At 39.8% G+C, this 123,229-nt stretch overlaps 10 protein-coding genes, 1 long non-coding RNA gene, 1 other non-coding gene and 4 pseudogenes across 17 annotated transcripts; 8 read left to right on the top strand and 8 right to left on the bottom strand.

Moving 5' to 3' along the window:
• Nucleotides 1-4,109: 4,109 nt before the first annotated feature.
• Nucleotides 4,110-5,982, bottom strand: LOC125314294 (annotated as a pseudogene).
• Nucleotides 5,983-7,573: 1,591 nt separating this feature from the next.
• Nucleotides 7,574-9,576, bottom strand: LOC115731157 (F-box protein At4g22280-like). Its single transcript, XM_048276121.1, has 3 exons — nucleotides 8,312-9,576; nucleotides 8,039-8,194; nucleotides 7,574-7,943 (listed from the first exon to the last, which is right to left on the bottom strand). Exons 1-3 carry the CDS (start codon nucleotides 9,266-9,268, stop codon nucleotides 7,620-7,622), a joined length of 1,437 nt encoding a protein of 478 aa, XP_048132078.1. The 5' UTR covers nucleotides 9,269-9,576; the 3' UTR covers nucleotides 7,574-7,619.
• A 1,583-nt stretch (nucleotides 9,577-11,159) lies between these two features.
• On the bottom strand, nucleotides 11,160-13,224 carry LOC125314293 (annotated as a pseudogene).
• A 1,770-nt stretch (nucleotides 13,225-14,994) lies between these two features.
• On the bottom strand, nucleotides 14,995-15,810 carry LOC115727863. Its single transcript, XM_030658172.2, has one exon. It carries the CDS (start codon nucleotides 15,808-15,810, stop codon nucleotides 14,995-14,997), a length of 816 nt encoding a protein of 271 aa, XP_030514032.2.
• A 17,203-nt stretch (nucleotides 15,811-33,013) lies between these two features.
• Nucleotides 33,014-34,780, top strand: LOC115727862 (F-box/LRR-repeat protein At3g59190-like). Its single transcript, XM_030658171.2, has 4 exons — nucleotides 33,014-33,952; nucleotides 34,061-34,216; nucleotides 34,320-34,566; nucleotides 34,620-34,780. The coding sequence occupies exons 1-4, from the start codon at nucleotides 33,014-33,016 to the stop codon at nucleotides 34,778-34,780; spliced, it is 1,503 nt and encodes a 500-aa protein (XP_030514031.2).
• Nucleotides 34,781-40,836: 6,056 nt separating this feature from the next.
• LOC115727856 (F-box/LRR-repeat protein At3g26922-like) lies at nucleotides 40,837-42,984 on the top strand. Of its 2 annotated transcripts, XM_030658162.1 has the most exons (4): nucleotides 40,837-41,927; nucleotides 42,082-42,243; nucleotides 42,338-42,671; nucleotides 42,947-42,984. In XM_030658162.1, exons 1-3 carry the CDS (start codon nucleotides 40,971-40,973, stop codon nucleotides 42,632-42,634), a joined length of 1,416 nt encoding a protein of 471 aa, XP_030514022.1. In that variant the 5' UTR covers nucleotides 40,837-40,970; the 3' UTR covers nucleotides 42,635-42,671; nucleotides 42,947-42,984. The 2 variants fall into 2 exon arrangements, with proteins under 2 accessions (XP_030514022.1, XP_030514021.1); XM_030658161.2 differs by lacking the exon at nucleotides 42,947-42,984 and having other exon boundaries at nucleotides 42,338-42,774.
• Nucleotides 42,985-68,024: 25,040 nt separating this feature from the next.
• Nucleotides 68,025-68,942, top strand: LOC115730566. Its single transcript, XR_007197925.1, has 3 exons — nucleotides 68,025-68,309; nucleotides 68,382-68,522; nucleotides 68,609-68,942. It is a non-coding gene; the product is annotated as an uncharacterized LOC115730566 (long non-coding RNA).
• Nucleotides 68,943-73,905: 4,963 nt separating this feature from the next.
• Nucleotides 73,906-75,145, top strand: LOC125314292 (annotated as a pseudogene).
• Nucleotides 75,146-76,820: 1,675 nt separating this feature from the next.
• LOC115730564 lies at nucleotides 76,821-79,534 on the bottom strand (annotated as a pseudogene).
• Nucleotides 79,535-79,943: 409 nt separating this feature from the next.
• Nucleotides 79,944-80,645, bottom strand: LOC115730565 (putative F-box/LRR-repeat protein At3g44810). The gene has a single exon (XM_030661180.1). It carries the CDS (start codon nucleotides 80,643-80,645, stop codon nucleotides 79,944-79,946), a length of 702 nt encoding a protein of 233 aa, XP_030517040.1.
• Nucleotides 80,646-89,165: 8,520 nt separating this feature from the next.
• Nucleotides 89,166-98,405, top strand: LOC115727865 (phospholipase A I). Of its 2 annotated transcripts, none has more exons than XM_048276029.1 (18): nucleotides 89,166-90,013; nucleotides 90,549-90,696; nucleotides 90,810-90,888; nucleotides 91,028-91,181; nucleotides 91,281-91,490; nucleotides 91,650-91,811; nucleotides 91,904-92,066; nucleotides 92,152-92,412; nucleotides 92,510-92,631; nucleotides 93,015-93,176; nucleotides 93,313-93,505; nucleotides 93,624-93,760; nucleotides 95,122-95,260; nucleotides 96,052-96,258; nucleotides 96,340-96,820; nucleotides 96,903-97,119; nucleotides 97,225-97,314; nucleotides 97,556-98,405. In XM_048276029.1, exons 1-18 carry the CDS (start codon nucleotides 89,459-89,461, stop codon nucleotides 98,015-98,017), a joined length of 3,942 nt encoding a protein of 1,313 aa, XP_048131986.1. In that variant the 5' UTR covers nucleotides 89,166-89,458; the 3' UTR covers nucleotides 98,018-98,405. The 2 variants fall into 2 exon arrangements, with proteins under 2 accessions (XP_048131986.1, XP_048131984.1); XM_048276027.1 differs by having other exon boundaries at nucleotides 91,566-91,811.
• Nucleotides 93,866-117,190, top strand: LOC115727859 (tobamovirus multiplication protein 1-like). 4 transcript variants are annotated; one of them, XM_048276030.1, is made up of 12 exons: nucleotides 93,866-93,889; nucleotides 110,354-110,520; nucleotides 111,140-111,230; nucleotides 111,324-111,376; nucleotides 112,260-112,352; nucleotides 112,479-112,550; nucleotides 113,241-113,313; nucleotides 113,428-113,473; nucleotides 113,610-113,673; nucleotides 114,436-114,489; nucleotides 116,422-116,499; nucleotides 116,598-117,185. In XM_048276030.1, the coding sequence occupies exons 2-12, from the start codon at nucleotides 110,365-110,367 to the stop codon at nucleotides 116,688-116,690; spliced, it is 873 nt and encodes a 290-aa protein (XP_048131987.1). In that variant the 5' UTR covers nucleotides 93,866-93,889; nucleotides 110,354-110,364; the 3' UTR covers nucleotides 116,691-117,185. The 4 variants fall into 4 exon arrangements, 3 of the variants coding, with proteins under 3 accessions (XP_048131987.1, XP_048131988.1, XP_030514027.1); XR_007197795.1 differs by lacking the exons at nucleotides 93,866-93,889; nucleotides 116,598-117,185 and adding an exon at nucleotides 114,997-115,094 and having other exon boundaries at nucleotides 110,175-110,520; XM_030658167.2 differs by lacking the exon at nucleotides 93,866-93,889 and having other exon boundaries at nucleotides 110,328-110,520.
• LOC115727861 lies at nucleotides 101,287-101,607 on the top strand. Its single transcript, XM_030658170.2, has one exon. The coding sequence runs from the start codon at nucleotides 101,287-101,289 to the stop codon at nucleotides 101,605-101,607; it is 321 nt and encodes a 106-aa protein (XP_030514030.2).
• LOC115727866 (pentatricopeptide repeat-containing protein At1g61870, mitochondrial) lies at nucleotides 102,062-104,258 on the bottom strand. Its single transcript, XM_030658175.2, has one exon. It carries the CDS (start codon nucleotides 104,068-104,070, stop codon nucleotides 102,877-102,879), a length of 1,194 nt encoding a protein of 397 aa, XP_030514035.2. The 5' UTR covers nucleotides 104,071-104,258; the 3' UTR covers nucleotides 102,062-102,876.
• On the bottom strand, nucleotides 104,506-104,577 carry TRNAW-CCA. Its single transcript has one exon. It is a non-coding gene; the product is annotated as a tRNA-Trp (tRNA).
• Nucleotides 117,191-118,585: 1,395 nt separating the features above from the next.
• LOC115727857 (UPF0051 protein ABCI8, chloroplastic) lies at nucleotides 118,586-122,885 on the top strand. The gene is made up of 2 exons (XM_030658163.2): nucleotides 118,586-120,082; nucleotides 122,458-122,885. The coding sequence occupies exons 1-2, from the start codon at nucleotides 118,625-118,627 to the stop codon at nucleotides 122,674-122,676; spliced, it is 1,677 nt and encodes a 558-aa protein (XP_030514023.2). The 5' UTR covers nucleotides 118,586-118,624; the 3' UTR covers nucleotides 122,677-122,885.
• The last annotated feature ends 344 nt before the right edge of the window (nucleotides 122,886-123,229 follow it).

The raw sequence follows: 123,229 nt of genomic DNA, 5'->3' as shown, positions 1-123,229 counted from the left end.
TTTATGGAAGTTTTGCCCGATAAATACCGCTCATCGCTATTTGGTAGATGATCTCTTGCTTATTCCATGTTATCGGGGGAAAATCACAACAGAAATTCTAAAAAAAAATTATGTAAGACATTAATATCCAAAACCTTTTTTTTTTCTTGCCGATACAAAAAGATTTGTATCGGTGACCCCAAAAATACATTTTGTAGGTATTTTGTCCACAACGGCCATTAAAAACTTGATATAGAATCAAACATAAAAAAAAGCCGCATCAGATTTATAAGAGTCATTGTGAAAGGAAGTCCTACATAATGGATTATCGAATCGTTTGTATAAGTTTTGAGGTTTCGATGAGATTAAAAAAAAAATTTGGATATCGATATTTCACCAAAAAAATGGTATAAGTTTTTGGGCGATTATTTCATTCTAGGAAGCTCATACGTGAATCATGATGCTAAAAGGCAACGTGGTCAAATTTTATGTACAGATTCTAAAAATTTTATGTTTAGAATCTCATCTATCCTTTTCTTGTAATTCAGTTTTATGAATGAATGAAACTCTTATTCGACCCCCCCCCCAAAAAAAAACACAAAAAACAAAAAAAACTACCCTCCTGTTCTCACCCAAAAAAGTAAAAAAAAACTTACCCTCCTCTAATTTCAAAACTACAATTATATATCCACAACTAGACCCGAAAGACCAAACCATCCTAAACTCAAACCACCCTCCGACCAACTCACCCAAAACCTAACCCCAATTTCTCATACGTTTCAGCCGCCGCCCACCGTCCCGACCCCAATTTCTCATACGTTTCAGCCGCCGCCCACCGTCCCGACACCGCCGCCCACCGTCCCGACCCCAATTTCTCATACGTTTCAGCCGCCGCCCACCGTCCCGACACCGCCGGCCTCGCCCCTTGCCAGTAAACCGACACGGCCCCTCCCAACGTTAGTACAAGAGGACATCTCATCGTACACGTCCTCAATGCCGGTGCCGTCCCTCACATCTTTCATCTAGCCCTCCCTTTTCAACACAATCTTCCTCTCAACACACCGTTCGAGCTTCAATCATTGGAAAAGAGACCGAAGACATAATCACCGGTGCTTCCCTGCTTCAACACCCGCAACATGTTGGAATCTCCACAAGAAAAGATCCATCTCGCATCGTTCGATTAATACGCATTACTCGCTTTTTCTTTTTGCCGTTTCGATTAATTGAGAACTTGCATGTTGTCAAGTTCAACTGGCATAATGATTAAAATGGTTCATGAACTTTGACACGTCTCTAGAGTTTTAATTTAGGGTTAATATCATGAAAAATCCCAAACTGGTATATATGTGACAAATTTACTTCAAACTATTTTTTTAACTACCAATAATCCCAAATTGGTACATCCGTGATAACTTTATCTTCCGTTATTTTAATGTCAAATTACTAAATTTGATGACATGTGGCAATCAACGGGTGTATCGGTTTGAGGTTTTTATCCTCTTGTTGTCCATTATATATCGGTTTGAGATTTTTCGTGGTGTCAACCAATTTAACAAAAATTAACGAAAGGTAAATTTGTCACAAATGAATTAATTTGAGATTTTTGACCGCCAAAAAAATAATTTGGGATAAATTTATCATATGTGTGCCGGTTTAAGATTTTTTGTGGTAAAAAAATAGTTTTTGGTAAATTTATCACAAGTATACTTATTTGGGATTTTTCGTGGGATTATCCTAAGTAGTCCCTTACATATTGGTCCTTAGACTATACAAAAATGTTTAATGTCGTCATTTCGTTTATTCAAATTAAATGAAATCTATTAATGTAATTTTATTCCATTAAATTTGAACAATAAAAAATAAGTTACACGTCAATTATTCACGTAAAATATTCATCTCAATAGATGATATAATAATCCATATCATCAAGTAATAATGGACATGTTAACGTCCTAATTTTTTTTCCTTTTCTAAAATAGATGGATAAAAAATTGGACATATTGACTCATCATCGATAAATTTCCGACTCAACAAATAATAATTCAAGTCATCGAATAATGTCTGAATTGTCAGTACAACAAACAAAAGGACGACGTTGAGCACTCACCAACAATGCAAGAACCATATCAAACAAATTAAAAGTTCAGCGATCATGTTATATATTGAGTCAAAACTCAAGTAGACCAGCTCAACTTCAGCAGACCCGCTCAACACGACCAAAAACAAATATCTATTATCAACTGTCCTCCACTTCAAGCATTATCGCGCCCCAGATTTCATTTGGTTCTACTAATCATCGCGGCATTAATCAATCCACAAGAATATAAATTCCATTTTGTAATGCCAAAGCAAACAAATTTGCTTGTTAAATTATTCTGGCGAAATTCAAGTCGTCACACTTAGAACCTATTTTTTACAGGCGGTTCCAGATTTTAGAACTTGGAACTTACACCATTTTTCCTGGAACCAATTCTAGAACCTACCTTGTTTTCTTGGGACAATTTCAAGGTCAACTTGAGAACCAGTTTTTCATTTTTCCTTTTTTCTAGTTCATTTTTCACAGCAAAAGAAATGATCAACAAAAACGATTCAAAGTAAACAATGAACAACAACCCCTATTCGCCAAAAGCAACAATCGACAAGATGAACACGTAATCATGTACAATTATAAACAGTAAAAAGTTCAAACATGTAACATAAAGCATAAGTCATAAAAATGCATCCCTCATTCATCCATAAAAATATTGCGCCAAATTCTAATTGTCTAAAAACAAAACAAACAAACGAAAAATTAGTTTCAATAAATTTGTATAAAACCCCGACCTAGAGGTTAGAAACAGAGAAACTAGGGTTTTAACTTTTTTAGCGATATGAAACCGATTCCAAAATCGGTCCAATCGGTGCAGCTTCTGGGTGGGTCTTACTGGATTGGTTCCCAACAGTTCCAAATTTTTGGAATCAGAAATCAAACATGTTTTCCGGGCATCGTATTATCGTCTATCCACAAAATAGATCACGTTGGCCATCGATCAATTAATACACATAGCTTGCACTTTTTTTCCCTTTTCGATTCACTAAAACTTGCATGTTATCAATTTTCATTGGCATCATATTATAGTCTATCCACTCATTCGAATGAAATGGTAAATGGCTCATGAACTTTTACTCAATATGCAATTTCGTTCCGAACTTTTAATTTGTTTAATATACTCTTTAAATTGTTTAATATACTCTTTAAAGTACTGGTAAATGTTCAAATCTAACCTCTAGACTATTTGAAAATATTCAATGTGACCTTTCCATTAACTAAGTCAAATGGAATCCATTCCAAAAAGAAAGATTACGAGGAAGATACTCGTCTCAATTCAAGCTAAAATAATCCACATCATCGAGTGAGAGTGGACATGTTAACGCCATAACTCAAGATAAAAAGATAGAACACGTCAACTCATCATCCTTAATAATCTAACTCAGCATACAACAATTTAGGTGATCAAACAAGGTCTGATTTTTTATCGTTCGTGCATAGAGAATGAAAACATTGAACAGCCACCATATTACACGTCAAGCCAAAGTTCAAAAAATATTCGCGTCAACTTCTTCATGTCCCATGTCGGTGGTGGCTGAGCCAAGTGCGTCGGCTGTGGGGTTTATAAAGTACGGTTTGTATTGGTGGGAGGGCCTCAACAAGCTAAAAATGCTTCCGGTAGTATAATCGTAGCATCATCTTCGCTGACGAGCAACAAGTAAACAAGCTCACTTCATCATCAGCTAAATAAACACGTCCACAATATGTACTAACTCCGTATGGCCCACATATGTCACTCCCTTACTGGCAGTACGCAATCCACTGGCCGGAGGTTTCGACCAAAGCAGTAGATAACGACAGTCGCTACAACATATACACTTTATATTGATTATCCATCATATTGACAACGATGGCATTACGAATGAAGACGGAAGCGGTGTAGGTGTCCTCCAAAAATGTGAACTTGAAGAACCAGTGATGAGCGCGCGATTTCACCTACAGCCACATGATGGATGTCCTCCTTCAAGAAGATGTTCTAGTTTCAGCAAAGACAGTACATGAAAATTATCCAAACAAATCAAAATCCGTAAGCACCTCTCAATTAAGAAGAGCATGCATGACAGTGCCCGCTAAGCTGTAGCGAAATCGCGCATCGATCTGAAGCTTGAGGAAGCTCCATCAAATGTTCCATCAAGTTCCCAAGGTACTTCTCGTGACCCCAAGCACCATGTATAAACAATTTCTCCAAGACTTCAGCAGTCCTAAGTAAAACTCTCATGGCTAAGAGTTCGGTGCCAACTGCCGTGGCAGTTTGCAAATCCTGATCTCTTAAAGCGATGACAGAAAACACTGAGGCACTGGGTCCAGCATCTAGCAATCCATTTCAAAGTTCTTGATCAAGCCCTATATCAGAAATATACATCACTCAGCTTTGGCTTAATCTCCAATATCCCAATAGCACAACCCAAAACAGAACAGGGATGAGAATCAATAATTACAGGATAGTTAACCCAGCAAACACAAGACTCCTCAGACAAGGACATTGGCTGAGCATGACCTGAAGCGCTGTAAAATCTAAGTACATTGGAGAGATGTCCCACTTCAATTGTGTAAGGCTATGGAAGACCGGAAAAGAGTTGCGGAGATCCTTTCTATCATCCATAACCTGATAAAAAAAAGCCCGAAATATAGTGAATTCCAGGCCAATAGTAATCTGAAACAAAATAATTTGCTCCAAGGAAATGAAGGAGAAAGACGAGATTGAAGATAAAAATAGGAAAGCATACCTTAAGGCTGTTGTAAAATAAAGTAGGAAGTTCTACGTTAGAAAGATCCTTTAAGAGCTTAAATATACAGTTGGCACATTGATCAGATTTTTCCCTTTCCACTGGGTTAAACACTACAATGACAGCTTCAACTAGCGATGATGGACATGATATGGTATGGTCACGACCATATTGACCATAATAGTGTAAGGATTTGATTCTAGCTCCATGAATCCGTACTTGGCAATGTCTATTGAAACCCACCACAAAGTGAACTATTGTCAATTTTAAAAGATTGGGAGCACCAACATTCAAAACCTCAATTTGCCGGCACCTGCAATATTTAAGAGACAACTCCCCGAGGGAAGGGCATGAAAGCAGCTTCTCCAATGAATTAACTTCCTCAAATCCAACATTATATAGAGTCAAGACCTTCAGATTTGGAAGACAAACTAAAGAAGGAACTCTCAAATTATGAAGCCCTCCAACATAGAACTCTACCAGTGTATCACAAGTGCATATACAACAGGGCAATGTATACTCAACAGGAGGATGTTTTACTAAAATGAAGCCCTCCAAGTATTTACGCGATATTTATTGGCCACATGACATACAAGAGAAAAAAGTTTCAAAGGAGAGAGGTCACGAAAGGACAATGCTCCTTCCACAAAGTTTAAGAACTGCGACTTCTCGAAGAAACTTTGCTCATCGAAGACTAGACTAGGAATCGACCTCGACAAGTGTCTCCACCTTTTCAACAACACACTCGTTCTCACTGCAGCTCTAGTTGGTAGAAAATCTAGAATGTGGAGGAGAATCGCATCAGGCAGATCACACTACCGTTTGCAGCTTACATCACGAGTGCCAATCAATTCCCTGAACTTACTTGAAACTAGAACGGTCGCATCCATTTCTTCACCCTTCTCTCCCATCATTGAAGATTAAACTAAAAGAACGCGGCAAAGTGCTCTTCCAACTCTGAATACAGCTCTTGGTAGATCAATCACAAGCCCTCCGGCCATAATGCCAGTGAGACAAGAAACCCCTTAAAAAGAAGAGCATCACAGAACTTTCAAAAATTGGTTTCATCCCTTCTAATTGAGCCTACGACAACCCACAATCTGCCATCAATCTCACGAATTGCATCACTGCAACAAGCACCCACAAACCAATTCGTCCCACTACATCAAGAACATGAGGCGAGTAAAAGCTAAAACTCAAACTACCGAGAAAAAAAAATTTGAAATTTGACGCATGCAAGACAGACAAAGAACGCATTGATGACACCCAATGAGCAAGAACTGAAAAGAGATCAAGGCATGAAGGTGGCACCTCAATTGAGACAACAGGTCGACCGTAGCTTCTACAGTTCACTCACTCGAGGCAACAGGTCACCGCCGCATTCCCGCAGTTTCTGAATTGGACGCCGGCGTTTTAAGTTTTGGCGGAGACAGAAGGGTTTTAGCATAAGTCTTTATTTTATTGAAGGTTTTTTTTTTTTTTTTTTTAACAGATTTCCATTTTTTTAATTTTTTATTTTCAAGTCAGACTTCTCTTGAAGGTCTACTGAAGGTTCGGCCTCGGAAAATGTCTTTTACTTTTTACTTTTCCTATAAAAATGAAAATTGCATTGTCAGCTTTTTAAATATTTTTAAAACGTACTTTAATTCGAGTAAATAAAATTTCTCTATAATTTTGACGTGCATGCGGAGACAATGCCACGTCAGATTTTTACCGGCCATCGTGAACGGAAGTCTTAGTAGAGCATTTGTAGAAGTTTGGAGGTTTACATGGGATGGAAAAAAGTTTGGCATTATATTATAGTCTATTATCTAATTTGAATGAAAGGGAAAATGATTCAAATGGTTCACTGACTTTGGCCTAATGTGCATTTCTAGACTTTTAATTTATTCAATATGGTCTCTAAAATCTTGATAAATAACATTTGGTCTATAGGAACATTTCATCTACGGAGTCATAGATCATGTGAAAATGTTGAATGTCGACTTTCCATTGATTCAAATTAAATCAAATTTGTTAATGTAATTTCATTCCATGACAATTTTGAACGGTGAATAAAAAACAAGTTACATGTGAATTATAATAATCCACGTCATCAAGTAACAATGGATAAGTCAACATCCTAATTTAATTTGTTTTTTTATAAATAGATGGATATGTTGACTCATCATTTGTAAATGTTCAACTCAGCATATAATAATTCAAGTCATCAAATAACATCCGATTTGTCCTTTGAGCAAACAAAAGGGCAATGTTCAATACTCACTTACAATTCAAGAACTACAACAAACAAATTAAAAGTTCATAGATCACATTGCACATCATGTTAAAACTCAAGTATGATATGTGTCAACTTCTTGTGAATTTCTTGTGAATCAAACGTTTTCGGTAGTGGTTGAGCCAATGGCGTTGTTGGGTGTAGAAACTATGGATTGTATTGATGGGCAGACCTCCATAATTCAGACTTGAAAATAAAAAATTAAAAAAAATAGAACTGAAATAAGCATAGCATCAGTTTTGCAAACTCCATAATTCACAGGCTGGAGGTTTCGATCAAAGCAGTAGATAACATGGCGATCACCACAACATCGACATTATACTTGGTATCAATGATCCATCACATTGACACCCTTGTTTTGTGTTGCCTATGTCTGCAGAATGGACGATCTATTTTGATGGCATCATGAATGAAGACAGAAGCAGTGTAGGTGTCCTCCAAAACTGTGAACTTGAATAACTAGTGATGAGAGCATGATTTCACCTACAGCTACATGATGAGTGTCCTCCTTTTGCAAGATTGTCTAATTTCAACAAAGCCAGCTAAATTATCCAAAAAAATCAAAATCCATGCTAGAGCATGCACTACACTCCTCCCTAAAATCTAGCGAAATAGCGCATTGATCCGAAGCCCGAGGAAGCTTCATCGGACGTTTCATTAACTTCCCTCGAAAGTTATTCCTATAACCCCGAGAACAATGGATAAACAATTTCTCCAAAACTTCAGCAGTCCTAAGTAAAACTCTCACAGCTAAGAGGGCGGTGTCAATTGCGGTGAAATTGCAAATCCCGATCTCTTTAAGTGATGACAGGAAACAACGAGGCACTGGGTCCCATGTCCAGCCATCCATTTCAGAGTCCTTGATCAAGCCCTATATTAGAAATATATATCACTTAGCTCTGGTGTATCTCTGAATTTCGATAGCACAAGCCATAATAGAAAAGGGATGACAAACAAGATAGTTACCCCGGCAAACACGAGACTCCTCAGACAAGGACATTGCTTGAGCATGATCTGAAGCGCTCTAAAATCTAAGTACATCGGAGAGATGGCCCACTTCAATTGCGTAAGGCTACGGAAGACTGGAAAAGAGTCGAGGAGGTCTTGTCTCTCATCCATAACCTAATGAGAAAGCTAGAAATATAGTGAATTCCAGGCCAATGGTAGTCCGAACGTAATAATTGCTCCAAAGAAATGAAGGATAAAGACGAGATTGAAGATAAAAACAGGAAAGCATACCTGAAGGCCTCCATAAAATAAAGTAAGATGTTCTACATTAGAAAGATCCTTTAAGAGCTTAAACACATGGTCGGCACATTGCTCAGGTTTTTTTGCAACTGGATTAAACACTGCAATGATAGCTTCAACTGGCGACGATGGACATGATATGGTATGGTCATGACCATATGTACCAGAATAGTGTAAGGATTTGATTTTGGCTCCATGGATCCGTACTTGGCAGTGTCTATCGGAACCCGCAAACAACTTATCTATTAACAATTTCAAAAGATTGGGAGCACGAATGTTCAAAACCTCGATTTGATGGCACCAGCAACCTTTAAGAGACAGCTCCTCAAGGGAAGGGCATGAAAGCAGCTTCTCTAACGAATTATCACCCCCAAATCGAACATAATGTAGAGTTAAGACCTTCAGATTTGGAAGACAAACAAAAGAAGGAACTCTGAAATCAAGAAGGGATTCAAGATGGAACTCTACCAGGGTTTCACACCTGAATATAGAACAGGGCAACGTATACTTAAGAGGAGGATGTGTTTCTGCAATGAGGCTCAAGCGAAGCTCCTGAACTTTGCGTCTTATCGCAGCATCGATCCAAGAATTTACGCGAGATTCATCATCAACAGCCAACCAACATGAAAGAGAAAAAACTTTCAATGGAGACAGGTCACAAAATGACAATGCTCCTTCCACAAAGTTTAAGAATCGCGACCTCTCGAAGAAACTTGCTTCATTGAAGACGAGACTAGGAATAGACCTCGACAAGTGCCTCCACCTTTTTGACAACACACTCATTCTCACAGCAGCTCTTGTTGATAGAAATTCCAGGATGTGTAGGAGAATCGCATCAGGCAGATCGCAGAACCGTTCGCAGCTTAAATCTTGAGTGCCAATCAATTCCCTAAACTTACTCGAAACAAGAACGGTAGCATCCATTTCTTCACCAGTCTCTCCCATCATTGAAGATTAAACCAGAACAAGACAACAAACTGCCCTTACAACTCTGATCACAACTCTTGGTAGATCAATCACAAGCCCTCTGGATATAATACCAGCGGGACAAGAAAATCCTTAAAAAGAAGAGCATCACAGAACTTTCAGAAATTGATTCCATCTCTTCTAATTAAGCCGACAACAACCCATGATCTGCCATCAATCTCACGAATTGCATCACTGAAACAAGCACCCACAAACCAATTCATCCCTATACATCAAGAACATGAGACAAGCAAAAGCTATTCTCAAACTACCGAGAAAACAAAAATTGAAATTTGACGCATGAAAGACAAACAAAGAACGTGCACGTGTGTGGTGGCTAGCACGTGTTGCCCCCAGGGTTTACCCCCGGCTGCCGGCCGTGCGGGGGTTCCCTGGGTCATCAAAAAAAAAAAAAAAAAAGACAAACAAAGAACGCATTGACGACACCCGATGAGCAAGAAGTGAAAAAGGCATCAAGAAAATCCTCAAGCATGAAGAGAAGATTACCTGGTCGTTTCTCTAAAGGGTCGTCAAGCAATAGAGTTTTAGGGCTCTACAAGATCGAGAGAAGGTGGTGAAAGGGGAAAACAATAGGGATAATGGCACCGCTGTTGAGATAGTTTATCAATTCATGCAACCACAAACCCTAGGCTACGCTTGTTAGGTAGCTAAGATAAAGATTGGAGTGAGATAAAATTTATCAGTGTTGGGTTACTCCTTCGGATAGGATAAAATCGCATATTAAAAGAATATCTTCAATATAACTATTCTCAAATGGAATTTCCTATATGTATAGTATAAAAATTATTTTTCCAAAATAATAAAATTTATAAATTTAAAATATTAGAATAATATAAAAAATAAAAAATATTTGGATCTAATATAAAAAGAAAATGCAAAATAAAAAATAGTAGACAAATTTTCGTTTCTATTTATCCTTTTTTTATTTATGTATTTTAATTTCTTTCTATCCTATAATACATTTTATTACCTACATAAATATAATATGTTTTAGTGTGCATTAGTATAGTTTATTAGTTAACGTAAGTTTTATTAAGAACGGTGGAAGATAAATAAAAAAATATATAAAAAGAGAGGAAAAAGAATAGGACTTGATTGCCCATTTCAATCGCATGACTCGATTGCACTTTCGCTAAAAATTTTGGAACTTCTAGTGCACTTGGGCAATTAAAATTTGAGATATTATTGTCCTGCACAAATTAGGATTTTCTAGTACATAGAGAATTTTTTTTTAAAATCAAAATGCGAAAATAAAAAGGATATGACTCGATTGCACTTTCGCTAAAAATTTTGGAACTTCTAGTGCGCTTGTGCAATTAAAATTTCAGATATTATTGTCCTGCACAAATCAGGATTTTATAGTACATAGAGAAAATTCTTTTTTTAATCAAAATGTGAAAATAAAAAGGATATTTGAAATTCCTACTAAAATTACAATGAATTTGTGTGTTATTATGTGTGGCCAAATTCCAGAAACTAAATGAACGTTACTACTGCAGGCCGCGGGACAACATGATACATGGTATCAATGATCCATAATTTTGTTTTTTGGTCAGAATGATACATAATATTGACAGCCTTGTTTTGTGTCGCCTATGTCTGAAAAATGGGCGATCTATTTTGATGGCGTCATGATTGAGGACGGAACCAGTGTAGGTGTCCTCCAAAATGGCGAACTTGTAGAGCCAGTGATGAGGGCATGATTTCACCTACAGCCACATGGTGGATGTCCTTGTAGGTGTCCTCCAAAATGGCGAACTTGTAGAGCCAGTGATGAGGGCATGATTTCACCTACAGCCACATGGTGGATGTCCTTCAGGAAGATGTTCTAATTTCAGTAAAGACAGCTAAGTTATCCAGAAAAATCAAAATTTGAAGTGGAGCACGCACTGAGCTCCCTAAAATCTAGGGAAATCATGCATTGATCTGAAGCCTGAGGAAGCTTCATCTAACGTTTCATTAACTTCTCTCGAAAGTTCTCCTAAGAGCAATGCATAAACAATTCCTCCAAAACTTCAGCAGTCCCACGTAAAACTCTCACAATTAAGAGTTCGGTGTCAACTACGGTGAAGTTGCAAACCCTAATCTCTTTAAGCAACGAAAGAAAACATTGAAGCACTAGATCTGGCGTCCAGCAATCCATTTCAGAGTCCTCGATCAAGCCCCATATCAGAATTATGTATCACTTAGCTCTAACTTAATCTCCGAAATCTCGGTAGCCCAAGCCAAAACAGGAAAGGGATGAGAATCAATAATTACGGGATGTTACCTTGGCAAACACAAGACTCCTTAGACAAGGACATTGGCTAAGCATGGCCCGAAGTACTCTAAAATCTAAGTACATCGGAGAGATGTGCCACTTCAATTGGGTAAGGCTACCGAAGACCGGAAAAGAGTTGAGAAGGTGTTCTCTCTAATCCATAACCTGATAAGAAAGCCCGAAATATAGTGAATTCCAGGCCAATGGTAGTGTGAAACATAATAAACTGCTCCAAAGAAATGAAGGATAAAGACAAGATTGAAGATAGAAACAGGAAAGCGTACCTAAAGGCCTTCGGAAAATAATGTAAGACGTTCTACATTGGGAAGATCCTTTAAGAGCTTAAACACAAGGTTGGCACATTGATCAGGTTTTATCTCCCCTGGATTAAACACTGCAATGACGGCTTCAAATGGCGACGATGGACATGATATGGTAAGGTCACGACCATATTGACCAGAATAGTGTAAGGATTTGGCTCCAGCTCCATGAATCCGTACGTTGCAGTGTCCATTGGCACACGTAAAAAAGTCAGCTATTGACAATTTCAAAGGAAAAAGTACACTAGAAGTATCATAACTTGTGTACGGCATTCATTTGAGTGCCATAACTTTTAAAACGTTCATTGAAGTGCCATAATTTTCAAAAATCATTCACTTGAGTATTACGTCGAAGCAAAATCGTTCACTTGAGTGCTACAAGAACTTTTCCGCTCGTGCCACGTCAGCCTTAAGGCGTTCTAAAGTAGCTTTCCGGAGTGCCACGTCCGTTTTCCGGCCTGCTATAGTAACTTTTCCGACGTGTCACGTCAGCTTTTGCGGCATCCACATCAGCATGGCACTCAAGTGAACGATTTTTGAAAGTTATAATATTTAAGTGAACATTTTGAAAGTTATGGCACTCAAGTGAACGCCGTACAAAAGTTATGGCACTTTTAGTGTACTTTTTCCCAATTTCAAAAGATTGGGAGCATGAATGCTCAAAACCTTTAAGAAACAACACCTCGAGGGATGGGCATGAAAGCGGCTTGTCCATTGAATTATAATCCCCAAATTCAACATAATCTGAATATAGAAGGAACTCTAGTGTTAAGGCCTTCAGATTTGGAAGACAAACTAAAGAAGGAACTCTGAAATTATGAAGGAATTCAAGATGGAATTCCACCAGTGTTTCGCGTCTGAATATAGAACAGGGCAACGTATACTGAACATGAGGATGAGTTTCTACGATGAGGCCCAGCCAAAGCTCCTTAACTTTGCGCCTTATCGCAGCATCGATCCAAGTATTTCCGCGAGATTAGTCATCAACAGCCATGTAACATGAAAGAGAGAATAACTTTCAAAGGAGACAAGTCACGAAATGATAATGCTCCTTCGACAGGGTTTAAGAACCGCGACTTCTCGAAGAAACTTCCTTCTTCATCGAAGACGAGATTAGGAATCGACCTCGACAAGTGCCTCCACCTTTTCGACAACACACTCATTCTCACCGCAGCTCTCGTCCATAGAAAAAAATACCTGAAAGAAGAGCATCACGGAACTTTCAGAAATTGATGTCATCTCTTCTACTTGAGCAGACAACAACCCACAATCTGCCATCAATCTCACGAGTCACGAATAACAGATTTTCCTTTACTGGTAAGCGTCGCTGCATGCATTTATAATGAAAGAGGTAGGCCATGTTTTTGTCTCCCAGTTCTACGACCAGGCCCAACCTTCTCTTCTCTTCTCTTCTCTCCCCCACGAAGAGAAGACCCGAGAACCAGGCAAGAGAGAATAAAACGAAGAAAAAGATGGAAAAGAACCGGCAACTTTATTATTATTATTATTAAAGCACATAAAAGGAAAAAAGAAAAAAATTATAAAATAATCTAGATATAATTAAAATATTCATAAAAAATATTCACGTCATTGCCGGCCATGTTACGTTGAATTGTTAGCATACACGTCAGCGAATTCCGACCAAAATTGTCGGGATGAACTCAATTGGTACCAAATGCCAAAAGGTTTAATACTGAATTAGTCCAATTTAAAGGTTTACTGAATTAGTACCAATGTTATACATTTATGACTTTTTTTGTACTTCTTCCCAATGACATACTATGAACTCCTATTTCTTAATCTTCTCTTGTTGAGTACACGAAGATAAAGTTCATAACGGGCAATGAATCAATACATGGTAAACAATAGTCATTGCGAGTAGTAAAGCAACGTGTTACCATTCATATTGTTAAATTACATATCGAGTTTGAATTCGTGAACTAAACCGATCTAAAACTGGGCCATGTGATTTAAACAAGGACTAGATTGGACTTTTGGTTGACTGAACATATGAACTAACAGTAAATACTTGTTGGAGTTGGATTCCTAGTTTTGATTCGGCTAAAATGGGTGGTTTCCCATAGTGGATGAAAATAATATATATAAGTGAATTTGGTTTTAGGATACTAAATCAAACAAGAGGGTGACAGGGTTTTGTCTTGTGAGTTTTTCGAGTGAATTGTTTGCGAGATAACACTTACGGGGTTTGTTTGGATGTAATATAGGGATGAGAAACCCTTGAGTGGATTATCAACTCTTTATTGTCCGAATTCATAGTAGATTTCTTGTCGGCTGGTTCCTCGTAGAGCAATTCTAATACTCGGACCGAGCTACATAAATTTATGATATCTTTTTTATTTATTTATTGCTTCTCATTGATTCCCAGCTAATTTCTTCTTCATGCGTTAGATTTGAATTATAAAATCCCTGGTTTCTACATTACCCCTCAACAATTTCTACCTTTGAAACTGTTTCAAATGAACTGTTAGCTACGAGGGATTAGACTGTGGACTACAAGAGATTTGGGAAATGTCTAACCCTTGTTCAGGCCCTAGTGCAGAAGTAGCGTTATGTTATTAATCAACCCTTGCGCTGATGTATAAATTTACATTCTTCTTAGGATTCGCTTGTTTAATAGAAAACTCAAAATTTTAAAGAAAATTTTTCAAAAAATGATCACTTGTACCGCTTCAAAAGGAATGAATGCAAAATATTTTCATTACTGGCGAAAATAGTTAGGCATAAATTATTACCGATGATAAATATATTTCCAGTTGAGAAATATTTCTCGAATCTTGAATCTTTCATAAGATAAACGCATCCTTTGATGTTCAAGACTTCTGCTTGTCCAGCGCACAAATCGTGTACTTTTCTTGATATGACTTCTGTTGTTTGAATAGATTTCCTAGTGTTCAGACTTTTCTACGATGAACCACTTTCTCGTACGGCTACATCCATCATGGAATCATAATTGATTGAATTATGGGGTTGTTGCTTGAAATACAGCAAGCATATTTTTGTATTGTCTTACGTCTCTTCCATAACTTTATTAGACAAACTCAACAGGAAAACAACTTTAGTAGCCCAATGACAGCTTTCTTCTTCAATTAACATCCTGAACTCGAAGCCAGTGCAGGTGCCGGTGGGTTGCCTCCGTATTGTAGTTTGTAGTCGTCCCACAAATCGTACACAGGCTTCCTGAGAAGCTGCGCGAAGAAAGCATCACTATAGGAATACCTCATTATGGCATTTAGCTCAGCAATGAATCTGCCATTGATTCCGTTACAGTACTCCAGAAAGTACGCCGCAACAGCATATCCTTCCTCCCAGCTCGAGCCCGACCCCCTCGATACCCAGTCCTTCGACGGCCATCCCGAGGTCAACCTAACGTAGTCAGCAATACCGGTGATAAGCCAGTTCGGGGCGGTGCCATCGGCCGTCCATTGCCAGACGCGCGCGCTTACATGATACAGAATTCCAGTGAACTCGGCTTTTAAGTCACCAGTATAGGTCTGGACATAGTCGGCGTTTAGAAGAATCACGTTGCCTCCGATAATCGCGACTTGGAGTGGGTAGCCTCCGATTCCGCTCGCTTTAAAGCTCGTGACGGTTGCACCTATAGACGTGTAGTTCTTCCCTCCTCCGTCGGTTTGTTCGAAAGTCTTCAAAACGAAGTCCGAAGCATCGAATAAAATATTAGCAGTGTATTCTGACCCGATTTCTTGCCCAAACCTAGTGTCCGGGGTGCCGGTGGTGTTGTCAAACACTTCGGATATATCCGGACCAAACCCGATCACTTGGGTTGGTGCGAGAGCAAAGAGGGTGATGAGAAGAACAAAGAGCTTCATGTTGAAAAGGAGATACAAAAGAGCTGGTACTTTGTGGTCTTCCACATTGCCCTTAACCAGCCTACTGCTGTCCATTTGTAAGGTGTCTTGGCGATGAAAAGTCCGGAAGTCAGTTGAACTTTAGTGTTGACTGAGGCCGCCCTCGAAACTTCCTAAGAACTTGCTGCGCTGTCTGGCTGTCCTCGTTGGTTCCGTAGAATAGTTTGGACATCTGGGATGGAACAACGATAGGAGCTAGGTGGTAGCTTCAATTAATTTGCAGGATATACAAAAGTCAACTATGAATAATTACCGAATTATGTTAAATCAGTAAAAATTTGCCTAATCTTCTTAACATTCTGTCGTTGGGTTTGATCTCTAGTACATAGGGAGTAAAAAGTTGCGAGAGACGCGGAGAGCATTAAGTATAGTAATCCAAGAGAGTCAAAAGTGTGAGAAAAAGCTCCTTTCATATGATTGATTCTTACGGGTGTCGATTTGATCTAGGAATGGGAAACACTTATAAAAGAATATGGTTGAGCAATTATAATCTTATTTTTGCATATTATAAGAAAACCATCTCGTCGATCTCTTCTCGTGGAGTACACCAATGAACGACAAAAATCTATTGTACTCATGTTTCTATTTTCGTAACATAGTTTTTACTCGAATCATTTCGATTGCTCACGCTTCCATGCTAGTTGTAACAAACTTCATGACACTTTCAAGGTTACTCAAGATACAACAGAGAGCGAGGTCAAGCGAATATAGAAATTGTGCTTATCCAGATGGATGTTGCTAGGGAAACGACACTGTTATCCTCTGTGGATAATGGTGCCTCGTGGATACAAATTGCCATTCAATCGGAATGGGCTACATTAATTATGACTTGGAACAATTTTGTAAGATAAATATTCATAGAAATTTCTCAAATAGTGGACAATATTGCTTTTTTCTCTAATGAAAATCAAACCATTAAGAAGGAAATGTACATGATGCTTGTAAACTTTTTGTACTTTGAACAAACTCAGTTCTATTGTAGCGTGCTCGCGAAAACATTTTCAAAAATTCTATATACAATGAAAGTCAAATTATCGACCCAAACATGTATTTCAACCTAATTATTGATATTTCAAAGGATTGCCGAACAAGTGAAAATTTTAGAAGACTCTTTCTCCTCTTGTCGATATCTTCATCGGTCTTCATTGAACTAACACAGGTCATTGGTATCATCACAGTCTTCCACTTCATATGCTATCTGCAACTAGAGGTGTCAAATGGGTGGGTCGGATTGGATTTTGGTTGGGTCGAAAGGTCGAATATGATCCGACCCATATTAACCCATTTAACCAGTTTTGACCCATATTTATTCAATGCAAGTTCAATGACGAATACCTAACCCGACCCATACCCTACTCGTATTTCTTAAACAATTCTATATTAAACCAAATCATACCAAATAAAAAAATGATATTTAACTAAATCATACAATACAAATTTTATGAAAGTTTTTTCTCTTATATATATTTTAAATTTTGTAATTTTATAAAATGTTTTTAATTTCTAGACAAAAAATGTTTTTAATTTTTATTTTATTTTATCTTTTCTTTTTCTTCTTTTTCTTTTTTTCTCCTTCCTCCTTTCTCCTCCCTCAATCGTCTGCAATCTTCGTCTGCAACCTACGTCTGCAACTCTGTATGCAACTCCGTCTGCAACCTCCCTCCTCCGTCCACTAGTATTCGGGGCTTTGGTGACGGCGGGAAGCTTGGTAACCGATCGCTTTTCGGCGAGGCTCACTCGATTCAGGCTGGGGACTCAAGGCCGGATCCCGCGAACCTCGAGCTCGTCCGATGTCGGCGAGCTCGAGGCTCACTCGATTCCAACCGGTAACTCGAGGCCGGATCCCGACAAGCTTCGAGCTCGCCTAGGCTACTACGAGCTCGCTCAAATTGGATCCTGGTTGGCTACTCGAGCTTGCCTAGGCTCGTACACTTAGGCCGAGCTTTGACTCGCCTAGATCGGCCGACCCTCGAGCTCCCCGGCACTTGGCCGAACCTCGCGGCTTGCTAGATCTCGGCCAACCAAGCTCACCCTAGGCTCGCCGATGCCCATCGCCGGCTCTCAGCTGAGCCTTGAGGCTCACTAGATCTCGGACAGTGGAGCTCGCCGGTGGCCGTCGTCGGCCGCTGGCGGCCAAGGGAGGAGAAAAAAAAGAAAAAAATTAATATTATAATAAAATATTAAAAGTTCGAATTTTTTTTTTGAAATGTTCATAAAATTTATTTATAACTCTCTTAAGATAGTTGTTTTACCTGACCCATTTAGAACCCATTATATTTCTAAATAACCCACTTATGACCCATTTAAGCACTTAAGCTAATCCATTTTTGACCCACCACTATCAAATATGGGTTGAATATGGGTTCTAAACCCATTTTGCCACCTCTATAGGCAACTGCTCCTACCAATAATCCGTTGCTCCTAAAAACGGTTCGCTGCTCCGGCTAACTTGTCTTTCGATCCTTCTAAGTATATCAGCGATTATGGCTCTACCAAGCTATTCATTTTGATGGCTTTCCAAGCTTTACTGAACATCCTTGTTCTAGGTTTGTTCACCATCACTAGGTCCATCCAACCGTTTACTAGATCTATCCAACTGTTTACTAGATCTTGGTACCTCTACGTCATTATAAATATCCCAATTCTTCTCGACTTGTTCACCCTTAACCAAAGTCTTTCCATATGTTCACCTTATCTCAAAGTACTTCCAGCATGTAGACATCTCGACGCTCAATGCTTATGCACCCTTGATAGTGGTAGCAATCCCTTGAAATACTAGGATATGTAGATAGAACTCATTTCTCTTTAAAAGTTTGAGCTCAACTTGGGCTTGATAGAAGTTTGGGATGGTTGAGCGTCCGCCATGATGTTGGGCGAGCCTACACAAATGATAAGCACTATGACTTAGCTATAATTGTTCAGCCAAGGTCGATAGCTATTAAATTATGTCTTGAGCTTGAACCCGTGAACAAAACCCAATCCGAAGTCCGACTACATTTAATAAAGAAATTCATGATAGGAGCTTTGTTTGGCCGAATATATGAAGCAATGATAAATCATAGTTGGAGTTTGTTTGCCGGTTTGAGTCTACTAAAAAGAATTCTCTATGTAATTTTTTTTTTAGTGAGTTTTTATGAGAAGTTGTGAGAGAATACTTGTGGGTTTTGTGTGAGTGTAATACAAGGCTGAAAAGTACTTGAGTGATTGAACTATTGTAAACTCTATATTCTCCAGATTAAGAGTAGATTTCTTAGCGGCTATCTCACCGAGTAGTACCAACACTCTGAAGAAACCATGTAAACCCGTGATGTTTTGTATCTCTCCCGTTGATTTCTCTGGAAAATTTTTCTTCTTGTGCTAGACTTCAATTGTAATATCCATTAGCTTCCGCATTATCTCACAACAATTTCTTCTTTTAAAGCTGCTTGTTACCTATAAGGAATTTCACCGAGGACAGCTAGAGTTTTGGGGAAATTGTTCCTCCATCCTCCATGGCAAACATGTCGTCAAAAGGAAGTCCGAGTGAATTTGATGGAACTTCTGCATGAGCTTCCTAGTTCGGACTTCATATCAATGTCAAATTTTGAGATAGATGCCAAACCCTTTCTCATGCCTTAATGCGGAAGTACTATTATGTTATATGTTCAATAATGTTGGGGTGTGGTTTATAATTTTCATTAACAAGAAGGCATAGGAAGCTATAGGGCTTTTATAGTTTAAGCCCATATTTTCTCATTGGTAATTTGCGGAAACAACGATGCAATTTCAAGAGCTTTGCATGAAAAGGCCTAATGGATTTTTTCACGGAAGAAGCAAATCATGGACATGCCCAAAGCAATTTTGACTTTCATGGTGAAAAATAGATCTTACTTATTATTAGCAAAATGGGCCAAATGACAAGTCCAGGCCCAAACCAATTTTGAAATGGGATTATACTCAACGAGTGGATCCGTTGCATTTTCAGAATATTTGCAACAATGGGCTTGGGTCCACCTTTAAAGATAAAAAGCCAGAGTGCTAGAAATTAATTAAACTATGAAAATAAACATCACGAAGAATGGGCTAATGGCAGCATAACACCATCCTAGATATCTTCGTAATTGATGTCCATATCCGAAGGCATGGAGTGTTTGCTAAAAGTGCGGTGTCAAAGCATATGTCAGCAGCACTTCCATAACAAATTAAAACATTCATTCCCATCACCACTGCAGTAAACAAAGGTTAATCAAGATTACTCCCTTTATAACTCCTATTTCTGAAAATTTTAGTACTTGATGTTAGGGGTTTACCTTGTCTCCACGCTGCCACACAAAAATGTATTTGAAATGGGAAAGTTCTGGCATAAGCCCATTAAGAGTTTCAACTCAAGTCCGAGCGGAGATGCAATGTTGTCGCAGCGTTCCTCGAGGCGAGCCACACAAAAAAACTAATGACTATTAAGACAAAGACTTAGTACAGACACTCCAAAACCCATACCAATCACATCTTTTGAATATTTTATATAATCAAGTAAACATGTAAATTAGTTCAATTAGGAGTCACCACTACTTCATAATTGGTCCATTAGTAAACCAAGCAAAGTATAGAAGAACACTTTACTTTTGCAAACTAGAGATTCTTGGATACGGGAACGTGGTAATGCTAGATTAATCTAACATCATTTCAATACATTTGCTCTTTATTTTCAAGTATATTACCATGTAGTTTTGGACAATTTCGGCCATATTACACTAAGATGTGATGAGTGATCATTCGGGTGTGCAGTCAAATAATATAATGGACAATAAATCAAACCGGTAAATTAATTGCTCGAGATAAGGGAAGAACCTTAATGCCTAAACCAAAGCATGACATCATTAAGATAAAGTCCTAGGTGTTTTGCATGATATTAACTAAAATATGCATGCCCTAAACATAATATCTAAATGTAATGATGATTATTTCTTTTTGTGGTAAAATAAGAGATTTTTATTCCCGCGGGGCACGCTAACAGCCGAAGAGCCCGTCACCACCCACCGGAAACCTAGCGTTTCCGGCCATTCCCGGCGACTTTTGGAGCAGCGGTTGGAGGGGTTCGGGTCGCCTCTTCTCCCTCTTCAATCCCTCTGGGTGGCGTCCTCTTGTGTGACCTGTCTTCTCCACATTCTCTCCACGAAGCTCCAACGACCAGCAATCTTGAAGACACCGTGTACTCGACGGATTTCTTGCAACTCCGGCCACTTCGGGCAGCGATTGAAGCGGAAGTTTGAGGGGTTTTGCTCGCCTCCTCTCCCTCTCCATTTCATCCAAACACCGCCCGTTGTCATGACCTAGTTCCTCCCCTTTTCATCCCGAGAGTTGTACCATCCGGTTTTGCTTTGCTTTTTGTTGTCGCCCGGCCTGGTGACAATCCCGACTGTTGATTGCTTCAAATCAAGATTGAATTTGAAGGCTATCCACTCCCTACGAGCGACTGCTTCTGGCCTGCTCTACCCGGAAGGCCTTCCTGCGACCATCTTCACCGTAGGAGCGAGCCGAGGGTCGGGTGTTCGGCCTTTGCTAAAGGCGTTCGATCGCCCTGGTCGTCCTTATTCTGTTATTAGCGTTCGCACATCACCCACCTCAATTGGCTCCACACTGGTAAGCACATGATCTCTACGCATGATTTGCTTGTATGCACTGTTGTTAGTGTTCGTTCCTGTCCTGCTGTGTGAATTTCTTGCTCCGGTAGTTGTTTTGTGGTCATTATCTACCGGAGGGTCGTTCCCATTTTGGTGTTGTATATGCATTGCTGGTGCAATTCGTTTATGCTTCCTGTCCACACTCTGCGGATTGTGGATGATGGCCGCAGTGGTTTCTGAGTCGCATCCTCCCCGTAGCAACTCTAACTCCTCACAAAATGACACCCTTTTACTATCCGTGGAAGAACAAGTACCCTCCACTTTTCCCGAGCTTCAACAACAACACCTCCCTCAGCATAACCCCCAAACCAACGAAATTGCTGTTAATAAAGGAAAAAATGCTGTTCAGTTTGCTCTTAGTGATGATATCACCGATGGGGGAAGAGCTGGTGGTGGGGTCTCACGGCCGCGTGACCCCAGGGAAAGCCGGAGTAGAGGTAGGTCTCGTAGTAGACGGCGAAACCTTTACAGCTTCTCCGGACCTCCCACGGGTGCAGGGCCTTCTCGGCCCTCGGTAGACTCACAACCTGCAACTACCCGGCTTCCTCGCCTGAACACCAATCCGAGTAAGAGTCCTTCCAAGGTCGCACCCATAGCTAAACAAAGAACATGGGCTAATGTGGCTAAAGTGGTCAACACGGGCTACAAGCTCAAGCATATACCTCCGACTCCGGTTGATGGAGAGTTCATTATTGACATTCCTCCCGAGATTGAGGCGGAGCAGCACCCAATGTGGAACAATTGCATTGTGGGTTACTACCTTGGGAAGAAGATCTATTTTAAGGCCACCGAGGAGGCGATCAAAAAGGCTTGGGGTCCGCACCTTGTTGATGTCCGGCTACATGATAATGGCTTCTATTTCTTCCACATTCCGGAGGAAGCTTTCAGAAGGAAGGTGTTAGAAAAAGGCCCTATCTCTATCTTTAACAGCACGATGGTGCTCCAACAGTGGCACTCGGATATCAAGCTTCATAAAGGTGTCCAAGAAACGCTCCCTATTTGGGTCAAGCTGCGTTCTGTCCCGTTCTCTTTATGGTCTCCCTCGGGGTTGGGTTATATCGTAAGTGCTATTGGAAAGGCACTTTATGTGAATGAGCAAACAGACAACATGAAGAGAATCTCTTATGCCCGGGTTTGTGTAGAGATTCAAGCTACCCATCCTCTTCCCGAGGTTATCAAAGTGTGATGGAAAGGTGACCTGCTGAGCATTGGTGTGGAATATGAATGGAAGCCAATCTCTTGCGATACTTGTCGTATCTTTGGTCATAAGGTGGGATCCCCCGGTTTCCACCGTGCCAAATCTCTGCAAACAACCTCTACAACCCTTGTGACAACTCATGCTAACCCATAGCCGGTTAGTGAATGGCACCAGGTCAAAGGACGGGCCTCACGTCGCTCTTCTGATGCTTCAACACCCTCTGCAGCCCTCTTAGACAGAAACTAACCAGCCAATACAGCCTATTCAGTCTTGCAATGATGTCCAATCTTCGGAGGGTATTTTAGTGGAGGAACCCCGGACGGCTACTGCAACAGAACAGGTTCTGCTCCCTCTTGTCAACAGACCCCATGTTCCCGTGGTCTCAAATCAGAACCTAACTCCCTCCCCTACCCCGACTAAGTCTGCTTCACCCACAAGCATGCACAACCTTCCCCTTACAGTTGTATTGCCCTTAGACACCCCTCCCGTGAAGTTCAAACAGAATTTTTCTTCAGTCACCTATCAACTTGCAGATGATACTCACTCTTCTAGGGATATTCGGGTAGCTCATCCCGGAAGTTCTTTTGCACAGCCCCCCTTTATGTCCGCTGCTCTAGCTTTGCTCACCCAGGTCGATCACCCGGCCACCCCCGCTTCTACAAGCCGCCTTTGCCTCGAACAACCAAACAACCCACCGGTCACGCCTTTGTTGCAACATCCGCAAAAAATACTCTGGAGCCCACTCGTTTAAACCCCTTGTGTCCTCCTCAGCCCAACCCACCTCCTACCAACCCTCCCACCGACCAATTCAGGTCTCTTCATGATCCCTCTTCTCACTCTACCTCTGCGTATTCATCTTCCTCGGATAAGGAGGAAATTTCTGGAAATACTACCGCAAGTGATGTTGAAGAGAACTTCCCACTTTTGTCGCCACCGCACACTAGATCACGTGCGACGCTCTTCGCCCTCCCAAAGAACCATGAACCTCTGCCTATGGTTGAAGCACTAGAGGACGGTACTCAGCCATCTACTAAAGATGAAGACACTATCCCCACTTCTTCAAAGGCCAATACTCGAAAGCCCAAGAAGAAGCCGAACAAGAAGAAGTAGTGACCCTCTCCTTCCATTTGTATATATGTTTTTTGGTGTTTGGAATACTAAGGGCCTTGCCGCCCCCCTTCGTCAAGCTGAAATCTGTTCTTTGGCTCGGAATCATCATCTTTCTTGCGTTGGAATATTGGAGACTAAGGTTAAACTCTCCACTTTTGCCGTAATCTCTTCGGGATTAATACCGGGTTGGAGTTGGGTGGCAAACTACGATCACTCCCCGCTAGGCAGGATATGGATTGGATGGGACTCAAGACGAATTGATCTAATGGTGCTTTACTCCTCGGACCAAGTAATCCACACACGCCTAGTCTTGAATACCTTCAACTGTTCTTGTCTTCTCTCCGTGGCCTACGGAGGCCATACCTTCATTTCTCGGCGATCCTTATGGACCGATCTAGTTCATCTTAGTGATTGTATGGAACCATGGATAGTTGCTGGAGATTTTAATGCGATTAAGGACCCCACGGATAGAATGGGTGGCTCGAACAGATGGATTCCAGCTTTTGATGAATTTAGAGAGTGCCTTTCTCTTGTAGGGCTAGATGACCTCAGATATGTGGGCCACAGATTCACGTGGTCAACTTCCTCTGGTTCGTTACATAAATAGCGAAAAATTGATTGTGTACTCATCAACGACCACCGGAGCCGGATCTTCTCCTATTCCGAGGCTACCTTCTTAGCTCTTGGGATCTCAGACCATACACCTATGGTTATCAAAATCTTGCGCCCACCCAACTCAAAGAAGCCTTTCAAATTCTTTAACTTCTGGATGACTCACCGTTCCTTCAAGGACATTGTCTCGCAGACTTGGTCCACTTCAGTGGAAGACACCCCTATGTTTGTGGTGTGTACAAAGCTAAAACTTCTCAAACATCGTCTCAAGCAACTTAATAGGAGTTCCTTTGCCAATATCTCAACTCGTACCGAGCAAGCAAGAATGGACCTTTCTTTTGTCCAAGAGGCTTTGGAACGTGATCCAACTAACCAAACGTTGGCGGACCGTGAACATCAACACCTCCAGGCTTTCACCTCTCTTAGGATACAAGAGGAGTTCTTCTTTAAGCAAAAGTCAAGAATCAAATGGCTCAAAGAGGGGGATTCAAACACTTGCTACTTCCACCATTTCGTCAATAAGAGAAGATTACACAATCGCATTCTCTTCGTGGTCGCCTATGATGGGTCAACGTTGACTGAACCGAGCCAAGTGCAAGCACATTTAGTCGGTCACTATGAAGCTCTCCTTAATACAAATGGGGACACTACTCAACCGGATATTCCCCACATTCGGTCTGTCCTCTCTCATGTCCTTACCGTTAATCAAGTGGAATTCTTGTCCACAACAGTTACCGAGGATGAGATTCGAGCCACCTTTTTTTCCCTAGCCAAGAACAAAGCACCCGGCCCCGATGGCTTTAACGTGGAATTTTTTATCTCCACTTGGGATGTCGTTGGCCCATCAATCATTTCTGTTGTTATGGATTTCTTTAGGATGGGCCGTTTACTAAAGGAAATCAATGCAACCATTTTATCTCTTGTTCAAATTCCGAACGGAGGCCGTGAATGACTTCGACCCATTGCTTGTTGTAATACACTCTACAAATGTATCACAAAAATTCTTGCTAATAGAGGTCTACATTGTTGCCTTCCATCATATCCCCTTCGCAGATGGCCTTCGCAAAGGTAGAAGAATCACCACAATATCCTATTAGCGCAGAATTATTGCGACTTCCATCATCCCCAATATAGCCCCGATGTGCTATTAAGGTGGACTTTGCAAGGCTTATGACACCGTCGCTGGGCATTTTTGGACACGCTTCGAGCCTTGGGTTTCCCGACTTTTTATTGGTTTGATCATGGTGTGTGTTCTACACCCAAGTTCTCAATAGCCATTAATGGGGAGCTTCATGGGTATTTCTCGAGTAAAAGAGGAATTAGACAAGGCGATCCTCTCTCACCTTACCTATTCACCTTGGTTATGGAAGTGCTCTCGGGGATTTTAAATGCTAAGTCCTCTCTCCCCGGCTTCAAACCATATTGGTGTTGCAAGCATCTCAGGCTCTCTCACCTATTTTTCGCGGATGATGTCTTATTATTTGCCGAAGGTCATGTACCCTCAATTGAGATGTTGAAGGATGGGTTACACTTGTTCTCTACATGGTCCGGCTTAAACCCGAATCCCAACAAAAGTGAGTTCTATCTTTCGGGAGGCTCGCCGAATGTACTAGCCCAAATTCAACCTTCATTAAACTTTCATCAAGGAAATCTACCATTTCGCTACTTGGGAGTCCCCTCATTTCCACTAGGCTTTCTAAACACGCAATGTCCTAATCAATGCCATCACCGCTAAAGCACGTTCTTGGGCCCAACGGTACTTATCTTATGCCGGACGCCTTCAACTCTTGAAATCAGCTGCACTCTATTCACACTTATTAGGCTAGTGTGTTCACTCTTCCCAAGTCGGTTTTGAGTAGGATTGAGGTTATACTCGTCGGTTCTTGTGGAAGGGCCCGACCTTGGAGTTGGAGGGCTAAAGTCTCGGCCAATATATGTCTACCCAAAAAGGAAGGCGGTTTGGGAATTCGTAGGCTCCTAGATTGCAACAAAGCCTTGACATTAAAGCACATTTGGCCTTTTCACCGACAAAGAATCACTGTGCAAATGGATCCACTCCAACTTTCTAAGGAAGTCCAACTTTTGGATTGCTACTTCGCCGACCATATGTTCCCCGGTCCCGAAAAAAACTTACAACTTGACAAGAGTTCTCACTACTCTTCAAGTGGAAGCTAGGTAATGGACATACAACATCATTTTGGTTCGACCCACGACATAGTAAAGGTCCTCTTCATAAGTTCTTCACGGCCGGGGACATTTATCGGGCCGGCATCCCACGCACGACACCGTTCGGGAGTTCTTTTCATCGACTTTCCCTCCTTCTACAATCCCTCACGCCATTCGGCCATGGCTTGACCCGGCTCCTACATTTCGGAAAATAGAGAAGATTCATTCTCTTGGGCCGATCATTCCTCCGCTAAGTTTTCTGTTTCTTCGCTTGGAACCTTTTAGGACAAGAAGCCGCATTGTACAATGGCATACCTTCGTCCGGGACAAAGCTTTTGCTCCTCGACATGCATTCATAATATGGTTAGCTACGCATAATCGCCTTCCGACTCGAACAATGCTACTCCAATACCGAAGGATTGATGAGGCTTCCCGTGCGCACTGCCATAATACCCCGCACTCGGTCGATAATCTATTCTTTGGCTGTCCTATCACAGGTGAACTAGCCTCCACTTGGGCCTCTAACCGCCTATTAAGTTGGAAGAATAGATCTTGGCGTGGTTTCGTGAAATGGGCTAAGATGCATTTGGGTGGGCCCTCTTTTGCACACAAGATTGCCAGGTTTGCCCTTGGTGTTTTATGCCATATTATTTGGACTACAAGGAATGATATGCTCTTCCGCAATAAACAACTTTTTCCTCCAACTATGCTCTCCCACCTTAGTAAACTGGTTAAGGATAAAGTTGTATCTCTGGCCCCTATTAGCGATATCCCCCGAAACGATGCATCCAAACTAATTGGGGTTTGTCCGCCGATATCTTCTGCCACCCTCCCTAGCGATGACATATTTTCATTGGATTTCTCTTCCGGATCAAGCTGTACACTTTCGGTCTCCACAAAGACTCGTTGGATTTGATGTTTGGAGCTTGGTGATATCAACACTTATGTTGCTCCTGTTTCTTGGTCACCACCCCGAACCCCTTCTTGAAGCCTCCGCTGAAGTTTATCGTGTGGACCCACCCCCCACCGTTGTGTATCCCCTAGTGGTCCCCGGTTTATCTTTAGCTTCGTCTTTTGTTGATCATCCCCACTTTTGCACTGGCCCTTTCACCTGGATCCCCATCCACTTGCCGTTCTGTTCGGACTTCCGTTCCTTCGGGTGTTGGTGTTGGTTTCTCTTTGTCTTCTCCTCTTCTGCCGCTCTACTTCTCCTCTTTTGTTCCTTTCTATTTCCCGTTGCTTTCGTGGTCTCTTTTGGCCTCGGCTTCTTCTTTTCCTTCCGCCCGCACTCTATTCCTACCTTCCCGGTGGTGCCATGTTGTTGGCTCTTCCCTTTGCTTTTCTCCTCTCTTCCCCGGGTGTCTGCTGGCTATTTCCGGGCCCTCTGTTTGTCCCTTCCCTCTTTGGTCTCCCCTTCTTTGGACACTTCAAGCCGGCCTACCAAGCTCCCGCTCTCTCTCGTTGGTACCTGCTTTGCTGAAGTTCTCCTTTGATTCAGCTACCTCCCGGCTCTATGTGGCTCCATCTTCTTTGGACATAGTTCTCGGATCCTTCTTCTATCGCCGAAACAATGGGAGTCCACCCTGGTTCCCCCGTGAGGTCCTACACCACATTTGCCGACTTGGCTACTCCCTTCCCCACCTACTACCTGCGTGGCTACTGAAGATGATCGGTTGCACTTGTGCTATCCTCCCACCGCCGTCACCCACAATTTTCCCACCACGGTTGCTGCTAAGCCGCTTTTGATCCCTCCGACAGACGACGCCTCTGTCGTTGCTGCACCTATGCCGATGCCTCCTCAACATACTACCCGCGTGGAATTTTGAAGCTCCTTATGGCGTCGTTTTTCCGCCGATGCGGCGGTCTATACATTGTCTCTCTCAGGACTCTCCGTCTACTTTGGTTGATCATTCGCTGTTGGTTCTCTTGGAAGATGCCACTTCTCGTCCATCTTCTAGCTCGTACTTCCCCTTTGTTGGTTCCTCTTCTTGTTTGGCCACTTGTTTGGCCTTTTCTTTCCCCTGCTAGCTTGCTAGTCTTTTGGCTCTGGCCCCTCTCTTGGGTGTATTTTGCAACCGGTCAACGTTGAACTCTCCATGGCACCCTATGTGTCATGTTGAGTTCATAGCTTCTGTGCTCGGTTTTTTTGTATCTAGCTTTTGAAAGATTAATACATACTTACCTTACCAAAAAAAAAAAAAAAAATAAACTATATGCAGGGCGATGAAATTTACTTCTAGGTTATGTATATGTGATTTTAATTTAAACTAATGACATATAACATGAACTTAAATACAGTCTATATGCAATCTAACTCTAATGACGCACATGGTTCATGAACAAATTTCAAGGTTGTCAAAATTTCTATAAAAACCATTATGGAAAAATGACTTTTAAATTTTCAAAACTAATGAAATATCTAACAGGCTATTCTTCGAGTAATGCTTACCGCTTGAGTGTACTTGCATTGAGAATTTAAGACCATGTATATCATGATGGAGGCGTCGATTGACAATGAGCTCTAAAAAAATCATCCCCTCAAAAGAACTCAGCTTCTTTAGGAAAAGGACACCACAAATGCCATAACTTTCATATGGGCTCGTTTGAGTGTTATAATGTCTTTTTTCAATCCCTTGAATGCTGTAACTCATGTCCGCGCTCACTTGAATGATCACAACCTTTGTTTGTAGTGCCAAAACATGTACTGTTGCTCTTCAAGTTTCAACCACTTGCCCAATTTGGCCATATCCAGAAGATGAAATGGGCTGGCCAAATTTCTATATGCAAATGCAAGTTAAAAATATATTTTTTTTTTTTAAGCTAGGGTTGACTCCTAATTTTTCTATGCAATAAATGACTAAATAGATTGCCAAAATTTAGGTGTCAACATAGACGATAAAAATATTTTTCATTTATTCATCTTTATAAGCAATATAAATGATTATTCTTTGAAAAATATTTTCTAAATCATTCATTTTTCACAAACCAAACTGCGCCTAAACTTCTATACACTTCGATTCACATGTTTTTCTTCGATTTAGCTCAAACTTGAGACCCTAAAATAACAATTTATTTTAGCTTTGCCATAACTAGCTCATTCTCACTAAGTGAAGCTGCCATTGAAATGAATCATCCAAAGGGTATAAAGATATCAAACAAATAGAGAGAGAGAGAGATAGAGAGAGAGAGAGAGAGAGAGAGAGAGAGAGAGAGAGAGAGAGAGCATTTAAGATTTCAAAGTGCCTGTGAGTATACTTTTGCTCTCCTGTAAAAAAGCTAAAGAGCACGTACGAACGGAGAAAGACATCTGCCAAGAAGAGTTCAACGCAAGCGACAATATCACTGATGCTAACGTGGTGATAAGTTTTCGACATTTTTAAGGTTGTACGGAAGGAGGAAAGACTCATTTTATTATGATTATGCCCCAAAAAACGAAATCATTACAATAAATTAATAATCGATTAACCAATAGTTTTCCTCAGTAATAGACCAACTATCATGCTTTGAGCTTATGTTGACAATGGTGACAACAAATCGAGCAAGGTCTATCGAGGATATAAAAAGATGACTATATAGGGGATATTTCAATAAATCTGACAAAATCATCGTATGAATAAACTATCTATGTATAATCCGGCATTTAAAAAGGAAGAAAAAGATGTATAATATTTGCAGGAGTATATAAAATTAGAGTTGGACGGGAGTAATGTTTATAGCATAAAAACGCAAAAACAAATCACCTCGAGATAGCACAGATTCAATATGTCTCCGACTTTAACAAATCAAGATGTTTCTCAGAGGGAAAGATTTCCATGTAATTTGACACCAAAGAATGACCGACTCTTGAAATGAACGAGAATGAAAGGCGGTCGACAAGGAGACCTTCAGGAGTTAAGTTGGATGACAAAGCCATCGACGGAATTATAAACAACAAGCATTAACCAATCGTTGCCAATTGTTGAAGCAGAATGATCAATAAATGGAACGGAGATCTGCTAGCATGTCGATACATCTTAAAGATGTAATTGCCAAGTAGTGGAGCCGATAAATTCAAGGTTTGTAACTTCTTGTATATATACGACTTATAAGTATCGGTCGATAGAGGGCTATATAAACCCACATTGTATTTCACTCGTCCAATCGACTACAAAACACTTATTGTTTCATACTTTCTAAATTGTTGCATGGTTGTCAACAATTGTGTTAGGATTCGGTGCACAACCACAACGAAATAGAGCGTAAAAACAAGAAAAAGAAATCGAAACAAAAGATTTATTATGGTTCACCCTTAAACTACGGTTAGATGATTCCATTATAATTAGCACATCTTCATTACATTAATCAATATGTTATCCAACAGTAATTATTCATGAGCTCATGCCCAAACTATTAATATCATATTGGCTCAAACTATAAAACTCATCTAGCAGCTCGAGGAAGCTAGTGGTTTTTTGTTGATGAGAAATATGAACCACACTCCCAACATATTATTCTTAGTAGTCATATGTTTAAATTCCTATTGTATACCTTTCTATCTCAAATAAACAAGGATCCTTCACAACCTTTGCCAATTAAATCGTTCCATCAAATTTAAAGGCAATTTCACTTTCCTGGTGAAATATCACTTTGTACGTCGGGCAAATCACTTTTGTTATAATTAAGGAGATTGCAATGGCAACAATGAGGGTTTTGGATTATTTTAAAGTTTTGTTAGATGTCTAACCCTTTTTCATATCTTAAGTGCAGAAGTAGCATTCTCTTATTTGTTCAACTCCTAGGGTGTTATATCAATGTACAATTTTGGCAGATTTTCAGGGCTCTTGCTAGTCTAGCGCAGGAATTCCATACTTTTCTTGATGAGACTTCTGTATTCAGATTCTTTGGATAGATTCTCTAGAGTCTTTATTTTTCTGAAATGAAACCATTTCTAGAACAATTACATCCATCATGTGGTCATCATAATTCAATGAATTATGAGCATATGTTATGTTTCCATGACTTTATTAGATAAGTTCAATAGAAAAGCAACTTTAGTAGCCCCGATGATGGCTTTCATCTTCGATTAACATCCTAAACCCAGTAGTGATGGGTTGCGTGCGTATTGTAGCTTGTAGTTGTCCCACTGTCTGTACACAAACTTCTTGAGTAGCTGAGCCTCTCTCATCCCAAAGACTAGCTCAAAAAATGAGGCTTTCTCTCACACTTATTAACATGAGCTCTAATACCAATGTTAGTGGTCTTGGGCCTCTCTCATTCCAAAAGCTAACTCAAAAGATGATATTTTTATTCACATTTATAAACCGGTCACTAGCTTCTTTTATAACTGATGTGAGATAACCCCATTAAGGGGAGAGACTGTCAATAATCGTTGGGTTTTTTCTTAAGTCGGGTAGCCAATGGGGAACTTCATATGAGATGCTACCATTTTGCATGTCCAATACCTCATGCCAAAATATATCCTTGTGATTTTTATGAATATATATTATTCTTCATTGAGATTTTTTAGACTAGACAAGAATCTTTTTCATTTATAGAAATATTAATTTCCAACAAATGGTTAATCATTTGATAATTTAGAGTATTGTTGAACGACTGGAAAGATTAATTACTTGTTGTCCAAATGGATTATGATTGCTAACAATTGCACACTAAATTATCTTGGCAAGTTACATAAGTCGAGCAATGTCAAACAATTTTTTTCGGTCTATTTGCACCTGTAGAGCTTGGCCTAAAGCAAAAATCAACATGTCGACACCTTCAATCTGTGGAGTATAAGGCATCACAAAATCAGAGATTAAATGCATATGGATAGATACATTACTAAATCTTTCTTTTCCAAATTGAGATGTTTCAAAGGGTTATGTTCACAAGTACTCGTAACAAATGTTCTCAAATTGACAGGAGTAGTACAGTGCGAAACAATGCGATGCTTCATACAAAACTTAATAAATTGTCGGTACAATCGACCTCACTCAGATTTATCATTTCTCCGCTGAGCAATCATACAGTTCGCAGAGCAACTTTGGCTATGGCTCATACTACCTCGTCAATTTGGAATCATATTCTGAATTTTCCTAAACCGAGAAAAGCGTAGCTTAAGCACCCTGAGCAACATTGAGGTAATCACAACTTTTACTTCCCTTGCTAGCTTTGCTGGATCCAGCGACCTTCAATTTTCTTTAGAATATTCTGCTTGTTTTCCATTAGCATGTGCTGAGTTGAAGGTAATGAACTCGAGTTTCTTAAGCCACTGGCAATCTATTTGTTAACCTGAATCTGTTATCTTCTTGATGAATTAAGCATCTGTGAGAAATTGTTTTCTACTTGCTCTTTAATTCCTGTGCTTCGAAGATGATATTTTCGTGAAGATTGGGAAAAGAAAAGTCTGACTTTGTGAGAGGCAATCAGCGCGTTCCAAGATCTAAGCTTTGAAATGTTCATTGAGCACATGAAGACACTTGCTAAAGCTTACTAATGTTCAGTGCAGGAAGAGATGGATACAAGATCCCTAATTGATAAAGCAAAGTTCAGGAAGTTGAACGACAACCGAAATGCCAGCACCACAAGTTTATGTGATTTGCCCGAAGTGGTTCTCCTGCACATCCTAAGTTTTCTTCCATCGAAAGATGTTGTGAGAACGAGCGCCTTGTCCAAAAGGTGGGAACAGTTATGGATTTCTGTTCCGAAGCTCGACTTCAATGATAAGGAATTCTCCCAGAGGTTGCGCTTCATTAACTTCGTGGAGAGAACGTTTTTGCTTCACGGTCTATCTCCAGTGAAAGGTTTTTCTCTCTCATGTTCCATCCATTACAATAAATCCCGCATCAATGCTTGGATCACTTCCGCTATAAGGCGCAATGTTGAAAAGCTCCGGTTGTGCCTTGATGTAGACAAACGTGCTGCGGTGAGTTATAGGTTACCGTGTTGTGTATTTAGGTGTGAAACGCTAACAGAATTGCATGTAGAGATGAGTCGTCATATTAGGCTCACTTCATCAGTTTGTCTGATGAAACTGAAGGCCCTAACTCTCGTGCGGATTGATTTTGGGGACGACAATTCGGTCGAAAAGCTACTTTCGGGGCCTTCCCTTGAGAAGCTGTCTCTTGACAACTGCATGTGGTGGAAGCTGAAGGCTCTTCGTATTTCGGCTCCGAAGCTTTTGAGCTTGTCCATTGTTGAACTGGAGTTTTGTACGGATTTTAAATGTGATTGTCGGGTATTCATCATCGGAACTAGTCTAGAGTCCTTCTACTATCACGGCGAATGCGCTTATGACTATACTCTATCTAGCTCATCCGCTCTTGTTAAGGCTGCCATCTCCGTGGATCATCCGTTCGATGAGAAGTCGTACCAATTCTCCTACCATGGATACAAGCTCTTAAAAGATGTTGCTAATGTACGAGATTTAACTCTGTCTTATGACGGTCTTCAGGTATACTCTTCCGAACACATGGTTGATTCATTGTCGTCATTCTTCAATGTTTGGATTATGTCTGATCCTTCTATTGGTTTGGATGTCTTCTTCGACATTTTCCTTTAGGATTTAAATGAGAGTAAGAACTTCCTTGACTCGCTGCCCATCTTTGCGAATCTTAAGAAGCTGGAATTGAACATGTATCGTGCGTGCTTGGAATCTAGAGCACTTCAAACGATTCTCAGCAAATCTTCTTGTTTGGAGAGTCTTCGGTTCCTCTCGGTAACCACTCCGTCATTATTCTCTTTCTTCCTTTTCTGCCAGCATTTTGTGCTACCAGAAGTTTCGTGATCTCGTTTGATTCGGTATTGTGATTTTGATTAAGGGTGTTCTTGTGGAGTCTGGAACGGATGAAGGGATACGGGATCCGGTACCTTGGTGTTTCCCGTCGTCACTCCGAGAGATTACAATTCGCAACTTTCATGAGGATGATGATCAACTTCTAGCCGTGAGAGTTATGCTTAGGACGGCTAGGGTTTTGGAGAAAATAGTCATACATCGTTCCGAGTACTATTTAGGGAGTTCTACAGAGAAGTTGATGGAACGATTGAGAGAGATCCCCAAGGCTTCAAGTCAGTGTACGATTTTGTTAGTCTAACAATTCTGGCATTTCAATTTAATTCAGGAATTGGTGATTCTATATTGCAATTCATTCGAAAGGTTATTTACCCTGTCTGCACTTTGGAAATGAAAGGACAGTATCTACGTAATGTCATTCAACTTTTAGCTCATGAAGCCAGCATAAAATGGTTCTGGTTGCGAAAAATAAGCTATCGAATAGAATAGATCGAAAATCGGATTTACGTGATTTGGTTGGTGAGACATGTCCCATGGAGAAAACGGAATAGGAATCCACTATAGATCGCGCATGATACAACAAAGATTATTACAACATTCAAGTCACTCAAAAATTTGCTAGCACTGAATTAAACTAAAATAATTCACTCTTTCATAGTTACTTGCGAACCAATCTCTCAACCTCCTAAAAAAATTAAAAATCTTACCATGAGATTTAGGGTGGCCCTATTTCCACCCCATAAATGACTAAATCTAGGTTACACTAAAAAGACAAAATTGCCCTCAATTTTTCAATTACAATCTAAAGTTATGGCCATACTCATTCTTTTTTCTATTTTTTTTATTTTTCAATTTAGGATGATTACCATATTAAGCATTTCAAATGTTTTTCTTTTTAGCGTATTAAAGAAAAGTGCATTTTCAGAAATTCCTATAATGTTTTACATGCTCCATGTAAAGTTATCTTGTTAATAGTAAGAAAAAAGACATTCTTTGATAATTTATAAAACCGAAAAGCATCTTCTTCATCATACTTCTCTATTTTTTGTCCCTCTTATCTCAAGAGCTCTCTTTGTTGGTGAACTTTTTATTAGTTTCATTCTAAAGTATATGTCAAGTCTCTTTATTTACTATCTCAGAGAATTTTCTTTTTTTTTTCTTACTATAATGGCAAGATATTTTTATTCCAAGCATCCGAGAAGTTAGAGGAATATCTAGAAATACACTAAAATTACTATGCATGATTAGGTATTTTGATTTTTTTTTTTGCATAAATAGTTCATAGATGATATTCAATTTTATTAATCTAAAATGTCATTTAAAAAAAAACTTACTTTAAGAAATGTCTTGATTTAATTATATTTCATCTCCTTAATAATATATCCATAAATTTGATTGACAATGAAGAAAAGAACTAGATTTCTTGGAAATTTCTCTTTTCAACAAAAAAAAATCTTATGGAAGTAATATCTTACATATAAAAAAATTTATTTCCTTTAATATGTAATGAAAATCTTCCATAAACAACAACCAAACATATGAAATTCTTTTCGACCAAAAAAAAAAATATATGTTATTCGTAATTATGGTAGGTAGATCCTACATATATATAAGAAAACTAATAAAAAGGAAAGTGAATAAATTTGGAACCACCAATTTAAATTGCAATTTAATGACAGAGGGAATTTTTTCTTTTTGATGAAAATTGAGTGGATTTAGTCATATAGGGGGTGGCAATAGCGCCGTCTGAAAAAAAGGCTAAAATTTATTGGTTGACATAGATGACACGACTAAAAAAATAGTATGTGTTTTTGGTTGATACGGTTATATTTTCGTAGATAGAGCTTTCCATGTGCTTGTACAAAACTAAAACTTCTAATTGGAATTAAGATCGCAAAATGTATATGACTATATATTAATTTCAATAAATATAGTAAAATAATTTTCAGGCTTAAATGCATGAAAAGAAAATTTTGAAAGTGAATTGTTTTATCATGATAAGTTTCCAAAATCTTGATATAATTATCTCAATAAGCATTGAAATTTCTGAAGTTGTCACATCTTTACCCGTATCCAGAGCTTGCAAAGCTTTTATGCATTTTCCTGAAAACTTGCTTGTTTACGCCTCAATGTTTTGTGCACCACTAGCCAAACTCATGAAAGTCATATAAGATACGGTAACTAAATGTGAAAACTAATTCCGACAAAAAAAAAGTGAAAACTAATTACTTATTGTTGTCGTTTGCGTTGAATTATACGAAGGAAATGCCAAGCCTCGTAAGAAAAGGAATTCCTTTCAATTCCAAAGTTGATTAAGGCTTGACGCGAAAGATGATTTTCTTGCTGAAAGAACTTGCCCGATGAAAACAAAACTTTCCACACCTGGCATTCTTTAACACTAAATTGTATTATAATGACATCAAACTTTATTTAGGGTTAATACCACACAAAAAAAAAAAAAAAACCCAAACTAATACACATGTGACAAATTTATTCCAAGTTATTTTTTTATCAAGAAAAACTCCAACTGGTACACTTGTGACAAATGTACCCACAAACTATTTTTTTAACCACATAAAACCTCAAACTAGTAGATCTCCGACAAATTTACCTCAAACTATTTTTTTGACCACAAAAAATCCTAAACTAATACACTTGTGACAAATTTACCCCAAACTGATTCACTTGAGACAAATTTACCCTCCGTTAGTTTTCGTTATATTATTTTAATATCCTGAAAAATCTCAAATTGATACATCCGTGATGAACAAATGGTAAAAATCCCAAATAGGTACACTCGCTAACCGTCACGTGTCATCTAACTTAGTAATTTAACTGTAGAATCTAATGAAAACTAATGGAGGATATATTTATCATGTGCGTACCAATTTGGGGTAAATTTGTCATAGGTGTAGCAGTTTATGATTTTTGGTGATCAAAACAATATGTTGGAGTAAATTTATCACGTATGTCTCGGTTTAGAGTTTTTTGAGGTTAAAAAAATAATTTGAGGTAAATTTATCACAAGTGTACCAGTTTGGGATTTTTCTTAGTATTAACACAAATAATTAACCAAGTAACACATTGTATTTTCGAAGGTGTTCACGCCTTTCATCTATATTGAGAGTTAGCATAGCTGATTATGCATTTTCTGAGGAATTTCTTGTTTCACGCATGAAAGTTTTGTGCACCATATATGGTCAAGTGAAACACAACAATCTCATGATTTGCGGTAAGTAGACGTCAAAACTAGTTACTTGCCTTTTGTCGGATAGAGAAAATTAATTATGACGGAAACACCATTCTTCACGAGAAAAACGATTCCTCATTGTTGCAATGTTGACTAAGGATTGATGCAGCAAATTGTTTCCATGATGAAAGAACTTTATAGCCCGATGCAAATAAAACTTTCCATAGTTAGCATACTTTAAATGTAAAAAGGGAATGTTTCCTTAACAGATCTGTCGGGAATAGTACAATATCAATCGTAGATGCACACACCATTATCTCGTATTTTACATAAAACACTCATTGATTGAGAGATCGTGTAGTCGAAACAACCGACGATTACTATCGAGCTGTCAGGCTAGCAAAATGAATAAACTGAAATTTATTGGCTAAATATAGGGCTTAAATGCACGAAAAGAAATTTTCAAGCTTGAAGTGCATTATCATGACAAATTATCGGAGTCTTGAAATAATTAGCCCCGTAACACATTGTATTCTCTAAAGGGGTCACGCCTGTCACCAATATCAAGGGTTAGCCAGGCTGAATGTGCATTTTTCTGAAAACTTGCTTGTTTCCCGGATGATGGTTTTGTGCACCATATGTAGTCTAGAAAAACAAATGACGGTCGCATGATTTTCGGTAACTAGACGTCAAAATTAATCACTTGCCTTTATCAGACATGGTGAATTAATTATGAAGGAAGCGCCATTCTTCACGAGAAAAGCGATTCCTTTGTATTCCCAAGTTGACCTAGGAGTGACGCGACAAATGGTTTTCATGCATGAAGAACCTTCTACACTTTCCACACCTGGCCATCTTTACCACACCTTCCATTCCGGTCTCAAGCGCATTGTTTCTCTCGTCATATTTTTCCATAAACACTTCTTTTCCTCCAGCGCACAACATCTGGAATTATCCTTTTGCGAGCAATCAAATCAAAGGGGTTGTTTTCTGGGAGTACTGCGGAGGAAGATTTCGACCGGAGGCCTGGTAAGCAACTCAGATGAGCTCATTCACCCGAAAGATTCACTTTTTCTTTAGAAAATACTCGGGGTGGATTTGGTTTAGCTTTGAAAATAAATTTTGGGGAAATACAAAAACCTTTTAACCTTAGGGGTTTTGGAAAATTGCAAATGGCGTGTTGTAAAAAAATCTTTTGAAAAATAATTTTGGGTTAAGTAGTGCTCGGCAACAAAAATTTTACAAAGGGCTTTGGCTGCTAGATCCGGTGCCGGACAAGGGCTCGGGCCGCCGACGAGCTAGATCTGGCACTAGCGGCTGCCATCCAAGATGCTAGACGTGGCCGGTTCCATGGAACCGCCGGTTCCGGTTCCGGTTCCGGTTCGGAACCACCGGTTTCTAGGCCCAATGGTTATTTTTCCCCGAACCTCCTCCCTTTTTTTTTTTTTTTAAAACCGGGTCGGAACCGGAACCGGAACCGGAACAAGCCCTTGAGAGCCGGTTCCGGTTCCGGGTTAGAACCGTGGGCCCGGTCAACGGGCCCGTTCCGGGCCCACGGTTCATTTTGGCAATGTCTACAAGGTGCCACGACCTCGGGCAACTCTTGAGGAGGTGCGACCCCGGCTTGGTTGGCGCGACCACGGTGAGGGTCGTGTCTTGTCGCATGATCCCAAGTGATGAAGCATGAGGTCGTTCGACCAAGGCGACTGTTTCTAGGGTGGTGCAACCTCATCGGCCCTCATTGGCCCTTTGCCGGCTAGATCTAGCCTCGTCGGCCGCCCTCATGCGACTAAGATGAACAGTAACAATATGGGGCAAAACATGGAAAACTAAATAATTAGTGGGGTAGTTTTGGAAGAAAAAAATAATTAAAACTTAGTTTCAACATTTCAAAAAATATTTTAAATTGAATGCACCCAAGGCCAGTTTACACCCCAAACCCCTTGAGAATGGTTGCTGAACACTCTAATTTTGAATCAACGCTTACATAATTTCTTCTAATACTTTGAAAATTACTTATCTCTTCGCGTGATTAATAAGTTTGTTTTTTGTTCCGACCATTTTTTTTTTTTTGTAAAAGAATAAGTTGCAATAAGTTCATAATTGAAATAAGTAACTTCTCAACAGCTTATGAAAACAAGATTCACCTATTTATGGCTAATAAATTGGCAAAAGGACACATCAAGTGTCAATATTTGTGTACAACGCTCACTTTGGTGCTAATATTTTTTTTGGATCACTTAAATGTCAATTTTTTTTAAAAATAATTATTTAAGTGTCAACTCCGGTGAGGTCGCCGGAATTGACACTAAAGTAATCATTTTTTTTTTCTAATTTGACACCGAAGTGATCTTTTTTTTTATCAATTAAATGTCAATTTTTTTTTAAAAAAAGTGATTATTTAAGTGCCATCTCCAATAAGGTCGCCGGAATTTTTCGCCGTTGGAACTAAAGTGATTGCTTTTTCTCCGATTTTATACTTAAGTGATCTCGAAAAAAATATTGGCATCAAAATGAGCACCGTACATAAATATTGGCACTTGAGGTGTCTTTATGCCCTAATAAATTTTATCGTGAGAATGGAACTCCAAAGTTGGCAAAAATCACTAATTTTCTCAATGCGTTTATGAAACAGGTTGATGAAACGACGCGATCGACCATTAGTCCAATTTCCCTCCAAAGCAACCTTTCTCTCTTCCCTAGTTTCTCACGTCCGAGTTTCTCACGTCGGAGTGTTACCCACCATTTGAGAAGAGAAGCATCTCCCAGGTTATCAATTCTTGCTTATCAGTCCCTCTACTTGTTCATCATTATGGATGCTTGGCTCCGATTTGTTTTCCTTTGATTACCCTGTTTTTCCTGCAATATCTGTGTTCCCAGTCTTCAGTGGTTCTGTGTGGCGATTTCTGTCTGAGTGCTGGATGCGAGGTTGGTGGTAAATCACTGTTCTTTTTTGTTGTTTGATCCACTGATGAGGCCATAGACGTCCTTCAAGCTATTTTGTTAACTGCCCAACTGTTCGTGGAAAGGTCTCAGTGGCCCTTCATCAACAACAGTCATCATTGAGAAAAACAATAATCTGCCGTACTTCTTTTCCAAGTGAATTTGGCTGACTTCTCATTATTTTTTTATACAAATGGGTCAATTGTTCCTGGGGCGACATTGCCTTGTTGCCTAATGTTAGGTCCTGTCTTGATGAGGCTTGTTGTGGTTTGATGTGCAATATGAATGTCAATCTCCAGCGTTGGAGTTTTTAATGTTAGTCTTGTTATGTTTATGAGCATGGAATTTGAAAATGGAAGCAGTTTTTGTTAATGGATTTTGAAGAAATGGGTATTACTTTTTTCACTTTTAAAATTATTCAATCAGTGCAGCGCGAGTGTCTTATTGACTACAAACCAGTTACTATAAATCCATTCAAAATTTGAGATGCCATTTCCTAAATTCCTTTCAGATTTAACATAAACTCTGGGAGAAATTGGAGAACTGATGGATGCAAGGCCTTTGGCTCACGAAGCTAAATGCCCTCACTTGAATGATACCCCAGATGTTAGCAGCCACGCGCGTATATGTGACCTACCTGATGAAATTCTTCTGCGTATCCTGGGTCTTCTGTCATTAAAAGAAGTTGTTCGAACAAGTCTGTTGTCGAAAAGGTGGGAGTATCTGTGGACGTCAATTTCTAGTCTTGTCTTCAGAGAAGATGAAAGCAACAGGAGGTTCATGAACTTTGTGGACAGAGCATTGTTACTTGGCCAGTCCACTCCTTTGAAATTATTTTCTCTTAATTATGTGATTGATGGTGATGAATATGTCAGTGGTGATGAGTCTCGTATAAATTCGTGGATTACTGCCGCAATAAGGCGCAATGTTCAGAAGCTTCAATTGCACCTTGGAATAGAACATCTTTCTTTTAATTACAGTTTACCTAGTTGTATATTCAGATGTGAGACGCTGACAGAATTGCATCTGTTATTGAATGGTACCCTCAGACTTCCTTCTTCGGTACGTCTCAAGAATCTGAGGGTCTTAGCTCTTGAGTATCTTCATTTTGCGGATGATAGGTCGATGGAGCAGCTGTTTTCATGCCCTTCCCTTGAGATGTTGTCCCTGGAATATTGCATTTGGCCGGAGGATATGACTTTGCATATTTCTGCTCCTAACCTTTTGAGCTTGTCCATAGTCGAACGCGACTCTTTTCTAGATATCGGAAGTCACTCTCACATCAAGATCCTTGGCTCCTGTATGAAGTCCTTTGACTATTATGGTGAACTTTTGGATGATTATGACATATCTGGCTCACCCTCTTTGGAAGAGGTAATCATCAATTTGTTTCATCCATCCAACGTAGAGAGAAAACCAGATCAATGTGCCCAGCATGCATATAAGCTTTTGAAGGATCTTTCTCATGTTAAACTCCTGACTTTAGCTGAGGACATTCTTGAGGTACACTATCTATTTACATCTTCAATGTCATGTATAAATCTTCCATTCATTGGATCTACCTATTCCCAGAGCCTTTGAGGGGCACTTTATCTATTTGTTACGTGAGGTACACTCAACCATAATCTATGCAACTATTTTCTGGCTTTTTTAACAGGACTTGGATGAAAATAGGGGGATTCTCGATCTTGACTCCATCCCCATCTTTGGTTATCTTACCAAATTGAAATTCACAACTCGCAACGTGGACCTAGATTCTGAAGCATTTCAGGTTTTGCTCAGCAAATGCACAATTCTAAGGAGTCTAGAGTTTGAAGCGGTAACTGTTCTATCACTGTCCTTTTCACCCTCTTACTGCATTAGTCTTACTGCGGAAATCAAAGTGAGACTGATCGAATGTAATTGTGTATCAGGGTGTTTCCATCGAGTCTGTAACGGCCGGAGGGATATTGGATCCGGCACCTCAGTGTTTTCTGAAGTCACTGAAGGAGATCACAATTGGTTACTTCGAGGCGGCTGATTATGAACTCCTGGCTGTAACGATTTTGCTCGGGGCTGCTGCGGTTCTGGAGGAACTAGTTATACATTGCACAGAGCAGTGTTCCAAGAATTTCCATGGGGACTCGATGGAAGCATTGCTGGCACTCCCGAGGGCTTCAAGTAGATGTGCAATTCGCTTTTTGCCATGTGAAATGCAGTTGGAGGAATAGCTTTCTCTGGTAACTTTTGTCGATCGCAATTGGATGTGTAGGTTCCTTCTTTGTTTCGCTGGAATGAACAGCTCTCTGTGACATCCATAATTACAGTCGTATTTGGAGATTTATGTTCTTGAGAATGAATTGCTGGCTTTTGAATTGACTCATGAATTTCTAATTCTGTCCTTCTACTAGCACATGCATATGCTGTATTCAGGAACAAAATCATGAGTCGACAGACCATAAGCGTGTAACTTTTGAATCTTTCTTCTTTTACACCATGCGCTGATGCACGTGAACTACATTTGCACCTTCTTGTATATTTAGGGGCGAGACAGCTTAAGGTCTTAAAACTCTTCAGGACGTTGATCTCGAGGGTGGTTCGGTGGAGGAGTTGTCTCTCGACTGTATTGCACGAGGCCAGCGTACCAAGCTCCGAATATTCTTGCTCAGGTGCTTTTGACGTTGTCCATAGTTAGAACGTTACAAAGGTGATTATGAAAGGTTCTTGGCCCGGTTTGTTTCGAAAAAAATTTGGCATTTCCCAGAAAATGTTTCCCAAGAAGTAATTTTCCATGAAAATGACAATATTTTTCGATATTTGGCTGCAATTTGAAAATGAACTAGAAATTATTTTATGTTATTTGGAAAGGAAATTTTGCTTCTATTTTGCATTATTCGCACTCTAATGACTTGGGTAGAAGCAACTTGAGAACTAGGCACGTGCCAGCCTCGATGGTCTTAGGCTCGGGTGTCAAGGACCTATTCAGGTCCATAGAAGCCAGGCTCGGGTCCATCAAACCCTAGACCTTGGCCTGGCTCCTTAGCGCTCGAGTGTGGTCCCACCAAGGTCGGGCCCTAGTCCCTAGCACCTGACCCCGCATTCATCGAGACAGGGTGTAAATCCATGAAAGCAAGGCCCGGAACCTTGGTGCCCATGCCTAGGTGCCCGACCCAAGTCCATGCAAGACATTGCTGCCAAACATGCAAGGAGACACAAGCAATCGTGGAGATCATCAAGCACGGTCCTTCTTCACGACCCTTCAGCGACAAAAACAAACCTCAAGACGATGCGGCCCGACCACAACGTGCACTTACAAGTCACCTACAAAGGAAAGACCCTTCGACGACCGAGCTTAATGCAATCGAAAAGCAATCGTTGAGCGAGGGAGAGAAGGTTCTCATATGCAACAACAATTGTGTTTTGAGGGAGTCGTGTGTGTGAATGAAGGAGAAGGAGAGGTAGGGCTTTCTGAAAAACAGCTAGAAAAGAAAAATCCTATCCGGATCTATCTCACTCACCACCTTAGAATTTTTCTTATCCTATCTATATCCGAGCCTATTGTGAACATTTGCCGAATACATGATAGGATAAAGCATATCATATACCTGACTTTTATCCAAATGACAAAATGCAGCATAAGGAAGAGAAAACCTAATCACCATGCCTACCACAGTTTTAAGCATAGTGGATACCAAGCTATCCAGCAAGGAAAGGAGCACTCAAACATATCTCGTGGACATGAGCTTTAGGATAATGCCACATGCGCAATTTTTAAGTAACATGCAAGTACTTTTAGATACTATCCATTAAAAAAAAAAATTAATTACACTTTTTTGGAAAAAGATTGTGACTCACCTGATAAATTGAAAAGTCTAGAAAGTGATTGCATATTCATACCACAACATTCAAAACTCCCAATAAATTTTTCCTAGTGGGTAGAGGATTCTGGGATTGTGGCACAGTGTACTGAAAGTTCTAGAAAGTAAGACAAGTTGTACGGTGAAGAAATCAAAACAATATGCAACTTAAATCAACTCAACGGTGATAATACTCAATCACTACAACTAATTAACCATCAAATATTTTTCTCATAATTCGACGTGAGTAGCCCATACATCTAATATATATCATTATAAACCCATGAAAGCAACTTTAATCCCCAAAAATATTTTGCATGAAGTCCGAACTAAAAGCTTGCGCCTTATATTACTAAATTATGAATGATGCTCCTCCTTTTATTACAAAACAAAAAAAAAAAAAAAATAAAAACAATCAAAAGCAACGCGGCACCGTCAAATTATTTTTTTTTTTCTATGTATCTTAAACTAAAATAAAATATCAATAACCATTTAACAGTTAACTTTGAGAATGAAATTATTTTATGTGCATTTTCCCCTCTTTTGAAGGAGTTTTTTTTTCTATAGGGGGAAAATGTTTTCCGGAACTAGCTTATTTTCCGCCCCCAAATGCAAAAAAATCCGGAAAAATTTTCCGAGAAAATATTTTTCGCGAAACAAACGAAGCCAATTAGAAACATGATATGCTCTTGAAATCTACATGCATAACTTGCTCGTGTAGCAATTGGCAAAAAGAATCGCTACGTGACCAATAATTAATTAGATTATAGACCTATGAGTTTATAGAGAAAAAAGATAGTGATTCAGCCGGAGAGCGTGAAATTCACCATGCTCTACCCCCTTTCACATATCATTACAACTCGGCTGTTCAGGAACAACTCATCTCCTGGAAAATCTACTTCCATCGGGAATACAATGGCGAAATGGGCAAAATTCCCGGGAGATCTCCTGGAACTCGTCATTCGGGGATCAGCTGTGGAAGACTTCGTAGCCTTCGGCACGGCGTGCATGTCGTGGCGGTCTGCCGCCAACCCTCGCGTTCTTCAACTTGTCAAGAGGCAAGATCGATGAAGTACCCATGCACGGATGTCTTTGAGTGTGCCAATCCTTCTTGAATATCTTGAGATTTACTACGCTCAACCGCCTCTCACCTACTCAAAATCGGACTCCCTGGCTTGGAAAAGTTTTGCTGCGACCGCTACATCACCTCTAAACTCGCATTTTCCTCGCTCCTGTCTTTGTCCTAGAACTGCACGATCATGATGTGCGTATGTTATGGTTATCGCCAAGGGCCGGTATCAGCTTTCTACAGACCAGGAGATCAAACCACCTTTGACACACTCAAAATGGGACTCCCCAGCTTGGAAAAGTTTTGCCACAACCGCTACTTCACATCTAAACTCGCGGTTTCCTCGCTCCTGTCTTTGTCCTAGAACTGCACGATCATGATGTGCACATGTTATGGTTACTGCAAGGGGCCGGTATCAGCCTTCTACAGACCAGGAGAAAGCGTGCGGGCGTCGGTGAAATGCCGGCATCAGCGATTGGATCACAACCCGTGATGGCGAGGGAAATAATCTCATGGAATCTTCCGGTTCATTATCTAGTGGTTTGGCTGCTTTACCACCAAGCCCAGAGATTTCAAATTTCTAAGTTAAATCTGGAGAAGGGAATTTAAACGAAGATGAAAAGTTGGAAAACACCATCTCTCTTCTCGGCATTGAACTCCGTCATTTCTGACCGAGTTCACTGATGAACCTCGCCAGCCAAATCGTATTTACTGAACAAACATTATGAATGTGAATATCGAGTCTCGTAACATGGATGATGGAAAAAATCGAGACATACCTTGAAGCAATGGAAGTTTACCACAACGAATTCGATTCCACACGCAGTTTCAAATCTCATATGGACCATACGTTCTCAAATCATATGTGCAATTTTATGGTGCTTCATTAACTCTAGTTTTGGGAAAAGTATACAAAAAGTCCTAAACCTTTTGCATTTGTGTCAATTCAGTCCTAAACATTTTACATTCTTGTTAGTTGAGTCCATTTAACCAATTTTGGCAGGAAATGGCTGAAATGGATTATAGTTGTTCTCCGTGGCACAATCAACGCTGACTTCAAAAAAAAAATTTTTTTTTTTTTTTTTTTTCTAGTTTTCCTTTGTTTATGTCTATCTGTGTCAATAATGTTACTTAATAATCTAGTCTGCCTAGCTTCATGAGAGGACTTCTGCCTTTAGCTGTGCAATGTTAAGCGCCAGGTGTATCCAATTACTAAGGCTACATTTGTTTCACTAAAAATAAACGATTTGAAAAATATTTTCCTGAAAATTGATCACTTGTCTCGCTTGTGAAAATAAATGAACAAAAAATATTTTCATAGATCACGAAAATGTTTAGATATAAATTGATATTAACAATGAAACATTTCTCTTTGACTATTTATCTCAAGCAATATAAGTTATCATATTTAGGAAAATATTTTTCATTCATTTTCCATGAAACAAGATGGAGTCTAAGACCCCGAACGAGATGTGTGACTTCTATTATCGATTTCTAGTGTAGTATCGTGATTGTGATTTGTGAATCAGGGGCATGTCCATCTACAAGATGGCGGACCCGGCACCCAGGTGTTTTCCGGTCGTCTCTAAAGGAGATTGCCGCGATCACGATCTCGTGACAGTGATGGCTTCAACTCAAACCGCATACAACAATGGTGGGGTGACGACAAGGGCTGCTGGTTTTGGTTTTTCTCTCTTTTTCTTTAAATTTTGGCTTATTTTTTAAAATAATTTAAATAAAAACTGTATTAACAATCATATTTGGACCAAAACGACATCAAATTAGCCATATCAACATTTTCTGTTAGTCAAATTAGAAGAAGTTAACGGAAAGGCTCACTTGCAATAATTTGACAAGTTTTAGAACTCGATTACACTTTTTACAAATTTTATGACTCAATTACATTTTCGTGATAAGTTTTAGAACTTCTAGACTTCTAGTGAACATATACCTAAAAAGTTACACTGTTGATGTATAAATTCACACATGAACTTATTGTATTTTTTCTAAAACTTAGGTGTTATTGTGAATCAGAGCGTTCTTACGGACTTGGAAAGGGATGACGGGATATTGGACCCCATGCCTCTGTTTTACTTCATCGCTCAAGGAGATCATTATCCATGGCTTTAACTTGATTGATCGTGAAATCTTAGCTGCAAGCAATTTGGTTTGTGCTGCTCCAGTATTGGATAAATTTCTCACTTTTCTGCCATTTTTGAATTCTCTGCAGCGAAATGAAAAAATTATCCAAAAAGTCCTAAATCTATTGCACTTTTATTAATTTAGTCTTAAACCTTTTAAGTTTGCCAATTGAGTCCTAAACCTTTTCACTTTTTGTCAATTAAGTCCTATTGGCCAAAAATCACGGACGTGAAATTGTACAAAAAGTCATAAACCTATTACACTTTTGCTAAGTCAATTTTAAACATTTTAAGTTTGCCGATTGAGTCTTATTGGCCAGAAATCATTGGGGTGGACACTAGCCATCCTAAGTGGCACGACCGACGCTGATGTGGACAATTTCTAATAATTTTTTGATATTTTTTTGAATTTTTATTTTTTTATTATTGTTCTTTTTTTTACTCTAGTTTTCTTCTTTAGCGGCCAATTTGAAAGGTAGGGGTGCGCTGGGGTCAAACCGACCCGGTTCATCCCTTGTAAGCGTATTTACAATATTGACTTTTCCGGATGGGAAAATCATAGATAAGACTCTGTCATATGCTTTCATAAGACAAGGGTATCAACGAGAAATATTGATACATGGCTATCAAAGTTACAGATATGGGCGAGGCCACTGCGGTGGGGGTGAGGCCAGCCTTGCTCAGACCATTGCGGTTGGCGAGGCATTGTTGCCCTAGCCAATGGCTGGCAAGGGCATTGTAGGCCTCGCCCAGGGGCCGGTGAGGGCCCCGTTTACCCTCGCTAACCGTTGAAGAAGAAAACTAGAGTGAAAAAAAAATCGAATAAATAAATAGAAAAAATTAAAATATTACTAAAAATTATCTACGTCAGTGGCAGCTATTCACGTAGGATGGCCAACATTTCCCCAGCCAAACCAATAGGTACGTGTCATGGTCTATTGATTTCCAAACAGACATTTCTCTTGAGTTTTCTAGAATATTCCTAGGATGGACAATATTGTAAATGTATCATGTTCTAGATAATTCATTGTAATTTTATAGGTAGTTATGAAGGTGCACTCTCATTGGTAGACGGGAGGTGCAATCTCCACTATTAGATCGAGGAGTGATCTACGGTTGTAATCGAGAGAGTTTTTCTATAAGTAAGGTACCATCCCCTCATTTATATCATCTCACTAGTAAATAGAATTCCAGAGCTTTAGTAACTAAAATTCTAGAGTTTCTATCTATAGTGTTTCTCTATATACAATCCTAGACCTTAAGTAAATGAAAGCATACCATTCGTTAAGTTTATGTGTCGCATTTGGTTGAAGGGTGGAATCTTAAAAAACTTTTTAGTGTCGTGATTCCTACCGCAAGGAGTAAGTTCATCAAACATGATTTTGTTTAGATTGAAATGATTTCTCAGATGAAAGAGCTTTCAATCAGCATTAGACACGCGTTGACGGCATGTCCAACGCATGTTAGACGCGTCCACATTGCTGATCAAACAAAAAGTTGCTGAGCATTGTAAAAAGTGCTTTAGAATCCAACTTCAAGCTATCCACGTTGAATGCCAAGAGTAGGAGGCAAGATAAGGCTCGAAAGGACACCGTTCTCATTTTGAACTCCTGATAACAAATACAAAGAACAGCTGATTAGACTGCCAAAGCCAATCCAAAATTTCAAAAGCATTGGTACATAACGCAATGCTTCAGGTCTCGCCTAGAAGTAGAATGGATAGAACAACATGTTTTACAGAAGATAGATCCTTTAAAAGCTTATATCTGCTGGAGGCAAATAGGTCAGAAATTCCCTCAACTGGATCAAAAAAAGATGAATGCACTTGATGCCTCAATGTTTCCTATGGTCACTCAAGTACATCACGATTTGCAAATTTGATGCAAGGTTTTGGATGAGCTACGCATAAATTGCGCATAGCATTGCTTGGAGAATTTTATGGCAACCTTTTGCAACATATTTTGGAGCTTACTAGGAGTTAAAGGTCATTGTACTACTGCGCTACTCACCTAGAACTTTTACCGCATTCAGTTCAGTATGTGGGTTGTATACTTACCTTGGACTTCTTGGTTGATTTCAATTATATTAGTTTTTTTTGTCAAGATAATTCTATTAGTTTGCAATGCACAAAAACTGATCTGAGTGTTTAAAACAGGCTAAGCATTTTGTGCATGTGTCTCATCTGACTAAAGAACAAAGTCTCATTAAACAGCTAGCGATGCATAAGTAGCCTTGACAATGTGATTGAAGTTTAGTTCTGCATTAATTCAGGTTGGAAATCATAATTAGTTTTTAAACTAGTTTTTAAATAGTAGGTAAAGCCTCACTTCAGCTAATACAACAGAAGCCAAAATGAAGCATCAGTTTGATGTGAAACTCCAGAGACATCAACTACAGAATGAGTGGAAGAAAAAGACAGTGATTCCGCTGGAGAGCATCAAATTCACTATATTCAACCCCCTCTTGTATTTCATGAAAACTCGGCCGTTCAGGAACAACTCAAGTCCTGGAAGATCAACTTCCATCGGGAACTCCATGGCGAAACAGGCAAAATTCCCTGGAGACCTCCTGGAACTCATCACTTGGGGATTAAGCTATAGAAGAGTTCACAGCCATTGGCACAGCGTGCATGTCGTGGTGGTCTGCTGCCACCAAAGCACAGTCCAATGCAAAAATTAAAGCCCCTTGGCTCATACCAAACCTAGAAATTTCGGATTTCTAAGTTGAATTTGGAGAAGGGAATTTCACCGAAGATGAAGAGCTTGGACAACACTGTCTTTCTTCTCAATATTGAACTTGTTATTTTTTACCAACTTCACCAACACCTTGCTTCCCGGAATCAAGCCAAATCGTATTTACCAGACAAACATTATGTATGCAAATATCGGGTCTTACAACATGAATGATGGAAACATCAAGACATACCCTGAAGCAATGGAAGTTTATGACAACAGACTCGATTCAACCTACGTTCTCATACTTCATTTGGATGATGCGTTTGATGAGACTTGATAATGTTCTTCCAACTAACTCTTGTTACGTCCACATTATTTGTTACTAGAAATTTCTAGTCTCCCGAGACTCTAAGAAAGAGTCGTTCATGATCTTAAGCAATTATCTATAATCATGTAAAAAACTTGGAGAAAGTTCAGATTTGCCTTCGGCCTAACTCCTGGATTCTTGAGAGGACTTCTGCTTTCAGCTATGTAGCGTAAGGAGGAAAATTATCAAAAAATCCTAAGCGTATTACAATTGTGTTAATTTAATCCTAAACCTGTTTCTTTCTCTTTTTTTCTAATTGAGTCCTAAACCTTTTGTATTTGTGTCAATTCAGTCCGCTTGGCTGGTCGGCATTAAGTGGACAAATATTTAATAGTATTTTAATATTTTATATTTTTCATTATTTCATTTATTTTTTCCTTTCTTTTTTTTTTAGGAGAGATTGATGAGGATGTAAGCCATAGAATCAGAGCATAAGGGATGAAATGGTGCAGTGCATCAGGATTTTTGTGTGATGGCAAAATCCCTCTTAAGCTAAAAAGAAAACTTTATAGAATAGCAATAAGGCATGCAATGCTATACGGAGCTGAATGTTGGCCAGCACAGAGGCAACATGAGTATAAAATGGGAGTAACGGAAATGAGGATATTAAAGTGGATGTGTGGTCATATAAAAATGGATAAGATAAGAAATGAAGATATTTGACGAAAAGTTAGAGTAGTACCGGTGGCAAAAAAGATGAGAGAACATATATTGAGATGGTTTGGGCATATTCTTCGAAGATCTCTAGATATTCTGATAAGAATAGAAGTTTGTTATTGAGAACATGACATGAAAAAAGAAAGAGATCGACCGAAACTTACCTTGAGAAAAGTAGTAAAACAAGATTTAATAAAGTGAGAAATAGATTGGCGTACGGTTTATCTTAGGACGGAGTGGAGAAAAACTATTAGCATTGTGAAGGGGCAGAATTCCTATATTTCATACTGTCCTTTTTAGTCCTTTTTCCCTATACATATTTATATATTTTTATTTTTATATAATTATTTCTCTTCCCTCAATCAGTCTTGCTTTTATTTATTTATTTTTGGATTCATCGACCGTCCACCCCAACTAGTTTGGGATAAAGGTGATGTTGATATTGATGTTGATGTTGTTTCTTTTTCTCTCTTTCTTTATATTATTTTCTTCCCACAAGCCAGCGAGTTGCGATTGCCAAGGGTCACCGGAGCTCGCCCGGCACTAGGCAAGGAGGCGTCTTCACCCACAGCCGCAAGTGCCTTACCGACCAACAAGGGCTTTGTGGCCCTAGCCCGGTGGCCGGCAAGCTCCAGCAATGTCGGCCACAATGGTTTACAAAAAAAAAAAAAAAAAAATAAAGAAGGAAGGAACAAAAAAAAAGAAAAAATAATAAAAAATCAAAACTATTAACATATTATTAAAAAGTTACCACATCAACGTTGGGTGGCTAAGAAAATTAAATTAACACAAATGTAAAAGGCTTAGGATACAATTGACAAAAAAAGAAGTTTAGGATTAAATTGACATAATTGCAATAGGTTTAGGACTTTTTTTACGAATTTTCTCCGATGTTAGACATTCGGGTGTATCCAATAACTAAGATCCCAAACAATGTACATGACTTATGTTATCAATTCTTAACGCTGCCTTGCGATTGTGAATCAGGGGCATTTCCATCAAACCTGAAATGACCGATAGGATAGTGGACCCGGCTTGAGACGAGCAAAGGAGCCGAACCGAACCAAACCAGTCCAGTTCTTGGCGGTTCCTAGTTCCTAAAATTTGGAATTGGTGATAATTGATCTGGTTCGTCATTCCAGGTGTGAACCGAACCACCTGGACCGGACCGATAATTTTTTTTTTAATTCTTATTAGTACAAAATTGAAAACCTTAATTAGTAATTTCCCATTCTTCACACTCAGTCACATTGAAAATCCTAACTGTCCATTCTTCACTCTCAGTCCGCTCATGCCTCCCGCTCACAATGCTCACTCTCAGTCTCACGAGCCAGGCCTCTCACGCCTCTCTCCTTCCTGAGGGCCATCCGACTGATTGGTGACGAAGGGGAGCCCGCGGGCCTTAATCTTCTTCGACATGAGCGCAAACGATCAACCGGCGGTCAGGCAGGGCATCGTGGCCGAGTAGACATCATCAAGCGAGAGGCAGCAAACTGGCGTCGCTCGTCTAAGCATCAATGTTAGCGTCCTCTTCCGTGGCTTCCGATTGTCTCGCCGGACAAGCCATGGAAGTGCAACAGCAACTTCCCCAGGAGACCGAAGTGCCCACAAAATTGAAGTGGATTTTCCTCTCTCCGTCGAATCTATGTCAATGCGAATCCTCTTACCCCTCCCTCACTCCCGCTCCCCCTCCCTCTCTCTCTCTCTCTGCAGAGTGTATGAATTTGACGCGAGTGAGGGGTCAAAAAAAAAAAAAAAGGGGAGAGAGATACACCCGGGTCCTGAATCCATGGGAACATTCCAAGACCAGGTAGGCTGGTTCCCGATCCCGCAAGCCGGGAATCGAACCTTTGTTTCGATTCCCGGCTCCAAAGTGGGAATCGGCCCATCAAGAAACCGATGACCCCTGTATCTGGCCCCTCCGTGTTTTCCCATCGTCACCCAAGGATGTTGAGGCTGACTATATGAACTCTTGGAAGTAATGGTTTTGCTCGGGGCTTCTCCGGTTTCGGAGGATCTATTTATACATTGTTCTGGAACAAAATCATGAGTAGATCACAAGCTTTTCCCTTTGATTCTTTTTCTTTCTATTTATTCTCATTGCTTGCGCTAATTTTTTTAAACAAACTTTTTCATATTTCAAATACTAGCAATGGTGAATGTTCATCTTCTTCTCTATACCTGCGTGACTTAATAAAAACACTCCGAATATCGATGTATAAATTCACATGTGAACTTATTGTAATTTTCCAAAAATTTAAGTAGTATTTCTAATTTTGAGGAGGAGAGGGTATTGCTTTTTACTTTTTCATAAGCCCAACCATATAAAACCTCAATCAAATAAAAGTTTAAAGTGATCAGTCCATGTCAAATAAGGGCATGGACTAGCCGATTGACCTGAGAAACATAGCAAACCCTTAAATTATGTCTCTTCATCTTTATTTGAAACAATTTTCACTCTGGCCCTATTACGTGAAAATTGAAGTTTTCCCACAATATCACGCATTGAAATAATGAACAATTATCGTCCATCTACACCAAGAAAGAAGTTATAATTGGTCAAACGCGGCGTCACATCCGCATGCCATACTAAGTTTTTATTATAGATGTTAAACTTAGCTCAAACATTAATGTCCATTTAAGAATTGAATTTCACAATAAAAATTTTATTTGACAAATTTTGGTAATTAGATCAAATCACAACTTTCCCTTCATTGTTGATTTTTTTTTTATCCTTTTTTGGTGCATTTCATATATATATGACTCGCCGTTCTGTTTAATCTTCATGAACGCTTGACTGCAATTTATTTCTTCGCTAACCATTCTTTTTGCTCTCTTCTCGCTCTTATATCAGCCATGTACTTTGCTGCTTTCATATCTCCGTCATCCTCAGTTTTTCGCACTTCCACGTAGTGATGTCTTTTCTGGGTTCTCGATGTTTGTAGGATGGTTGGTCCTTTTGCACTAATCTCTCGAATAGTTCGTGAAACCATGGCTCATGGGGGTTCTTTAAGATATTTGCTGGCTAAGAGGGATGTCAGAACTGAACCACAAACTGAACTGAACCAAATTGAACTGAAATTTTATACATTTTCAGTTTAGTTCGGTTCTCTGTTAGGATAATAAAAATAATCATAATATTCTTTCTGTTCTGTTCAGTTAGGTGAACCGAACCGTTTAAATATGAAGTTAACTTGTGCTTCCCAAACTCAAAAGACGCAAAACCCTGGAATAGCTCGTTCCATTGTCCGCCCGCTCCTCCGTGATCACCGATCAGTTGATGATCTCCTCACTCTCGCCACTGTCTCGCGCCTTCGGATTGACGAGCCCCCTTCGCTTCGATCAATCTTCGTTCGGCCATTTTCGAGTCTCAAGAGAGCTTGCCATTGCAAGTGCATTTCTCTCACGTCTCTGCTTCTAATCGTGCCTTCAGATGGACGACCCCTCTTCGCTTCGAATTCAATGCTTTTTGCTGAATCTTCTGCTATAGACATGGTCGATCTTTCCTTTCTCCTTTATTCCGATTTTTGGTTGCCGATCTCGGAGCGAAGCACCTTGTGGCTTGTGATTGGTGATACTTGTGATAGTATGAATCAATTCTTTTTTATTTCGTCATATTTGAAAAGTCTGTCCTAGCTAAGTTTTTATGATTTCGTCTTAATTCAATAGTTATTACTAAGATTAATAGTGGCAATTTCACCTTTTTCAAAATTTTGTTGATGATTTATTATGAAACTGCAAAATGCACTGGAAATCTCTAATCACTTCAGCATTGTTTTCGCAAAATATGTTGGGCTTGAATGATCTAATTTCGTGATCATATTGGATAATCCATAATCCGTTCTCATCCAATGACTTTCTTTTTTATTCACCCCCATGGTTCGTCCTTTATTTACTCAATGTGCTTGTCTGAATATTTTTAATTTTCTTTTTCTCTCGTGGTTTCTTATGAACATTGGTTTGTCAAATTCCGGCACTCATATATCTATAGTGAGAGGAAGATTATCAGGGCATCTTCCAATTTGATGGGTATAACGGTGACTATGCTAAAGTGACCGAAAGTAACGAATAACATGTAAGTGTGAACAGACGAAACGATTCAAGCATCCAAAAAAAATAAAAATAGAATAGTGGAAATGAATTGTGGGCGCAACTGATTTGCGTGATTCGATAATGTGCCTATTCCATGAGGAAAAATTGACGAGATGGTTTCACTATAATTTATAAAGAGAATACTATAGTTGCTTAAATGCTCAACTTTCAAGTGTTTAACAATCCTAAATGACAACGAAATCGGCTAGAAACAATCGCAAAAAAGTGAGTTTTCAGGCGCGCTCTACTCTCTTAATAACTACTCTCAAAAGCTCAAAACTGGTTCTCACAAATTGTTTTTGGAATGAACTTCAATATAGGGCTTAAAACATGATCGAGTTCAATAGGTATCTGGCCAAAATGGACGGAGACAGGACCATGTGCTGGAAACAACACAGGCTCCGGAGATTTTCCGGGTGTTCTGCTAGTCTTGGCCACCCGACACATCATGACCCGCAACCCAGCCACATCTTGATCGAGCGTTTGCCTAGTGGTTTGACTTGTCTGGACGCTAGGTGGGCCGTCTTCCCACGCCCTCCGGGCATCCGTCTCCATCTTCAAGCTCCCTTTGCAAATATTTCGAGTGTGCCGAAAAACATCATACTCATGCAATTCCAAATCAATCGAGAATAGCATCGAGACATAATTAACAAATAACTTAGGATACATTGGCAAATTTTTAAAAGATTTAGGACTCAGTTGATCAAATTGAAACATTAAGACTGAATTGGCACAAGTACAATATATTAGGACTTTTCTAGTAATTTTTTCATGCCAATGTATGACGCAAACAAAGAAAGGAAAGAGAAAAATTTGTGAAAGCAATCGGGGCTTTTAGTTTTTATGGATTCCAATTTATCGAGAACTTTTTGACAAATTAAAAGTCCAGCCAGAAAATTCACGGACATGCACGTGCTCGCCGCTTGTTGGGCGGCGAAGGTTTGGCTAAATTGGCAAATTCAAGGCCTCATAGAGATTGATTTGGCCAATTTAGAGCCACTTCAATAATGAAATGAGGGCCACCCTGAGCCAAAATAAAAAGTTCATGCCCTATATTACTAAATTACCAAAAAAACATTAAAATTAATACAAAGCGGTACCGCATTGTCATTAATTTTTAATTTTGACTTTAAACTTACCTGAAATATTGATGTCCATTTAACAATTGAATTCCAGAATGAAATATTTTATATGACAAATTTTGGTGAGGAATTTTAGATCACAAATATCCTTACATTGTTGAAAACTATTTGCAAGATTATGTAGAATCACCTGTTTTAAAAGTTTAATCTTAGAGTTCAAATCTTTTCAGGCCTTATTTGCCTCACCAATTAAATATTTCAATAGTTATTACTAGGAAAAAGACTAGAGTAACCATGAGGGAATAGTAGGATATTTGAAATATTAAATCACGCACTCATCTAAAGCTTAAACTTTTAATGTAAAATTTTGTGGAAGCACTCCCAACTATTCTTAAAGTTTAAGTTTGAAAGCACGATTTAATATTTAAATATTACTTGACTCCCTCTCAAGCTTATTATCTTCTATTTTTGCCTAATACTAAGCGTGGAAATATTTAATTGGGGACGTAGATAAAGTCTAGGCAAATGGGCCTGGAAAGATTTGAACTCAAGACCTCCCGATGCCATGTGAGAATTTATGAAACCACTGATAATTGTTCTAAAAGTTTAAGCTTGGCTTTATTATTTAAGTGTTCTATCAATATTCTAGGTATTTGGTGGTAATATTGATGGTACAACTGATGGTGGCTGACGCATTTATACCGTTTGATAAAATGGCTGAAGGACCTTAGCTGAACTAATTCATTTTTATGATAGACGAGTAATTGATGGAGTTACGAATGGTTTTGGTCTAACAACTTTTTTGTTTTTTTTTTTTTTTGAGATTGACACGCTTGAACAACCTACTGGAAAAGAGCTTGCACCCTCCATTCGTTGAGGTTCTGTGCCACGTTTGGTTGGAGAGTGGAATTGTGAGAAGTATTTTGAGTGTCATCATCCGTGGTTCCTGGTCATGAGGGCCATATGGATATTGTTCACATTGGAATCGTTCATTGGATAAAGAAGCTTTCAATATGCATGATTTGAACATTCTCGGGATCCCGAGTTAGCTTGTCAAATCTGCCTAGAGTTGTCTAAGGGACATCATTCTATCTTCATTTAGTTTCCTCCTTCATGCTTTCACCGTGAGTAAGTGCTGGAGCAATGGACAAAGGAGCAGCTCTCAAGAAAGATAGGCGCCATGTCTCTGAAAAACAAGCTCGATGTCAGTGGCTCATATCCGGTGGCACTGAATTTCTTATTGCTTTTGCTATTAAATTACCGATTATACTCTTACATACATGGTTACCATACATCCATGGAGAAGCACATTATGGTACTTGTATGCTTCTACACGGAATTTTATTAAAAATGGGAGCATATAGGTGGGTTGGTTCGGATCAATATGGAGTTATTACCTCATGTTCATTTTATATTTTCTCCCAGGTTGATTATAGTAGACGCATTTCAAATAATCTATCCAGTTTTAACATCCCTTGGTCAACGTAATCTTAAAGAAAAAAAGAATCGCCTATTCCAGGAGGTGTCAAATGGGTCAGGTTAGGCCGGGTTTAGGTTGGGTCGAATATGGTCCGACCCACATTGATCCGCCTAACCTGTTTTGACCCATATTCAATAACCCATACTCAACCCGACCTGCAATCGACCCATACCTGAACCAACCCGTTTTGACCCATATTACCAATCACACTAATATTCTAAGAAATTGTATATCACTCATTGAACCTATTTTAAGCTTTTCATATGTATATGTTACCAGATAAAAACTTCAGATCAAATAAAAAGAGCAAATTAAACAATAAAAAAATTAGTAAATAAAATAAAAAATGATATTACAAAAAAACTTTCATGCAATAAAATATTTTTCATTCACGTGAAACTCCTAAAAACCAGAGGTCGTGAATGTTTTGAACTTGCATGAACCCGGCAGCATTCAAGAATTCTTCCTAGACCATCTTGATCCTGATTTTGTGTTATAGGGAGAAATTGAAAGCACACAAGAGAGAGCACATGTTTTGAGACAAATCATTGTCTCGTCTCTTTTTTCCAACTGCCTAAGAAGGCATTTCCTTCCTCACACACTCGCAGAACAACATAAAAGACATGCTCCTCCTGCACTCATCCGCAGCGAACTCTAAAGATAGACATTGTTGGACACAAGAACAGCATCGGAAGTCTTAGAGAGTTCGTCATGGAAGGTGGAGGGGAGACCACCAATGTCGTGGATGGATCCCGCCGGAGGAAGCACGGGAGGGCAGGGCGTGATGATGCATGGCAGTGGTCGGCGGCGGATGGTGGTGGGGGCGGCAGGGGACGGCGGCGGTCAAGGTGACAACGATATTAATACAATTGATAGAAAGACTTAATACTTTGTTCTAAGGAAGGCAAGCTTCTGAGTTCCCCTAAAGAAAGTTCAAATCCGTTGGTGTTCTCTTCCTGGTCCAACATCCTGGGTTTTCTTCCTTTAAAAACGTGAAGACAATTGCATTGCAAAAGAAGGTGGAAGTATTTGTGGGCGTCGTTCCTTATCTCGATTTTAATGAGTCAATGTCCTTTGATAGAATGGAATTCTCGGGCTTTGTGGAGCGGGCGTTGTTGCTTAGTGATTCACAATTAATAGAACTTTCTACCTAATTGTTGGATCAAGGCCGGGCAAGGGCACGGCCATCGACAATTCGACATGAATATATATTTAGACTATGTAATGCAAGACAATGTTGGTCCACTGTGACACTATGTCTGCTTGCTAACGTCCTTCTTATTATAGTTTGTATTAATGAGATTTAGTTTGGTTCGGCATTATTAATCTCCTTAAGAGTGTCAAACGAGTATATAAAACTTGTAACTCCGATATTTCTCTATTCGAAAGTACTCTCAACTTTAAAAACTTTGGCCCATCTGAAAACTATATATATATATATATAGAGAGAGAGAGAGAGAGAGAGAGAGAGAACAACTTTCCATGATTGTATCAAATGCTAAAATCTTATCGATCCTGATTTTAGCATAAACCGACATGATTGATTCATATGACATGTGAGGGTCATGAGAAGGGAACAAAATTCTGTTTTGGAGCTCTTTCCGTTACCCATGTGGCTGCACTTGTGCTGTTACATGCGACCTTTTCAAGATGTGGTGTGTTTTTGAAGTCTTTCGACCCAAGCAAATTATATAGCCATTTAAGCCAAGCCAAAAGCTAACATTTTTGGGACCATCACAAGAGGAAAAAAAGCAAAATAACTTGATTAAAAAAAAAGCCAATAACTTTCTTTTAGGTTAAGCTTCTTGGAAAAGAGCCATTTGTTGAGTTGATTTATTGTAAATGACCCAATTTAAATAAATGCAATAGCTCATGCATACATTTGGCATAGGTTCTCAACTCTCTATTTAGTACTCTTTCAAAAGCAGAGACACCATTAAGCTAGTGATCAATATTTATTGTGCTCTTCTTTTTTCAAAATCAACTTGGATGCGTTTGTTTTGCGAAAATAAATGACTAGGTAATGAAAAATATTTTCATTATCGACAAAAATTTATGCCTAAATATATTCATGGATGATGAAAATATTATTCATCCTTTCATTTTTGTACACAATGTAACAAATTATTTTTTAAAAAAAGTTTCTAAATTATTCATCTTTTTCCGTTTGTTTTCAGCCATAACCAGCTTTTAGTGAAATAAATACACATTTAATTGAATAATAACTTATTTTTTCATTAATTATTCCCTCTGGTCATCTGTTTCCGTCTTCGGGCTTCCTCTGCAAACACTTCGAGTGTCGTAAGAAACATCAAAAGGATGCGATTTCGAATTAATCGCGATTAACTTCGAGTTTTATTTCAAATCAATCGCAATAATTTCGAGCCATGATAGGCGAATAAGAAAGGCATTTCCCAATTGAAAGGAATGAGCCGACGAGCCCAAACTTGAAACCCAGTCGACGCTCAATAAGTCCAATTCCTATCCCGCCATTTTCAACTTGCTTCGTACATCGTTTCCCGAGCAAGGCATTCCGATCTTGAAGACGCTCTTCAGTGTATCCAAATTCCTCATTTCTCTGCTATTTTTAAAGTCACTCCAGCAAAACCAATAGGTATTGTATTGTCACTAGTTTATGACTTGGAGATTTTCAAAATTTAGATTGGCTTTGGCAATCTAATCATCTGTTCTTTGAATTTGTTATCGGGAGTTCAACATAAGAAAGGATTTGCTCGATTCCTTCCCAGTCTTCTCTTGCCTCCTACTCTTGGAATTCAACGTGGGTCGTGTGAAGTTGGATTGTAAAGGACTTCTTGCAATGCTTAGCAACTCTTCTCATTTGATCAACATTAGATTCGGCCGGGTAACTATTCTGTCGTTATTGTTTCCTCTTACTGCATTCCATGTTATCTACAAAACCAATGATCAAGTGTGGAAGTTGATTGATATGTAATTGTGACTTAGGGCTTGGTTATGGACTCTGGAAAAGATGAAGAGACATTGGACCCAGTGCCTCAGTGTTTCCCGTTGTCGCTTAAGTACATTACAATTTGCAAGTTTGATGCCATTGATAAGCAACTTTTAGCGATGAGAATCATGCTGTTTTGGGTGAGCTATGCATAGACTGCTCAGAGCACTGCTCAGACAATTTTTCAAAGAACGTTTTGCAACGCATTACGAAGCTTCCTAGGAGTTCATATCAATGTGATTTCTCTATGATCACCTAGAAATTTTAGCACATTCGGTTTAGTAGTTGGGTTGTGTACTGACCTAGGACTTGATCGATATTACTTTAGTTTGCAATGCACAAAAAAAATCGAAAGTTTAAACATGCTAAGCATTTTGTGCATGCATCTCATATGACAAAAGAAGCCAACAAAGTCTTAGCTAAAAGTAAAGAAGCCAACAAAGTCTTAGCTAAAAGCTAGGGAAGCTAATCTTGGCCATGTGATTCAAGTTTAGATTTTGCGTCAATATAGGTTTGAACGCGTAACTAGATTTTAAGCTGATCATGGCCAATATATATATATATATAGAACAACTTTCCATGATTGTATCAAATGCTAAAATCTTATCGATCCTGATTTTAGCATAAACCGACATGATTGATTCATATGACATGTGAGGGTCATGAGAAGGGAACAAAATTCTGTTTTGGAGCTCGTTCCGTTACCCATGTGGCTGCACTTGTGCTGTTACATGCGACCTTTTCAAGATGTGGTGTGTTTTTTAAGTCTTTCGACCCAAGCAAATTATATAGCCATTTAAGCCAAGCCAAAAGCTAACATTTTTGGGTCCATCACAAGAGGAAAAAAAGCAAAAAAAAAAGCCAATAACTTTCTTTTAGGTTAAGCTTCTTGGAAAAGAGCGATTTGTAGAGTTGATTTGTTGTAAATGACCCAATTTAAATAAATGCAACAGCTCATGCATACATTTTGCATAGATTCTCAACTCTCTATTTAGTACTCTTTCAAAAGCAGAGACACCATTAAGCTAGTGATCAATATTTATTGTGCTCTTCTTTTTTCAAAATCAACTTGGATGCGTTTGTTTTGCGAAAATAAATGAGTGGTAATGAAAAATATTTTCATTATCGACAACAATTTATGCCTAAATATACTCATGGATGATGAAAATATTTTTCATCCTTTCATTTTTTAACACGATGTAAGAAATTATTTTTTAAAAAAATTTTCTAAATTATTCATCTTTTTCCGTTTGTTTTCAGCCATAACCAGCTTTTAGTGAAATAAATACACATTTAATTGAATAATAACTTATTTTTTCATTAATTATTCTCTCCGGTCACCTGTTTCCATCTTCGGGCTTCCTCTGCAAACACTTCGAGTGTCGTAAGAAACATCAAAAGGATGCGATTTCGAATTAATCGCGATTAACTTCGAGTTTTATTTCAAATCAATCGCGATAATTTCGAGCCATGATAGGCGAATAAGAACGGCATTTCCCAATTGAAAGGAATGAGCCGATAGGCCCAAACTGGAAACCCAGTCGACGCTCAATAAGTCCAATTCCTATCCCGCCATTTTCAACTTGCTTCGTACATCGTTTCCCGAGCAAGGCATTCCGATCCTGAAGACTCTCTTCAGTGTATCCAAATTCCTCATTTCTCTGCTATTTTTAAAGTCGCTCCAGCAAAACCAATAGGTATTGTATTGTCAGTAGTTTATGACTTGGAGATTTTCAAAATTTAGATTGGCTTTGGCAGTCTAATCATCTGTTCTTTGAATTTGTTATCGAGAGTTCAACATAAGAAAGGATTTGCTCGGTTCCTTCACAATCTTCTCTTGCCTCCTAGTCTTGGAATTCAACGTGGGTCGTGTGAAGTTGGATTGTCAAGGACTTCTTGCAATGCTCAGCAACTCTTCTCATTTGATCAGCATTAGATTTGGCCGGGTAACTATTCTGTTGTTATTGTTTCCTCTTACTGCATTCCATGTTTTCTACAAAACCAATGATCAAGTGTGGAAGTTGATTGATATGTAATTGTGAATTAGGGCTTGGTTATGGACTCTAGAAAAGACGAAGAGACATTGGACCCAGCGCCTCAATGTTTCCTGTCGTCACTTAAGTACATTACAATTTGCAAGTTTGATGCCATTGATAAGCAACTTTTAGTGGTGAGAATCATGCTGTTTTGGATGAGCTATGCATAGACTGCTCAGAGCATTGCTCAGACAATTTTTGAAAGAACGTTTTGCAACGCATTACGAAGCTTCCTAGGAGTTCAGATTAATGTGATTTCTCTATGATCACCTAGAAATTTTAGCACATTCGGTTTAGTACTTGGGTTGTGTACTGACCTAGAACTTGATCGATATTACTTTAGTTTGCAATGCGCAAAAAAAATCGAAAGTTTAAACATGCTAAGCATTTTGTGCATGTATCTCATATGACAAAAGAAGCCAACAAAGTCTCAGCTAAAAGCTAGGGAAGCTAATCTTGGCCATGTGATTCAAGTTTAGATTTTGCGTCTATATAGGTTTGAACGCGTAACTAGATTTTAACCTGTTCACGGCCAATATATATATAGAGAGAGAGAACAACTTTCCATGATTGTATCAAATGCCAAAATCTTATCGATCCTGATTTTAGCATAAACGGACATGATTGATCCATATGACATGTGAGGGTCATGAGAAGGGAGAGAGAGAGAACCACTTTCCATGATTGTATCAAATGCCAAAATCTTATCGATCCTGATTTTAGCATAAACGGACATGATTGATCCATATGACATGTGAGGGTCATGAGAAGGGAACAAAATTCTGTGTTGGAGCTCTTTCCGTTACCCATGTGGCTGCACTTATGCTGTTACATGCGACCTTTTCAAGATGTGGTGTGTTTTCGAAGTCTTTCGACCCAAGCAAATTATATAGCCATTTAAGCCAAGCTAAAAGCTAACATTTTTCGGGCCATCACAAGAGGAAAAAAAGCAAAATAACTTGACTAAAAAAAAAGCCAATAACTTTCTTTTAGGTTAAGCTTCTTGTAAAAGAGCGATTTGTTGAGTTGATTTACTGTAAATGCTGCCCAATTTAAATAAACGCAACAGCTCATGCATAGATTTGGCATAGATTCTAAAGTCTCTATTTAGTACACTTTCAAAAGCAGAGACACCATTAAGTTAGTGATCAATATTTATTGTGCTCTTCTTTTTTCAAAATCGACTTGGATGCGTTTGTTTTGCGAAAATAAATGACTAGGTAATGAAAAGTATTTCATTACCGACAACAATTTATGCCCAAATATATTCATGGATGATGAAAATATTATTCACCCTTTCATTTTTGTACATGATGTAAGAAATTATTTTTTAAAAAAAGTTTCTAAATTATTCATCTTTTTCCGTTTGTTTTCAGCCATAACCAGCTTTTAGTGAAATAAATACACATTTAATTGAATAATAACTTATTTTTTTTATTAATTATTCCCTCTGGTCATCTGTTTCCGTCTTCGGGCTTACTCTGCAAACACTTCGAGTGTCGTAAGAAACATCAAAAGGATGCGATTTTGAATTAATAGCGATTAACTTCGAGTTTTATTTCAAATCAATCGCGATAATTTCGAGCCATGATAGGCGAATAAGAAAGGCATTTCCCAATTGAAAGGAATGAGCGGACGGGCCCAAACTGGAAACCCAGTCGACGCTCAATAAGTCCCGCCATTTTCAACTTCCTTCGTACATCGTTTCCCGAGCAAGGCATTCTGATCTTGAAGACTCTTCAGTGTATCCAAATTCCTCATTTCTCTGCTATTTCTAAAGTCGCTCCAGCGAAACCAATAGGTATTGTTCTGTCACTAGTTTATGACTTGGAGATTTTCAAAATTTAGATTGGCTTTGGCAATCTAATCATCTGTTCTTTGAATTTGTTATCGGGAGTTCAACATAAGAAAGGATTTGCTCGATTCCTTCCCAGTCTTCTCTTGCCTCCTAGTCTTGGAATTCAACGTGGGTCGTGTGAAGTTGGATTGTAAAGGACTTCTTGCAATGCTCAACAACTCATCTCATTTGATCAGCATTAGATTTGGTGGGGTAACTATTATGTCGTTATTGTTTCCTCTTACTGCATTCCATGTTATCTACAAGACCAATGATCGAATGTGGAAGTTGATTGATATGTAATTGTGAATTAGGGCTTGGTTATGGACTCTGGAAAAGATGAAGAGACATTGGACCCAGCGCCTCAGTGTTTCCTGTCGTCGCTTAAGTACATTACAATTTGCAAGTTTGATGCCATTGATAAGCAACTTTTAGAGGTGAGAATCATGCTATTTTGGATGAGCTATGCATAGACTGCTCATAGCATTGCTCAGACAATTTTTCAAAGAACCTTTTGCAACGCATTACGAAGCTTCCTAGGAGTTCAGATCAATGTGATTTCTCTATGATCACCTAGAAATTTTAGCACATTCGGTTTAGTAGTTGGGTTGTGTACTAACCTAGAACTTGATTGATATTACTTTAGTTTGCAATGCGCAAAAAAAATCGAAAGTTTAAACATGCTAAGCATTTTGTGCATGTATCTCATATGACAAAAGAAGCCAACAAAGTCTCAGCTAAAAGCTAGGGAAGCTAATCTTGGCCATGTGATTCAAGTTTAGATTTTGCGTCAATATAGGTTTGAACGTGTAACTAGATTTTAACCTGTTCACGGCCAATATATATATAGAGAGAGAGAACAACTTTCCATGATTGTATCAAATGCCAAAATCTTATCGATCCTGATTTTAGCATAAACGGACATGATTGATCCATATGACATGTGAGGGTCATGAGAAGGGAGAGAGAGAACAACTTTCCATGATTGTATCAAATGCCAAAATCTTATCGATCCTGATTTTAGCATAAACGGACATGATTGATCCATATGACATGTGAGGGTCATGAGAAGGGAACAAAATTCTGTTTTGGAGCTCTTTCCGTTACCCATGCGGCTGCACTTATGCTGTTACATGCGACCTTTTCAAGATGTGGTGTGTTTTCGAAGTCTTTCGACCCAAGCAAATTATATAGCCATTTAAGCCAAGCTAAAAGCTAACATTTTTCGGGCCATCACAAGAGGCAAAAAAGCAAAATAACTTGATTAAAAAAAAAGCCAATAACTTTCTTTTAGGTTAAGCTTCTTGGAAAAGAGCGATTTGTTGAGTTGATTTATTATAAATGACCCAATTTAAATGTATGCAACAGCTCATGCATACATTTAGCATAGATTCTCAACTCTCTATTTAGTACTCTTTCAAAAGCAGAGACACCATTAAGCTAGTGATCAATATTATTTGTGCTCTTCTTTTTTCAAAATCAACTTGGATGCATTTGTTTTGCGAAAATAAATGACTAGGTAATGAAAAGTGTTTTCACTATCAACAACAATTTATGCCCAAATATATTCATGGATGATGAAAATATTATTCATCCATTCATTTTTGTACACGATATAAGGAATTATTTTTTAAAAAAATTTTCTAAATTATTCATCTTCAATTAAACTAACATAGCCATAAATTAAGTGATAAGTAAGAGCGTTGCTTAGTTTTCGAATTTCGGATACTTCTACATTCCGAGGGCTAAAAAATACATGATGGATAAAATAGGGCTAGCGTAGATATTGGAAAGAATTTAATAGGTAAAGCTCTTACATAGTTTTTTTTTTTTTAAAGCTCTTACATAGTTAATTAGGAAGAAAGATGGGAAAATGTCTAATCAATCCTAAATTTATATCTTAATTCAATCATAAACTTTTTAACTTTATTAATTCTAGAAGTGTCAAGCGGGTGGGCCGGGTTGAGTTTGAGCCGAGTCGAATATGGTCTAAACCATATTAATTCATTTAACTCGTTTTAACTCATTTTTACACAGTACAAATTTAATGATCTATACCCGATCCGACCCATACCCAATCCATATTTCTTAAACATTTCTTTATTTAACTAAATCATATAATACTTGTTCTAATAATTTGATTAAAAAATAATATTGCTAAAATTCTTTATTGCAATACAAATTTAATAATTTTTTAAAATTTTGTAAAAGATATTTTTATTTTTATTTTCATTTTTATTATTTTCCTTTTGTCTTTTTCCCTCCTTCCTCTCCCTCCTCCGTCTGCAGCTCCTCCTCCGTAAACCAATTACAAGGGCACCATTTGCAGAAGCAATCCGACTAAACCACCGAAACCAACGCCCATCAGCCTCTCAGACCTCCGCCTAGCCACCAACGACTTCCTCTCCGGCGGCCTTCCACCTCCTGGCGTTGCGCCGTTCACGGTTGGGACAGCAGGGGCGGGTTCGGGTTGGTATTGTCAATAGCTCGAACATCATCTCGACGGAGCCGTAGCTTAACACCAAGATCTTCCATTTCCAGAACACCGAACTGTGTGGCGAGGCGGCAGCCCCGGAGCCGGAGGCGATTGAGGTGAGCGACTCGGATCCTATGGGCAGCCGGAAGTTGAAGAGGTCTATGGAAGCTCATTCTTGACATTCGCTCCCTTAGGCGGCCCTCCCTCTTGTCCCGATCAATATCTCCTTCTGCACCAATTACGCCATTTTCCTTCGCCTCATCCACTTCCTTGGCCTCCTTTTGCATTCGATCTCGCTCATGGTCTTCGTTGTCATGATGGCGCTTCATCTACTTTCTCCGACGAGCCCCTCTTCGTCGTCTTCTGCTAGACGATGGATGAACACGTGGTCTTCATTCTGATGTCGATGCTGACGATTGTGTTCCCGTTGCTTATGCACGCGACCGTGAAAATCATGGTGGCGGCGCTGCCCGCAGCGCTCGGAAGGCGGAGGATTTGTCTCTGGTAAGGCATGGGTTGATGCCATGGTTGGACCTTTTTCTTTGCCGGTTATCAAATGGGTCGAAACTGGGTTTCTTTCTGACTCATTAAAACCTATTTTTACTTAGGCGTTGCTCCCTTGGACCCATTTAGATCCATGTATGAAATTTTAAAAAATCCATATACCATCCATTTTACTAAATATGAGTTAAAATATGAGTCAGTGACCTGCATTTTTTTTTTTTTGGTCAACCAATGAGCAGCCTGGTTGGCCTCACGTGGGCAGTACCGAAAGCCCAGAAATCCAGATATGCGATCCATGAAGAAGCAGCATTCCTGCAGAATAGGGTACGTCTTCCACGAAGCTGATAGAGAGAGCTCAGGTTCGATCGCCGAAGGGGAAATTCGTCGGAGCAGGGCAAGATCTGTGATCACATTGGAACAATCTGATTCAATAAGAACGGGCGCCGTCAGCTGCTGTTCAAAACAGAAGCGAATTGCATCTCTGCATGCTATGGCTTCAATCTGCTCGGGTTCAGAGGCATTGGCGAAGTTGGCAAATCCCCCAACACAACAGCCTTGATCATTGCGAATAATGCCAGCGATGGCGCCAGTAGAGTCTCCAGGAAAAAGGGATCCGTCAACATTGATTTTCAGAGTACCTGCTGGGGGAGGTGTCCACCGAAAAGGTACTGGAGTACATCCTGATTTGGGGTTTTTGTTACTAGGATTCCAGCGGGTGAAGTTTGTAACATTTGCAGATGCTGTGCTGATGACGCGCCAAGGATCGGGACGTTGCCGCCGGAATATAAAACTGTTACGGGCCTTCCAGAGGTGCCACAAAGTCTGAGCCACCATTGGCGGGGACGGGCCCTGATGATGGAGGTCAGCTTGCCAACATTGTAATAGCCAATCCTCAATCCTTGTAACCTTCGTTGGATCAATATGTATATTAATCTCTGGGTTTGTCCACACATGCTTAGTCCAGGAACACAGCAAGAATAAGTGCTCAAGGGTTTCCGGTTGGCGTAGGCAAAGAGAGCATCGCGAGTCAGGTAAAATCTTACGCTTGCATAAGTTAACTGCAGTAGGTAACGCGTTTTGACAGATGCGCCATAAGAAATGTTTGATTCTGGGGGGCACTGCAAGTCTCCATATATGCTGCCATAGTGAGGGGGGGCACCGGTAGGATGAAGATGGGTTAGTTGTCGGCTGTATAGGGGTGGCAGCACGAATCTTTGTATAAGCTGTTTTCACAGAATAAGTTCCTTGAGTAGATAGTGGCCAGACTAAACGGTCATTAGGGCGAAGTGGATTGAGTGGAACTGCTAGAATCTCTCGGACAATTTGTGATGAGAAAAATGTACTAGCCAAGGATTCATTCCATTGGGTGGATGATGTGATGAGATCTGCAACCCAGTGAGGTTCACCCACTTGTGGTACGCCACCAATAGTGCCAGAGGGTAACCAGCAGTCTGATCTGATGCGAATTCGTGTGCCGTCACCCACTTGCCATTGGACATAGGGGGCAATACGATCTCTTCCAGCTAAGATGCTTTGCCAACCCCACGAGGGTCGACCCCCTCGAGTCGCTTCCCAAAAACTGGAGTGCAGGAAGTAAAGGCCTTTAAAAAGTGTCGCCCAAAGGCTACAGGGGTTGGAATGCAGCCTCCATGCTGTCTTCCCCAGCATGGCCATGTTAAAAGAAGTGAGATCTCGGAAGCCTAAACCACCTTCTTGTTTACTGTGCTTCAATAGGTCCCAACTCTTCCAATGTAGCCCTGTTTGAGCCTCGTAGTTTCTCCACCAGAATGATGCTACACGCCGCTCAATAGCCCGACATATAGAGATAGGCACCTTAAACACTGACATAGCATATTGCGGAATCGCTTGGATAACAGCCTTTATTAAGATTTCTTTTCCAGCCATGGAGAAAAGCTTTTCCTTCCATCCCTCTAGCTTACTATGAACCCGAGCTAATATCCAAGAAAAAAGTTGTTTTTTGGTTTGCCCCCAATCAGAAGGCAGCCCAAGGTACTTCCCTGTCTGGGAAATCTCTGGTACTCGCAATTCTCTGGCCAACATTTGTTTCAATGTAGATGGACAATGGCTACTAAAAAGGACACCTGACTTGTTCAGGTTCACAACTTGTCCCGATGCATAACAGTACTGGTGGAGGATCTGCGCGAAAATCTGACACTCTGAAAGTTTTCCATCCATAAAAAAGATGGAATCATCTGCGAAGAGAAGGTGCGACAGCTTTGGGCAATAGCGATTGAGTTTAATACCGGATAAGCTGCCATCCTGTATAGCTGCAGCTAGCATAGAAGAAAGTACATTAGAAACCAGGATAAAAAGGTATGGCGACAGTGGATCGCCCTGACGCAGTCCTCTAGATGGGTAGAAAGAGGGTAGCGGAGTCCCGTTGAGCTTGACACTGAAAGAAACAGATCGAACACAAGACATGATCCAAGAGACCCACTGCATGGCAAAACCCATTCTGAGAAGACAATCCTCCAGAAAATCCCATTCAACGCGATCATAAGCTTTGCGCATATCAAGTTTAAGAACAGCCTGATATCTTCGTTGTCGATGACGAGTGCGGAGCCGGTGGAGGACTTCCTGGACTATCAGTATGTTGTCTTGAATTTGCCGTCCTGCAATGAACGCGCTTTGTTCCTTTGCTACTATAGTTGGCAATAATGGCTTCAACCGATTGGCAAGAAGTTTGGAAATAATTTTGTAGGAATAGTTGCATAGACTGATAGGGCGGTATTGATCAAGACACTCCGGATGAGGCACTTTGGGCACAAGTGTAATATGACTATGATTCAAGGAGCCTGGTAAGATACCTGTGTTGAGAAAGGCCTGAACCATTTGAAGAAGGTCATGTTGAATAGTCTCCCAATGATATTGATAGAAGAGGCCACTCAAACCATCCGGGCCTGGTGCTTTGGATTTACCTAGCTGGAATACTGCTGTCCTCACCTCTTCCAGGGTAGTTGATTGAGTCAATGAGGAGTTCATGGAAGCTGTAATGGTCTGTTGACAGTGACTCAATATGGGATCATAGTGGCGCGGGCCTTGGCTCCGATAAAGATCAGCAAAATAGGAAATAACATGATCTTGTAGTTGCTGTGGATGACGAAGCCATATACCTTCAGCTGTTTTAAGGGTGGATAGGCGATTCCGCTGGCGACGTTGGATAGTGGTGGCATGGAAGAAACGAGTATTATGGTCACCATAAGTTAGCCATTGAATTCGAGACCTTAAACCCCAATATTGCTCCTCCTGACGCCATAAGTCATCAATCTGGTTTTTAAGTTCAGTGATGCGCATATCAGCATCAGCAGAGTATACCTGTCGATTAGTAAGGTCCTGAAGCTCTTGCCTGAGAGACTGAATAGCCCTGGTAGCATGCGGAAATCGAAGTCGACTCCAAATTGAAAGACGACGTTGAACATGATGTAGCTTAACCAGAAAAGATTCACGCACCGAATGAGTGTCCAGCCATGCCTCCTTTACAACTCGGCTACAATCAGGATCCATATTCCAATATGCTTCATATTTGAAATAATGAACACGAGGAGGAGGTGGGGGATGAAGAGACACCAACAATGGAGAATGGTCGGAACCAATTGCTGGTAATGCAATAGCTTCAGCTTCTATATACTGTAAACGCCAGTCTAACGAACAGAAAACACGATCAAGTTTCTCCTTTATCAATTCCAGCCCTTGTCGATTGTTAGACCAGGTAAATGCGCAACCCTTACAGTCAATCTCCATTAAAGAACATTCTGTCATAAAGTTCCGAAAGGCTGAAATACGAAAGTTCTCAACCGGGCGGCCACCCACCTTTTCCCAACTATACATAAGCTCATTAAAGTCACCTAAGCATAGCCACGGCTGCTGAAGATTCTCATGGATACTCTGGAGTTCGACCCAAAGACGTTGACGGCCTGGGAAATCATTAGGAGCATGGATAAAAGTGATCTCCATTTGTAGATGGCTATCTCGATCCATAAAAGACAAATGAACACACATATGTGAAGCAGATAAAATATTTACATCAACTCCCGCCGACCAAAAAATAGCAAGTCCTCCTGCCGTGCCAAGAGGAGCGACGGTATAGCTTTCCAAAAAATGGAGTTTTCTCCTGTGACGTAAGATAACCTCATCGGGTTGCTTCGTCTCCATAAGAAACACCAAAGTGGGCCGCTCCCGGGCCACCAAAGCCCGGAGTTCACGAACTGTCAGAGGGTTGCCCAGCCCCTGACAGTTCCAACACAATATCGTCATGGAGTACGTGGTAGCTTATTAGGGCTAGCTACCAAAGCCCATGTAGAATGTTCCCCCGCTTGGATAATTGGAGTGTCAACAAGCTGCGGGTCAGAAACTGAGTGTAGTGATTGGTGTGGAGCCACGTAAGGAGAAAAGCGACGAGGTTTTTTAGAAAGGGCGCCCACCTGGCTTTTACCTTTATGTTTCCTGGTTGTTTTAGTCTGAACTGAGAGCTGTGGGGGTGTGGCCTGCGCTATAGCTTTCCCTTTATAGTCACCAGGAGAAGATACAGCACCTGGCCCAAGAGGAAGAGGAGATTGTATGGGTGAAGTGGGGCTTGATGGACGGATAAGAACTGAAGGTGGGGACAAGGTGTGTGGGGGTGAGTAAGGTTGTCCATATATGACTATGTTAGAACCAGGGGAGACGGGACAGTGAGAGGGAGAGGATGTGGTGTGTTGGACAGAGCCGAGAGATGGGAAAGATATAGGTGGGGTCGCTACAGTATCCTGATTTTGCTGCCAGCGCCTTGAAGGTTCTTGTTCAGGGTAATATGATGGACCAAGTTGAGGGGGGGGTACATGAGGTGGATGGAAGCCATCATGATCTGCCTGTAGATTATAGAAAACACGCCAGAAAGGACTGTGATCACAGGATTCTGCCCTCATCCAGCTGCCATAGCTACTACTCATAGAAGAATCAAATCGGTCTTCATCGTATGGAACCAGAGGACAGAATTTAGCATAGTGTCCAATGCGCCCACAGGAGTAACAGTAGGTAGGGAGCCGCTCGTACTTGAAATCGAGCCAACGCTCCAGCCCTTTGTAATTAGCAAGGATGCCAACTTGAAGTGCATCTTCCAGCTGGAGTTCAACCTTGGCTTTAATGGTAAGTGGAGCGGCAGGAGTACGTGATTCAATCTTTATTTGCAACACCCGGCCGACTTGACTCATAATTTTTTCCACAATACGAGCAGACTGCCATCCAATAGGCAGGCCAAGTATCCGAATCCAAAACGCACATGTATGGAATTCATAGCATTGGGGTGGGGTATGAGGGTCACTATTTTGCAATAGTAAGAGGGAATTGGAGAACGACCAGGGTCCAGTAGAAATCACACGGTCCTTTTCTTGAACCGATTGAAAGCCAAAGCTGTACAAATTGTTCTCCAGTGGTGTAAAATGAACCTGTTCAGTTCTCCAAGCCTTCTTCATGGCTGTCTGGAAGGCGGCAAAATTAACAGTAGGAGTATTGTAAAGCTGGCCAATTAAAGTAGCTGGACACTCCTCTATTGTTTCATCAGATATGTTTGCTTTATCTCTTGGATTCATCAATTTACCCAACTTTTTGCAAAGACCAGCCAGGCGAGAAGCAGCATCAGCAGGATCTTCCTTGGATATAGCAAGAGAGAGAAGTAAACAGCAACAGGTGCAAGAGGACAGAATTGGGTAGAAATTTCCTGTTCTAAGGTGTAGAGCAAAAGGGGCAGAGCTGAGGAGCTAAATAAGGAACAGCGAGAAGCCAGAACCCCTCAAACGATGCTAGAGAAAAGGGAAAGCAAAATTGTAATTATGTGGTAGGGTTTAGAGAATGAAGAAGCAGGTGAGCAAAGATCCAGTGGATGAGACCCGAACAGAAAAGGAGAGTGTGTGAGGAGAAGAGAATCACGGGGGATGACAGATCATGAGTGTTATACCCTTCTCAAGAAGAAAAGGAAGTAACCGCTTTAGAAGGGGGGCCATCTGGAAAGGGGTTGATGAAGAAGCAGGAAAAAAAACGAAGAGGGCAGTCTGCTTCAGCAAAGCAGGGAAAAGCTACATCATAAAGTGAGTAGAGAGGTTTCCCTCTAGCTAGGGAAAGTTTTTTCGGTGGGCTATAGTGACCTGCATTGACAGCTCTATTAATTCAATCCATGACTTTTATTTGAAAATTTAAATATGGCTTTTTTCGTCGATTATCATTAGAAATTGCTGAAATAGCAGCGTGCCGGTGAAAATTGATGGGATGGGGATATTGTAATTTCGCATAAAGATGTAAGATTGAAGTGGAACAAAAAAAAGGTTAGGACTAAATTGATGTGCAGTAATAAATTGTGAAGATGCTCAACCATTGACCACCCGGAGCAAATCCATGCCCACGCCATCATCTCCGGCCTCTCTCGCTTCAGGTACGCCATACGGGAAGATGAACATGCAGCCGGCGTTTCTCTCGCATTCCTTCCCCCGTGTCTTCGACTTCGATGTCGTGATAATGGGTTAAAGATCGGGAATGAGCGGTTTGATGAGGCCATTGAGTTGTTTTCTGAGGTTAAAGATCGTGCTAGCGTGAAATTAAGTGGATCTCTTCTGGTTAGCGTACTAAGTGCCTCTGCCGTTGTGGGAGCCTCTAAGAAGGAAAAATGGGTTCATAAGTACCCAGATGAGAATGTCATCGACTACAAACTTGAGCTAGGCAATGCACTGATTATCTTCTACGACTAATGTGGGTTCGTCAGATTCGCACAGAAAATGTTTCACCAAATGCCCCTGAAAGATGTGACAAGTTGGAGTGTGATGATATTAGGTGTTTTCTGTTAATGGTGAGAATTTAACAGGGCTGCAGCTTTTCTCGGAGATGGAAAATAGGGGTCCCAAACCAAATGCTGTGACATTTATTGGAGCTCTTATGGCCTGCACTCAGAAGTATCTAGTCAATGAAGCATGGCGCTTGGTGGACGTCTGAGCAAAGTTTAATGGGCAACCTCTTGGTCTGGCTGAAAATAAAAGAGGCTGGTGTGTTGATAAACAGTATGATAATGGAACCAGATGGTGCAATCTGCGCATCTTTGTTAAATGGGTGTATGATGGATGGCTAAGTTGAGTTTAAAGAGCAAGTACACAGGCATTTGATCCAACTAGAACCTCAACATAGTGGATGCTGTATCCTGGTTGCCAATGTGTATGCTAAGATGGGCATTCGGGATGATGTTTTGCACTGAGGAAAACTATGAAGGAAAAAGTACTCACAGTTTCTGCTTGGAGTTTCATTTAGATTGATGGCATTGTTCATAAAGTCGTTGTTGATGGTCCTGCCATGCGTGCTCCTAGGTGGACTTTGTTCATGGAATCATGAAGGAGCAGCAGAGCAAGAAGGAGAAAAATTGTGGTGCTGAAGGAGCCGAAGCATGCTGTGGAGGATGATGATGTTGAGACGATGACGAAGTTAGGCATTCTGGTTGGGTTTGATTCGTCAAAAGGGAAGCCGGTCCGGAGAGCAGATGTAAGCAACATTAGGGCTGTGACAAAGCATCAGCCTAGACAGTACATGAACAGGAGGAGGGTTTAATCAGCTGTTGCCGACAGAAAGGAACAGTTGGCTTGATTTAGAAGACTTCAAGGTGCGTATTATCTATCTTCTTTATGGTTTGGTTTGAGCATGGCATGCTTGTCGTTCCGTTCAAAGAAATAAATTCATGGTCTTTTACTGGATGCAATCATAGGGGCTTCCTTGACTACCTTAGCTTTCTCATGTATCCAGTGGTCTCTTTTTAATAAGTTGTGTTTATTTTGGCGAGTTCTCTTATGCTATATTTGGATGACATCCATCCACCACAAAATCAAGGACAAGGATACCAAGTTCCAGAAGCAGGGATAATCAACGTCATTATGAGTTTAGAACTGCAACTGGCATTGATTAAAATAAAGCTAGTATAGGGTAGATTTGCGGAAGATAAATTGAAGGAAACTGTCTGACCAAGAGGACAGTTTCTCTAATGTATTTCAAATCGTCCTATTCAGGAGGTATTTGAAAGGTACACTGGAATGTCTGGTTGGGAAGATCTGGTTTATGGTTTATGGCATAGGAAATCTTTTTCGTTGAAAATTTTTCTGGTCGTCTTTCTGCTCTTTGCCTTCACTGTGGTTGCAGTCATTCCCTTTTGTCAGTATTTTTATGTTGTTTAGTTCAAGCCCTAAAATGCAGCTGAACCAACTGTGTTATAAAAGTTTATTTCCTCTGTCTCCATAATGTTAGAGATGGTTTTTTCTGAAGGGACTCCTTAGCCTATATAGAAAGCGTGGTTTTCTCGTTAACCACTTGGTCAAATTTGAGTCAGTCAATTTTGATACTTACTGGAATGCTGGGTTTGGCAGTAAGTTTGAATCGAGCGCTAAAATTAATATCCTTTTCCGTTTGTTTTCAGCCATAACAAGCTTTTAATGAAATAAATACACATTTAATTGAATAATAACTTTTTTTTTTTTATTAACTATTCTCTCCGGTCATCTGTTTCTGTCTTTGGGCTTCCTTTGCAAACACTTCGAGTGTCACAAGAAACATCAAAAGGATGCGATTTCGAATTAATCGCGATTAACTTCGAGTCTGATTTCAAATCAATCGCGATAATTTTGAGCCATGATAGGCGAATAAGAAAGGCATTTCCCAATTGAAAGGAATGAGCAGGCCCAAACTGGAAACCCAGTCGACGCTCAATAAGTCCAATTCCTGTCCCGCCATTTTCGACTTGCTTCGTACATCGTTTCCCGGGCAAGGCATTCCGATCCTGAAGACTCTCATCAGTGTCTCCAAATTCCTCGTTTCTCTGCTATTTCTGAAGTTGCTCCAGCGAAACCAATAGGTAACTTGGAGATTTTCTTTTCTAGATTTTTTTCTCCATTTTTGGTTATTTCATGGGTGAGTTTCGTGGCTGTGTATGAGTAAAGTTTACTGCTTTTTAGGCTATGGGGCGAATGGGACGGTTAATTAGAAAAAAAAAAAAAAGGAGGTAGATCAATCGATTGGGTTTCTATTGGGAGAGAAGTTTCACTCATCCGTTGTTGTACGTATGAGTGGTGCTTGATTCATGGTAGAACATTTGGTGCTTTAAGCACTACACACGAAGCGTTTGGTGAAATGCTTGAGCGACATTGACACGTTGTGAACTACCAATACTGCTGAGGGTGAAATGAGAGCTTGTGCCCACCATGAATGGCTACTGCTTCGACCCCTTTTAAAAGTAGATACTCAGGAAGGGTTATCCACATCGGCCTTCTTCTCACAGAATATAAGAACAGGGGGTGGGGTTTTCTGGAGGCGCCTGAGAAGGTAAACGATTTTCGCCTCCTGTTTGACATGGTTGACCTCCTGAATGACATCAAGATTTGCAGCACCTGCTCTACCAACGTTGACAGTGACGGGCTTAACCAGAGCACTTCTTGCAAAATTCTGTATTTTGGTAGGCATAGTGGCAGAAAAGAGGAGCGTTTGACGTTGAGCTTTGACGTGGTCCAACACCTCCCTTATATCATCTTCAAATCCCAAGTCCACCAATCTGTCAGCCTCATCTAAAGTAAGGTACCTGGAGAAAGCAACGGATCAGTACAGTTGTCCCCACAAATAGCAAGTTCAAATAACCAAGGCAAAAGTGCATAAATAGAAAATTGCGCAAAAAGTTTCAAATGAAGAACTTTCAGTTCAGTGATGTTCCATAACCTCGGGACAGAAGAGGCAAAAATAAGAACTCAAAAAGCAATCTCAATCGAGATCCCATGCTGCGCTATGTAACCTTTGAGTTAGCATTGATCACTGGAATCCAAACGGCACACATAGAATGCAAGCAAAAACAGAAAGCACGAAGAACGAACATATGCTTTTTCAATGCAGATTCATTAGTTATAGAAGATTCGACGTGGTAGCTTCAGAGTAGGGACAACAATTAGTACTTGGCAGTTCCAGTCTGCTGTCCACTAGTAACTACCTACATAGCAAACCAATCAAATTGCCAACGCATGATCATACAGCAACAGTTGTATTCAAAGAAAGCCAGATGTTGTGGAAAGCAGTGCATAGGTTCAAAAGGTGTTGTATAAGGATGAATTAATGGATTTTACCTGCAATTGTCAAGGTTCATCTTTTTCTTTGCCAGCATATCCTTCAATCTACCAGGAGTAGCGACAACAATGTGCACTCACTTCCTCGCAACCTCCACCTGCGACCGCACATCCACTCCGCCAATACAAAGCAGAGCCCTCAACTCTGGATAACCGGCCTCTCTCATTGGAACCAAAAGCTGCTCTATTTTTTCATAGGTCTGTCTGGCGAGCTCTCTTGAAGGGCAGACAATCAATCCGAATGGTCCTTCACCGTGTGCAATGGGCATCATCATCTCCTGCCGAAGAGCAATCATGATGACCGGCACACTCGAAAACCAGAGTCTTCCCTGACCCCGTGAATGCAATCCCTATCATATCTCTCCCCGTAAAAACCACGGGAAGACCTTGCACCTGAATTGGCGTCCGCTGCACGATTCCCTTAGCTTGCAACATCTTCAAAATAGAGCCTGGAAACCTCATATCCTTAAAATTCTTTATCGGCGGCAGAATATCTTCTCCGTGGACAATAATATGCCCCTGCTTCTGAATCAAATCACACTGCTTTGTCGACATCCTCTGAATCGGCAGATGTGGCTTCCAGCCGGTCAAGAGCACCGAGGACGGCGCTCAAATGAGTGGGGAAAAATGACACGGGCTGAGATTTTCGTGCCCCAACCGGTCGTGCATATGGCCGAGATGATCCCCAAGACTTGCAGTGTCTTAATCCTTTGTCTAGGGTTTTCTACTATATTCTAGAAGGTTCGGGGACGGGCGAGACGGTAATTTGCCTAGGGTTACGGAACCTTCCTACCGAATGTCGATAGTTGGGAAGGTAGGAGGTGCGATCTTAACCGTTAGATGATATGGAGATCTACGGTTGTAATTCAAGACCCCCTACCATATAAAGGGGAGTCCTCTTTGTTATTTGACATCCACAAACGAAATACAAAAACATTCCTCCCAGAGTCTCTCTCTCTAAAACTTTCTCTCCCTACGATGATTCAAGTGAATCAAAAACAAAAGTCTCCTAGCCTCCGGCCCATGATAGTACACAAACAAAAGTCTCCTAGCCTCCGGCCCATGATCCGGCCCATAATAGTACACAGTGTTATGAAAATAGAGCAAGTCATATCGACCGACCCGCTAAACATGCGCTGAACTCGATGGACGCTAAATATGACACTGAACTCGATGGAATAGGCATTACTTTCGTGACACAGGTGCACACAGTGCTATGAAAACAGAGCAAGTCATATCGACTAGCTAAATATGACGCTGAATTCAACGCATTAGGCATTACTTTCATAGCTAAATATGACGCTGAATTCAACGCATTAGGCATTACTTTCATGGCGAGGGGACATAAACCAATTGCCGACTCTAGTTAGCATCCAAATCAAAAGAAAAACAACAAGCAATACTCAGAATTGGCAAAGGGAACAACTCGTTCAAACCCTATGACTCGGAGAAAGCATGTCTCAGTCTTCTTTTTAACCACTAAATTTCCGAACCAAGATCCTCGGGAGTGGGGGAAAGGGAGAATCAGAATGTGCAACTAGAGGGACTCACTGGAAATGTAGTGAACGACGGAATGGAGAACCGAGAAGCACAGTATTACCCTTCAATTCCAGTCAGCAAAAAGCGACCGCTCTTTTTCCATCTAGAAGTCAAAGAAAAAAACGATGTCCTCGAGAGCAACCGATAGTGGTGACGATTGCCGCGGTGATGTAGGAGCGAGTGACGATGGGCATCTGCTTGTCCCGTATCTCCAGTGCTTGAGCCATCTTTCCCCCTCACCCTCCAAACGAAAAACCAAACCCACTCTTTAGTTTTCCCGAACCCAACCAATGACGATGACCAGCTCCACTGTTCTTGCTTCTTAGGTCGTCGCCGCTGAGAGTTTTTGCGAAACACTTGTAAGAGTCGACGGGAAAGAAGAGAGAAAAAGGTTCGAATGAAGAAGACGAAAACTCAATTTGTACGTGATTCTACTTTCTTCGATTTCACCTTCGTTTGAATTTTTGATTGTCTAACAAATGTGTAAAGCTTCAGCTTTTCTCATACTTTCTGATAAACAGAGAGAAAATGACAAGCGCCAGGGAATGGAAACCGCGCATGTTGCGCATGAGCCAATAGAGTTTAGGAGAATAGGCAAATAAGTATATGGGAGATAGTTTTCGTAACTCTGTGTATTTATGCTCCATTTATACTCCTGATATTGGCAGGAAACACCTTCTGCACTATGTACAATCGCGCAAGCTTCGGAGCAGAAATGTTAATCTCTTTAAGATGCCAGCAGAAGATATCCTGAAGCGTCAAGTCCTCAAGGCAAGGAACCGACGAAAGCAGCTTTCCAATCCATTGATCATCCTTGAAAGAAACTCGCACAAGAGACAGTACCTTTAGTTTCGGAAGCAAGGCGGTAGAAGGAATTACAATAGCACTCTCAATTTCGAGATGCAACTCCGTCAATGTCTCGCTCCTAAACACTTGTGAAGGTACCAGAAAGCGGATATCCGGCTGAGTCCGCACATAAAGGCAAAGGTGCAGCTTTTGTACACTGTGCTTGATGGCAAAACATATCCAAGTATATATGGAAGGCACGTCTTGACGAACAAAACACGACAGAGAGAAAGAATTTACAGCTGACATATCACGAAACATCAAGCACCTCTCTACGAACTGGAAGAAACACTTTCTATGAGGGAACTCCAATTCATCGAACGCCAGATTAGGAACAAAAGCCCACAAATTCCTCCACTTCTTCGACAAGACACCCGTTCTGACGACATCCTTCAATGGCAGAAAACTAAGGATGTGGTGGAGCAGTCCATCAGGCAGATCACACAAGCTACCGACGCGGCCAGCTTCCCTAACGGGTGGATTTCTATCCATCGCTCCAGCAAGGAAACTAAATGAACGTCCCTACTGTTACAAAAAAGGGAACTTCAAACCCTACGACTCGGATTCCGAACAGATTAAAAATAATAATAATAAACCAAACATCCACATACGAAAAAAATCTTGGAAAAATGTAACAAACCCACTAAAGATCAAGCTAAAATCCGTAGACCCAGTGCCAAAAACCCACAATTAACAAGCAATGAATAGCCCAACACATACCGTGACTATTCACTTGTTAAGTAGGATGACGAAGTTGTCCCTCTTGGACAATTTGACTCGAAACAATTACAAAATATGAGTAGTCATAAAACAAGTATGGACTTAACCAAATTACGGATGTCAAATGCTCCCGATATGGTAGTCCTAGTTCCCATGCTTTTACAAGATTGACAAAAAATTAGGTATCGACACACGTGAATGAGTTCAACTACTTATAAGATGTTCCGCTAAACGGGTTATTCTTTTTATACCTTTTATAATTTATCTTAATTTTCAAACTCTGAATGTGAATGAGTTCTACTACTTATATGATGTCCCAATAAACAGGTTATTCTTTTTATATTTTTTCTAATTTATTTTAAGTTTCCAGTTTTTTATAATTTTTTGCTTCATTTTCCTTCTTCTTCTTTTTTTCTGTCTTTTAAATCCGTTTTTTTTTCTTTGCGAAAAATAAATAATTTAAAAAGTCGGTTAGCCCTCGCGTGACTTAGAAGAAAAACAGAAAAATAATAATACAAAGTTCAGAATTTCTTTTAAAAAACTACAAAAAGTCTCCATAGTATTTCAATAAAGGGAAGGAAAGTTTCTCTGAGATTATGTTGTGCAGCCAAATTAGCTAGTTTGAAAGAAGATTTCTTCGGGTTATTTCAATATCCATCTTGAGTCGGCATGCATAGTGTATTGGATGACTATCATCATGCCTATAAAATTGCTAACGGGAATGCCCTCGTCCTATGTGGCAAGAACGGCGCTGACGTTAACAATTTTTACAATTTTATTCATTTAACAATTGGACAATGGTTTGCGATTTGTTGTGGCTTTTGACCAGTTATTAGCGCATTGAAGCTTTTCTTAAAGAATTTTTCATAATATGTTCGTAGTGTGTGTGTTTTCACTTTAGTGAATAGTCAATATTACCAAAATAGTGATAGTTCGCTAAAAACAAAAAAGGAAAAATCAGATTACCCTGCTTCGTTTCACGGAAAACAAATAAGTCAGGGAAAATGTTTTCCACTTATGGAAAAAACGCATTCAAAAGTGGGAAAGATATTTGTGTCTTTTCAAAGTGGGGAATAGTTTCCCTCATCTTTCTTCCCTCCGTTGCTTCACATTACCTTTTTTTAATCATTTAAAAATAATTTCGCAATTTTTAATATTCTAACATTTTGATATTTTAACATTTAGTCTAACTTTTTTTTCATTTTTCCTTTTTTTTTCTTCTTTTCTTTTTTCTTTCTCTATCGGTTAACGGCCACAACCGTTTGCCCAAGGCGGCGAGGCCGACCCTACCGACTCAGACGAGGTGAGTCCCTCGATGTCGGTGAGCTCGGCCTTGCTAGACCAGCAAGGTGAGCTAGACGAGGGTGGCGAGCTCGACCTCGCCAGCCATCGCCGTGGCCGGTAACGGGCTAAGAAGAAGGCAAAAGAAAAAAAAAAGAAAATTAGAGTTTTTAATTATAAATATAAATATAAATAATTAAAAATACAAAATCATTCAAATTATGGTAGGGAGGAAAATTGAATCCGATTTTTCGTAGCGAACAACGGAAATATTTTCCGGTTAATTTTCATGCTTCAATCGAACACCGAAATATATTTTCATTTTCATGAAAGATGACTTATTGCAAAATATTTTCCGGAAACAACTTAATTTTCGTGAAACGAACGGGGCCTTAATAGTAAAGTCCGACCATTCCATCTATACCAAAGGATTGTTTCTCAACCATATCCATACCGAAGCATTATTTCTCAAGTTTGGAAATGACTCCTCATCATTTATCTTATTTCACAATTGGAAGCATGATTGTTGCAAGACTTAGAAGAAAAAAGTCTATTCTTTTCCCCGGTGCAATCTTTGTGTATGAGGAACATGATGAGATGTTAATATGTTATACCCTTTCACCAATTGACACGAAATGGAATTACATTTTGATAATAAAAAAGGGAGGATGGATATAATAGTTTTTGTAAGACTGGTGTGCAATGCCCTGTTCAGTGACTTGCTTTATAATGTCAGCTACTGGACTATGAACTAAATGTTGGAACTTAAAAGTCCTCTCCGATTAACTATGCGAGGAAGACCTTTTTCATTGATAATCTTACCATCCCATTTCTGATTATGCCAGTTTCAAACAGATTGGTCATCTTCTTTCCTTGATTGTAATGCTCGTTTTTAAATAGTTAAGCCTGTGAGGATACAAAGCAGATCCTCCCACACCATTTCATTCTAAACTCCAGGACTGATCTTAGGGAGTAGTCCTCTTATGTGTTTGTCTTTTCGTTTTTGGTATGGAGGAGAATGCTAATTAACTATAACCAAGGCTGTTGAAGAAGGGGATTCATTTTAACAATTTTTCTACCAGCGACAATGTACAGTCAAATAACTTAAATAGTGGGAATGAGACTTGATATTTTCAAGCTCGCAGGATGCATTTGATGCTTTAAATAATCTTTTTTCTTCTCTTTCTCTCTCACAACCTAACGATATTTGCTTCTTTCGCGAGAGAAGAATCTCAATATTTCAGATTGAGCATAAGCGCCAGCACAGAAGAAAATTATCATGAAACTGTAATTAGAAAATACAAACGACTACTTAGAAAACTTACATCAAGATAACTTACAACTCAGACAAAATTAAAATTGTTCGATTTTATACCAACTCAACTTCGACAACAATATATGTTCAACAAACTAATGGATTCATGATTGCAGATAGGAAACATGGTTTGAATTTCAATATATAGTTTACATTAGAACAAAAGGCATAATACGATTTTACTAATTTAAAAGAACACCGCATATAAGTTAAACCAACTGTTTCTTGGAAACTTAGCGCAAATACGGTATGTGAAGGAGAAAGATGATGAAAAATAATCTTATCGAAAGGAGAGGGGCAATGACAACTATTAATATGGAACCTAATCTTGTGATTGAAGGGTAATTGGGTCAGTTAACATAAAAATGGTATGTTTTAGCCACAAAGGGTAAAGTAATAACGCCGCCCATCAGTAATCTAAGGTGATCTTCGTAAAAAGGCAGTGAAATATTGACAAATATCATTACTTCAACACCGGCCACCTGACCTGACGGGAGCTTTCACAGACTAATGGGACTGCTTATGCGTGTTCGCTATTCATGATAAGATCGATATTTCAAATCAACAGATGTGAAGCACAGTCAGAGTTACTTGATCTCAGATTGTTGAGTTATGTCGATTCTAGTAGATCTTTGCTCCTAACGGGGGGTGGGATGATTCTACGTCGTTCAAGAAACTATAACACTATTGACTAAGAGCCCAGCTTTTATCTCTCACTTATATCCGCAAAGTAATGCCAAGCCAAAAGCTCCTCCAAGCAGAACGTGAACATTGACAATCATGTCTCGCTCAGCTCAGCCTAATAGAAATTCAACTTTCAGACTGCATCCATCAAAAAGCACTCAACAGCATCAAAGGTATTACAGAAACAGAGTCTTACCAATAAATCCACCCAAGCACTTGCACCTACAAGGACCCAGAATCCCAGAAGAACCTGCAAATAGAAAACACAAACTCAATTGCATGTGTATCCAATTCTCCGGGCGAATGACATTTCGTGAACGAAAAATTGGAGGAGTTTATAAATAAACAATACAATTGGTCAAGATAAATGGCTATTTTTTTTACAACAAAAGGGATAAAATTATAGCAAATGATTCTGATACATAAGGTGCCATTCCTCCAATAAGAACGATTCCAGTTAACACAGAGGCGCCAAATAAGAGCTTTTTAAAGAAATCAGCCGCCCTTCCCCTAAAAGAATTCTCTTCAAGAAGCTTGCAGCACCAAGCGAGAAAGCACACGTGGAAAAACAAGTCCAGATCTGCAATCAAATGGGAAAGAGAGAGGTAAAGCTTAAATTCTCAAAAGCATCGACATTTAGGAGACGGAGGAAAACCGAAATGACAGGCAACCCCTTTGCCTCATCAAACGTCCGAAGTGACCGTCTGTCCAACTTTGCAAAATGATATCTTGAATTTATAATACCCTGTAAATGGTGAAGGCACGTCCAATTTTGAAGGATGATCCCATGGAGAAGGGTAAACCTGCTTCCTTTCCTGGGTTCTTTTGTTCTGCCAAAGGCAGTCAGTAGCACATTAATAGGAGCCACGCATACCCAGATTAACAGAGTAGCTCACGCCTGGATAGAGCACGGTGCAGGTTAAAGAGTTCATATACTTTTCCTTCAAGAAATTGGGTAAATCATGCCTACTGACTGAGAGTTTGTAGATTCTTTGAAGATACTCAGGAATACCAATCTCCATTCAACAATAAGAACAGAGGCAATCAGCCGAAAGGAGAACCTCGAGAGAGCAACCGATAGTGTAGGGAAAAATCACAAGGAACACAAGCTACCCTGTGACATCCCACTTTTGATAGATTCCAAATGGTCAAGAGAACCGAAATGGGTTGAAAGCTTACTTGTGATGAGGAGATTCACGTGAAGAGGGAAATGAGTTGAGGACGTAGCCGCCCAAACCGTGTAGAGTAGGAAATTTGAGTACATGTGCGATTACTTGTGCGTACGCAAGGGAAGCCCCAAATTGCAATTATCGAGCATTTTGGGGCTTGCGTATCTGGCCATGTGATGATGGATTTCGAGAAGTGCAAGGGACAAAATTAAAGTTCTAAAGAATGTCCGTGGTATGCGTATATAAGGATTAGTTTGGGTCAACAGATTGTACGTGCAAGGGTAGCCTAGCTAAGGATTGTGGCGCATGGTCTAAAATTAGATTGGAAAGGTGCGAACGCCGAGGCTATGCGATACCGGTAAAGCTGAATCCATATCACATTATAAGGGTTCGTACAATGGATTAAAGAACCCTTAGTGGTAGTACTCCCCAAGCGTAGGGAGGGGCTGGTTATTAAACTTTATTAATAAGACTACATAAATAATATGACATTGGCAATGCCTCTTGGGACGTGAAAAGCATGCAGCTAATCCCAATGAGCCGCTCCTTCCTTAAACACGTGGCATCTATGGCAAATGAGAAGGAAGATTAGTGGAGGAGTGTGGCAATCGGGGAATTAGCCACCAAATCTCTACTACATGCACAAGGACCATGTACAGGGAAGAGTCCTCCTCCCCATATCCCTTGTCATTCACGTCGAAGACCCTCGCAAAAAAGGAAATTAAAAAAAAAATAAAAAAAGAGGAGAGAACGCTGGGTTTGGGGCAGCTCCGTCGACGCTCTCTTGGATGACGCAAGTGACCATGAAGACGATAGGAAAGACCGAGCGGCTGTCTCCTGTTCACCCTTGAAACTAAGGCAATAATCTCTTCCAACTTCGTGTTGAATAGTTCTAATTGATTATAGGAATGATTCAATATGAATGAATTCGGGATGCCCTGGAAAAAGAGTTGCATTAACCCCGAGCTGTGTGCGGGGATGTCGTGGCCACCGCAAGAAGGCCTTGGAGGGAGGCATTTGCCTCGGAGGGAGGCGTCACAACTCTAGATCGGTTTTGTGGATGGTGAAAGGATTGGTCGAGATGAACTCGTGTTCATGACATTCATGTACAAACATGTTCGTCACTCATTTCAACTACTTATGCATGATTTATAACAAGTGATTGTCACACAACGAAACTCATTATTTGGATTTGAAATAACTCTGTTGTTATTGGAAAAATTGCATATAAATATGTTGTTACCTTCCTTACCCAAAAAAAAAATAATGTTGTTACCTTGTTGCCTTGAGTCAATTGAGCTAGCTAATGAGGGATAAGCTTAGGAACAACACGAAATTGGACGTTTTTCTTGCTAGGCCTATAGCTCACTCTTGTGTTATTTTCTCTTTTCAGATTAGAAAACAATGGAAACCCCTCCAACAGGTTGCTTTGGAGTCCCCTTAGAATACAAGGTAAAGAACTACGACATGATTCACTTAGATGCGCCACAACCGAAGCTAGTAGTATGTGAGTTCACCTCATGGGTGGACGAGGGCTTTGTGTCTAGCATGGTTCCTCACATTTTTCATGATGTTTATATACCTATAGACGGGCAGCTTATAGGCCCGTTCCCGTACCATGCTTTGGACGACGCAGATGAGCCACTTGACCCGGGGAACCTTGAGCAGGCGAGCAACACTTTTGAGGGAGATCCTTTGGAGGGGGACTAGTGCTGGAGGGAAATAGTTCTATGACGTCTTTTGAGTTCGGCAGTAAGTAAACAAAGAGGAGTAGTCATCCCAAACCTCCCGGCTATGCCGAAGATTTTTGGAGATCATAATGATAATTGTAAATGAATTTGATATAAAATTGGACTTTTCTAGTGAACCTTTTTGCCTTGAATTCTAGCTTTGAGCCCATATAGTTTACATAGGTCGGATGACATGTCGCGAAATGTTAGTAAATCCTACATGTGGTAGATCTTATCCTAAGCTTGACTAGTCGTGGATAAACCATAACGTGTTAGAATGTGGCACGACCTGGGATGCCACAGCTCTATTTGGTAGCACATGAAAAAGATTCAACAAAAAAAAAAAAAAAACCCACTATCCATTTTACGTCAAGCAATGCGTAAGGTGATTCTCCATATAACAGTTAAAGCAAAACGTGTAGGCAGATCGACTCATGAAGTGCATCTTCTCTCCGCATCCTTGTGAGGTCAATATGTATTCCAAAACAATATAAATGTCAACGGAGCTTTCGAAGCACTCATCTGAGGCAGGGCTTCTTGGTGCAATTGAAGTCATCTCCTATTCAATATTCATGTTGCTTCCGTGGAAAAAGAAAAGAGAAACAAAAACACAAAAAAAATTATAAAAAAATCAAAAAGAAAAAATACTTGCAAAAATTATTTACGTCAACGTAAAATAACCATGTAGAACAGCCAACATCAATTTCTAGCCAAAATTTGCAGGAAGGACTAATTAGCAAATTGTCAAAAAAATTTATAACTGAGTTAACCATCGCACGATAGGTTTAGGACTTCTTGGGCAATTCTATGGTGTTTTCATTTCCATGCACACTCTAACAAAGGACACGGTTACATAGTACATGTTTTTATAGATTTATATATTTTTTCATAGATCCCGCATCTTTAGTAATACATTTAATTTTATTTGAATATTTTCAAAATTAGAAGTGTAGGGAAGAGACCTTTATTTGGATTTACCTACATGCATCTATTTTAGTTGCGTTGATAATAATTAGAGCATGTACCATAAAAATATCTCAAACTTGAACGCTTGTGCCACATTTATCTTAAATTATTTTTATACCACAAAAAACCTTAAATTGGTACATTTGTCTGCATTTATCCCAAATTAATTTTGATGTAAAAAAAGTCCCAAAATGAACACCCATGCCACATTTACTCCAAAATTTGAGATTTTTGTGACTTAAAAAAAATTCGGGATAAATTTGGCACATATATACTTGTTTGAGATTTTTTTTCGACACAAAAAGTTGTTTGGGGTAAATGTGGCGCAGATGTACCAACTTCGAATTTTTAGTTACATGAAAATTAATTTGAAGTAAATATAACTTGAGTATATCAATTTAGAATTTCTTATGGTATTAAATATAGCCCAAGCATATCAATTTTAGAATTTTTTATGGTATTAATCCTAACAATTAATCCCATTTGATTTTCTTTTATGATGGTTAGCTTTCGTGTTTGAATGAATATTGTTTTACATGCTAAGATTCATCATGCTCTCTTGCGGACGAACCATGTTATACTATCAAAGATACATTATTCCATGAATACGAGATTGTTACAGTCAAATCGATTAAAACCAATATTCAGAAGGGCGAAACCGATTCCATCTCCCTCCAATCTAATGTGGTCACTTTAATACTTAAATGCACGAAATAGCAATTTTAAAATTAAAGTGCACCTAGTTGTTGTTAAACTTAGATATATTTGCATGGTAATTTTTCTTAATTGAAATTTATCAATTTGATTTGATTTTATCGATTTCCGTAGTCATAAATCAAAGCCAAACTAATCATTAGTTACTAGGCAAACATGGTAACACTTTTGCTCTAGAAATCTAATTTCTGATCGATAGTTTTTTGAAGAGAAGAAAAGTATTTTTTACTTTTTCAAGTGGCTCAAAAATTATTTTTGAAGTAAAAAAAATACTTCAAAAGTATAAAAATAAAATTACGTAATTAAATAAATTTCTTTTTCAAAAATTACTTTACCAAAAAGATTAATTTTTGCTTTTTTTATTGGAAGTTTTTAGAAATATAAAAAAGATGACAGAAAAAAAAAAATTGCTCGGTTTTCAGTTCACTTGTCCTTCTGTGTATCTCTGATCACTTTGTCTGTACGGCTTCAGTTTCATCAACGCACGCGTTTCTCCTCCCTTCTTTCGCGCCATTGCATCTTCTTCGCAGATCTTCCTCTCTCTCCTTCGCGAAACCCTAATCCTCGGTCGCATTTCGCTTCGTCATCTTCAATCGGACGCCCCGTTTCTCCTGGATCCTCCAACTCGGTTTTGACACATGAATGCCGTTTCGATCTTGGTCGTCGAACGCCGGGATCGAATGAGAGGTCGGTGAAGCTCGTCCGGGATCAGCATATCCGATCGAAATGTCTTGGGTGGGATGGAACCGGACGTCGGAGAACTTCCGTCTCGTTCTCACTTACGGCGCTGAGGATCCGAGCCCCGTCGAGGATCCGACGCGCTCATCGATTTCTTCGTCGTCATCCTCCTCGTCGTCGGGATCGGCGTCGTCGTTGAGCTCGATGGCGGCACGGGATCAGGAGGCGGGGTTGGGGAGGATCGAGCTTGACTGGACGGCGGGCGATGACGAGGATCAGGTGGCGCTGAGGTTGCAGTCGCAGCTGATGGTCGCGATGCCCGTGCCACAGGATACTGTTACCGTGGAATTGAGCTTCCGAGAAGAGGATGAGAATGTTGGTGTCGATATGAGGGTGGTTAAGAGAAGGGAACCGCTGAAGGCCGTGAAGATGAGTAAGACTAGTGGGTCTGGGCAACAAAGCGATGGAATTGGAGTTTTGACTCGGCTATTGCGGTGGAATTTCGCGAATGCGGTGGCTGGCGGTGTCGGCGAGGGTAGTTTGGTGTGTGGAGAACATTGGAGGACCGTGACTGTGATGAGCCTCTTTGGTTGTGGTTTGTCGGTTAGTGCTTATTCATGGTTTTCTTAGGACCTCTAATGATGTTCGTGGCTTAGAGTTTATCATTTGAATGGTAATAGGTTGGGTACGGGATGCTATATGATTCAGATATGAATCCAGGTGGCTTAGGTTGGAATATGGTTCTGGGATTTGAATTTGAGTTATCCGTTGGTGGAATTCCATCAGAGTTCTATGTGGGGATTTTTGTGCTCAGTTAAGCTTGTAGAAGACAAATCACAGCTGGTTAGGTTCTCAGAGAACCTAAGTTTTGTTGGGAAAAAGGAAAGGAAAAAAATGTAGGACTTGTAGTATCTATGATTTATTATTTCCTAGCACTAATTGTGAGCACCAGTTCAACTGTAATATGTAGAAAGAAAATTGGCCATCATGACCAGTCTTAATAATTTACCACATTTTTAATTAGTTTTCCAAAGGGCATTTTTTTATTTCCTTTTCAGGCTTATCATTTTCTTTCTCAATTAAGGTGTTAATGTAATTGTTTTGCCCCTAGTTAAGTACTACTTGATTGCATTTATAGGTTTTGCCAGTGGAGATAACTAGATTGCCACTTCTTGAGAAGCTATACCTTGATAACAACAAGCTATCAGTTTTGCCACCTGAACTTGGTGAGCTGAAAAATTTGAGCGTTCTCAGGGCTGACAACAATAATCTGATCTCTGTACCTGGTGAGCACAGAGGATTTTTCTCTTACATGTTCTGAATGGTAAAATTCTTTACAAAGAACACAAGGTAATCTTCTGGCTCATCAGTAGTCATTTTGGTTGTTCACTGTAAGCAGTAGAATTGCGACAATGCGTGGAACTTGTGGAGTTGTCGTTAGAGCACAACAAGCTTGTTCGGCCTCTTCTCGATTTCAGGTCAATTTATTTGCAAATTCATGCGTCCACTTACTTCATGCTTATGTTTCCCTCTCTCGATCTGAGAAAAAATAGTATTTCTTTTCGTGCAACGTTGCAACTTCAATTTATCTAATATAGCCCTTCAATTTAAGTGCAGGGCTATGGCTGAACTACGAGTTCTTAGACTATTTGGGAATCCTCTTGAGTTCCTTCCTGAAATTCTACCGCTAAACAATCTTCGCCATCTGTCTCTGGCAAATATAAGGATTGTGGCAGATGAAAACTTAAGATCGGTGAATGTGCAAATAGAGGTAAAACCTATGCTGCACAAGGGAGCAAATTATTAACTTTTTTGCAGTATTTTGGGAGGAATGATCGGTAATTTGAGTACTTCTTCTCTGTGATTGCAGATGGAAAACAGCTCTTACTTTGGCGCATCTAGGCACAAGTTAAGTGCATTTTTTTCTCTTATATTCCGCTTTTCTTCATGTCATCATCCTTTGCTAGCATCTGCACTAGCAAAGATAATGCAAGACCAAGGGAATCGGACCTTTGTCGGTAAAGATGAGAATGCAGTGAGGCAGCTCATAAGTATGATAAGCAGTGACAACCGACATGCGGTATGTTTATTTTCTGGAGTTACCCTAACTTGGTTGGTTAATTGATCATTTCTGAAAACTTCTCACTTTGAGCAGGTGGAGCAAGCGTGTTCTGCTCTTTCATCTCTTGCTGGAGATGTCTCTGTGGCTATGAAGTTGATCAAATGTGATATCATGCAGCATATTGAAACGGCATTAAGATTCATCACGGAAGAGGAAGTGATATCTGTTTTGCAAGTGGTTGTCAGTTTGGCTTTTGCCTCTGATGTTGTAGCTCAGAAGATGTTGACCAAGGATGTTCTGAAATCACTAAAATCATTATGTGCTCGTAGGAATCCAGAGGCAAGTTTGCTTATTTGTGCTACTAGATTTCGTGTTTCTTAATTTTCTTTAGTTGCTGAATATTTTAGGGGTCGACTGCTATATTTGAGTAGGTGCAAAGGCTGGCTCTGTTGGCGGTTGGAAATTTGGGCTTCTGTTTGGATAACCGCAAAATTCTTGTTACTTCTGAAAGCTTGAGAGAGCTTCTTTTGCGGTTAACTGTTGCACCTGAACCACGTGTGAATAAAGCTGCTGCCCGGGCTTTGGCAATTCTTGGTGTGTTTCTGTTCTCAGTTTTTGTCTTCCAACCCCTCCTTTGATGAGATAAATGAAGGAACTAACAAACGTACTGGAATTATAGGGGAGAATGAAAATCTACGACGTGCAATAAGAGGGAGACAAGTCCCGAAGCAAGGATTGCGTATACTTACAATGGATGGTGGGGGAATGAAAGGCCTTGCTACTGTTCAGATGCTTAAAGAGATTGAAAAGGGTACTGGAAAGAAGATACATGAGTTGTTTGATCTTATATGTGGCACATCAACTGGCGGCATGCTAGCAATTGCCCTTGGTATCAAGCTAATGACCTTGGATGAGTGCGAAGAAATATACAAAAATCTTGGTGAGTGCGATGCAATATAGGACAGAAGTTGCATGGGGTGCCTTTTGCCGTTTGCTGACATTACTTTCATTTGAATTTGTATTGGTTGGTTGTCCAGGGAAACTTGTATTTGCTGAACCTGGGCCAAAGGACAATGAAGCTGCAAGTTGGAGAGAGAAGTTGGATCAGCTTTATAAAAGTTCCTCCCAGAGTTTTAGGGTTGTTGTGCATGGATCTAAAGTAAGAGGATTCTATTCTACTCTACAGTGTTTTCTTTGACTCCTTTGCATATGCTCTGTAAAGCAATATCATTTCTTAGGTGGATAGACATAAACTTGAGCCCTATCAAAGGTCTTAGAGATGGAGTTCCTTTACACTCCGCAATTTTTTTCACTACGCGGTGTTTCAGCCACAATTGCACTGAATTGTGGATTGCTAAGTTAACTACTAATGTTGTAGATTCTAGTGGTTAATGTCGTGTATGGTATCCGTCCCTTAAGTTGTGAAATTCAGAGAAATTAGCAATGTGAATGGATTTTTTTCTTTTATTCGGTCTTTTCCTCATGCCTTAGATTATAGTAGTCTAGGCTTGTAGAAAGCCACTCTAATATGTGATCTGGCAGCATAGTGCAGATCAGTTTGAGAGGCTTTTGAAAGAGATGTGTGCTGATGAAGATGGAGACCTATTAATAGAGTCTGCAGTTAAAAACACTCCCAAAGTCTTCGTTGTTTCAACTTTGGTTAGCGTGATGCCAGCTCAGCCTTTCTTATTCCGCAATTATCAGGTTTGAGGACTCCTATCATCTTTGCCTATTATTTTCTGGCCAAGAGTTATCTGCAATAGTATTGACACAAATTTTCAAAGGATGTGGTGCACTCATAGGATATTATTGAGTTAATGCCTTTTATGTCAAATTGCAGTACCCTGTTGGAACACCAGAAGTATCTCTTGCAATTTCCGAAAGTTCTGGCGTCAGTACACTAGGATCACCTACTACTGGGGCACAAGTTGGTTATAAACGCAGTGCTTTTATTGGAAGTTGTAAGCATCGAGTCTGGCAAGCCATAAGGGCCTCTTCGGCCGCTCCATATTATCTCGATGATTACTCAGATGGTACTGTCCTCCTTTTTAGTTCTTCCTCTGGTTTTTTCTTCTATGCTCCTCCTGTCTTCCATCTATAGTCTGCTGCTTCTCCTTCTAATTTTGTTGAGTATTCAAAATATTGTCCCAGATGTGCATCGTTGGCAAGATGGTGCGATAGTGGCTAACAATCCTACAGTTTTTGCCATAAGAGAAGCACAGCTTCTCTGGCCAGACACAAGAATCGATTGTTTGGTTTCCATTGGATGTGGCTCTGTTCCTACAAAGGTAATCTTTTGTTGCCTACTTTAAGAATGAATGTTGGATGTTTCCCCTTGAGAAGGTCTCATGCTACTTTGATAGAGAGAGAGAGAGACGGATAGAGACAGAGAGAGAGAGGGAGAGAGAGAGAGAGAGGGAGAGAGGGAGAGGGAGAGAGGGAGGGAGGAAGGGAGGAGGGAGGAGGGAGCGAGGGAGGGAGGGAGGGAGGGGAGGTTTGGGGGGGGAGGGCGAGGGGGGCGGGGGAATTGAGATTGCATTGAAACAGAGCGAGCAAGGAATTTCTTCCTGAACTTATGACGGCATTCTGCTATGACTTCGGTGGATGGAAGATAAACTATCATGACTGCTCTTACGTCTTTCTATGAAGCTTTCAGCTTTCTTCTGTACGTAATTCCTGAACGCCCAATGATACATGATTATCTCTTCCCCATTTTTCAAGGCAGCTGTGCTGCGACAGCAAAGAGAGGCCGAGGGTTAAAAATGCTCGTTGTATTCCCTATGCGCCATGAATTCAAGCTTTCGTTTACCTCCTCATGACATTTGGTGTTCTGGATGGGTAGACGTTCCATCGTGGAAATATTCAGCATTCAGTACCTTCCACACACCTTTCTAAAACTTCTCTGTTTGGAATTTTGGGACCTAATCCACACTATCTATTACATGCAACCATTGTGGCACCTGAATGTGGGTTGCACTGGGATGATCTGTGCCCTGCAGTCATCGCAATCTGCATCTGATGTGATATTTTATAAATTTCTGTCCTTCAATTGAATTTGCTTGAGTTTATGCTACATTTTTTATAGAACTTACATAAAATTCTTCACCATGCTTGATCAATTATGTACCTGTGGAAAATTCATAGAGAAATTCAGTAAAAATGATGACAATTAATATCAAAGTAATGGCCCCTGGTTTTGAGACCACACATATGCCCAGTCTAATGCATATTCTGAAGGATGTCGCCGCAATAATGTACTGTTAATTTTAGCATGGTAGAATTGTACTTCTACTGTCTCATATGGGGAGAAATTTTTGGTTGTTTAGCAATATCCACCTTGTGGCTTTTAAGAACTTCTATTTGAGACGTGCTTCACTAGGTATTTTGTAGAGCTACAACAGATGGAATAATCTTGTATTCTTGTTTATTCAGGATTCAGACTCCTTTCAGTTAAACTTTGGGTTGGTCTTTATACCATAATTTGTGAAGACTGCATGTCCTAAGTACAGAGTTTTCCATCGTTACATAGGGATGTGCAATATTTTGTGCTTTTGAACAGCCTTAGTAATTTTACAATGTAATTTATGTATCAGGACTTCAATAGTCATTTTTCTACCCGCTAGTAACTTGAAATCCTCAACTGGTTTAGGTGAGGAAGGGTGGTTGGCGTTATCTTGATACTGGACAAGTTTTAATAGAGAGTGCATGTTCAGTGGATCGTGTGGAGGAAGCTCTGAGCACGTTGCTGCCCATGCTCCCTGAGATGCAGTATTTGCGGTTCAATCCAGGTAATTTAACGTGTTATACGTGATTTTGTTAGATGAATGGATCTCCAAGACTAGTAGTTTTTCTCTTATTAGGAAGCTGAATTGATATGCTTTACTTTTCTGCTAAATATTTGGTTCACGTATTGTATAAATCTGTAGCATCGACTTGATTATTATGGGACATTTGTTACTAAACAGTTTTTCCAATTGTCATTTTACAGAAAAATTTTGGAGAACTTTTTTGATCTGTACCTTTTCAGTTTGCAAATTGTCTTTGCCTTTTTATATATCAGTTCACATTTTGATTAGAAATATTAAAAAACACAAAAAAAACGTGAATTTACAATAATTCATTTGTTTGCATGGTGTCAGTTTAGAGAAAGGAATCTGTTATTGTTCTACATACCAAAACCTTTTCATATTATAAGGAAGTTGGATAACAATGGAGTATAACACAATGGAGTATAACTAAATTGTTTTCTTCAGCTTTCGGTTTTCAGTCTATAATAAGCTTCATTGAGCTTCACTAGAGATTTTCATTTAAGCTTCAGCAAAGCTCCCTTTCTTTGAATAATTTTGATAAAAAACACAGAGAACCGCTTCCATAGTTATGGAAATTTAATCTAACCAAACCTGTCACAATTTTCATCTTTCATTGATGTGTTTCAAATAAAATTTCAAAAATACAGAAGGACACTCTTTTTTCATCCTTGTTTTGAGTGAAATCAAAAGGCACAACTAGTTTTAAAACTGAACACTGCTCAAGTCTTCTTTGCAAGTTCAGTTAGTGAACTGTGTTTCTGGCCGCGCAGTTGACGAGCGTTGTGGTATGGAGTTAGATGAAACTGACCCTGCTGTATGGCTTAAGTTGGAGGCTGCAACCGATGAATACATCCAAAACAATTCGCTAGCCTTCAAAAATGCTTGTGAAACATTGATCGTGCCTTTCCAACTTGATGAGAAGTGGTCAGATAATGTAAAGCCTCAACATATTTCAAGAACGAAGGCATCTGATTCAGGCAAGTATTTACTGCAGATCTTTATCTATTGTCATTAACTGTCCTCTTACTCTTCTTTCCTCATCTGCATTGTCTATACAGCAACAGAAGTGCATGGCCCTTCTTTGGGTTGGAGACGCAATGTCCTTCTCGTTGAAGCTTTACATAGCCCAGATTCAGGAAGAACTGTTCATCATGTGCATGCGCTTGAGTCATACTGTGCCCGCAGCAGTATAAGGTTATCTTTCTTTGACAATTTATCGGGAAGTTCCAAGGCAGTACCTTCAACCGCATTGCCCACCCCCTTTACTTCGCCTCTATTCACTGGAAGCTTTCCCTCAAGCCCTCTACTTTATAGTCCTGATGTTGGTCATCAGAGGATTGGCAGAATTGACTTAGTTCCTCCTTTAAGCCTGGATGGATCCCACCTAGGAAAGATAACTGCCTCCCCACCAAAGTCTCCTTCAAGACTCAGAGAACTGTCTCTACTCGCTCGCTCATTACATGGGAAGTTACAGAATTCACCACAAGTGGGAATCGTACATTTGGCTCTCCAAAGTGATTCCAATGGTTTAATTTTGAGGTCATTATCTCCTACTTTACTGCATCCTTGTTTTTCATAGATATTATCCAAGTTTTGACATGCTCAAAATATGTTTCTCTAGTTGGCAAAATGATGTCTTTGTGGTGGCTGAACCTGGGGAACTCGCAGATAAGTTTCTCCAGAGTGTCAAAATGAGTTTATTGTCGACAATGCGGGGTCATTACAGGAAAGGAATATCACTGCTTGCAAACATTTCGACAGTGGCTGACTTGGTTGCTTGTAGACGGCACTTCCAAATTGGATGTGTTGTCCACCATTACATCGGATGTCAAAAACAAGTGAGTTTTAGTTATTGCTGCTGCAGTCCAAATAGTTGCTTCAAGCTTTTCAAGCAGAACATTAAGAACTATGGTGACTCCACTCTGATGCTCTGTTTTTGGAAGGTAATGGAAGATGATCAAGAAATTGGTGCATACATGTTTCGTAGAACAGTCCCTTCTACGCATTTGACACCTGATGATGTCCGTTGGATGGTATGTTTCCTTGGTCTTAGATGGTTCACCACGTGCTGCTTTTCTTCTGCATTGCATTGATGGCTAAGCAATTTATACAGCCATCCACATGGCACTTTACATATATGAGATGAGCACCTCGTTATTAAAACACCTTCGGGATAATTGATACTCTGTCTGTGTGCATCACTATAAGGATTCGCATGCATCTGTCCCTTCTCTTCTGTTGACATTGCTGAAATCCTATGGTTGGTGCTATCAGGTCGGAGCTTGGAGGGACAGAGTTATAATTTGTACTGGCACATATGGGCCTAGTCCAACTCTTATTAAGGCCTTTCTAGATTCTGGTGCAAAAGCCATTATCTGCTCGTCAGCCAAACCTCCTGAGGCACAGGTGACAGCATACCCTGGACCAGGTGTGTTTGGCAACTTGGAAAACGGGCGATTCGAGATTGGAGAAGAAATGGAGGAAGAAGAAGAAGAGGAAGAGGAAGCAGAAGCAGAACCAGCCAGCCCAGTGAGTGATTGGGAGGACAGTGACCCTGAGAAAAACGGGGATCTCAAGGGATTCTGGGACGATGATGAAACAGACTTGTCTCAGTTTGTTTGCCAATTGTACGACTCCTTGTTCCGTGAAGGCACTAGTGTAGATGCTGCTCTGCAAAATGCTCTTGCCTCACATAGAAAGTTGAGGTACTCCTGCCATCTGCCCAGCACAAAGTAGTCTACATGTTAAAATTGTTGTATCATTCAGCCCATGCTCAGGTGTTAGCGATGTATGATTGAGACATGAGGTTTAGTGGGGAAAAAAGGAAAAAAAAAAAAAAGAGGTTAGAAAATAGCTGAAACAGCATAAAGAAACAAGAAAATAAGTATACTCATAATGATAAACCGTGAGGGAAAAATTCAAAATTTTGAGGCCTCTAGGAGATTTTGTGCCCTAGTAGATAGATACCAGAGCATTGATGGATGTGGAACGCCATAAATTTTATAGCTTCTTGAGTAAACATATATGCAAAGTGCAGTTCCTCTTGTCTGTTCATCATTCACTTTTCCACTCGGCTCCTGTGTACATGCAGTTATAAAACTCTATCTATCCTCTTTACATTCGATGAATGCGGTTCCCCGTTTTGCATGGCTTTTTTCTACATTTTAAATGTAGGTTATTTGTATGCTTTGGATATGTTGCGTCTGATAGGACAGTGGATCTCCTGTAATCTGATATTGGAGAAGGAGCATCCGGTAAATCTGGTGAATCAAAGTTATCATGGAATCCACGGTGGTTTCCATATAATCTACGGTTACAGAGGCAAATCTTTAGGAATGTTACACCTTACATCTTGTGAGACACTGGGACCTTTGCTCTATGATGGGTCAAGCGTAGCCTGTTGAAATTATTGAGCGTCTTAGGTGTCGCATGGACTGGCTTCGCAGCCCAGTTCAGAATATGTGAAGGATATCGTGTCGGCACACAAATAAATAGGGGGAAAAGGGCTGGTCAATATGCAAGTAGATTTTCCGAAATGTTTTGCTCTGCAGAGTAGTTTAAGATATGTGCATTGTTCTTGATGGGTAGCGAGGCCCTATGTCAAATGTGAAGAGTCATCGGATTCTGATTGTGATCGCCGTGTAATATCAGACGAGACTATAGAGCCCTGGAGAACTCTGGAAGCTTGTAAAAAGCGTAGTCAAATTAAATGAGGTTTTCATAGGCAGGTACGACCTTAATGAAGATCCCAATTTGTCACACAATGTCAATACATCCTCCATTTCTCCATGATTTTTTAGAGCAAGAAGGACGAAGAGTGTGGCATGTACTTTCGCGATTCAACTGCTTTGACGTCCCTAGTAAATGGCAGGTTTGATGTGTCAAATTAGAGCTTATTGGTCTGGTATGCAATACGCTCAGAGCAGGCAATTTGCCGCACATATTCGAAGACAACCATAGTTAGAGCTGCATTGGGCTTGAGCATGTCGTTTTGGTAAAAATTTAATTAAAAAAAAATGCTTAGAAGTGAAGGAGCTGATGTGACCATAAGATGTGATAACACGAATGAGTTATCTTTGTTAACACGAATAAGTTATCTTAAGGGAAAATGTCATAAATTGTTGCTAAATTTTAATTCAATGTTCTTGATCTTTAATTTGTTAAATATGGTCTCTGAAATTTGATCAAATGTGCAATGTTGTCCTAGATCTTTCAATTTGTTTAATGTGATTCCTAAACTATTGATAAAGGTTTAATCTTGTTTATAAACTACATGAAAATGTTTATTGCCATTTCATTAATTCAAGTCAACGGAATTTATTGCGTAGCTTTCAATTACGGTGGGGAAAAAAAAGTTTACTTGTGGATTGCTCGCATATAATATTCATCTCAAATCAGGAAGAAAAAATTTCCGCAAGTAACTTTTTTCCTTTTCTAAAGGTGATGGACAAAAAGATTTACACGGTGAGTTCTTAAACATCCAACTTAGAATACAATAATTTACGTCAATAAATATTAAATCATTTGTCGTTTGAGCAAATGAAATGATCAAATTGAATATTTATCAATAATTCAAGGACTACAATGCACAAATCAAAAATCTCAAGATGAATTAATCGTTGATCTAAAGTTTAGAGATTATTTGTGTTATTATCTCTTATTTTAAAGTATTAGTGTAGCCTCTTCCCACTCTATTTTTCAGTGCAGAAAGCGAAGGTAATGACTTGCGTCGCAGGCCGATAGTATTTTAATCAAATCACAACCCTAATGCGACAGTATCATTACTATGTTTCACAAAGTGAAGTATATATTAGTGCTGTCCAGAAGGAAAAAGTATATATTAGTGGTCCACTCATTGAAGGAGAATACATGCGTATTTTGAGAGAGAGAGAGAGAGAGAGATGTAAAGGAAGGTATGCATCAGAAAATTCTGGATTATATAACATGACTGGCTCACATTAAGGGTAAATTATCAAAAAAAGCTCAAACTTATTATAATTGTACGAATTCAATACTAAATATTTTTTTTATCAATTCAATTATAAATCTTTTATATTGTTCCAGTCAGTCCTTCCGATAAATTTTAACCAGAAATTGATGACATAGACGGAAATCGTTTATCGATTGTCCTACGTGGCATTGTTAGTATTGGAGCGATTGAAGGTGAAATAACAATCGTTGTTAGGTCGGCAACCGCTGTTCACCATGTCTTAAATAGCTTCTTTGCTACGTTGTACCTTTCTTTTGCAAAACTCATGAATCAAATGGGAAGAGGTCGCCCAATTATGCTTCACCCCCCTCGCCAACATTTTCGCCTCGTCCGACTTCCTAAGTTTACACAAGCTTTGAATCCTGATATTATAAATACGGACCTCTCGAGAGACCATCAATTCCAAAACCTTCCCGACATCTTCATACTTCTCCTCCATATAAAACCCAGCCAACATGTTCTCGAAAATCGTCACGTTTGGCCTAACCCCCTTCCTTTCCTCTCAGCCAGCACCGAATACACCAATGTTATCTTTAAATTAATTTAAATTTAGGCACAATGTTAAATATATTTTCACATAATTCAGGGGCAAAATTCAATATGTATCAAAAATTTAAGAATCATTCTTAATAAATTAAAAGTTTGGGATTAGGTTAGAATTCAAGATCAAATTAAAAATTGCAGGAATTATTTGCGTGACGGGGAAAGCTGTACCGTCCGTAGCTCGTAAGCTTTTACAGTGCCTCCAAGTTCGCTGACAAACGGTGGACGATTCCTCATTTTTAAGAGCTTTAATTATGAAAAGCCCCACGCCGCGCGCTTTGAGAAAAAGAGAAGCCGGCAATGACTCTTGTTATAATTACCTAAAGGTGAGGACATCCACAGACCAAAGCAATCTTCCCCACTTAGAAAAAGGATCATTTGACCGTCCATTGCTCTCTTCATTCACAAGCATCCTCCCTCCTCTAATTGCATATATAAAGCGAGCGGCGAGGCGATCGAATTCACCAGGACAATGGCTGCTACTAGTCCAGTCGCTGTAGGCACTCAAGGTACGATCGCGTCCCTCGTCAGGAAGGAAGTCGAGTATTTCCACGGCCTCGAACTAGAAAGCTTGAGCCCGGCTCCAAAGCAGATCTCAGGCAGGGATTCCGGCAAGAGTTTCGGGTTCCTTCGTATCGCTTGGGGAAGAAAGAAACGCAAAGGAGTGGGAACGTTCCACCCAAGCATCTGCTCTGTGGCACGGGTCGAAGATTGCTACCGGACGAATGGGAAACGCGGGTTCGATTATAAACTTCTGGAGGACGAATTCAAGAATGTAGACGTTGGATCATAGACGATCTTCAAGTTCAAGGAAGACGGTGGTTTTGACCCCCCCAAAAAAAAAAAAAAAGAACAGGAAGACAATGGCTCCAAAGTCATTTTCTTTCAGACTCTTTTAGCCTTTTGGTGTTGACAAATACAGACGTTTGCACTTTCTCTTTCCTGTCCAATTCCAAGCGTTTACCAGCAATTTACCCAGATTTGCTCCTAATAAAGAAATTTTCCTTCTCCCTTGCATGACCAGAAAGTACAGCCGAGGGAATTTGCTGATACAAGAGACTGAATTGATTTGGTCGATATTGCAAACGTATACATCACCGTTGAGCGGCAAAAGTCCGTGTCATCTTACACATATAGAGTACATCGAAGCAACACACGTCTTCTCAGAATAAATGTGTATTTTTTGGCTAATGAATTGTAGTAGTAGTTATGACGAGATGCAATCACAGTTCAGTGAGAAAAGCATCCTGCATCTGTAGCAATTAAGCAACAAAAACAACAATTGGGGATTTACATTGGCACCATTTCTTAGCAGCAAAACATTCATCCAATCTCTGATATTACCAAAGCAGTACTCAGAATGCACTTAATTCTGGCAAATGTGGTAAAGAAAACACCCACTAAAAAGATTTGCCAATCCCTCGTGAACATGCTAAGATATGGGCACAAACTAGTTAAGGCACAACATAAGACCAAAGCCTTAGGTAACATCAGTTATCCTTCAAGACAAGGCCACTTTGAATGGATGGATGGGCGCATTTAAAATGTTCGGAGTGAAAACAATCCCGTCGGATTGACTCAAATAGCAAACAGTGATATCAACTTCCAGATTGATGTTGCATACAGCACGCTACTCCATTGGGAAAAAACTTACCACAGAAATCCCCCGCTAGCCTAACACAAGAAACAACCACAGTGAATAACCAACCAGAGAGTAGCATTATAGGACTCGCTATAGGTGGCTCAAAGGGAGACTGCTACTTGAAACTGCACCAAGACAGAGGTAAGATATCTTCCCAAAGTTGGTTCACCTTATATGTGCCTTTGATCTGATCCTTGAGTGTAGAAAGAACTTTGAATGATAAGAGGATGTCAGATGCAATTCCGAAACCCTTGATAATTACAGAACGATCAATTTAAAGAGGTCAGATTGGAAGTACTAGTTTCTTCCATGACTAGGAAAAAAGATAAAGCCGCCTTCTATGATACAAATGTTTGTCCATTTCAGATCAAGCTGCGCTCTTATTGAACCAAAAGAAAACAGCAAAGTATCTTATCTACCTTACTGAGGTAAACCGGCTTCTACTTCATCCCACAAATCTGTATTCCTAGAAAACTTCTCCTTGACCTGTGTAATAAGCTCCCTAGCTTCGCTGACCTTATCAATACTCACCAGCCCATTAACCAGTGACTTCATCGTTCCGAAATTCGGAACCCAACCCTTTTCCATACTCTCCTTACAAATCCGCAATGCAGTGTCGAAGTCCCCTCCCTTGCAAAGATAGTGAATGAAGGTGAAATAACAATCACTATTAGGCCGGCAACCGCTGTTCATCATGCTCTTGAACAGCTTCTTCGCTTCGTCGTACCTTTCTTCATTGCAAAACCCATGAATCAAATGGGAATAAGTCACCGACTTCGGCTTTATCCCCCTCGCCAACATCCCATCGAGCAGCACCTTCGCCTCATCCGACTTCCTAAGTTTACACAAGCTCTGAATCCTGATATTATAAATACTAACCCCTCGAGAGACCTCGTACTTCTGCATCAATTCCAAAACCTTCCCGACATCTTCATACTTCTCCTCCTTATAAAACCCAGCCAACATGTTCCCGAAGGTCGTCGCGTTTGGCCTAACCCCCTTCCTATCCATCTCAGCCAGCGCCGAGTACCCCGAACTAGTCGACCCGGATTCGGAGAACGCCTTAATCACAGTATTAAAAGTCTCCAAATCGGGCGCCACGCTATAAATCCTAGGGAACTCCATAAAAATCCTCTTCGTCTCCTTATAGTCCTTAGCCAAAATCGAAGCAAACAAAAGCGCATTAAGAGACTTAACTGTCCGGCGGATACCTAGCTCCTCGACCTGCTTGAACGTGTTGATCGCCTCGTTGATCATCCCAGCCTGCCCGTAGAGCACGATGGCGTGGCACATGAAACGCTCGTTCTTCAAATCCGGCCTCGCCTTCGACTCCTCGAGGAACCTCCGCACTCCGTCGAAGTGGCTCGACTCCGCCAGCTTCGTGATGGCGACAGAGAAGGCGATGCGGTCGAGGTGGGACTGCGGGGTGAGGGAGGCGGCCCGGCAGATGTCGATGATGCGCTCGGGGTTCTTCTCGGTCTTGAGGAGGGAGAGAGCCGCCCGGGTCTTCTCCTTCGACGAGAGAGGGGCGTTCGATTCCGGCGACAGGATCGACGACGAGAATTGGCGGCGAAGGTTCAGCGAGATGGGCCGGAGCCGAGCGAGCGGCGACATTGTGGCGTTCGAGCTTCACGGCGAGACTGACTGGTGCAGAGATTGAGCTGCGAGAGCGACTTTTAGAGAGAGAGGGAGAGAGAGGGACCGTATGTTACAAAGCTGAAAGTTGGTGAGGAAGATGAAGACGAGAGCTAGGGTTTATACTTGGAGCCAATTGAAAAATCGCATCGTCAATTTCTTTCCCAGGAAAATTGAAGTTGAAAATCATGAGATGAATTGGAGATAGCAAAATCAAAATCTTGGGCGATAATCGAACACAAATCAAACCTGAGGGACCAAAATGGAAATAGGTTCAAAATGTTGGGTAAAATATGTAATTCACAGTTTATATCATAGTAAGCCGTTGGATTGGCACGACAGGCAGTTTACGGTGTGATTAGTTATAAACATAAAAAAAATAAAATAAAATGTAAACCCGGATTTGAGGGGAATTGAACCCGACGTGAATCGAACACGCAACCTTCTGATCTGGAGTCAGACGCGCTACCATTGCGCCACGGATCCGGCGTTGTTTATTTTCTATTAAATATATATACTGGTTTTAAATATTTTCATTAAATATTATTTTTTTCAAATGTTGATGAACAAAATTTATTTTTAGAACATGCTGATCACGAAAATGTACTAATTTATGTTTGAAGCATCTCACTTTCTCAAAATATGCTTAATTTAATTTTTTTTTTTAAATATGTCGGTAAGGGTTTGTATTTTTTTTTTTTAATAGTATTAACTAGTTCCTTTGGTACCCTTGTCAACAAGACCTATTGCAACCTTGTACGACCCAAAATCTGATCTCCATATTATAAGGTTTACCAAAATCACTCTGAAACCCGAGACCTGTTAATTGCGCAAACGACGACTGTACTATGCTTTCTCCCGAAGAAAACAATCAAATGAAAATTGCCGAGAGTCATGATTTGAAAGCTTGAATGGTGCAACTCCGAAAATCATCATTTGGAGGTTTCTAAAGGCTCGCTTTCGTCGCTGAAAATCGTAAATTTGAAAGTTTGAAAAGGTGCGCAGCCGGCGGTGGGGAATCGCAATTTAAAAGTTTGAAAGTCTGCATGTTTAATGTCCATAATTACTATATGAAGTTATAATATACGGAGGTTATTTATTGGATTTTCTTCTTACTCACCAAATAAAAGATTATATGATAGCCAATACGAAAGGGTTCGAAATGGAATGATTGATTTTATGATATTGTTAGGGCTAACGAGGGAAAAGAAAGAAAATGAGTGTATTAACACGTAGATATATAATAAGTGTATTAGTCAGAAAGAAAGAAAAAATTTTTTTTTTTTTTTAATTATAAAAATTCCCTCCTAACCCTAAAGATGCAATCGAGTCTAACCGATCCAACAAAATACCGAACTCATAAACTCAAGGCTCGAAACTCAATAGAGTAGTTTGTTTCCTACTAGAACTTAGATTTTATGTAGAACTCCGAACATTCTCGAGCCCGACCTGGTTCGGCTCACTTTAATGTTTATAAAATCGACGTACTCGAATTTTTCGCACTCAATCGAACTCAACTCGGCTGGAAATACGCTTTTTATTTGGCTTTGAAAATTATGTTAGAGGCCGAAAGTCAATTAAATTTCGAAAAGGAATATTGTGAGGATATTTCATATAATCTGTCACCATATAAAGAAACCAATGCAAAAAAATTAAATGCTCGATTGAGCTCGTGACCGGAATGAGATGAGTTGTCTTTAGACTTGAACTCGGGTCGACAAGCTACATGAGCTGCTCAAACTCTACTCGAACTTGGAAAAAAAAAAAAAATTGAGCAGATTTCAAGTTAGATGAGTTCATGAGTAAGTTCATGAGGATCTTGACTCGCCCGTGCCTCTAGTAATGACCCCAAGTGGAAATGCCCATAAAAAAATGACTTATCTAGATTGATCTTCTAGAAACAAAAAGTTTTTTTATTGAGTTTTTTCCTTAATTTACAAATATTATCATCGAATTTTCTTGCATCTTGCATGAGAAAATCTTCGGAAAAAGTGTCAAAAAAGTCATAAACCTATTAGTGCTAATTCACATACCTTTTTAATAATCCTAAACATTTTGTATTGGTGCAATTAAGTCATAACCTAAAACTTTTATAATAATGCAAATTTAATCCTAAAATGTTACATTTAGCAATTAGTCTAGAATTTTGATCTAAAATCACGAGAAATCATCTCGTGGCACATTAACGTGGATTTTTAAATATTTTTTTATTTTAAATGATTTAAAAAAACAAAAAATTGTTTAAAATATTAAAATAATTTTAAAAATTCCCTTAATATGAAGGCCACAAACACCATGCCGATGTCCTCAATGTATCACGTCATCTTTAATTAATATCAAAAAAGGTTTATGACTATTATCACCAGAGATTTGTTATAACTAAATCGGCACTAATCCAATAAGTTTATGACTTTTTTGACACTTCTCCCGAAATATTACATATACAATACAAGTTGTGCCAAGTCACTTAATGAATAGTCCATCGACCGTGGAATACGTTTTCTCGTTGGGACCACCGGTACAATCCCTCTTCGCGGTCTCTCCCTCACTACCTTCTGTAGTAGTCCATTGGCCAACGGACGAGGCGATGGCGGACGACGCCAGGTCGTTCTCCAAGGCGTCCGTGAGAGCCCAGGAGGTGTCCCATCTCTCAATGGCTACGCGGTCTCTTCCCAGTTTGCATGATTGTGACATATATCGTTTGCTGTCCATGCCAACACAACGAGTTACGTAGGATTACATTCCAGTGCGTCACTATTACCGCTATTTAGTGTCTGTACGGAAATTTTTTAATTTTATAATTATTGTTAGTCTTGTAAGCCGAATTTTTTTTTTTTTTTTTGGGAATCAAATATATCAGACAATTCTTTTTTTTATCAATCTTGTAAGGATTTTTTTTTTTCGAAAATCTTTGAAGGTTCATTGGTTAGTTATTGGAGTATATCTTTCTTTGGTTGTATTTGACATTGTTATATTTACGTAATATTCTAATATTAATTCTTGTCATTGCAATCCATGATCCGCATAAATCATCCTTTTGAATATTTTACATTCAAAGTAATTAAAAATTCAATTCCTCCACGTTATTCATTGCTCCGATTTTATAATTTCATGATAGACTGCTAACTTCCTCGTATTATTCTTCAATGTGAATCAATACAAAAAATTAAAAAAATTGTATGCGATGTTAAAAGCCAGTTTTTCAGCATCTTATAGTTGAAATAGCGATTATATACCAAATAATATGTACATATGAAGAGCTTAAAGTGGGTTGAACCAGGCGGATACAGATTTTCATAGATTCATGCATTTTAGTGAATGTGTCGGGTACGGGTTGAGGATAAGTTAGTAGCTTTCGTATTGCTTATAAATAGGTCAGAACGAAATAGATGAATTAATTTAGATTGGGCCATTTTGATAGTGTCGGTCCATTTAACGGCCTCACTTTTTAAGTGGCCTTAATTCTACATAAGGGGTTTATAAATATCCAAGTGGTTCAATATGTTGCATAAAAAGCTAAAGGGGGAAAAGGATTTGGATTGCCTAACGTTGGAGTTTCCGTGACATGTTTACTTTTTAAATAAGATCAATGGCCTTACATCATACGTAAAGGGAAAAAATTTGTAAATGAATCCCAAAAAATGATTTAATATGTTGGATAATGATAAGTAACAATCTAATGCTAGGGGGAAAAGGTAAAAGAGAATGTCAAAGAAAGAACAGCGGAAAGGGAATAATACACGTGTCGGGGGACAAAAGAGAAAACGAAAAAGAGGGGAAAATACGTGGATTTGATAATAAAAAGCTTCTACCCCCGCCACAGACCAAACCGCCAAAACCGCCCAATTGCCAACGTCATGCTCGGGACCAGGAGCGGCCGTGACGAAACTTCTGGGTCACCTACCCGTCAGAATAGAACGTGTCCGACGCCGCTCCTGCGTTTGACCCCACCCCCCTGCGCGAATCCTCTCTGCAAGGCATCTTGCCCCTCCCCTGCGCGAATCTTCTCAGCATCCGGTCGCACGATCCCCGCACGTGTCAATCCCCCATCTGTATTCATAGATTTTGTTCTTTTTTTAATGAACTCGAATTTGCAAATTATTATGAGATTTGTGAATTTCGACGAGCTCTTGTTTTGTTTCAAAGAGAATGAATAATTTGAAGAACATTTTTTTAAAAATAATTGTTTGTACCACTTAAAATAATTATTTGATGATAAATATTTTTGTTATCGATAACAATTTATGACTATACTTTTTTTTTGTGGATGATGATTTTTTTTTCGGTTCATTCATTTTCTTAAGTGGCTCATGCGATCATTTTTAGGAAAATATTTTTAAATCATTCATTTTTCGCGAAACAAATGGACCCTCTATTCTAATTTTGCCCTAACCTGTTGTTTAGTATACCGATGCTCATTTTTACAGTAGTAATGAACTTATTTATCGATCAAGTATCAATTGATAAACGATTATTGAGAAATCTCTCGATGCTCAACCGAGCACTACTCTAGATATAGAAACCACATATATCTCGTGTTGCACGCGAACGTGGAGACCGATGGCCTAGAGATCCATAAAACACCCCGCAAGGATTAAAAACAAGTTAATTTTAAGAGTAGTTGCCTCAATCTTTCGGCTTGTCTTTGTTCACAATTAAAGATGGTTTCCTCTTTTCAAAGTAAGTATTATCCGAGCAATTCGTATTATTCTACACAATACTAATTTATGTTGTTTAAGCATTTCGTAGAATACTATATTACAGATAATCGTCCATACTATCACATGTAATCTACAATCTGGAAATTTAACAATTAGCTGAGCATATGATGAATAGTTTCATAACTGAAATATATGAAGTTACATAGCATAAGACCTAAGTATTGCAATTAAATACGAATTTTCAAATACCTCGTTGTGTTGCCACTGTGATAACGACCAGTCTTTTACTGAAGACAAATAGAGATTAATTGAGTATTGTTAATTGTCAAATAATAAGATTAAACAAATAACTAGTTACTTTTTCTCTTGTTATGTTATTACCCATACCGTAATTACTCTGTTTTGTGTAATGATATATTGAATCACGATTCCCTTTGATGTCGGCGAGCCATTGTTCGACCCTATGCTACGGTCGTATACCTCATCGCAACCCCAATGAGGGGCGCCGGCCCTCACCAAAGACAAAGGGGTGGTGGCGCGGTTCCCTTGTCTTGCCTTTAACTCCTTAAGTCTTTTCCTGTTTCCTTTTTTTTTTTCCCTCCTCGATTTTAGACTTTTTTCAATTTTTGAAAAAATCATCTAATAATGTAGGCACTAGAGGTGGTCGATTTCAGGATGGGCTCGGGAACCTGGAGTCCATCATGTTATAACCATTTCTCAATTTTTGGAATGTAGAACGTACCCTATTTTTTGGAACCGGCTCTAGAAGCTACCTTATTTTTCTGGTTCGGTTTTAGGGTCTGCCTGAGAACCTGGATTTTTTTCTTTTTTTTTTTACCGCAAATCAATATAACCAACAAAACGGCTCAAATTAAGAGATGATCAACAAATCCCTATCCGGCAAACATGTGGTCACGTATAACTATAAACGATGAAAAGTTTAAGCACGTAGCCATGTACAATTATAAACAATAAAATGTTCAAACATGTAACATAAAACATAAATTATAAAACTCCATTCCGCATTCGTCCAAAATTTTTTTTAAAGCTCCATTCTCCATTCACACATAAAAATATTGCTTCAAAGAATGGGGAGAGGAGACAAAGAATGGAGAGGAAACAAATGAGGCGAGGCAAAGTTAATTCAACTTAGAGAAATTATGTTCAGTAGCTAAGAACCGGTTCCATAATCAGTTTGATTCCGGGATGGATTTTCACTTGGAATCGGGATACCGAACCTATTCAAAACAGTTCCAAAAATTTGAAATCAAGAATCAGATCTGTTCACGTTGGAATCGAGAGTCGGACAGATTTTTCGAGCGGTCCAATTCAATTCCCGATTCTATCCGATCCGGTTGTACACTCTTAATTTAGGCAAGCATAATGATGATGTACTTTTTGTGTTCTTATGTTTAGACCAAGTGTGACCGCCGGTTAGATTAGTACGTTCTCTCGCTGAAGACCCACCCTTCTCTTTCTTTCTCTCTCTGGTTCCTTCCCTCGTTTCTATTTTTGTATCGGGCACTTCGTTCGAGGTCTCTCTCTCTCTCTCTCTCTCTCTCTCTCTGTAGTCAGTGCCACTCTGCTTTGTGAGAGAGAGGAGAGAGGAGCAATGACGAGGAGGGGAGCGCCGAGGCTGCCGCCTTCAATGGAAGCGCTCGCTCTCGCGTGGGATTGGTGGGACGAGATCGACGAATCGACTCGGTGGCAGGACGCGATCTTCTACTCCCTCTGCGGCGCTTACGCTCTTGTTGCCGCCGTCGCTCTGGTTCTCCCTCTCCCTCCCCCCTCCCTCTCTCTCTCTCTCTCTCTCTCATCAGTACTTGTGTGCTCGTACTATGGTGGGTAGTTCGGGCCCGCGTCCTCTCGGAAAAGAGCGTGTGTCCTTGCTTTGGATCGAAACTCCGCGTGTCGGTGAGCCGTTTCTTCGGGTCGAGATTGCTGGTGATGCAGCTTGTCGAGCTTATTTGCTTCAGGATTAGTAGGATTTTGATTCGTTGGATGTGTTGGGCATTGACATTGTAGTGGAATGAACATTATTAAGTTGAGTGTGTGCTGAGACGTCACGCTGCCGTTGCTTTAATGAAGCTGATTCATTTGGTTAAACTCGGCATAAACTGTTCGGTTGACGTAAGGATCACTTTTCTACTCTTTGGTTTGGGAAAAAGCTAGAGTCTTTTAGTGCTCACCAGCTGAAGTCCTGTTCTGTCCCCCCATTCTGAGGATATCTTGATACCTAATAGTTACTGAAACTGATTTCCGTTAGAATCAACTGGATTTTAAGAACCCCTTTTACGCTTGGTAGTGTACTCGTCCGAGTGATTTTCTTGCATTTGAATCATGCTGCGCTATTATGAATGACACTGTCTTTTGCTTATGGTATGCAGATTCAGCTGGTTAGGATCGAGTTGAGAGTGCCCGAATATGGTTGGACGACACAAAAGGTTTTCCATCTCATGAACTTTGTAGTCAATGGAGGTAATGTTTCTGATTGTTGGTAGAGATTTAGACTCTTGTTTTTACTTGATTGGGTTTGAACTTTTTGAATGCTTACTTTGCCTTTATTTTCAGTACGTGCTCTTGTATTTGCATTCCATACTCAAGTATTTGCGTTGCATCCAAAGGTTAGTCCTCCAGGGTTCCCAAGCTGTTAGTTTTGGATCTATGATCTCATCTGTTTTATTTTGTATTACGCCACATCATACTGCGTTAATTTAGTTATCTCAATTACACAGGCAATATGAGAACTTTTGTTGCTTTAAGCTCTTTATTTCCTTACTGTTGGCAAGTGATTGAATTATATAAATCTGTGTCTTGAATTTGTTGATTTTTATCTTCCTTTGTTATGAAATACATTGGCTCATAAATCTCCACTAATCTGGCTTGCTCTCCAAAAGCTTAAGAAAATAAGAATATTTATATTATGAACACTTTAGAAGAGTTAGAACAGAGCCGAAAAAAGTGCTCCTCAATTACTTTGTCGTGTAAACTTGAATTCACATCCAGATAAGGGAACTGTAATGTTACTGTTGCTAGCATTTGCTACTGAGAACTTTTGTTAGCCATCTTGCAGTCTGAATCTTCTGAGCCATCAATTAGACTAAAGATTTCATTGATTGCGTATTGTTCCTTGTGGATTGGTCTTATAAATTCGAAGAGTGACAAAAAAATGAGTCTGTATCACTTTGACCTTATGATTCTGATGCAAAATATCACGGATCATACATGTTGAATTAGCTGCATCACCAACATTTAATATGGTCTTTTCATCTGGTGGTTCTAGTCTCATTGAAGGACACTGTGAAGCTAACCCATAATTAAGATCAGACACCTAGTTGTAAAGTACGTTTGCATTGTAAATCTCCCTTAATTTCATTGGCATCCTCACTAACGTTGTCAAAGTGTGTTGATTTTCTATACAAAATGTAAACCACTTGTTAGAATACAAGTATCTCCGTTGCTCTGTTAAAATTTTTGTTGCTTATCGAGTTAATGTATGTGGACCAGGTGTTAACTTTGGTTCTTTTGGATCTTCCTGGACTTCTGTTTTTCTCTACTTACACTCTCTTAGTTCTGTTTTGGGCCGAGATATATCACCAGGTGATTAAACATAGCTTTGTTCGAGTAATGTTAGATCTTCTTCCTATGAGGAATATATGTAAAACTTCTGTTTTAGCTATCTTTAAGTTATGAGATTTTGACCTTTGGGCATCTATTCATGAGCAGGCGAGAAGTTTACCATCGGATAAGCTGAAGATATTTTATATATCTATAAATGGTGCTATGTACTTTATACAGGTATATATCTTGCAGAACAATCTTCTAGTACTAATCCAATATTAAATATCTTGATAAGATTTAGATTTGTCTTTCTTTTTTCTTGCCTCTCTGTTTTGACATTTTATGTTATAAATAGGCTCAATTAATTAAGCCTTGTAATATTTAGGCACATTTGGTGCTGCGCTTTTGAATGTAAAAATAGCTAGCATAATATCAAGGTGAAATTTACCCTTGTATAATCTCTGTGTAGGTTACGTGGCTTTCATGACTATCCTTTAAACTTTCCTAATTTTCTCATTTGCTGTCTTGTATCCAGGTAAAGGTTCAAATTGGTTAGCCCGGCTGCTTATACTTTCAAATTACTGATGATGGAGTCCAGTGAATTTCTTAATTTCAGCTTTAAAAGTCATTCCAATCCTGCATACCCAAGTCAGACAAGCAGGACCCAGATTCCTGAATTAAGTTATACTGTCACAGCCAAGCTATCCGTGTTGATGTGAAGTTGTGGTGTTGAGTAGTGTGATCCTTAAGTTGACATAATCTGTATATATCCTGGTTATTTTTTAAACTATTCTACCGGACAGTTGTTAGCCTGTTGGCAATAGTGCAGCGTAAGCTAGCTCCTGGATGCATGACCAAAATTTAGGTCGTAGGACAATCTATCATGTTATTCATCCCTTGTGCAAATTGATGTAATTTTGGCATCAGGTTTGCATCTGGATTTATCTGTGGATAGACGACAACAGTGTTGTGGAATTTATTGGGAAGATATTTATTGCAGGTGATATCCTATTTTTACTTCCTGAGCTAAAAAAATATCTCTCTTTGTTACACTTTCTTGTAGCTATTGTAGTTTGCCATTCCGTTGACTCCATTTTATGCTTGGTTCTTGCAGTTATCTCAATAATAGCTGCATTGGGTTTCTTATTATATGGGGGAAGGTGGGTTCAGCAGCACCTTTGATATTAGTTGTAACTGTTGCATCTTCATATACTGTTTTCTCAATGCTATCTTATCTTGGTGGCCTTTTTTGTACATTAGCTAAATGGTTCCATTTATTATCATGACTTGCTTCAGATTATTTGCCATGCTAAGGCGTTTTCCTATTGAATCTAAAGGGAGGAGGAAAAAGCTTCACGAGGTATGCAGCCCTCCTTCTATTGTCTAACTTTTCCTAATTTTGTCCTTCCACTCATCATATTGTAGCAAGCTTTAGGAACAATCTCTCATTGTGTTTTAGTGCTTTAGGTATTTTATCAGGTCTTTATGATCTCAGCATCTGTCTCTGTCAACATCTAGTTGCCAGAGAATCGGAGGTTCCAAATTGATAAGGGAATCACTACGAGGACTAGCTTTAGTGTGCAGAACTTTTTTGTGTATTGGCCACAGTCGTTTCCATTGCTGCCTATCTATTTATTGCCTGAGAACCATGCTTCAAGTGTTATCCAATAATCGTTATCGATCTGTGCATCTATATGAGATCTGTCATCACTGAGGGCATGCCTGGCTGGGACATAGCCAGATGTTTCTAACTCCTTACTCTAGTTGGTTTGTACATCCATTTCTATTTGTGATCTGAAGTAGCAAGCGGTAGCTGAACAGAAGTTGTAAAGTGTAATAGGCTGCTGCTGTTTAATTAATAACCTAATTGAGTGTATTGTGTACATCCTACTTGAGTCACCCACCATTGGAGCTGCTGCAAAATTCCCTGTTCAGCTCTTGCTAATTGTCTTCGGATGAAGTGTCACAAAACCAGTGCGTTGAAGGAATTGGACATATACAGTCACCTTTTAAGATAAGCCATTTGTTAAGCACACTGCATTAAGAAAACTTGCCAAGAAGGTGAAAAGGAGTCTTTGACTTCGTCTTAATTATTTTGACGCAAGTCTGCATTCTCTTGCAGGTTGGATCTGTGACAGCTATATGCTTCACCTGTTTCATAATCAGGTGTTCGGTGGTAAGCTCCAATTTTGGGATAGTTTTCCATTCTGCTACCTACAGTTTAAATCTGATGCGCATCCATAATAATATTTTTTGTGCCTGTTTAATTAATAAGATTTGACTTGTCAGAAAGAAAAGAAAATACATAAATAAAAATAATAGCTTCAAAACAATGCGACTAGCCTTTTCTTGCCTTTTCTAGTTGAAGCTTTGTGGTTCTTTTAAGGTCTTGACGTGGAAATAAAGGCTCATATGGCTACTTCCCTCTGCCACTTTGGGTTCAACCTGCTATCGAACCCAGCATACTCCCCTGAACACATCCCCACCTGACCAAGAGGACCGAATTGCCTGTTGGCTTCTATTATGAGTATTAGTGAAGGCTACCCCCAGCAGAGAAGGCTGAGAGACTTGGTGCAGCCTTTTAAGCGAGCACTCTTGTTAATAAATATGCTAAGATATACACTCTTATTGGCTTCTATTACTGTTTTTTGTGTTTCAATCTCTGGTTATCTTATCTCATCAGGATGGTTATAATCCAAGTCCTGTGATTCACATGTAAGGTCCGACTTACGAGGGAAAGGGACTGTTAACCAGTATGCCGGTGTGCCAGATTCATAAAAGTTCAAACTTCTGAGAAAAATGATTTATTTACAATTCTTTTTGCCAATTGCAAGCCAATAAATATGGTCTGTTATATCATCTATATAAAAATTTGAAATATAGACTAATGTTGAGTCATTTGTATGACAAAACATAAATTTTGATGTGAGATTGAACTCTCTTCTCCTGCGGGATATCAGTGGTTGGAGATGACATCAGATTAATCATTTCAAAACTCGGTTTGGTTGAATCGGGCTGATCCAGTTTGATTTCGAACCTGGTTCAGTCCGCTTCTCGACCAAATTGGCTTTAATGATAAACCTGGACTGGAGTGCAGACCAATTCCTGATTCAACTAATGGAAACAGCTGACCTTTTCCAGTTTAATGTCATTGGCTTTGTGGTATTACTGGAGGAACAAATTGAAGGGCTGTTTTCCATTGTTCAGTTGGCATATGGTAACTCAAAAATAACTTGCTATCTGGAAAACATTGAACAGAAAATTAATTCACTCGTTGACGTAAAACTATAGTCTACCTATGGTACAGGCAATTGGGTAAGCATTACTTGACTACTAATGGTTGTTTGTGATATTGTGGGTCTGCTCCCCATATTTTATGTTAAAGTGATGTAAAAAGATATATATGTGTTTGTGCAGTGTGTGTAGTGTATTAATCCGTTAATGGTCGGCTTGAAATGTAAAGCAGCTGGAATCTGCAAGGTTCATTTAGTTGGTAAGATGACTCCACTTGGATAAACTGGTTTGTGCTTCTAAAGTCCGCCCCTTTAGGAATTGGCTTGGAATCTATAAGCCCCTGGTGAGCAGTCATACTAACCATGTCTTCTTTGGTGCTATTAATTTATTCAAAAACAATGAGTTGACTACAACTGGATGTGAACACACTGTGGAAGTTGAGAAAGGTTGTCACTTGAAAGAACTGGCAGTTTGGACTCTTAGTTGAAAAAGCTCAAACCCAGTTGGAGATTGCCATAAACTTGACTTTGCCAAAGTGCTCCAGAAGAGGATTCTTGATAGAGTTGTTTTGACAGCATAGAGATAAAGCGTGCTTACGTTGTACTTATAACCAGGAACTAACTTTACCTCTGCTTATAGTTAACCAGAGAATCTCACCAATTATCGACCCAAATGGGTGACTTTCTTGCCCTTGGACTACTACTTTGTCCTCTTGGCTGAGACAATCAATTTCTTCCCAACCTGTATGATATGATGGCTGGGCTAGACAAGAACCTAAACTGTCAACTGAACATAATTTGCAATGGAGCAATCATATGCAATTTGCCTTGCTGATAATACCTTGATGTAACGATGCATTGCTTCTTATATGCAGGTTCTTCTATCAGCTTTTGATTCAGACGCATCACTCGATGTTTTGGATCATCCAATTTTGAATATGTTGTACTACATGGTATTCTCTCAACTTAGTTATGGTTGTTGCTCAAGTTGTCTGTGATCGTGTTACCATTTATGAATTTGGTATTTGAACTTCTTTCCCTCTTGTGCCAGCTAGTTGAGATCCTGCCTTCTGCTTTAGTCCTCTACATCCTACGCAAGCTGCCTCCTAAGAGGATATCGGCCCAACATCACCCCATCCGATAGCCATAGATCATTCTTGCTTGCTTAATTATTCTCCTTCTGCTCAAGATGGGGTTTCATGCCTCATCCATGGCTTTGAGTAAGTCGGTTGAAGCCGGAAAGGAATTCAGACATGTCATTCTGAACTGGCGCAGGACGCAGATGGTTTGCTCATGTTTTTGTACATTATGAAGCTTCCTCAAGTTTGCCAAAGGGGATGGAATCAATGTTGATTTCTTCGGACTGTGACTTGTAGAATTGGTTCTTTGACACCTTTTGCATGCCTGTTGCGTCACGTCTATGAAAGGAGAGGCTTCTGCTATTTTCAGGTGCTAGGTGTCGATTCTTTTTTCGGAGTTTTCAACGTCTTGTTGTGCTCTTGAGTAGTGATTGGAAATGATGATATCTTAATTTCTTCCCTATTTTTTTTTACTGATACTTTCTTGGATGCTGTTGTGATGTTAGGGCTTTGTTTTAGAAGTTGTATCCCCTGAAGAAAATTGCAGATTGCGGTACCACATGGCTTGTGGTTGCTTGTTGCTATTAGTTCGAGTTCATTTGCATTCCAACTGTCTTCACTCTAGAGCCAGCATCAAACGATCTATTCTTCCTAACAAAAAAGGAAGTTCACTACTCATTTTTTTCCCCATCAGATAAAGAACAAAGAAGTTTGGATGTTGCCTATGAATCTGCCTTACCTTTTGACATTTGAAGCTCCAGTGAAAAAAGTTTTGGTTTTTTATGGTTCTCTGCGGCAATTTTCGCCGTATTCTGTACAATCAATTGCATTATTGTCCTTCGCAGGACCAAAATTGCTAATTGGACGAGTACCAACATGGGATATGTGGTGAATCTAAATTTAACCTGCAGATTGTCAAATTTGTATTCTAACATTGCAGCAGATAGTCTGCAATTTTGAAGCCTTGCCGATCTTGGTCTTTGGGGGCCATAAACGGACTAACCGCCATCGACATAATTGCTCTCTACAGGGAAATCCAAGTCTCAAAAAGTCTTGGAAGTGCCTACGAATCCTCCAGATCATAGAGAAATCAAAAATTCTCTTGCTCAAGATACCTCAAGACAATCTCTCCTAAGATGGGGGATGGCCTGCAACTGCAACAACTACACAAAGCATGCCCAAATCTGCAGCAGTGAAACAATTGACTCACAGTAGCATTGAAACTGACCCACCCATTCTTTTGATGTAAAACATTTGGTTCTACTGGCAAGAAATGGGAAAGAGAAACAAAGATTAAGAAATGAACATTTTAGAGAGCCTTCCCTCTCCTCTTTAGGAGAATATAAATGGGGATGGCCCTGATGGTTGCTTCGATTTTGTTCAGCCTCACATCGGTTAAAGCAGAATCCAGAATCCACCGGGCAGTTTATCTAAGCAAGAATCAAGTCCAGTGAGCCATGAGAACCTTCAATGTTGTCCCCGATCTTGGATTAACAAAAAGACTATATTGAGCATAATTCATGTAATTAGTTCAGGAACTACATTAAATATACATCGAAAATTCAGGGGCCATAGTGAAGAAATTAAAAGTTTACGGATGGCATTTCACATTGGACTGCAGCTTAGAAACCACATTGCATTAAAAAAAAAAAAAAGAGAGAGACTACTGTCCCCAGATGTAAAAGTGTACTTTGGAGTTGGGCTTTTTTCCACATGGGGCTGGGCCCACTAGAAATTATCCAGAGAGGTAAGTGGCCCGCTGTCCGGGCCCACTCGAAATTATCTAGAAAAGGTACGTGGCGCACACGAGACAACCTCTCGTATTTCCGGACATATTTCTCTATTTTCGCGATTTTCTAAGCTAAGAAAGATAAAATTAAACAGAAAAATAAAGAAAATGAGAAAATAAAGGTGCCGCAGTAATTATTCTTCTGGTCCTTGTTCGCTTTCCACTTCCTTGTTCTTCTTGTTGTTCGCTTCTCTCTCAGCCACAACCACCATGGCGTCCCTGCTCGGCATCTCCTCCCGCTTCGCCGCCTCTCAGTCTCCCTCCGATTCGCCAAGATTCTCCAAAGGGTTCGCCCCACGGATCGACAACCTCAAGCCCTCGCGCCCGAAGCCCTCGAAGGACCGCAGGAGCCGCGGCTTCTTCAGTGTCCGAGCCGACGTGGGCTACCAGACGAGGCCCGACGCAGGTAACCCTCCCTCCACCTCGACTTCGGCTCCCACCTACGATGAGAAAGTCGCTCAGATTCTGAGGTTTAACGATTACAACAAGAAGTATGGGTTCAACGTGGACATAGATTCGTTCTCGATCCCTAAGGGGCTTTCTAGGGAGACCGTTCATTTGATTTCCGAGCTCAAGGAGGAGCCCGGTTGGATGCTTGAGTTCAGGTTGAATGCTTTCGATAAGTTCTTGAAACTGAAGGAGCCCAATTGGTCGGACAACGCTTACCCGAAGATAAATTTCCAGGATATGTGTTACTATTCAGCTCCTAAGAAGAAACCCACCTTGAATAGCTTGGACGAGGCCGACCCGGAATTGGTCAAGTATTTCGATAGATTGGGTATCCCTTTGAACGAAAGGAACCGGCTTGCCAATGTCGCGGTCGACGCGGTTCTTGATAGCGTCTCCATTGCGACCACGCACAGGGAGACGCTGAAGAAGGCTGGTGTGATTTTCTGTTCGATATCTGAGGCGATTAAGGAGTATCCGGATCTTGTCAGGAAGTATTTGGGGAGAGTCGTGCCTAGCGAGGATAACTACTATGCTGCTTTGAATTCTGCAGTGTTTAGTGATGGGTCGTTTTGTTACATACCTAAGGACACGAAGTGCCCGATGCAGATTTCGACGTATTTTAGGATAAACGCGATGGAGACTGGGCAATTTGAGAGGACTCTGATAGTGGCGGAGGACCGAAGTTTTGTGGAGTATTTGGAGGGGTGTACCGCTCCGTCTTATGATCGGAATCAGCTACATGCTGCTGTGGTGGAGTTGTATTGTGCTGAGGGCGCGGAGATCAAGTACTCCACGGTGCAGAACTGGTATGCTGGGGATGAGGAAGGGAATGGAGGGATCTACAATTTTGTCACAAAGAGGGGCCTTTGCGCGGGGAATCGCTCGAAGATTTCTTGGACACAGGTGGAGACAGGGTCGGCCATTACATGGAAGTACCCAAGTGTAGTTTTGGAGGGTGATGATACTGTGGGTGAGTTTTATTCTGTAGCATTGACTAATAATCATCAGCAGGCTGATACAGGAACAAAGATGATACACAAGGGGAAGAATACGCGAAGTAGAATTATTTCGAAGGGTATTTCGGTTGGATTCTCGAGAAATTGCTATAGGGGGCTTGTTCAGGTTCAGTCAAAGGCGGAAAATGCCCGAAATTCTTCACAATGTGATTCCATGCTCATTGGTGACAAAGCTGCTGCCAACACCTATCCGTATATCCAGGTAAAGACATTTTCCGACTATTCTGTTGAACAATTTTGTCATTGATTATGCTGGTACTAGTTAGTCATCCTACAGTTTGATTTGTCATTATCATGTTGACGACTTTACTGGGATCTGAGTTGCTATTTTCCTAAAGTGCATTGATGCCATTGACCAAGTTCTTGTGAGTTCACACTATTAATTTTCCGATTTTTCAATTAATGAAAAAGATTTATGGGAGAGACGTCTAATGAGAATGAGGTTTGCATATGTGGTTTTATTTTAATGCCCTGCATGGATTTTCTTAATCTTTTGTTGGCAAACGGTTTGAGATCATAACCTATAATGTGGAAATTGGTTGCAATCGTCATTGTCGCACAACCACGAGATTCGCTTCAAAATAATAATGATGATGGACGTTAAGAGTTCTGAAACTTTTAAGGCAGTCCCTCCCATACAGTCAGTTTGTGAGAACTTTAATGGAAAACTGAAGAGTGCCTGGAGAAGATTTTGGATGATCGATATTTTCCTCTGTCCCTTTCTTTTTCTGTTGGTCTTTTGATTTATATCTTAGCTTTGTTTGGCCTATATTAGTTGCTCAATATAATACTCAAATGTTGAGTCGTTTGTTATTATTTGTCTCCTTTTTCAAATGGGATTTATACAAGCGCTGATCGAATTCTTTTGGTAATCACAATTTTTGAGAGTAGAAGCCCTGAAACATATACATGTGCTGTCCTAGTTGTAAATACAGAATGATGACATTTAAGAGTGTTGTTTTGAGATTGTGTCTGTAGGAAAAGTGTTTTGATTTGGGAATAGTTCAATGAAAATGAAGGCAACAGTTTCATGTCCAATGTGGTCGAAAATGATTCTTTTTCCCTTAAAGAGGTATCCAGATTGTCCATCTCTTAGACATGTGGTAGAGGCTCCTGACTCCTAATTGTCAATAATGGTATTGGTGGTAGCATGCAGCCAATATGGTAGGGATTCTGGCTACCCGTGGTGGAAATAACAGCGTTTCAGCCAAAGTCGGTGAGAGTGGTGGAGCATTAAGCTGAAAGTGTTCTGGGAACAAGAAGTCTCTCTTTATAGCAAAGAAGAACTCTCTCTTTTATAGCAAATTTAGTTCAAACACTTTTTAACATGTGCCAAACAATCAATGGGAAAATTGTATTATTCTGATTTTGAGGTTAGAAATGGGACCTTTTAGCTTTAGTTTGTTCGTTTAGGTGAACATCTTGGATATTTGATCTTGACACCCTTTGGACTGTTGGAGATGACTCTCTGTTTATTGCCCCGATCAGGCTGTTGTCCAAATCTCTGGCATTTATGGCATTTGACATCGAAACAATTTTGTGTTGTCTTTTTACCATGCCTTTGTAATTTATTGGGAATAGATTGGATTAGACTTTGCCTAGATGCCCAAACCAAACAAGGACGATAAATATGACCGTAAAATCCAAGTAGTGACCGGCTAACAGTAGGATTACTGAGGTTTGGGGCAACTTTTGACTGGTCATTTCTTTGCTTGATTCACTGCCTTCCCTGGAAACTGAGGTTTCCCTTTTGACAATCCGATGACTGCCCTGAACTCAATATTCAACTTGTGGAGATATATTAGGAGATAACCTTTTATTCTAGGACTTTACCATTTTGGATAATCAGCTTTGGATTTTAAGAGCTCATGGTGCAGTTAACGATACTTTAGTCTGTCTATTGTCAGCCTAGTGCGTATGCGGTGACTGATGCTTTAGTCTCTGTAATATCAGTTAACAAAACAGTATTTTTATAGATATTTGGTGAATATGTTCCTTTTGTTTTCATGGTCCCTCGCCATGCTATTGGATTCATCAGATGCTTAATTTGATTCATCAAATGCTTGGATGATTCTTTGGCGTCACATTTTGTTTGCCACGCTTTCTAGCTTCTCTTACTGTATTTGCAATGAAATGGTTAATGATTGGTGGATTGCCATTGTTTTGAAACTGATAACAATTATCTAAAACAGCAAAAATGAAGGCATTTCAAAAAGTTTGTCCTGGAAAGTGTTTTCAGAATTATTTTTGAATATAGCCTGCTATGGAGGACTTAAAAATGGTGTTTTCAACTATCTTTCTTGTTTCTTGATCTGAACGGTTATAACCTTTAATACAGAACCCTATTTATCTGGTAAACGTGGTTGCGTTTGGAACTTACTCAAAAGTAGTTTTTATTTTTTCCAGAAACTGAGAGGTGTCCTGCAATTAGGACCAGTTTTGTTTGACCAGGGAATTTCCTTCCCCCTTTGTTTAAAGTGCATAAGCATCTGCATACATTTAAAGCGTATCCAAGTCTTAATTTGTTTCTATCTTTTTGGCTGCCTTGAATGCAAATATTTGTTTTCTATCTGTCAGGTAAAAAATCCCACGGCTCGCGTTGAGCATGAGGCCAGTACCTCAAAGATTGGTGAGGACCAGCTATTCTACTTCCAGCAGAGGGGTATCGACTACGAGAAAGCGATGGCCGCCATGATCTCCGGTTTTTGCCGCGACGTATTCAACGAGCTCCCCGATGAGTTCGGTGCCGAGGTGCACCAACTCATGAGCTTGAAGCTCGAGGGATCGGTGGGTTAGGCGGGAAAATTCTTGTCTTGTAAATGTAGGCTGTAAGTCTCACTTACGTATAGTCCGTGCATGTAAAAATCACCTACGTGATCCTCCATTGTCTGTGAGCTTCTGGTTAACTTCTTTGACATTGGGTTAATAATGTAAATGCACCATCTATGGAGCACTGTCACAGTAATTTTGAATAAAAAAAAATGGTTTTTCAAAGTTGTTGGGTCTTTTCCTTCTGTTTTCTTGTTCTTGGTGAACTTAGGTTGCCAGAGTTGCAGCCATTTGCTGTTATTTGGACGTGCAAGTTTTCCGTTATTTTGAAGCCAGTCGGTTGATGAATAGCTGTTTTATCGAGAAGAGAGGTTAAAAAATAAGAAAGAACAATTGGCATGTTGCTACAGAAGATCGGGGGAGGTGGGAAGGCAATAAATTTCTCATTTATCTCTTTGTTTTTCTCCCTTTATATGCACATGTTAGAGCTATAGAAATCGGAAGAGTTACTAGCCTATGTGGAAATGTATCAGAGGAGGAGGAAGACTGATTAATGCATTATGTACTATTTGTAACACAG

The sequence above is a fragment of the Rhodamnia argentea genome, chromosome 3 (genome assembly GCF_020921035.1).
Source record: "Rhodamnia argentea isolate NSW1041297 chromosome 3, ASM2092103v1, whole genome shotgun sequence".
Lineage (NCBI taxonomy): Eukaryota > Viridiplantae > Streptophyta > Magnoliopsida > Myrtales > Myrtaceae > Rhodamnia > Rhodamnia argentea.
The sequence above is the reverse complement of the archived record's forward strand: the minus strand, read 5'-3'. Positions and strand labels throughout refer to the sequence as shown.

Bases quoted from the DNA above. Each gene is read 5' to 3' on its own strand.
- LOC115727857 (XM_030658163.2), top strand. From the start codon at position 118,625: ATGGCGTCCCTGCTCGGCATCTCCTCCCGCTTCGCCGCCTCTCAGTCT. The intron at 120,083-122,457 runs GTAAAGACATTT...TCTATCTGTCAG, and splicing joins ACACCTATCCGTATATCCAG to GTAAAAAATCCCACGGCTCG.
- LOC115727861 (XM_030658170.2), top strand. From the start codon at position 101,287: ATGGCTGCTACTAGTCCAGTCGCTGTAGGCACTCAAGGTACGATCGCG.
- LOC115727863 (XM_030658172.2), bottom strand. From the start codon at position 15,810: ATGGACAGCAGTAGGCTGGTTAAGGGCAATGTGGAAGACCACAAAGTA.
- LOC115727862 (XM_030658171.2), top strand. From the start codon at position 33,014: ATGGATACAAGATCCCTAATTGATAAAGCAAAGTTCAGGAAGTTGAAC. The intron at 34,217-34,319 runs GTAACCACTCCG...ATTTTGATTAAG, and splicing joins AGAGTCTTCGGTTCCTCTCG to GGTGTTCTTGTGGAGTCTGG. The intron at 34,567-34,619 runs GTCAGTGTACGA...AATTTAATTCAG, and splicing joins AGAGATCCCCAAGGCTTCAA to GAATTGGTGATTCTATATTG.
- LOC115727859 (XM_048276030.1), top strand. From the start codon at position 110,365: ATGACGAGGAGGGGAGCGCCGAGGCTGCCGCCTTCAATGGAAGCGCTC. The intron at 111,231-111,323 runs GTAATGTTTCTG...CTTTATTTTCAG, and splicing joins GAACTTTGTAGTCAATGGAG to TACGTGCTCTTGTATTTGCA. The intron at 111,377-112,259 runs GTTAGTCCTCCA...TATGTGGACCAG, and splicing joins TATTTGCGTTGCATCCAAAG to GTGTTAACTTTGGTTCTTTT.
- LOC115727865 (XM_048276027.1), top strand. From the start codon at position 89,459: ATGTCTTGGGTGGGATGGAACCGGACGTCGGAGAACTTCCGTCTCGTT. The intron at 92,632-93,014 runs GTAAGAGGATTC...GTGATCTGGCAG, and splicing joins TTGTTGTGCATGGATCTAAA to CATAGTGCAGATCAGTTTGA. The intron at 97,315-97,555 runs GTATGTTTCCTT...TGGTGCTATCAG, and splicing joins CTGATGATGTCCGTTGGATG to GTCGGAGCTTGGAGGGACAG.
- LOC115727856 (XM_030658162.1), top strand. From the start codon at position 40,971: ATGGATGCAAGGCCTTTGGCTCACGAAGCTAAATGCCCTCACTTGAAT. The intron at 41,928-42,081 runs GTACACTATCTA...CTTTTTTAACAG, and splicing joins TAGCTGAGGACATTCTTGAG to GACTTGGATGAAAATAGGGG. The intron at 42,244-42,337 runs GTAACTGTTCTA...ATTGTGTATCAG, and splicing joins GGAGTCTAGAGTTTGAAGCG to GGTGTTTCCATCGAGTCTGT.
- LOC115730565 (XM_030661180.1), bottom strand. From the start codon at position 80,645: ATGGATAGAAATCCACCCGTTAGGGAAGCTGGCCGCGTCGGTAGCTTG.
- LOC115727866 (XM_030658175.2), bottom strand. From the start codon at position 104,070: ATGTCGCCGCTCGCTCGGCTCCGGCCCATCTCGCTGAACCTTCGCCGC.
- LOC115731157 (XM_048276121.1), bottom strand. From the start codon at position 9,268: ATGATGGGAGAGACTGGTGAAGAAATGGATGCTACCGTTCTTGTTTCG. The intron at 8,195-8,311 runs GTATGCTTTCCT...CTTTCTCATTAG, and splicing joins TATTTTATGGAGGCCTTCAG to GTTATGGATGAGAGACAAGA. The intron at 7,944-8,038 runs GTAACTATCTTG...TTTCTAATATAG, and splicing joins GGAGTCTCGTGTTTGCCGGG to GGCTTGATCAAGGACTCTGA.